General features: G+C 38.1%; 5 protein-coding genes and 2 long non-coding RNA genes across 13 annotated transcripts; 3 read left to right on the top strand and 4 right to left on the bottom strand.

Moving 5' to 3' along the window:
- Positions 1-16394: 16394 nt before the first annotated feature.
- LOC136265438 (uncharacterized) lies at positions 16395-21557 on the bottom strand. 4 transcript variants are annotated; one of them, XR_010705510.1, is made up of 5 exons: positions 21348-21557; positions 20704-21096; positions 20418-20656; positions 18364-18411; positions 16395-16751 (listed from the first exon to the last, which is right to left on the bottom strand). It is a non-coding gene; the product is annotated as an uncharacterized lncRNA (long non-coding RNA). The 4 variants fall into 4 exon arrangements; XR_010705509.1 differs by having other exon boundaries at positions 20422-20656; positions 21362-21552; XR_010705508.1 differs by having other exon boundaries at positions 20422-20656; positions 21348-21550.
- Positions 21558-28090: 6533 nt separating this feature from the next.
- Positions 28091-85181, bottom strand: LOC136265437 (TNF receptor-associated factor 3-like). Of its 2 annotated transcripts, none has more exons than XM_066060284.1 (8): positions 85041-85181; positions 74075-74281; positions 61285-61324; positions 47651-47755; positions 38299-38463; positions 38178-38249; positions 33896-33967; positions 28091-29527 (listed from the first exon to the last, which is right to left on the bottom strand). In XM_066060284.1, the coding sequence occupies exons 2-8, from the start codon at positions 74221-74223 to the stop codon at positions 28304-28306; spliced, it is 1827 nt and encodes a 608-aa protein (XP_065916356.1). In that variant the 5' UTR covers positions 74224-74281; positions 85041-85181; the 3' UTR covers positions 28091-28303. The 2 variants fall into 2 exon arrangements, with proteins under 2 accessions (XP_065916356.1, XP_065916355.1); XM_066060283.1 differs by lacking the exon at positions 85041-85181 and adding an exon at positions 78768-78892.
- LOC136265439 (uncharacterized) lies at positions 85150-86646 on the top strand. Its single transcript, XR_010705512.1, has 3 exons — positions 85150-85270; positions 85335-85455; positions 86442-86646. It is a non-coding gene; the product is annotated as an uncharacterized lncRNA (long non-coding RNA).
- Positions 86647-88063: 1417 nt separating this feature from the next.
- On the top strand, positions 88064-100448 carry LOC136266336 (uncharacterized). The gene is made up of 3 exons (XM_066061352.1): positions 88064-88233; positions 91899-92031; positions 99995-100448. The coding sequence occupies exons 1-3, from the start codon at positions 88148-88150 to the stop codon at positions 100250-100252; spliced, it is 477 nt and encodes a 158-aa protein (XP_065917424.1). The 5' UTR covers positions 88064-88147; the 3' UTR covers positions 100253-100448.
- LOC136266335 (ral guanine nucleotide dissociation stimulator-like 1) lies at positions 100300-125474 on the bottom strand. The gene is made up of 17 exons (XM_066061351.1): positions 125339-125474; positions 124058-124122; positions 121984-122258; positions 121881-121940; positions 120402-120607; positions 117983-118071; positions 115693-115920; positions 112982-113085; positions 112536-112620; positions 111078-111137; positions 110814-110933; positions 109433-109554; positions 107759-107836; positions 106404-106509; positions 104931-105080; positions 102013-102124; positions 100300-100559 (listed from the first exon to the last, which is right to left on the bottom strand). Exons 2-17 carry the CDS (start codon positions 124109-124111, stop codon positions 100456-100458), a joined length of 1953 nt encoding a protein of 650 aa, XP_065917423.1. The 5' UTR covers positions 124112-124122; positions 125339-125474; the 3' UTR covers positions 100300-100455.
- A 41-nt stretch (positions 125475-125515) lies between these two features.
- LOC136266058 (uncharacterized) lies at positions 125516-127278 on the top strand. Its single transcript, XM_066061017.1, has 3 exons — positions 125516-125913; positions 125965-126241; positions 126435-127278. Exons 1-3 carry the CDS (start codon positions 125697-125699, stop codon positions 127255-127257), a joined length of 1317 nt encoding a protein of 438 aa, XP_065917089.1. The 5' UTR covers positions 125516-125696; the 3' UTR covers positions 127258-127278.
- Positions 127142-130931, bottom strand: LOC136266057 (uncharacterized). Of its 3 annotated transcripts, XM_066061014.1 has the most exons (8): positions 130354-130931; positions 130256-130303; positions 129763-130206; positions 129586-129717; positions 128837-129438; positions 128684-128786; positions 128231-128530; positions 127142-128184 (listed from the first exon to the last, which is right to left on the bottom strand). In XM_066061014.1, the coding sequence occupies exons 1-8, from the start codon at positions 130753-130755 to the stop codon at positions 127300-127302; spliced, it is 2916 nt and encodes a 971-aa protein (XP_065917086.1). In that variant the 5' UTR covers positions 130756-130931; the 3' UTR covers positions 127142-127299. The 3 variants fall into 3 exon arrangements, with proteins under 3 accessions (XP_065917086.1, XP_065917087.1, XP_065917088.1); XM_066061015.1 differs by lacking the exon at positions 130256-130303; XM_066061016.1 differs by lacking the exons at positions 130256-130303; positions 130354-130931 and having other exon boundaries at positions 129763-130123; positions 130180-130202.
- Positions 130932-131365: the final 434 nt, after the last annotated feature.

Genomic DNA, 131365 nt, shown 5'->3' with positions numbered 1-131365 from the left:
TCAGCTTCACTGACAAGCCAAGCACAGTGGAACTCGAGACATGTTTGACACACCTATACAGAGCTTTTTTGCTGGTAGCTAAATTCTGTAAATGTTATGGATAATTAATGTTGGAGGACTTACTGAAGATCCAATGAGCATTTCTTGGCTTTATACAGTGCACAAGGCACCTTCTGCACATGTAAGTGTAGTAATACATGATAGTTCAATATTGACAAAAATATAATGGTTAAATCTTTAATGATGAAATAATGTGTACATGTGGGTACTAATGAAAAACAGAAAATCATTAAACAGTGTATGCATGGCAGTAGCCAACCAATATTTGATGGTCGGGCATAACATCAACTTTAATTACACATGCACACAAGAAACACGCTCACTTTCATGTGAGACATTATCAAAGAAAAATATAAAAAGTGTATGCACACAAGGCCTACAGCTACCTATACTATAGTGTAAATAAATGCTGCTTGCATGCATGCAAGCAAGCATTTACTAGCTATATGCTATCTATTAAACTTGTAGGACAGGCATCCACCAACGATTGCCGTAGCTGAGTATCACGTGACATCACACTGCTGAACCTACAATAACCAACAATGTAAATAGTTCATCACATATTTACTACAATCAAACTGGCAGTATAGCTTACAGACCAACCACCACAGCGATGTGAAATGCCTTTTCAATTAAACACCACATGGCCCCAAATGAAGGCCAGGGGCACCAATTTATGAACTATAACACAAATATCAGCATGCCAAGAAAGCTTCGTCTCAGACTTACAGCAGCCAATGTACATTTTGCATGAATCTGGTGTAAACCACAACTCGGTTAATCAGTACAATTTGTGCATGTGACGCTTTATAATGACTTGACTTTTCTCCATTTCCAGCTCCATATGCATATGCCATTATTGTTATCTAGAAGAGTCACATTTTCCTGTTTTCTTTCATCAGCAGTAAGGTAGGCTATACGGTACTTTCCTGGTCAAACAAAAATACGCTTGACAAGTCCACTGAAACGAAATCTTTTGCTGCCAGCACCATCCACCCTATTGACAATTATTACTCACTGTGACTCAGAGATACAGTACCACGACTGTAGTGTACCACGCTTTGACCCCATTTTAAATTTCAAATTTAAACTGCACCAAAGAGCGTGGCACGTGCGTCTTTTATAGGGACTTCCCAAGGTAATGAATCACGTGATATACCATCTATCTCGATCCCTTCTTCGAAGTCATGGTTCAACAAATGAGGTACATGTTTATGCTTTACAGTATCAAAGTAGGGTGGTTTTGTGTGCTGCTGTGAATCCTCGCTTGAATCTTAAGCTACTTGTGATGGTTGGGCAAGAAACTGTGATGCTTGGACAAATGCCCGCCCATGCCCACCCTTGGCTACGCCCCTGATGCATGGTCTAACTACACATACATTTTCTTACTATCATGCATTTGCAACTGCCTTATGTTCAGAATTCATGATACTTGATGGTTAGCTAGCTACCCATGCGCTATAGCTGTCTTTATTATTTTCCATGTGCCCCCCACCCTTAAAATTTGTAGAGCAGACCAATAAATGACAGTGGAACCAGCTAGGATCCTAAGGGTACTGCATGCATACTCTTTGACTATATAAGAATGGTAATTGAATGATGTGACCTCGAGGTAAAATCTCATATCAAAAGTAGGTCACCTAGCAACAAAGAATCGAAGGCAAAATACAAAAAGCATAAAGGGTTTGAGCAAACTTCATGTGAGTCCAGTAGTCCAGTCCAATGAATAGATACACTAAACCATAAAATGTCCTATGACTTCTTTAATTGACCAAAGAATGTTATTCTACAGTCCATATTAGGAATGGCAACAGTCATGATAAACAACTACGGAGTGAACTATGCATGCGTGTGGCTAGTTAAATCCCTCTTAATTGTAGCTGAATTATTGCACTTGCTTATATTATCATAGTATCATACAGTATGATAGTACTGTATATTAGGGACATCGAAGGTGTGGGGGCGATCCGTGATATAATATAACCCAAAAACCTGCCACGATTTTACCTCACAACGATATGACAGGATTGGTTGGGTAAAACCAAGTCCAAAAGTGTCTTCAGATCGACCCAAAATGTTTGCATCAAGTTGCTACAGAATTTAGAAAAAAATATTTAACAGAATTTTCTATTGCCTGCCTGCCTGCCTGATGCCTTCAGTCAAGCATAGTGAAAAAGTGGCTACAGCTACAGCCCTAATCTTTTCGCAGAAACGTTTCTAGTTTGTTTAAGAAAAAACCTTTAGTATATTGATAAGCATACAATGCTTACGCTATTGTCTTACCTTTTATCCTTCTTTACCATGGCCATCAGTCAAGGTTCTACTGCCGAGTGTTAATAGACTACAGCATGGCTTCCATACCAGTGTATATTGCATCAAACTATTCAAATACACGTGGTCGCCAGTTGCACCAAAAACACACACGTACGTGACTCACTGTTGATATCGATCAGAGAGAGCAACTCACGGCGAACTAATTAGCAATGTGTAAGTCAATAAATATAGTTTATTTAGTACAATGTTAAACCGAGTTGGGTCATCCACTTATTTACAGATTATTCGGGTCTGACCCCATGTGCTAAATTTTTAATTAATGACAAGATAAAACAGTACATAATAAATTTATCTTAAATATGGGCCTCAGCGACCTGCACAGCAATCAATGGGACAGCGCAAACTGGACGTGGCACCGCGAATGCACATAATTGCAGACCTCAACAAAGAGAAGCTTAATTTACATCTCAGCCATTCCATCACTATTCCATAAGAAAGACTGCTTTGCACTCAAAAGGTTGGCCAATCTCTTATAAAACTGAGTAGCAGCATCACCCATTCCACCAGTAGTAGTAAAAATTAAGGGAGTAAATGAGGCATTCTCTACTTCATGAACCTGTTGTTGGTATTCACGTCTCTTTTCCTTGTCTTGACATCGGTATGCAGAGTATAGGGGTTGATTTGAGAGTGCACTAGGGTTAAAAATTTTGACATCAAAGTACGACCGAGTACCGTCCTCCCCAAAAACCATTAGCTGCAATGTCAAGCCTTGCGTTATCATCACGATTAGCTGTTTTGTATTGAAGGGTCTCACCAGAAAGAGGCTGAAGATGGGGTTCAATGACAACATTGTTACAGACCTCGGAAAGTAAATTGGCAGTTAGATTACGCACCTCATTATGCCTCAGAGAAGGAAACCCGCCCCCCACGTGCTAAATTAAAGGTGGACGTGTTACTACACGTCATAGCGTAGCTCTGCTTCTTTCGTGAGCCACGCCTACTTACGTAAATTACAATCTGTAGACATATGGTAGCCACGTCCATTCATCAGTGTGTAGGTATTCACGAATCCACGCCCACTTACGTAAATTACTGTCTGTAGACATATGGTAGCCACGCCCATTCAGTCCGGAGGTATGCACGAATCCACGTCCATTATTGTCTGCAGGCTTATGTAGAGCCATCAGTTGTTATTGTACGAGTCATAATCTAGTATAATAGTGCTGTGAGTAACTCAGCAGATATTTAGTGCTCATCAATTTCACAAACAAGTATAAGAAAAAAATTGGAATTTTAAATTGGATTAGGGACAGTGTATAATGTTGCAATAAAAAGTAGTGAAACAAGCTGGATCGGAGTAGTACATAATATCCAAATACTGTAAAACAATAAGAAGTGAATATCCCTACTGTGCATTGAGTGTAGCACAGTAGGGATATTCACTTCTTATTGTTTTACAGTATTTGGACTAGTGTTGCACCGATAATTGGTTCAATAATCGGTATCGGGCCGATATTGGCTACTAGCCGATTAATCGGTTTTGATTAAATCAAGGCTGATGTTAATCTCTACTGCGCTGTGTAGTATAATGATGTGGGGGAGGCTAGACATAAGTTATTTGGCATTTTAATTAAGTTATGTGTTAATGGTTTAGCAGTGACTACAAGCCATGCCCAACAATAAACTGAGGTTTTTAGGTTTCTATGTAGTGCCAGCCACTTGTCTCAACTGTATCGCAGTAGTAAAATGTACTTAAAACCTGTTTACCATGAGTAACTTTTACTTGTGGTATACATCTAACTTTACATTTTAGCCTAGAATGAGCTGTATATCAATGGTTATGTCACTAATATGAGCCATTTAATAATGATGAGGATGAGTGTTAGTGTTATTAGTGTATATCGGATCGGTTATCGGTATCGGCTAATTCTGTTGCTTAATATCGGTTATCGGAATAATCGGCTAATTTGGATATCAGTGCAACACTAATTTGGACATTACGTACTACTCTGATCCAGCTTGTTTCACTACTTTTTATTGCAGCATTATACACTGTCCCTAATCCAATTTAAAATTCCAAAATTTTTCTTATATTTTTTATTATTATACATGATGCATACCTTTGAGTTAGATTGCTAAATAATTAATGTAATGATTTGTATGGGCTGCCAAACTTTTAAAGTTTTTCCTGAAAGGTGTGAGTGCAGTAAATACTGCTGACCATGTATAGGTCTAAGATGCCAACATAGGCACTGGGTCAAAGTGTAATATCATACCACCAAGCAACTTGTTTTATGAGAAGACTTATTCTGCATTACCACAGAAACCTTTAATGTGGTTATTTGTTCAGTATCAGAAGCTTGCAACAAGACACATCAGCATGTGTCAGCAGATTACCAACATGCCATCGATGCTTTCCTTTAGAAAGAAACTATATGTAGACTGCATTCATTAAAGTGATCACACCAAAAAAGTGATTACATCAGACTGAAGTGCATGTGGTAGCTCTGAGGTAGCTAGCTGTACATAACTTAATTAGAACTTGGTGTATTTCAATTACCAGCTGGCTTTCCCCTCAATCACTTACTGCCCTATAAGGATGTGATGTCATACAAGCAGAAAAATTACAGCTGCTGCTGATGCCATATGTCAAGATAGAACAATTCAGTGAAACTTGGTAATCAGCTCCACTGTATACTGAACAAAACTATGGGGCACTTCTTTCAGTTCTTACTAAATCCATGCCAAAAGCAGCAAACTCACAGTGTCACAAGATATAGAAAGTATAAACTGGTGAAAACAAATAATTATATTGAGGAGCAAAGCAGAGGGATTGCACTTTTCTGTCCGCTTTCAATAAGCTGGAAAGCGTCATCTCTGAGCTACTCTGCATGGATTCCACCTCCATAAGGCATTGTATCTTTTATTTATCTATCCTCAAGGTGCATAAATATGTTGTTTTTGACAGGGCAATTATTTTTCAATGTGGCGCATCCCAATGTTTGTAAAAGAATAACCCAGGATAGCTGTCATTTAGTCATTTGGTAACGCTGAGCAAGATGGTTGGGAGAAAATTGCTGCTCCTTAGGCCGCTCCTGTTACTACTCCTTTGCCTCTGCCAAAGTCACCGCTTTCCTGCTAACTATGTACTTTACATTAATCCCATTGAAATGTTGTCATTACAAATTGAGCCAGTGTGTGCTGATTGTCGGTCTGTTACTGACTCCAATGGTACATTTTTACTATTACCATGCAGATCATATCATGGTATCTGCTAAAAAGGCTTTTCTAGTTAGTTGATTATCCTACATAGAGCTTTTGTGATGCCTCAAAAATGGCTGGAATCACTTTTATTGCCTCCCAATTTTTATTCAAGTGTAGTGCAGGTGCAGTGTGTGTTCTGTGTGTAGTGGACTAGTGGGTGTTATGTTATGTTATTATTGTTAATTAGCAAAGCCCACTGGGGGCAACACGCTAATGAGCATTACAAGCACACATTATATTATATTACTTACAGTGTTCTTAAATGTTTCAAGGTCTATTTTGTCGATGTTAGGAATTTGAAGGGAGTTCCATTGAATAATTGTTCGAGGGAGGAAGGAGTATTTGTACACATCAACTCTTGTTTGCAATTGAGTTAGCTTGAGAGGATGTTGAGCACGGGTGGAGGACACTGGAGTTGGTGACGGTAAGCAATGATCAGGTATTGCTAGTAAGTTCCTGACAATCTTGAATAGGAAGGTGAGTCTAGCAATTGTTCTTCTGTTTTGAAGTGTAGGCCATTCAAGACTGGTTAACATGTCTGTGGTGTGTATGTGTGCATGCTGCCAGCCTCTATGTGGTGGACGTGGCAACACATCCCTCACAGGTGATGTTGGCTAATGGTAGCACCCCTATAACTCTGCCATGTGGAGAGTTGTGGGTGGAGATTATCTCCAGCAAACAGAAAAAAGTGGGTATGTATGCAGTGTGTGTGTGTGTGCAGTGTTGGGACAATTACTTTTTAATGTAACTCGTTACATATTACATATTATTTACAACTGAACTATTTAGTTACAGTTGCATATTACCCACATAATAAAGTAACTATAATAATATACTACTTTGTGTCCACAGCCTTAAGCTGTCACGTGTGAAACTACCACTTTATCACGTGACATGATTGCGTTGTTGGACAATGCGCAAATCTTGGTTATAAGCAAGAAGCTGGTGAATAAACAGGCTTTGTTACTTCGTAGTGGCTAGGTGTTACTCAGTGGATTACTAACGAGATTAGTAACTTCGTTTACTTAAAGTAAAAATATTACGTAATATTAGATTCGTTACAGTAACTTCATTACTTAGGTAACGCGTTACATTTGCAAGCAGGGGCGGAGGAAGTAGTTGATATGAGGGGGGGCTGGGCTGACCCAGACTTAGTCTCTGGTTTGGTATGGTGAGACCAAAAAAAAAAAGGTCACAACCAGCTGACAATAGCTGCCCACCTCACCAGCTACGCATTCATAACTAATAAACTACATAAAAATCCTTACATAGCTCGTTGCACACTGCTCTAATACTGTGACTGCTTTATTAGAGTGACCGCTCTATTAGAGTATCCCGATCTTTATCGCGGTCTTCAGCCCCACTCCAAGAAGGATAACTTCGGCGTGGTATCATTCTGAGGGGGGGCTTTAGCCCCCTAGCCCCCCCTTTCCGCCGCCTATGTTTGCAAGTAAAGTAACTTGAGTTGTATTACCCAGGAGCGGTGGAGCAGGCCAAAGAGTGAGGGGGCCAGGCCAGCTGTAAGTTGAAGACCAAAAAAAAAAAAAAGTCACAGCCTTGCTGACAATAGCTGCTCTCCAGTGGCGTAGCTACCATTGAGGCAACCGAGGCAGCTAAAAATGCTCAACAACAGGCTGAGCAGGCCTGAGTTTTGGCACCCCGGATTTTCTATTCAAAACGTTACTAGACAGAATTACTGTACCACACATAATAGAATCTATGGCTGTAGCACTAAGTAGGGCTAGAACCCATGGTGACACGGTGCTGGACCACTTTACAGCTACTTGAATTTGTAAAAAGATCGAGATACTCTAATAGAGCAGTCATCGTAATATACTCTAATAGAGCATTCAGTATACAGATTATAGCCACTGTTCTCATTACACTGCTTGATCTACATTAATGTTAATTGTCTTTTCAAAAGTTCCAATGAGTCAACTGCATGGCATTGCACTGAGCTAATTGATCATGCATATCATGCATTAATAGCAATTACAATCAAAAAATAACCTCCACATGCCATTTTAAAGCATAGCCATGTTTTTAAAACTTTCCTTGAGGGAGCATGCCTCCAGACTCCCTAGCTTGACATGCTTAGTACATGCAGTTGAGCATCACACGAAAGAGATAATCTTTCACTTAAAAAATCACATCAGATCAATATAAAGTATAGTGTGCATGACTATGACCTCTGTTGCAGTCCTGACCACTCAAAATATCTCCAGAGTAAGTCGTGTTGAGTGCATCTAAAATAATTGTAGCATGGTAAACTGTAGCATTAACTAAGCTGGAGCATTATTGTAATTTTTTAATTGTAATTGTAATTTTTTAACAGGGGATCCACTCAGTAACTGAATACTGATTTTCAGTGGAGCCCTGTAAAGATTAAAAGTAAAATACAATAAAGCTAAATACAAAACTACGCAAACACACATACTATTTATGACATGTAGAAAAATGCTGAAACACTTTCTGCCATCCAACCAGATAGTCAACCTCCAGTGCTGCACCACACATACTTGAAAGTATTTGTGAATCAGTTGAATCAGAAGCAGACCTTCTCAATTAGGTCTATGAATAAAATTTGCCTCGGTAAAAAATTTTTCCTGGCTACGCCACTGCTGTACAATGAAACAAACTTCTTGAGCACTAATTATATGAAAACACTGTTTGGAATATCTTCTCCATTGAAGCTCGACCTTTAAGAGTTTAATCTCCAGAGGAGTTATCACAATAGTTGACTTTCACTCGCACACATGAGATTGACCATCTTGGCACACCATGGTCCTATATTGATCGGGCCCGCACAATATAAAATCCAATAGGTATCACCTAAGTGATCTCACTGTAGATATATCAATACACAAAACATTTAGCTTACATCTAGACTAGCTGTTGATTGGCTCTTTAACCAGTGTCCTCCACCCTGCTCCATGAATTTTTCACAGCATTATTTAGGCTACACTAGAGTCTTTCCACTACCCATGGTGTTAGCCTCCGATGTATTAAAACTAAGTAGATACACGCCTTTCTGCAAACTCTTTCAGCAGCCAGCCTTCTTGACTAGCAACGTCCTGACTTGGCTACTTTGATATTCGTGACGTGACAATCCATGGTTCTACCGTTCTTCAACACAAAAGGATTTCCTTATGAGTGTTACAGCCTCGTGTTGAGTCCCACAATCGAGTCATGAAGTGGCAAAGTGCATGAATCACGTGATTATTCAAGCAAAGACTAATAATTGTAAATTGTGATTGTAATTGTAAATTTTGGATAGAGGCGTGGCCTGTACATCCAAATCATACACACAATAAAGTAGTTATACCTTGATTTGATTTGATTTGATTTGATTTATATATTTAACCTCCGAGCAATTGGCTACAGCCGTTCTTCCTTGCCCGGAGGGACACATTACAATACATAGATAGTACACACAAAACTAAACAAAGCAAGGTATAACCGATACAAAGACAACCAAAGTAAACAACTTACAACACACACAAAAACAAAAACATGCATATAGTTACAATCATATTAATATTATCAAAGGAGTGAGTCACAGTGCTGCTTAAGGACATCGACGTACTCATAAAATGGAGAATTAATACAGTCAGTTACAGATGATGGTAATGCATTCCACCATTGAATGGTTTTATAACGAAAAAAACTTTGAGTAAAGCATAAGCAGAACATAGGTATGTTCGCAAAATATACTGGTGTCCTTGTACTATAAGAAGTAGTTCCACCAAAAACAATTGATGGTTCAAGTGGAATACATTTAACTTGGTGGTACTGGTGGTACATTAAACACAGTGATTTAAACTGAATAAAATAAGGCAGTGGCAACCATTGTAATCTATGATAAAATACTATAGTGTCTGTCCAGCAGATTACTATAATGTCTGTCTACCCATTAAAAATCATATATTATATTACTATAGTGTCTGTCCAGCAGATTCTTAAATTGATTAGGGGAGTTGGAATCAATCACTGATTGGGTAAAGAATTCCAATTATGAATCACTCTAACTGAAAAGAAGGATGATCTTGATAAACAATTTGTATGTGGCTTGAATAATTTCATGTTGTGTCCTCTTGTTGTTGTGATTGTAGAGAATGACAAAAAGTTCTCTGTATTTATGTTACAGAAATTGTTGATAAGTTGGTACAAAAGTAGTAGATCTCTAAGCCTACGGTACTGCAAAGATGGTAAAGTTAGATAGTGCAACCGATCATAATAAGACAAATCACGACAGGTAGTAATCATTCTAGTGGCTCTTCGCTGTATAGCTTCTATCTATCTTATGTTTATCCTTGATGTAATATGGCCCCCAAATTGCATTATTATACTCAAGCAGTGGGCGCACTAGAGATTTGTATAGTTTAAGCATAATATCTGAGTCCTTACATTCAAATACTTTAGAAATGAGACCTAAAATATGGTTTGCCTTATTTGCAGTCAAATCTGTGTGAGTGTGGAACTTAAGTTAGCAAATTCCCAGATCACGTATGTCCTCCAAAGTTCAAGCACAACACCATGTAGGGTATACTTGTGGTTACAGTTAGCAGCAGGATTACCAATATGTAAGATTTTACACTTAATAACATTTTAAGACAAAAGCCATGTTTCAGACCACTGTTCAAGAACATCTATATCATGTTGTAACTGCAAACAGTCCTCAGGAGAGCGAATAATCCGATAAAGCTAAATGTCATCGACAAACATTAAAAGGGAACTGGAAACTAGAGATGGCAATTCATTCACATACAGGGCAAACAAAAGAGGGCCTAGCACCGGTCCCTGTGGGGACACCACTATTTACTCTTGCCCATGATGACAAAAATCCATTAACATGGACACTTTGGTGCCTGCCAACAAGGAAACATCGAAACCATTTGATATCCACACCGTATCCTTTGAGTTTGCTCAAGAGTCTACTATGAGGCACACTATCGAAGGCCTTAGAAAAATCAAAATATATGTGACCAGATTTTACAAAACCGATCCAAATCGCACATCAGGCAAAATCAAACTAACACCACCAGTGGATAGCTACACTATCGTACTACTAGTTTTGACCCTAAGTACTACTCAAACTACTCGAGGCTGGTTTTAAAAGACATCTTTTCTGGGTGGTGTAGAGTGCTCAAATGGCAGTTTCGGGCCTTGTGAAGGACCTGGCTTGGCAAGAATCAGTGGTTTGCTGGTGGGCAGCCTTATAATGTTGGCCAGACGTTTTCTCTGTTGATTGTGCTACATATCAGCCACTAAGGAGCCAGCACGGCCCTGTAATCTCGTGTCTGGACTCCAATCGTGGCCTGCCTCAGCTGATCCCTCTACAGGGCGATTTGCTTGTTGTTGGATTCTCTACACGGTAATTTGTTTGAGGCTGAACTCTCTACATGGCAGTTTCTTTGTAGCTGAACTCTCTACAAGGTGACTTTTTCTAGCTGAACTCTATACAGAGTAATTTGTTTGCAGCTGAACTCTCTACATGATGGTTTCTTTGTAGCTGAACTCTCTATAAGGTGACCTCTTCTATAGCTGAACTCTTTACATGGTGTCTAGTTTCTACCTGATCTCTCTACAGGGTGGTTTGTTTGCAGCTGAAATCTCTACAGGGTGATTTGCTTGTAGCTGAACTTCTTACATTGTGTCTAGTTTCTAGCTGATCTCCACAGTGTGATTTGTTTGTAGCTGATCTCTCTACAAGTTGATTTGTGTGTAGCTGATCTCTCTGCAGGTTGATTTGTTTGTAACTGATCTCTCTACAGGGCAATTTGTTTGTAGCTGAACTCTCTATAAGGTGATTTGATCTCTCTGCAGGTTGATTTGTGTGTAGCTGAACTCTCTAAAGGGTGATTTTCTTGTAGCTGAACTCCTTACATTGTGTCTAGTTCCTAGATGATCTCTCTACAGGGTGATTTGTTTGTAGTTGATCTCTCTGCACATTGATTTGTTTGTAGCTGAACTCTCTACAAGTTGATTTGTGTGTAGCTGATCTCTCTGCAGGTTGATTTGTTTTAGCTGAACTCTCTACAGGGTGATTTGTTTCTAGCTGATCTCTCTACAAGTTGATCTGTGTGTAGCTGATCTCTCTGCAAGTTGATTTGTTTGTAGTCGATCTCTCTACAGGGTAATTTGTTTGTAGCTGAACTGTCTATAAGGTGATATGTTTGTAGCTGATCTCTCTGCAGGTTGATTTGTTTTAGCTGAACTCTCTACAGGGTGATTTTTTTCTAGCTTATCTATCTACAGGTTGATTTGTGTGTAACTGATCTCTCTACAAGCTGATTTGTTTGTAGCTGATCTCTCTGCAGGTTGATTTGCTTCTAGCTGATCTCTCTTCAAGTTGATTTGTTTGTTGCTGATCACTCTAAAGATTGATTTGTTTGTAGCTGAACTCTCTGCAAAGTGTTTTGTTTGTAGCTGATCTCTCTACAGGATAATTTGTTTGTAGCTGAACTCTCTGCACAGTGATTTGTGTGTAGCTGAATTCTCTAGAGAGTGATTTAATTGTAGGTAAACTCTCTACAGGGTGCATGACTTGTTTATAGCTGAACTCTCTTTAGTGTGATTTGTAATGTTCTGAATCTCTACAGTGATATAATTGTAGCTTAATTCTCCACAGGGTGACTTGCTTCTTGCTTAACTGTCTATAAGTTTAACTGTTTGCAGCTGAAGTCCCTACAGAATAACTTGTAATGTAATAGAATTCTATAATGGAGTAAATACATTAGCTGAATGCTCTATTAGGGTGACTGTTCTATTAGAGTATCTCGATCTCGCATTTGCTACACAGAGTTGGCTTTCGAATCATAACTCAGTGGTTTGTAATCCAATTCTTCTATACTACTGCAAGGACTTTCTATGAAGATTATTCCAGCTATACACCGATTTTCAGCTCATTGCTCTTAGCGGTTTGCCTAGTAGGCGTAAAAACTAATACTTTTTTATTACTAAAAATCGATCGCGTAATTGTGACACAGGTTGGGTTTTGTGTCATATCTCCGTGGTCTTAATCTCGATTCCTTTCAAACTACCAAAAGGCACTCCTACGATGGTTACTCCATCTACACAGCAATTTTCAGCTCATTCCATGAAGCGGTTTACCCTGTAGGTGTGACAACAAATCGATCTTGTTTTACGCGAATAATCGGTCATAACTCCTGAACCATTCATCGAATTTGCACCAAATTTGATGCTAGGATGCGCCTTTGGACTCCCTTTCTGTGTGCCAAATTTCAAGGCGATCGGAGCACGCGTTTACGTTTTATAGCAATTTTTGCAAGTGTGCGAAAAGACGAAGAAGAAAAAAAAAAACGAAGAAAAAAAAACGAAACTTTGGCCGCTCATATCTCGGAAATGGCTTGAGTGATTTCCTTCAAATTTGGAATGTAGACTCCCCTAGCTGGCGGGCAACTCTGCAGCAAATTTGGTTTCAATCGGATAAGCCATCACCGAGATACAAAAGTGTGAAAATGACGTTTTCTTTCTTCCTGTCAATATACTCACGGTGTGGCGCGCCGGCTTCTTGGGCCGCACGACACACTATCGTGTGTCTTGATCACGGTGTGGCGCGCCGGCTTCTTGGGCCGCACGACACACTATCGTGTGTCTTGATATTGAAGGTGAAGAAGAAACTAAAGCTGAACCCGACCCTAACCCTAGAACTACTTTTCGCGTCCCCTAAAGTTGAATGTTAGGGGCAACCTACTAGACGCGTTCCCTAAAGTTGAACAATCTCGTTATGTACAGACTTGCTCAACCACAAAATTACGTAATACCGGAAAAAGTAGTATCACGTGACGATTGTAACACCGGTAATGCGAGAGCGGACTTTTATCGATAAGGCGGTTCTAATGGAGTCATTAAGGAGTTCACTCCACCCTCAGGCTCAAGCTTACCGTTTCTTCGTGTTCCAGCATATGTGTTGTACTGTGGAAGGTTGGCACACGTGGTGCTGATGACCGGTATTCTACAATAAGGAAGTAGGCAACTAGTGTTCTATCAGTGTATTCAGTGCCTATTAAACTGGTAAAGCAGATAATAACATAGGGCTTTTTCTTGTTGTATGTACGTATGCATGTAGTTACACTTTTTCTTTCCTTGCCATGCCCACAACTGACTACTGTGTAGATCAGATCTGTGGTCGCATGTTAGTCTGAGGATTCACATACTTGTCTCTTTTTTGTTGTACACATTCATCATTATCATGATGGTCTTTTCTCTTAACATTGTATATGCACACATTTATCATTACACTTAGGCATGATCACTGGAACAGTTTAACCAGCTAATCTTTTATGCACTTATCAGGGTGTTCAGTAATTTAAAACAAATATTCTAAGTGCAGAGATTGATAAGTCATATGGTAGGAATTATTCCTATTGACAGCTGCAGGTTGTACGTATACCAATAGGATTATAATTTCAAGCTTCTAGTATACATAAACTGATATGTCACCCATCCGCCACACACACACACAAACGGATTGTGTGGTCAGGGTAGTGAATGTTCAAACATCGATTCATTAGGCCACATATTAGTTTCTCATCCCCATCTGCATCGCTGTTTTACTTACCTCATCAAGGATATTTTGTACCACTGGTGGCTAAGGGATGCCAATTAGCACCTTTTATAGTTAGTACCTTGCTAGAGAAGTCTAAGAAAATTACATTTTGAGTCATTTTAGCTAGCTAAGTAAACTATCTAGTTAGTAAAAAAGCAATAAAAATCTGCCCTCCTGCACTGCTATTTTGAGTACAGGATGAGAAAGTTTATGTGGCCTTATAAGCCACTTTTCATTTAGATTAAATTTGGAATAATTTATTTCTTCATAAGAAGGACTGTCTATTTTGATTGTATATCAGTGGCCTTGTGAAGTGTACCAGTCACATTACAGTGGTGTTGTGTATCAGGGGCCCTTGTGAAGGCCAATGGTGACATTGGTGAGATCATTACTGGCATGTGTAGGCCTGGTGGGAGATGCTAGCAGTTGATTGTAAGATGGAGCACTTGTGTACTGTGTCGTAGTCTTGTGCCGTTTGCCTCAATCGCCGCAGTGATGCCAATGGTAGATAACTGTACCACAACTCATCATGGGCTGCTTGTAGTATCCAAGCTGACTGTCAACAGAGCATTTTAATTGCTGGCACCAGTTTGGTTAATGCTTGCAGATCTTAAAGTAGGTTGTATATACAGTGTGCGGGCATGTACTTAATTATTAGACTGATCAATACATGGAGCATGAAGTCTAGGACAGACAGTAAATCATTCAATGTGGTATTCATTACATAGAGTAGAACTGATTATTGTTAATGTTGGTTAGTCAAAGCGTAAGGATCAGTTGCTTGTTCCTTTGTTGCAGTGAGGATTATAGTAAAGGTAGGGTGGGTGCTAAAATGTGGAGCTCCATGGATGATACATTGAATGGAAAGAATTAGCAAGAATTAAATGATTAGAAGGTAAAAACCTTGGGAAGTTGAACCCTTCACTAATCAATCACTATTCGTGGCCATTTAGAACCCCAGCCATGTTAAATACATCTCACACATAGCTATAGTGTAGATGTATTTCATGACCTCAGTAATAAGAACACCTCATTATAGTGACCATGTCAGTACCGTATAGCCTAAACATTTTGAGGCCAATTGAGGGGCAAATATTTCGAGGTTGAGCAATGTTGCTAAAAATAAAATTTTCACAAATTTGCAAACGCTTCCCAAATGTATTGGACTATATGGAGGTCTAAATATTTCAAGGTTGAAAATTTTGCTGGCAACCCCCAAAACAGCGAAAAATTTCCCCCTTGAAATATTTAGGCTATACGGTAGGTCTCCCTAACATAGTTAAGGTGTACTTCATGATCTCATTAATAAGACCACTTCATTATATTGACCATGTCAAGTAGGTCCAAAACATAGCTAAGGTGTACTTCATGACCTCATTAACAAGACCACCTCATTATAGTGACCACATCAAGTAGGTCCCAAGCATAACTATGGTGTACTTCATGACCTCAGTATAGTGACCATGTCAAGTAGGTCCTAAACAAAGCTAGGTGTACTTCATGACCTCATTAATAAGACCACCTCATTATAGTGACCAGTAGGTCCTAAACAAAGCCAGGTGTACTTCATGACCTCATTAATAAGACTACCTCATTTTAGTGACCATGTCAGGTAGGTCCTAAACAAAGCTAGGTGTACTTTGTGACCTCAAGTCTAAGGTGTACCTCATGTCAGACAGCACCATATTAATAACGTGCTTGTACTGGTCATTGTCTTGATACTAGAGCTGCAACACAAGTATTTCGAGATGAGGAAGGGAAAAATAGTTTACACTGTACTTGTCAGAAATGTACGAGTCTGATGGGTGCTGTGACAGGTCAGATACATTGTACCTGTGTGTTACAATCATTAGCATGTCATCGTAGCTCATCCCTTGACCAGTAGAAACAGAAGTAGTGTTGTACTGATATGAGATTTCACCGATAACCGATACTGGATAATATTTTCAAGCCGATAATTGTAGCCAATCTGATATGGCACAGCATGTCTATTTTGCAGCAATTCTTATTTTAAGTTTGATTGTGAAGGACAAATTTAGCTTGTTTACAGTGGTAGCATTGCTACAACAACAACTGACAGTACATGGAAGCAGTAAAAGCAATATTGAAAATGCAACTTAATGCATTTGTAAACATCATGCATATGAGCATATATTCTAAATAAACACACACATCTGTATATGCTGCTTTTTTCATCATGGCGCCGATCCGATACCGTTATACATACAAAAGCACAGCCAATATAATTATGGTTTTTCTGATAACCGATCCGGTTATCTGTGCAACACTAAACAGAATAGAAACAGATGTGTCTTCCTATGCTGTGTACACCATGCAACTATGGATGAGACATCACCATACAAACATGAACAATGTTTACGTACATGTATTTAGTCACATTAGAGTAAAAGCTAGCCAGCCAATCCAAGTGTCAGTAGCTAACATGTTCTCATCAGTCTTCACTGCTCCATAACATCCGTCCTCAACCTCCATATCTAGTGTATGACATATGGTGTTTCGTGTGCAGGAACCTCACCATACTGTACTAGTGTAATCAATTTGAGGTAGTAACTCTGTTACCCTGTGGGTGATCATTATTAAGAATGAGTGGATGGAATGTGTTTGATGGTTGCATTGTGTTCACACATCTATACACAGAATAAATGGTAAGAAATAATCAAAAGGGTGGGTGATTATACCGGAATATAACACCAAGAGTAAATAATAGTATTGCAGAGTTATTGATTGATGCGTTGGCCCTTAATGAATGATTGTATGAAATGGCATGGATATTTCATTGACTTTGAAAATAGTAATTTGAAATGCATATGTGGCAATGGGTCTTCGTTCACCAGCAGGTTTTTCAACATCTTTTGCACATGTAAGGTGTAGTATAGTAAGGACCTGATATAACTCCTGCTTGCTAAAACATGGTGGCCTAAACAAGTATGTTGTTACATCTTTGGGATCCGCTTGGCAGTTCCAGAACTCTAACAACAGCCATTTTCATTTAATGATATCATATTTTCACTTGGTATACTGGCTGAAATGGCTAAATACACCAACTAGTAAGGCAACCCAAAACAAAAAATTACTTGAATATCTGTGTTACGTACTTCACACAATCATTTATTATACAGGCTAAAACACTCTTGGTAGTCTTATACATCACCATAAACTTTTTAAAGCTCCTGGTGTTCATAGTGAATAAAATTGATCGGCCATACTTAAATATATTGCTAACCATCCAGTGCCTTCCGTCACTCTTTCAGTTTCAAAATATTTTGCTCAAGTGAGTGTGGACAGACACACATCCATAAACAATTTTCCCAAACCAACTTCACGTAAACCTACAGCCAACTGCACACCCACACACAGGCCAGCTGTTAGCATGCCACTTGGGAAATACAAACAGTGGACTGGATCACTGGAATGGACTATTGGACTGGTGATTTTTGGTTTTTAATTTCACTGGACTGGTGATTCACTTTTTATCTTTAATATTATTGTCAGGGTACAGGAATGTGCTGTTAGTTGTTGTGTTAATGAAAACGTATTCCTCGGAAATGCCTATGTACCACAACAATGCACCCTATAGACCACTTACATAGCAAAACATGACTTGCTTTATAAAGTTGAATGTGTACATTGATAGCAAACATTTTAATTCCCATTTTATTTCCCTAATGTAAACCATACAAAAATGAGATATTCTAGATTAAGTGCATTTACACAAAGATAAATATTTTCAGGAGCTTGGATGAAATGATCTAGCTACGCATTATAATCTAATTGCATCCGTACATGGTAGCTGCTGCATTGTGCAGTATAGTAGCAAGTTGGAATAATGTGTACTGTGTGATGTACCACTACTACAGCCACTAGTCAACTACTGTGTTTATGTACGCATTAATTGGCTTAGCATCATTGTATGTTTGCACATTAGGCATTTCTAAGAAATACTATGTAATATTTTGCCCATACCATACACCACTGTTTTGGGACATGCCAATGAAAACAAGATGGCAATTGTGTTGAAGAAGGTGTAATAGCCAATGTGCTTAACAAAAAGTGTTGAAAAATGAATTATGAAAAAAAAATCCCAGTCCAGTACTCCACTCCAGTAGCCCAGTCCTGTGTTTGTACCTTCTCGTTCCAAACAGATGATGCCATTATACTAACAGGATTATTACCTCAGTAGTATCGACTCCAGTGGAAGAGTACCTGCTTGCCGTAAACACCTAATATGGAGAGGAACATACTTCATAATAACATCAAATTGCTAGTCTAAACCTGCATTAGATGCCACAGATGCCACAAGTGATGTACTAATGGAAACTTTGAATAGGGGACACCTGATGATGGACAGGGCCAAGCATGTAATAGATCACCCAAGATATTAACAGGTTTTCTTAAAATGTTGTAGTAAATGATACAATGTATGTAACAGCTTAAAACAATGTACTGTATTTGACCGGTTAATAGCTGCGGCTCGCATAATAGCCACCCCCAGATAGTAGCCGCTCCACAGCCTAGAATTATTGTCATAAGAGCCGCCCTTGGATAAGAGCCGCGGCTTGTATTTGAACATACTGTTGCAAGTGTTGATAAGACACGTTTGAAGCAGAAACCTGGCAAAAGAGTTGTTTTAAGCCAGGAAATATCATTTTTGAGAGAAGCTAAAATGAATGACAGTATTGACAGATGATTACTCGTGAATCCGTATAAATGCCGCAGGCTGCTGCCACACAAGCTCATAGTAGCCGCCTTTGCATAGTAGCCACAGGGTTTTGCCTGCTGAAAGTTATAGTAGCCGCGACTATTAACTGGTAAAATACAGTAAGTTAATATTCTAAATAGTGGTGAAGTCTTACAAAGAATATTTCCAGTGAGTTTTCACTGCCCTCTAAATCCGGGATTTATAAGTCATAGGGTAAGAATTATTTCTTTGCCTTAAGTGATGGATATACTACTACATACTCAACCCTGACGTTATATGTGACTAGATCTGCAAAAGGGTGTCTTACAACATTTTCAATTACATGTACCTGGCACCCATATTTATTAATTGATAGATTAGCAAAACCATAGATCCTTTACACCCCCGGGATTGGAATCTTCTGTTTTTAACACTTCCATCCGCACCTCCATCGACACCTTTCTACAAAGAGATCCATGAATTGATGCATCAGCAACTCGACTTTAGTGTAATAATTCTCTGTTTAGTGGACAGTACGGGCAACGAGTTTACTTCAGTTCGATTAACAAAGGATGGATAAGTACGCAAAACAAATTGTAAGCTAAGAAGATGTTGTTTCAGGCGGGTAGAGCTAGCCAAAATTTGTCGCCACCATTCAAGCGGCAAGATTTGAACACAGAGACATGGACTAATGACTTTGCTGGTTCGATTCCTTATCCCAAGTTATACTTACGGACTGAATTTGATGCTCATAGAGTGAACAATTCAAGAGTTACAGCTAGCCAAAGTTTTAACCGCTTGGGTCTGTCAGCGAGTTTTGTCACTGTTTTTGCGTCCACAATCACCTTTCCGCCTTATTCAAAGTAAAGAACACGATACTGTATCAAACAACACGAAATTCACTACAGAACAATGGATCAGACTTTTCTCCTCCCAGTCAACACCAATTTATTAACGGTACGGACAGTCCAGCACATAAGTACAGCAAGTATGTGGAGATTCCTATCCCGGGGGTGTAAAGGATCTATGGCAAAACCTATTAAGGGTAAAATGCTAATGTACAAATATCATGGTAGCAATTTAACAAGAACTGTACAGGTAAGGAAAACTTGATTACTTGTTTCTCATCTACAAAATTTAGATTTCCATGCGAACAGAAGGTCATGAAATACTCCAAATCAAGCTATCTATTACTATAAAGGTTAGCCAAATAAAGCCTTTTAAGAACTAGTACTTATGTTTTGCCACCATCCAAGTGACATTTGCTGTGCTGTAAAATGATAGCCAGCCTTCTTAGCATAAAAAATAAGTAGGGTATAAAAATAAGTTTGAATAAATATCGGGTCTCAACTGAACATTTAGTGTAGTTATAATTTCTGATAATTCTGTGTAGCATCTTGAAGGACATATAGTTGTTGTAGTCCAAGATTATATAACAACACTCGACGACCATTTACCCCTAGTACTGGCAATGGACAACCTGACAGTGTTGCTACAACAACAGATCACATGACAACACAGGACACATCCACCCACCCACCCACCCACCTACCGTTCTCCACTGATATGGTGGGAAGTCATTGAGGACATCATAGAGCTGAAGTAGTAAAATGCCAAACTGTACTTGGCTACTTGCTCACGTGATAGTGTAGACAACCAAGATTGTTGAAGCAACCAGCGTCAGTCAGTGATGGTGGCTTTGGAGCTGAGGTTAACAGCTTGACACTTTTACGATAGTTTCCTCATAAGTACTCCTAGTTGGCCTTGAGGAAGGCTACATGTATCACCTAGGTGATCAGGTAACTAAGTAACAAGTAACATCACAGTTACTAACAGCATTCTCAATCACTGAGAGACTCTTAATCTCCTTCTTGCAGCCTTTGAGGTTCTTCTGTAGCATCTCCAGCCAAACTCTGAATGGTAATCCATAAATGTGCAATATTATACACACAGTACAGACCTACACACATTATACACACAGATGTACATATGAAAATTTCATCAATTGATTGATCATACCTAAAAACTGACAAATATTAGTTGGTGCTTGCTTTCGTGTCTCTAATAGCACGTATTTTGTAGGATCAGGATGTACATTATAAACCGGTTGGCCTAGAAATTTAATTTTTGACTTGTTGAATTCACACTTGTCTTTGCTCAGTATTAGCCCAGCTTACTTGGAAGTATGTACACACACCTGGTGTAATTGCAACTGGTTATCATTCAACTAGAAGAGGAAACAGTGTTGCTTGTGATTGATAACAGCAATAATGAAATTAGAGGCAGTGGGTAAAAAGGGATGCAGGTGGGGATGCAAAACAATTAAGTTTGCCTGGCCTAACTTGACTTGTGAATAAGCTGAAATTTGGTCATGTTACACCCATAACATTGCACTATTTCTGGGTGCAATTTTAACATGATAGGCTGAACAGGTGAAAAGGGTATAAAGACTGTTTGACCACAGAACACTAGTTGTACCTTCAAGAGCTCACCGGTCATCAGCACCACGTGTGGCAACCTTCAGTAGCGGCCAAAGTACAACACATATGCTGGAATACGAAAACTGAAACAGTAAGCTTGAGCCTGAGGGTGAACTCCTTTATGACTCCTGAATCCATTAGAATCGCCTTATCGATAAAAGGTCTCTCGCATTACCACAATCGTCACGTGATATTATTTTGTTTCCGGTATTACGCAATTTTGTGGTTGAGCAAGTCTGTACATAACGAGATTGAAAGTCGAATGCTCGAATGTTTGGGGCAACCTACTAGACGCGTTCCTAAAGTCGAATGCTCGGGGCAACCTACTAGACGTGTGCCCTAAAGTCGAATACTCAGGGGCATAGCATATAAGGCCACTCCAAGTCATACCTTAGTTTCTGGTCACTCCCTAGCCAACAAAAGGATGCGGGCGGGCGGATGATCAGGACTTCAGGACTATCATAGACTCTTACATATACACCAGTAATACTGTAATGTTATTAATTTTGCTCAATTTACCCATTTCATATTGAGTTTACAACCAAGCTTAACCAACATTCTTATAGCATAAGTAGTTAATTATGCTTCTACAAAATGCACCAGATAAATTGTTGATGGCTAGCTACACTGCTGAGCACAACAATGTGTAGCTAACACTAAGGAAAGGTCTGCTCATGTAGCTACTTTTGCTTTACAAATGAAATGTTTCATTAGCTATGTCAGGAAATTATTATTTATTAGCTAGCTAATAATAATCCAAAGCTATATTAACACATCATCAGAAACTCTTTCAAATGTGAAGTCTTAATTAGCTAACTATATATGCATACGTTTCCAGCCTTCTATACAGTAAACCTTGAGTAAAGTAGCTGTCAAAGTTTTGAGTTGAGTTGTTGAGTGCTCCAGGCTAGTGTTTTTCAGTGATCATGTGGGAAAGCTAAGTTAATGTTTTAACTAAGGGATGTCATGCACTTGCTAATTTAGGACCATACTTGCAATTATGTAACCATGGAAAAGTTGAAGTTTGAGCTCACCAAACGTTACCGGATTTCTAGTCAGTATATCAGTGATCAGTGATAAGGAAGTCCAAGTTTAGATCCACTAGAAGAGTTACTAGACTAATCATTAGAGAACTACATCTGAATTGTTAGGAAAGTTTAAAGCTATGGTATATCTGATCATTAGGCTAGTGATCAATGCTACATACATACTGTACTGAAATTACTTACTGGCAACAGAAGCATTACTAATAGCTAGCTATATAGCTAATCAAGGACAAGTCAAAAACGTTATAGTAGTATCTGTCTATTCTAGTATTAGAGTTAAGGGTAGTGTGACTGCTCTATTAGAATCCCTGACTGCTCTATTAGAGTATCTCGATCTTTTGCAGTGTTTAAAAATCACTGTCCTTGGTCACGTACACTTAAGCGCTTGTAATATTAATAATAGTCCTCATAAACTGGGGTTCCAGTTTTCCATGCGGGCGGGTGACCAGAAACTAAGGTTTGACTTGGTGTGGCCTTAGCTAGCTAATTCAGCTATCTAGTTAGTAGAAAATAAAATAAAAATCCGCCCTCCCACACTGGTATTTTGAGTGCAGGAGGATGAGAAACTAATAATTAAGTTTATGTGGCCTAATATAGAGCAGTCACAGTAGTCTTTTGAGGAGCAGTGTAGCAAGCTATGTATCTAGTTATAAATAAGGAAATATAGTTAGTGATATATAGGTGAGGGGCAGTTATTGTGAGTAGGTGATGACTTTCTTTTTTTTTTTGTTTTCAACTTACAGCTAGGCTGAAGTTGCAATTCCAGAGTGGAACCCCCCTTTTTAAAAGTCTGGATCCGCCCCGGAAACCTCCTTTTCCCTGGGGCCCCACTTTAACTCTTTGCTCTGGACCCCTTAATTTCTCTGGGCAGCCCTGCTTATGCAGTCTGACTGTATTCCTAATTAATTCCCTGTAAATCTAATAGGCTAGTAAATTGGTACCTTTCAGTCTCAATAGTCCGGCATTGTAGAGGAGAAAAAAGGCGGCTAAATTACTAGCCAATTAGAGTTACAGGGAGGAATGCAGCAAGACTGTACGAGTCAATGATAAAGGACCAAATTTTTATAAATTATAGCAAGTTATTTGCCAGTATTTCTTGGCTTCACCCAAATATTAGCTCCTTTAGTTGTCAGTTACTTTTGGTTTGATGGGGATGTCACTTTTGTACAGCCAAACTGTTTTTACATGGAGTATATTGCTGTATTACAGGGCCGTAGCCAGACTTTTATCTGGGTAGGTTCTTTTAGAAGAAGAGTGGACCTTTTTTTATATGACATGATTCAGATTATATTATGGTGTGCACACCCAGCATGTGAAGCATGCTGAAACTAGGGGGGTCTGGGGGCATGCCCCCCAGGAAATTTTTTGAAAATAGATGCTAAAAGGTTGAATTCAGTGGCATTTCAGTCAATAAAAATAACAATTTTTTAGGTAAGCTGAAGACCAGCTGCATGGATGATATCTGAAAAAATGTCTCTACTGCTACTGTAACTATACCATCTGCACATGCATGTGTCTAAATATAATATATTGGAATGTCACAGTGAATAAGAATGGGCACTCTTCCATGATCAACAGGGGCAGTGGGGCAGTGGAACAGAACAAAGGGTGTCTTAAACAATGAAATTTACACATTGCATGGAGTTGAAGCATGGATAGAGGGGCTTGTCAACCATAATCTTATATTTTAATGAAAACTTGGTTTAGACAATCTACAAATAGCTTTTAAAAGAGAATGTAATTGTGACTGTTCTATTAGAGTGATTGTTCTATTAGAGTGGTTGACTGTTCTATTAGAGTATCTCGATCTTGCATTGCATTTAATACAAGCACTGAATTAGTTACTCGGAGCACTTAATTTAACTTCTCATTAGTGATATCTGGTACACTGTAGCTAATGGACTTTTGCTCCCGAAACTTTGGACTTGTATACTAAAATTGTGGACCTTTTTGGTTAAATTATGGACCTTTTTGCTAAAATTGTGAACATTTTTACTGAAATTGTGGACCTTTTTTCCAAGAGGGCGGTTCTTCAGAACCCCCCGAACCCCCCCTGGCTACAGGCCTGTATTACAAATCAGATATCACTCTGACTTTTCTAGGCATGTGGCACACAACTGATCAATAACACCATTCTATGGGGATACACTCTTAAACAATAAGATAGCAGCAATTTAAACATTAAAGCAAAACGGTTTTTATAAAGAGGTGGTCTTTGTTAGAAGGTGGTCTTATAAAGAGGTGACCACCAATTGAAATTACCAAAGTACTGTTCCATTCCACCATTCCATTCCAGTCCATTCCACTGATCCAGACGCCCACAGTATCTGATGAAGCAATTTCAACTGCGTTGGTCCATCCATGCTGGGTGCATGCCTAAGTTCACAGGTCACTATATGACACACAATTAAAAGGCTTTAGCAACCATGTGCATGTGTATAGTTCACAGGCTGCTTTATGGAGTTTATGTATGTATTATATATATAGCAGTGATGTAATCAGACATAAATTTTTGTGATGCCAAGGTATAATAGCTAGGTGGCATTGATGTAAGCATACATGCGCAATGCACACTAGCAAGGTAGTTCCTATCAAAAATTGTAAAGGTAACATGTAGGGAAAAAAAATCGGTGTTATTGTTTTCGTCCTGCCTGGAAGGTCCACAAAACTTACCATTAAGCTGCCTGAACTTTAGGTGTGACTAGCTATTTATATTGTGTAGTGTACTTTGGTGTGTGCATTGTGTATTTTAATCCAACAACCCAAGAATAGGTGTAGCATTAACACAGAACATATATATAATATAATATCCAAACCTGCTGGTGGATGACAACCAAAAATTGACTGAGATCTTGTTGCATTATTCCTTGTCTGAACTGTCTGGAAAATGCGGGGGTTGTTTATAATAAAGAACATTATTGTACGCTGTGAGCCTTGTAAAGACCTTCTACATGATGTATTAGGTAGCTACATGCTTAAATCAGTGTAATTAAACCAACTATGGTTGATTACTTTTCCTCAAATTTAGTTCAGCTGTCTTCTATATTATGTAGTACTACACAAAACAATCAGTCTGCAAACTGGTAACCAATCACAGCTAGCCACACCAACGTTGAAACCGGGTCACTACTGCTGACCCGGATGACCCACTGACCCGGATGTGACCCGGATGTGACCGGGATTAATTAAAGCCGAGACGTGTTTCGGCTAGTCTCGGGCGAGCGAACGAGTCTGCATTTTGAACGTTTGATTCGTGTTGAGTAAATATTGCAACTTCAGCCTAGCTGTAGGTTGAAGACCAAAAAAAAAAAAAAAAAAGGTCTTCACCTACTGACAATAGCTCTCGCAATAGCTACATAGATACCCTCAGTTTCGTGCTACATACTGCACTTACTAACAAATAGGCGTGGCTGAGCATATGTTGGTAATGCGATAAGTGGGCGTGGCTCACAAAAGAGCTACGCGATAGCGTTTATAAGTTCCAAGTCGTCAAACGAACAATTTCGTTTCTCACGTGATCCAATCCGGGTCAGACCCGGATAAATTGTAAATCGGGTCAGACCCGGATGACCCGGAGAAAATGTGACCCGGATGACCCGACCCGGTTTCAACGCTGAGCCACACATCTTGTCCACAAAGGGCTTACCAAGTTCAATTAAAATTAATGGCTATATTTTAGTTCTTTTATATTATAGTTAAATAAGTAGTAATTCACGACATCAAAGTGCCTATAATCAGCTGTCATAACTATCATTCAGCCACAACCAATCACACAGATTGAAATCATTATTATCATGAACAAACAACCCAGAAATACTTCATATACTACAGCGACCTCCATAGTACTTCATGACCTTATTAATAAGACCACCTCATTATAGTGACCATGTCAAGTAGGTCCCAAACATAGCTAAGGTGTACTTCATGACCTCACTAATAAGATCACTTGACCATGTCAAGTAGTGCTGAAACAATTATTCGGTTATTTGACTATTCGGTTGGCATGACACTATTCGATTCATTAACACACTATTCAAATATTGTTAGCACTTCGTACACTGTATTCAGATGGAAAAGCCAGCCTTGAAACTTAAGATTGTGAATGAGGTGATGTATTTATGCTGTAAATATTCTATAGAAAAGATAGAAATAGCTCTTACAGGCTTTACCTTGCTCCCTAACAAAGATTTCAAATAGAAGTATAAGCTTAAAGAATAATCAAATATTCAGTCATTTTGATTTGTTCACGACTATTCAAATAGTAACACTATATGTCAAGTAGGTCCCAAACATAGCTAAGGTGTACTCCATGACCTCATTACTAAGACCATCTCATTATAGTGACCATGTCAAGTAGGTCCCAAACATAGTTAAGGTGTACTTCATGACCTCTTTAATAAGACCAGCTTATTATAGTGACCATGTCAAGGAAGTCCTGAACATAGCTAAGGTGCACTTGATCAATAAGACCACCTCATTATAGTGACCATGTCAAGGAAGTCCCAAACATAGCTAAGGTGCACTTCATGTTCTTGTTACTAAGACCATGCACCTCATTATCAAGGCCAATTTTTTGGTACCATTGGTGGCCATGTGGATGACATGTCATTATATAATAATTATTACATGTAGCTAGATAGTTTGTAGTACTCTGGAGTATCCATGAAGTGTTTCTAGAATTATTTCCCATTCAGTTGAAACTATAATCGTAGAGAATAATTTGTATGAGTAGCATGCCTTAGTGTGGGTATATCCTTGTTCTACTCTGAGGCATTGCACTATACTTATCATAGTTGCAGTAGCAAATAATCATCTCCCGGAAGTGTTTCGTGTTGAATTTTTACCATTAAGCCTTTGTCATGTAGCTGTTACAAAAGCCTAAATTAATGTCAGCATAATTATTTTTAGAGGTGGTTAATGTGTAGAGTTGCTGGCATGGGTGATACTTCTTGATTAAAGTATTTGAAACCAAAAAATTTTATCACATACTTATCGTGTAATTTTGTGATGCAAAAATCACCTATATACACCTGGCTGTTGCTAGAAAAGGAGATTCACCACTCATCCCTTAGGTGTAGCCTATTATGCTCAAAATGTTACCCATTTTGTGCATGCAGCTGTTTTTTTTTTTTTATATACGCACATTACAATTAAATATTTGAATTGTGCTACTTAGTGCTATTAGATACCTATTATGCTGGCATGATCAGCTGTCTTTAATCCCTTCCAACAAAGACTGTAGCATGTATTACCTGCACTGATTATACAGATCATAAAGATTTCATGCATGCACCTCCATGCATATACTGGTAGTATTGAGAGGCTGGAAATATGATGTGCACACATCTATACCGGACCTCAACTGGCACACATACTATGGGTAAGGCATTATGATGAATAAATGTGACCCGATTTATGAAAGATGGAGACATTTATGGTCTTTTAAAGCAGAGAGTGCAAGTAGCTCCTAAATTTCTCGACATTTTAGCCATTCTAAGTTAACCTCAGTCACACCAGTGTCGGGCAGAAATTATGATGCAACTAGAGTTTGTGTGATGAGTTGATGACCGAGGGATTTCAATATACAATTTCAAATACACATTAAGCCAAACACTAGAAGCTAAGTGATCTGCTGTTGGGACCTCACACACACACAACACTCCCCCATACAATCGTATATCTACCAAAACAAAAATTAAATGCATGCATTGAAACAAACATTAAGTCTACACAATGTGTACATACACCTAAAATATTATGTGCGTGTGTTAGTTTTGTATACATATTATTGTGTGTGTGTATAATACTGAATGTTGCTATATTAATAACTGCTCGGTTTACATTTGTACGATATAATAGTACAGGGCATACTACAGAAAAAAAAGCAGATAATTAAGCAGCCTGGATATTATGGATGGAAGATCTTAGAGGTATCCACGATAGCTTTGATGTACATCACGTCTTCTTTGACATAACTTGGGTTATCAAGGATTGTGAGCTCAGCAAATTCTGGACAGCCACTCGCAACATTCATGTCACTAACTGGTCTCTTGAAACTGCTGGACTGAGCATTGGGCTTGAAGGTTTGGACAAGATGCTTCTTATGATCTTGGTCAACAAAAATTAGACTGACTTTAGGCTCGAATGGCCACTGAAGGAGGGGGTCGTACTCGCCCCTCATTAAAACAAAGAATATGGAGAGGTGTGTCCCTTCTCCAGTACCATCACCATTAAGATAAGCTCTGATGCACATCTTGTAGCCATTTCTTCCTGTGTAAAATGGTGGGGAATAAATACTAGTGATGCGACCAATCTTAGCATCTCGGATTCTTCGACGAACTTCAGGAATACGCCACAGAAATGCTCCATTGTGGGTACTAGCAAGAGAGGCTTGTAATTGTAGCTCTAATTCTGAATGATGCACACTAAGGACATTAAGTGTACGCTCAACTTCCAACACCTTGTCTTCAACTTGTTTGACTAACTCTGAGGAGGGTGGCTTCTCGTATGGGACTACTTCACCACCGTAGGCAGATTTCTGTTTGATGGCTACAGTCTGTTGTTGTTGTAGTTGAAGGCTTTCTAGTTGCTCTACTATGTGAGAATAGCTTTTCGTATTTGAGCTTTTTATGGAAGTCATATCTTCTCTAATTGTGGTCCAATTGTTCTCAAGCATTCCTATTCTCTGCTGTAACTGTTTCATTTCTTGACCGAAGCTGTTCACGTGTGCTTCTATCTGATCATTGTTTCTTGGAACAACAGTTGAGGATATGTTTTCTTGCAGCTGTACAATTTGCTTATTTATTGGTTCAACCTGTTTTTCAAGAGTGTCAATTTTTTCAACCTTGCTGTGCAAAGTATTGACTTTCTTATCACATTCATCAGATCTCTTTTCAGATGCAACTACTTTTTCAGCAAGAATAGCTATTTTTTCATTTGTTTCCTGAGCATTTTTCTCAAGTACTTTATTTCTTATTTCCAGTTCCCTAATTCTCTGGGTTGATAGTTGATAGGCTGCAGTCATCTCCTGGAAAGCCATGGACATCTTGGAGAACTTGGTGATAATTGGTGCTAAATGATTACCAAGTTTACTGGTGTCCTCAAGATGAATAAGTAATTTTTCACTGCCAACCTGTGAGATGATATTGTAAGCTATGAATAAATTACAACTTTAGGACATTACATGGCAAACAGTAGCATTACAAAATCACTATGTGGCAGTTACATAAGAATGCCAACATTAAATCTTAAGACACAAACAGGTTTGTGGCTTCCTATGAAAAATTAGTGGCAAAAAGGTAACACAAGTGGAAGGAATTTTGCAACCTAGTTAGGGATCATTACCATAAAAATCATCACCTGTTGTGTGAAACTCTTAATTTTACTTGTTTGTCTACCTTTTGTACCCAATCATTGTAAGAGTGTATAAAACTTGAAAGAACTTCATTTGTATGGGCATGCAAATGCTTTTTTTGTAAGAATTAATGTCACCAAAATTTATTAACAATGCTTCATTGTACAACCTTCTTTATGTAATAGATGTATCATGGCCCAAGTGATTTACCTGATATTTACACCCAAGCTCGAGGGCCATTAGGCCCAAGAGCATGGGTGTACATATCAGGCAAATCACGAGGGCACGTGATACAACTGATATGTACCATGCCAACTGCAGGCTAAGAGCCCGTGGATGATTAATCACCCAAACCAATACGAGACCGACCACTGAACTCGTGAAATTCGATTATGGGTCAGCAGCAACTAACGTTTTGACTATGTTTGTTAACATTAACGGGCAAGTCCTAAGAGTATCATGGAAAAGTTCAATTAAGTGATCCTACAAGTATTTCAAAGCCACTACATTGTTTTACAGATTGTTTACAACATTTACTAAACATCTATAGGGTTAAGCTTGGAGGCTTATCTCGTGTTACTCGAAAAGTGGGCATGTCCATATTCGAAAATGCGGTAAACCGCTTGTGAATGTGCTATAGCACTAGTTTTAAACCAATGTTTCTCAACTCATAGGATGGCAAGGGTGACAAATTGCTTCTGTCTGAGTGCTGTAGGATGCAAAATTGGATGCATGGTTTTCATCATGTGACCAATAATAAATTTCCACAATTGATTTTGGCTTGAGTTTTTATATAAAGAAATAGGCGGTACTGCTCCCACATCAAGGCCATGGTACTAGCCATGATTTAACTTAAATGTACCATGGCCAGCCAGGGTTTATAAGACATGTATCCTGAAATTTGTGTTTGAAGTTAGGTGGCTTCATGGTACATGCACTATTAGTGAAACAGTCTATGATACTCCACCCTGAGGTGCATGACACTTGTTTGAGCTAATTGTGAAAGAGGCTGTGCCCCAAAATTACACGTTTATGTGATTTCGGTTAAGATTATATCAATTCTGGGATTAATTATGATTGTTTGAACATTGTGATGTTGATATGTATTATAAATAATTGTGATGTTGTGACATCACATGAAAATGTACATTAGTTAATTCAAATGGTGATACATATCCTGCTGTGGAGAGCTCAATCTGGAAAACAAGCCTACACTTCAGAGGCAGTGAATAAATCTTACTAGTTTAAAAGCTTATCTGTTTACAACCATCAAATTTCAATATTCATTCTGCTGTTTGTATTAAACTGTAACTACCTATGGCCTTAATTGTGTTGAACAGTTGTACACATTGTCAACTGGTTTCGTGTAAAATAAATAATTCAAGATGAATAAAAAATTGAAAATTTTAAGAGGGAGAATAGGGATCGCTGAAAGAAGCCACGAAACAAGAAGCTAGGGATTGCTGGGGTGGTAATGTAAACCACAAATCCCTATTTTAACTCTCTGTCATAAATCTTTATTTACATGATCTGTCATTTTAAAACGAGTCAAAATATGGATTTGTGGTTTACATTACCATCCCAGCAATCCCTTCTTGTTTCATGGTTTTTTTTCAGCAATTCCTTCTTGTTTCATGGCTTTTATCAGTGATCCCAAAATTTTCAATTTTTTATTCATCTAGTTTATATGCCTTTATTATCCAGTAAAGAGCAGAGTGATAGTACAACTATCACTATCATGATTTGATAGTAACTTTTATATCACGATAACGATAGTATCACTATAGCAGTAGGTATTAAAGACACCCAACTTCACGTATACAACACATAAATACTCCAAATTAAGTACATACCACATATCTGCTTTTCTAACACTCCACTAAAAATTGTTATGTGTCTTTGTTGTCCACATTCAAACTACTAGTATTTACAGTTTTCTGAACTTCCAACGCTATCGTGTTTGCTTTTGTTATTCATATTTTTGACAGCACAGATATGGATATGTAAACGTGATAGCACGATAGTATACTACCAAGGTCACGATTGTTAATAGCTATCACGATAATCAGTTGATCACCACTATTGCTTGGCTCTATCCAGTAATGGATTATTTATTGATAATGAAGCCTACTGTGAATAGTGTAATTTTGAATTCTGCATAGTAACACTGTCAACATTTCAGTACACGCATGAAACTGATCAAATTGCAATATGCATACAGTCTCCTAGAATTACACTAGTGCCTTTAATAGCTGTCAAATTCAGTGCAAGGATTGTTGTTATACACTTGACTGCATTAATAGAGTATTTATGTGACTGCTCTATTAGAGTACTTAACCTTTTGGATAACCAGCCCATGTCCAACAATCATGGAGTGAAAAAATCACCTTGCAACAAAGTCTTCAGCACAGATTAAGCTTCCTGGCCTATACTGAGCTCAATAAGGACAGATTTTAAGAAGCATGCCATTCTACTCCCACCCCTCAGGAAATTTTCGAAAAGTAAGCCCTCTGAAATTGGATCAGAGAGTGATTTCAGCAGTGAGTTTATCACAATTATTTGACACTTGCATTAGGGTCACAGTGACTGTTATATTAGTGTATATTAAAATCATTGTTCTAAAACAGTAGAGGTCTAAATGAATCTTTACTATATAGCAATGTGCTTTAGTTAAGAATAAATATTATCTGAGAATAGTGAATTGAAATCGGATGATGAAAGTGAAAGAAAGCCTCAAGCCTCTCAGTCCTGGTCACTATCATAATCAAACCAGCTGTCCCATTTCAGCTCACTGTCACTATTTTCTGTAGTTTTCTGTCATTTTTAATGTTCTTTTCTTGGCTTCTCCTTCCTCACTGACAGTCACTCTGCCACTGAATTCGGAGAAAAGATTCGCATTGAAGCAGGATCAAACCACTAAACCACTTCAAACCTGAGTTGGATTGATTGCAATGCGCATTCAATCTGTCTTTCATGTCAGTCCATTTTGGGAGATGAATTAGCCGGATTTAATGCACATTAGCTCAATTAGCAAGGGGGCGGTGCTGTTAGAGGTGTACCAATAATTGGATTGGCTAAAATATTGGCCACCGATATGGTAATTTTTACCAATATCGGTATCGGTACAGGACAGCAGGAGCATCAATATTGCTACCGATGTAGCAATAGTTTGTACATAAACGGATTATGCATTGGTTTTCTACATTATTCATGTGGTTCTCTAATCAGTGGCTGATTGTTCACTCTGAAACAAGCACTACGCTACGAGAAACCATATAAGTACACACGATTCTAGTGTTTGTTGCTGCAAAGCTTATCACAGTCTTTACAAATGAAGCAGTTTTAGAGGACCTTGTAATACATGTAAAAAGAAGAGTCACAGGATAACCAAGGAAACTTGCTGTACCAGCTTTCTCACAAGCCATTAGAATGCGAAGTAATGCAGAAATATCTGTTTAAGGCTTCATGGGAGTATACATAAAAATATTTGTGGGTGCCTAATTGTCTGGAATGAACAATAGAAACACAAGCTGCATACCACCACAGGCAGAGTATAGCAATGAATACATGCACAGGTTGTTGTAGGGTAGGTAAATGTACCCTTTTAACTATAATGCAAATATTGGATCGACTATCGGTTATTGGCTTCTTTTGGTGGCACCAATATCAGATATCGGTACATGCCAAAACCTATATCGGTACACCTCTAGGCACTGTACAGTGTCCAGATACAGTATCTTTGCAAAGCATGGATATTGCGCTAAGACTAAAGCGACGGCATGCCTAGTGTTATACTCAGCTTGTGGAAGCGATGCAATGACCATGAGTAAGATTAGCGTACCCTTCTGAAATCTTCCCCTTTTCTCAGAAGTAACCAGCTTCTTAGTACCCAACATTTTTGAAGTGATATACTAGTTGCAAGTGACTCGTAGTACTATGACCAACACCATTTAAATTAATTAATTAATTCACATGCTATGAAAGCGAATTGGATTCAGTTGCAGCACACGTAGTGTGAAATGGATTGATGCACATCCGATCCACTACAACTGTATGATTTCTACTACTATACTTAAAAATACCAGATTAACAACACTATAAATAACTTAATTATGAACAATGGGAAAACTATTTCATTCACTTTACCTCAAAAACTGCATCTTTCTCCTTACACACACAGCTGATGACTTTGCATTCATTACTGATGTGATGAAGATACTATAAATAAAATACAACAGCATATCAATTCATATACATATACAGGACTACTCTAGTTTGCAAATTTCCTGCACTGTTTCCCAGATTTAAGAATTTTAACTAGAGGTGTACCAATATAAGAAAACTAAACCAATCCGATATGGATTAATTATTTTGAAACCGATATGATACCGATCCGATATACCAATATAACTAAGTGTAGCTATTTATATTTGAGGAACCACATATGCCATGTTCAACTTTATTTTAACTACTGTAGACAGTCTTAAGATTATTGGCTATGCTTGGTTACCCATGGTGGTGTGGCCTCTGTTGACAGCTCAGACTATAAGGCATCCACAAATATTTTAATAGTTATTCACCATCTGGAAGTATTTTAAAAAGTTTAACACTACATATCATTTCTATTAGAGCATACAGTGAATCACCAGTCAGAAGCTTTGTAAACGGTAAACAACGCTGAAATCACTTGTGCATTGCTCTGTTCAATGTGTTTAATTATATAGAGCAATAATCTAAGTTGTTCACCATCTGGAAGTATTATAAAATGTTTAACACTACATATTATTTCTAATACAGCATACAGTGAATAACGAATCTGAAGCTTATAAAGGGTAAACAATGCTGAAATCATTTGTGGATTATTCAGATTAAAGTGTTTAATTATATAGAGTAATAATCTAAGTTGTTCACCCTCTGGAAGTATTTTAAAAAGTTTAACACTACCTATCATTTCTATTAGAGCATACAGTGAATCACCAGTCAGAAGCTTTGTAAACGGTGAACAATGCTGAAATCATCTTTGGATTACTCAGATCAAAGTGTTTAATTATATAGAGTAATAATCTAAGTTGTTCACCATCTGGAAGTATTTTAAAAAGTTTAACACTACATATCATTTCTAATAGAGCATACAGTGAATAACCAGTCTGAAACTTTATAAAGGGTGAACAATGCGGAAATCATGTGGATTATTCTGTTCTATGTTTTAAATAGTGTATAGCAACAATCTAACTTGTTCACTATCTGGAAGTATTTTAAAAAGTTTAACACTACATATTATTTCTATTAGAGCATACAGTGAATCACCAGTCAGAAGCTTTGTAAACGGTGAACAACGCTGAAATCATTTGTGCATTACTCTTTTCAATGTGTTTAATTATATAGAGCAATAATCTAAGTTGTTCACCATCTGGAAGTATTTTAAAATGTTTAACACTACATATTATTTCTAATACAGCATACAGTGAATAACGAGTCTAAAGCTTTATAAAGGGTGAACAATGCTGAAATCATTTGTGGATTACTCAGATCAAAGTGTAATTATATAGAGATCATACAGTGAATAACCAGTCTGAAGCTTTATAAAGGGTGAACAATGCGGAAATCATTTGTGGATTACTCTGTTCTATGTTTTAAATAGTGTACAGCAGCAATCTAACTTGTTCACTATCTGGTTCACTCTTTACAAAGCGTCAGACTGGTGATTCACTGTATGCTCTATTAGAAACGATATGTAGTGTTAAACTTTAAATGCTTCCAGATAGTGAACAAGTTAGATTGTTGCTGTGATATGTAGTGTTAAACTTTTTAAAATACTTCCAGATGGTGAACAACTTAGATTATTACTCTATATAATGAAACACTTGTTCACCATCTGGAAGTATTTTAAAAAGTTTAATACTACATATCATTTCTATTAGAGCATACAGTGAATCACCATTCAGAAACTTTGTAAACGGTGAACAATGCTGAAAGGGACATTGGAAACAGTGGAAATTGAAAACTGATACTGAAAAACTGAAACGGAAAAACTGAAACTGAAAAACTAAAATTGATCAAAACTTCATATTAACAGGTACCTCTTAACAAAGACCACCTCTGTAATAAGACCGACTCTAATAAGACCACCTCATTATAGTAGTCATGTCAAGTAGGTCCAACAAAAAGGCCATTAGGTGTACTCATAATGTAATAAAGTATCAATCAATCAGACAGTACTTAAAAGTTAAAACAACAGCTGCAGGGTTGTACATGAGGATATACTATCTTACCATACCAAGACCTAAAGTCCATGGTCATGTCACAATGAAAATGGGGTAATTACATGCACAATTACTCTGCTGATACTGGATTTGATAATGGATTTCTCATGAATTGTGCATGATTTAAGAGTTGCATAGTTAAATTAATGATCTTGGACTTTGTGTCTTGGTAATAGTTAGACACTCGTGATAGGTGTCTTCGAGGATTTAAAAACCTGTCAATAATTACCTGCGCCTCAGTAATTACTGATGTCACCTCAGGTTTTTAAGTCTTTGAAGATGCTTATTATGTGTGCCTAACAATTATTAAGACACAAAGTCAAGAATCACTAATGTTGATTTTGTAACTATGTAACTCCTAAATCATGCACAATAATATTCATGAGAAATCCATTATCAAATTCAATTATGCATGCAATTGCTCCATTTTCATTTGTGACATGACCATGGACTTTAGGTCTTGGTATGATAAGATAGTATATCCTTTTGTACAACCCTGCAGCTGTCATTTCAACTTTTACGTACTGTCTGATTGATTGATACTTTATTACATTATGAGTATACCTTAGCTATATTTTTGGACCTACTTGACATAACTACTATAATGAGGTGGTCTTATTTTAGGGGCGGTCTTATTATAGAGGTGGTCTTATTATAGAGGTGGTCTTTGTTAAGAGGTACCTGTTAATATGAAGTTTTGACCAATTTTAGTTTTTCAGTTTCAGTTTTTCCGTTTCAGTTTTCAATTTTCAATTTCCACTGTTTCCAATGTCCCACGCTGAAATCATGTTTTTGCAATTTTGGTGTTTTAATAATAGTGTGATATTAAACTATAAATTATGTCATTAAATTATAAATGGTAAACACTATTAGAAATCATTTGTGGATTACTCAGATCAAAGTGTTTAATTATATAGAGTAATACAACTGGGTTTTATCCAAACAATATAGCTACTGCAAGATACATAGTATTGTGGCTTTAATAACAAGTTATTTAACAAGTAATGGCCCCTGCCAAGATTAGTCCGGATTACTCCGCATTTTAATGGCTTGTAGAGATGGCTGGTTGTTTTATGCTGTTCTCTTGGTTCATCTTTTTGCTGTTTCCCCAGGCCCACCACTATGAGTGTTTGTTGTATGATTGGTAAGCTTTGTGACAACAAAATAGTAACTATCTGTGCACTTAGATGGCTTTGCATAGCGTACTGCTTTTAGACAAGGAAGATAACTACTGTTTCCAGCCCTTGTTAGCTAAATAATAACGTGGCTTGATCATTGGACAGTGTCCTCAAGATAGTTCAGTTGTATATCGGTGCATCGTATCGGTTTTTAGCAGCAATATCGGCTCCCACCGATACAGTAGAAATGTCTATATCGGCCACCGATATGATATGTATCGGTATATCGGTACACCTCTAATTTTAACTTAAATTTTTTTGTTTTGCTATAAATACAAACTTAATTTTTATGTTTGCTATTAATCTTGCTGTAGTACCTGTGCATTCTTTATGCTGTACTGCAGTACATAAAGCAATGCCTTACCTTAAAACTACTATGAAAGGATTAGTTTTAACTTATTTGGTATTACACATTCTAGGGATGGGTTGTATTAAAAATTTAGTACCATGGTATTACAGTATCATCGCAATACCAAGTGCTTTGTATGACTGACAATTTTAAAAGTAGGTGGAAAATAACTGACTGCTATATTGAGAGTGTTTGGCTGTTTTATTAGGGTATCTCGATCTTTTTGTAAGCTATCTGCGGTCTCATTGTCCAGAAGCATCACACGACAGTTGGTGGAACAGTGTAACTAGTCAGTAATACATTGAAATTTAATATTACAGCATTGTAATATAAAACTGAGTTACTGCCCACCCTTACACTTCTTTAAAAGCATCAGTACCGTATCTTTTGCTATACTCTGAAAGACTGCATTGCTTGATTTATAACTTGCTTAAAGGCAGCATTTATTAGTAGTTAACTGATAAACTATGTTGAAATTACATAATAATCCATTAGAAGTGTATCAAATCCCCATTTGTATCCAAACCAGGTAGTCATGATAGCAATACGGAATCCACAGATTTTATTGACAATACATGCATTAGGTAGTACTATTATTCAATAATACTAATACTGTGAAAATGATTCAAAATACATACCTTTGATGCTGGTATATTTTTCTTACAGTTCTCACACACTTTAGGAGCATTAGGACATTGTTTAGCGTGTTCCTGTAAATATCACCACATCATCTGCAACACTACACTACACACTACACACCTGTAGTTCAATGAAGGACATTTTCCTGTCACAATCTTTACACTCCACTTGTCGAGATAGACATTTCTCCTTTAAATGTACTTCTAGTTCTGATAGTAATACTTTTTTACCACATCCAGGGTTCTTACACTCCACTGTGACAAACTGACACTCATCCAAGTGTTTCTATAAAATTTGTATGCTGTACATCAAGACACACAAAAATGTGTTGTGCAGCCAATAAAGCCGGTGCACCACACCGTGAATATATTTATAGGCACAATTTTCACACATACATAACTCCATGCTTACTTCTTGAATTGGAAGCATTTTGTACTGTAAATCCCCTCTACCTTCAGCACTACACATACCAAATTTGAGCAAGACTACTAGATTGTCACCTAATCTTGCACACCTGACAGACTGAAATATTTAAACCTGTCCTCACTATATTATAGAAGGTTGGGATGGATATGATTATGACGTATAAGATATTGCACAAACTTGTGGATGTACCAATTGATGAGTTTTTTTCAATACAACACCTGCTGTACAAGATCGAATGGACTGAAGTTACTGAAACCTCGTGTGAAAACATATATGTATTTATTGTATTAGTTAAAGCACTGCCGCGAGTGCTGTATTTTTGTATAGTACGAGCAAGGCAGTGCTTTAACCGATTTAAAAAACTTCCTAGTTGGAGCTGGAGTGCATGCGCGAAACCATTCAAAACTCATCAAGGAGCCTTCAAACAATCGACTTCCCTGTGGAAAACAATCGGACGTACATTGAATACCCTCTGTAGTGCCTTTTCCTCTGGTTCTGGGGTGCTTCTCCATTTAATCATCCTTGTCGTCGCGATTTTTGGATTGGGCGCCATGTAACTAATTCTTTTCTGCCCACGCATACAACTACCTGCAATATAGCACTGTGGTCGTGTAAACTGTGCTGTATGGTAAATATAGCACTGTTTTCACTTTGATCTTTCACCCTAAAGTTCTTCAAGAAGAAATATAGTTTTGTTGCAAGAGTAATAAATGATTGGAATTCTTTACCATCTGACATTGTTATGGCCACTAACATTAATTCTTTTAAAACTTTGTTGGATGTACATTGGACAAACCGTAGATTCACCCTAAAGTTCTTCAAGAAGAAATATAGTTGTGTTGCAAGAGTAATAAATGATTGGAATTCTTTACCATCTGACATTGTTATGGCCACTAACATTAATTCTTTTAAAACTTTGTTGGATGTACATTGGACAAACCGTAGATTCATTATATTGTAATGTGCAGTATTATAAGCTCTACTTTTTCAGAACCACTAATTATAATAGCTAAAATGTACTCATACAGTACTGTACTGTTAATTAGGGATCATTTGAGGTTTGGGTTTTTCTGTCTGGCCAACCCAAAACCAGCTTCACAATACCTTCCTGGCACCTTGGCAGTATTGGTGAGGTATATAACCAATAGAGGTGTACCGATAATCAGATTGGCTAAAATATCTGCCACCGATATGGCATTTTTACCAATATTAGTATCGGTACAGAACAGTAGGAGGACCGATATCACTACCAATATTTATGCAGCAACAATAGATTGTACATAAATGGATTATGTATTGGTTTTCTGCATTATCAATGTGGCTGTGTAGTGCCAGTGGCTTATTGTTCGCTCTACAACAAACGCTACACTATGAGAAGCCATATAAAACACACAATTCTAGTGTTTGGTGCTGGAAAGCTTATCAGTCTTGCAGTTACTGTATATAGTACCTTTGTAATAAAAAGAAGGGTCACAGGATAACCAAGGAAACCTGCTGTACCAGCCTTCGCACAAGCCAATAAAATGCGGAGTAATGCAGAAATATCGGTTTAAGGCTTCATGGAAGTATACATAAAAATGTTTGTGGGTGCTAAATTGTCTGGATTGCACAATAGAAACCCAAGCTGTATACCACCACAGGCATAGAGTGAGTAATGAATACCGTATACGGCAAAATTTTCGAGGGGGAAAACATTCGCGGTTTTTGCGATTATGCTATCAACCGCGAATGTTTTCCCCTCGAATACTACGTGTGAAAAAACGTAAAACTATAATAAGTACTGTACCTTATTCACATTGCAAATCACTTCGTATTTTGTAGGAGAGAAGCAGCCATTCACAAGCTCAAGCACAAGCTCGCCGCGGCACATTTGACATTCTTAGTAATTTTTAGGAACGCTCCGTTTTTTAAAATGTTGAACACATGGCATTGCTGAGGTATTTTAAGCTCAAAAAATCGACATTGCCAGACCCAGAGGGGCCCTTAAGTGCCCGTATAAGCAGTGACTGCATCAGAGAAGCGAACAAGGAGGTGTCATCTGCACTGAAGGAAAAGCCATCACCGTACATTAAGGTGACTCAAGATCAAAAGGCTGTTGTAGGAAAGTACGCAGCGGATCACGGAGTGATAAATGCCATTAGAAGATATCAACCGGATTTTCCGGCTGACGTTCTGAAAGAAAGCACGATTAGAGGTTGGAGAGATGCGTACCGCAGAGAAGTGGATTTACGAGTGGAAGAAGCTAAGAAGCGAGCAGTAAGTCTGGACTTAGATGTGAAGACTTTGCCAATGAAAAAACGCGGTCGCCCTTTGACCTTACAGGAAGAAATAGACTTGGAGGTTCAGCAATACATTCTCCATCTTCGTGAAATTGGCGGCCCAGTCAATGGTGTCGTAGTTAGAGCTAGTGCTAAGGGAATACTTAAGAGAAAAATCAAAGAAGCACGTGGTAGTAAAGAAGGCCCAGGCCCAACTATGCCAGTATTAACTAAAGATTGGAGTCGATACCTGCTTGAAAGATTGCAATTTGTAAAGCGAAAAGCCAACACCAAAGCTAAGCTGTCTGTAGAGAACTTTTCGCAGTTAAAGCATGATTACCTGTCAGACATTTCAGGGATAGTTGACATTGAGGAGATCCCCCCATATCTCATCATTAATTGGGATCACACGGCACTAAAGTATGTTCCAGTAGGGTCATGGACAATGGCCAAGGAAGGTTCTAAAAAGGTACCAATTGCTGGTGTGGATGATAAGCGTCAAATAACCGCTGTTTTTGGCGTTACAATGGATGGCATCTTTCTTCCTCCACAGTTAATATATCAGGGTAAATCCCCAAAATGCTTGCCAGAAATAAGATTTCCAGAAGGTTGGGACATCACATACACGGCAAACCATTGGTCGAATGAGGAAACAACACTTCAATATATCCAAAATATCATCTTGCCTTTTATTCGTAAGCAGAAAACAGAGAAGAGTTTACCAGAAGATCAACGGGCACTTTGCATCTTTGACAATTTTAAAGCGCAGTTGACTAACAACGTTCTACAGCTGCTTAAAGATAGTTTTGTTGACACTGTTTTGGTACCAGCCAATTGTACCGACCAATTACAACCTTTGGACCTTAGTGTCAATAAGCCAGCCAAGCATTTTCTCAAAAGCAAATTTGAAGAATGGTATTCTGAACAAGTTTTCATTAATGGAGCAACCGCACCTATCAACTTTCCTTTAAGCATAATGAAGCCTGTTAGTGCACAGTGGATTAAGGTTACGGGATACTGAGCGACTGTAAGGTTACGGGATACTGAGCGACTGTCAAACAAAAATTTTATTACGTAATTAAGGCGGTCTTGGTGTTGTTGTGTTGTGTATCAGCTGGTAACAGGCTTAAAATGTTGGGAGAATCATAGCGTACTGACTGGACAGGTACAAGAAAACACATGTAACAGTACAAGATAACATAGAAACAACACACTTAGCAACTGGCGCACCTGTAAGCGCATGCGTAATTTTGCTGACTAATGGCGATATTTTCCTGAACCAAAAATCTGTCAAACTAGTTGTTAACATTTTGCATAAACAGACTACTAGTTTGGCTTCTTGTCTAGGTCCTGACGGAGCCTTTTGTTAGAAATAATGTTTCTAGCGCTTGTGATATCAATTAAAAAATATATGTTGTGACCACAGTGTCTTGCTTTAGGCCATATTGTAGTCATATTTCAGCAACTATACGCATTATTCACAAATCCTCTTGTCAGTCCCTCACAAGTGATGTTCTTCAAATCTTAGAATTGTTAGTAAGTTCTCATGGCTCTTCATTGGTCTGATTTTTGGTTCATAGTTTTCACTAATTGGCATGGGGACAACCCATGTTTCCATAACAACATTTGAATTTCATGTCGATTAAAGAGAAGTTAAGAATGCATAAATATTTGATAACAATGCATTAAGAAAAATCAAACCCCTAATCATGAAAAATAATTGATAGTGTACATGTGGGGTTTACAGTATCCCGTAACCTTAAAGAGCTGCATAAATACATTTCAGAACGTCCTGATATTATCCAGAACGGATTCAAAGCAGCTGGTATTACTGATGTAGTAAGTGTTGAATGAATACACTTGACTTCAACTATTAGATTATAGTTCTTTAATCAATCATTTAATTGTACAAAATTATGTAAAATCATTTAATTTAATCATTGTACAGAAATCATTACATGAAATTATTATAATACAGTAGCTAAGTTCAGTTCTAACAGGATGTCTTTGGAAATAAAAAGAGCTTGCCTTGTGAGAGACAGTCATCATGGTGCATCCGTAGCTTGCTTTGATCATAATTTACGGTACCAGGGTCTTCACCAAAGACAAGTGAGGCCATAGTAGCTATGGAAAATAGCCCACAATCTGTGGTACCTTTCTGGCATTGCATAGCCACCATGTTGATGTCATGTGCTTTTTTCAAACCAAACAGCTGTTTAACGGTAGTACGTGTCTCAGTATCCAACTTGTGAAACATCGTATCATAAATATCAACCTTTCCAAGTTCACCAAATTTTGTTGAGGCTGTTATCCAGTGGTGCCTTTTGTTGCAATAAATTATTTGCACAGTGTTGACTGTGCAACTGCCTTTTCTCTTTTTGCCTTGTAAAAGTGTTGATTCTAGGCAACCAGTAACAGGGAACTGGGTCTTTGCTAGGTATTGTGCCATCTGTATGTGTGTATCATTTAATTCTTCACCTTGTTCAATTGCTGCTTTATCCATAAGCTTTAAGCTGTGCTTTCCATGCGTAACCCATACATCACCAGTCCAGTCTTTATCATTAGTAGTGGCTATATCTGCATTATCCCTTAAATCTATGGTTGCACTACTGATCACACTAGTGCTGTCCTGGGCCACAGAGTTTGAACTGCTGCAGCTTGGTGCTTCCGAGTCCTCAACTTTACACACCAGCCCTGTTGACATCTCTTCTGTGCATGAAGCTTTTAATGCAGCCAATTTACACAAATCCCTCGCCAGATAACAACGAATTTTTTTCAGTTTCTTTCCTATTCCTATAAAGGTTAGCTGGCATGGTACCTCCATCCCTCCTTTCACGAGGTGCCTGCAAAAGCGTCGAGGTCCTGTAACACGGCAGCTAATAACGCCACCCTTTCTTATGAAGGCGGAACATAAGGCAGATATTCTTCATGGCAAATGGCCGACTATTGTACTGCTCTTCTTCACTGCGACCGCAAATCTATCTTCATCGTTATCCTCTTCCCGCACACATTCTAACACTTCGTCAATTACTGGAGTCCATATCGCCTGATACACATGATAACCATGTATTTCGCCTTCTGTAGAAAACTCCTCTTCGTGATCCATCACTGACCGATCAAGGGGCCTGGAGACACTCTCGTACGGATTAATCGATTGCCACGTGTCTTCACACTTCACACGCAACACAGCTAACGATCCGCGAATGTTTTCCCACGAATTGCAGAATTCTATGTACAACCGCGAATATTTTCCCGCGAATTGCAATACTTCTGTGCATCCGCGAAAGTTTCTCCCCTCGAAAATTTTGCCGTATACGGTATATCCACATGTTGTTGTAGAGTAATGTACACTTTTGCATAGATTATCTATGACTTTTGTTTGTAATGCAAATATCGGATCGACCATCGGTTATCGGCTTCTTTTGGTGGCATCAATATCGGATATCAATACATGCCAAAAACCCATATCGGTACACCTCTAATAACCAAGGCCAAAAGTACTTTCAAGTAAGACTCTAAATGCTTCCAATAGGTTGCTACGAAATTTTTATTCAACGGAATTTTCTATTACCTGCATTCCTGACGCCTTCAGACAAGCATAACTCATAACTCGATAAGGCTGCGGGCTTGATTTTTCATTGTTCGATGTTTCGGCATACCATATATTTGTATGCCCCCATACAAATAATTATTATGAACTCTTGATAGTACGTACAATGCATGCATCATGGACTTACCTTCGTCCTTTTTTGTGCCCCATTTTTGCTGACAGCCCAAGGTATCAATTAGCGATAACATGATGATGGCTTCTCTACATTTGTAAAGGAGAACTGTTTGTATTTTCCGTGGTGACTGGATTGATTGCAGAGGTGCTTCTCCTACTGTTCTTCATTTGTAATGCTGTGTATTGGGCTGAACATACCTGAAAGCTAAGCTTAATGGCCACTTAGCTTATACTTGGGGCATGCATTCAGACGAAAACATTACCTCTGGCACCATCATTTCTTTTGTTCTGTTATGTGCGGGTCCACCAGTCATAATAATGTTACAAAAAAGTAAACAAACAGGTATAAGGAAAAATTAGGAATTTTAAGTTTGATTAGAGATCATAGAAAAAAGTAACATAAAGTTGGGTTGTTAAGCGCATGTGCTTATAATTTTTGGAGAAAACTTTTTGTAAAAATCATACTATCTGTTAGGTACATACACCTAATAATTATGGTGAGTGTAACATGGAATCACTACATTGTAATAGAGTAGTTAATAGTTTGTGCTGGTAACCACGCAACAGTGTACGGTACTGCTCAAATGCAACGTCATCTTGTGGGTGCAAGCGATTTAAAAAATTTGCTAATTAAAGGGTGTGGCACCCTATTCTATTGCGAGTTTTCATCCCAAACGAAACAGGATGAATTCTCGTGAGCAAAACAGGTGCCAAGCCCTTTAATTAGAGAGGTTTTTAATCGCTCGTACTCTCGCAAGACGATGTTACATTTGAGCAGTACTGTATAAGGAAATTAGACTCCATTTCTGGGTGAAATCCTTCGTGATGAAGAAGAATATCGTTATCCAGATGCTGCATACATAGTGAATAGTGCTGTGCGATACACCTGAAATGGTGTATCTGTATCTAACAGCTGTGTAGTCACGATATGATATCGATATGCGATACAGTGCATCCTTTGTACAAAGAAGCCAAGTTTAATTAAGTGCGTGGGTGGCCGATAAATTTTTATTGTTTAGTACCAGCCATTACACCATTACACTATCATATAACAAGCTTAAGGAGTCTAGTAAACAGGTAAAAAACCCAGCTACACTCTTAAATTGAAGAGAGCCAGACCTTCATATTTCCGTGATTGCGCAATCAAAATATCAATACGTGTACGTGTGTATTGGTAAAGCGATACAGCTGGAGTATCGCGATATTCCGATATATCGATACGTATCGCACATCATTAATAGCGAAGGGAGACCTCAAGGAAGACATAAGTGCTCAAGGAGGCATTAATTTTTCAGTACTTTCAGCTTTTCTTCCTGTGTGTAGTTTTGTCGTTGTATTTGGCCATGTGCGCTTATCAGCCATGGTTAATCGCAAGAAATGTGTATGCATTTAGCAAATAATATGTGCTTAATAGACACATGCGCTTATCAACCCAACTCTACGGTAGGGAAACAAGGGAGGTTGCCTACACCAACAGATATTATACTAGTGGACATTTAATTCAGTCATGGGTATAAAGCCCATTCACACTATGCAAATATTATGCACATTGGCAATCCACATCAAACCAGCTTCAAAATAATTTGCATTCGTCATGTTCAGGCTAGCCTCAGGAATGCGCATTGAAATTCAATACAATTATGTAATGGGTGATGCAATGCATGAATTTCTTTGTGCACAATGATTGCTTTTGTTAACTGGTGAGTTTCTACTTAAGTGTTATAAATGTGTTTGTGTGTCGCTTCGCTGTGGGAATGCTAATCGTCATGTACAAACATGCTCAAGTCAACAGAATGGCTGGCGACGAGTGGTGATGTGTTACCAAGAGACAATCGATAGGCACTGGTAGAGTAGAATTACGAGTGGCTAGTGTGCCTAACATTGATACCACAGTCTTTAAAGGTGTTTATCACAAGATGGGATGCGCTATCAGCCTTGTGTTGATAAGTCTTACAATTCATCACGTGGCTCGTTGTGAAGGTTAAAGAGTACCTTAGTATCCCACTTGCTCTGTCTTGTAGCTGTCTCTTCGCTAACGCCTTTGTTCGCCAAGTGTAGCATTGTTTTGGACGTCGCGCAAATAATCACATTCCCCACAAAGCTACACATGATACCACAACATTGCACAATACAGGCTCAATCCACATTGAAACTACCTCTAGAGGTGGATTGCCTGAAGCCGCATTCAAACTGGATTGCGGTTGATGCGGATTCAGTGTGAACGCAACAGATGCGAATTAATTCACATTGAATTTGCATTATTTGCATAGTGTGAATGGATCTATAGACTGAATCAGGGATTAAATGTCCACTAGTATATCTGCAGGTATAGGCAACCTCCCTTGTTTCCCTATTTTTTTGTATGCTCCCTAATTGAACTTAAAATTTTGCCTTATACTTGAAACGGAAGATTGTTCTAGAAAATTCTGTGTTAGAAATCCTCATAAAATGTGCACTATATTAGAGTATTATAAAAGTAATCAAATAAACTCTACTTATTCAACTTCTCTAATACTCTGTTACTCGTGCCAATCATTATCATAATTATGATCACAATACTGTAAGTGCTATGCTAGCTAAACTTGTAACAACAGGCTGGAAATCATAAAAAGTGCAGGATTTTGAGCAACTGCAACTTATCACAATTTGGATGAAAACTTGAGATACTCTAGTAGAAGCAAAATAAAAATCCTAATAGACAAATAATCATGCATGCCTAACTTGGAAGGAATTTACTTGTACTTGCAGATAAAAATATATTTGTGTATAAACAAGCCTCAAAGCCACTGGCTCTGGGGTATTTAAAAAAAAAAGTGAAATCAATGCAAAAACAGTTAAGCTGTACAAAAAAGGTGTGGCCTTCAAAAGCTTGGGTGAACATAGTTGTGAAATCAAAGGTAGCAGCCATGAAATGGCTACAATGATGTAAATTTTAATTTAAAATGTATTTCCATTAACATCATTGTAGCCATTTCATGGTTGCCACCTTTAATTTTTTTTCATCCAGACTTTTGAAGGCTGCAACCTTGTTATACTATACCACTTAGTTGTTTTTGTATCTTACCATCAACTCCTTGAACAATCCTGCCCAATCACATCCAACCATGTAGTTCTCACATTTCACTTTGAGGTTAGCAATTTCTCTCTTCACAGCAAAATCTGGCCAAACCTATGGACATGAGTATATTAATAATGCCACCTTTTCTATGAAATATTCTGTCAAATATTCTGTCAAATGTATACTAGCTCTGGATTCCATACTATAATATCCTTAAGTAATGCTTTAGCACTTGTGCTGTAAAATAAATATACCAGACATATTAAAATAAGGAATAGGGATTGCTAAAACAACCCACATATCAAGAAAGGATCATGGTTCAATCATGGATCAAGCAAGTAAACCTCTACTTTGCATTGATACTAATTAGCCAGAATAGAGATTTGTGGGTTTTTAATACTGAAGTATTAAATACACATTATTACCGTTAAATGTGTGAGATGGCTACCATTTTTCTTAAATATAGAAAGTATATAGCTATAACTACTATGTAGTATAGCAGTGCTATGCACTCTAACACAAGCTATGAGCATCCAAGTCAGTAAAATTAAGTAGCTGTAGTATTTTAACTGTCTTGCTATTCCATACAGCCAATGCACAACTGTGAGTTGACAAGTATATCTGCATAATATATTCTACATTCAGTGTGGCAAATGTATTATTACAACCAATTCCTAAATATTTGTGACCAGATCTGTGCATAATGGTGCAAGCCTAAATTTATAGTGTAAAATCTTGCTTTTCAAAAATAATAAATAAAAAAATATCTGTAAATTCTTTAAATGTCTTTTTCTTTGTAAGAAGGGTTCTTACTTAGATATCATCTGATCACCATTATATAGGTATACAACGGCCACGAGTGCTCTGCCTGATATAAACGCACAAGCCTGAGGGCCGTTAGGCCCGAAGGAAAGTGCGTTTATACAGGCAGAGCACAAGTGCACGTTGTATAACTGTTATGTACCACTCACCTAATAGGTGGGGAGAGTCTCACAAGACAGCTGTAACACTTATAAAGGCCAGGTTTCTAACATCGATTGTGGGTAACCAAGCCGGACGTTGCGATGATGTTCCCCCTACAGTACTGCAGCCACCTGAGATATTAAAAGCTAGTACACTATGGGTTATATCACTAACCTGCATTCGCTGTTTGACTCTCATCATGTAGTGCTCAGCATGCCAGCGTGATCACTCAATCGCCATATAGACTAAGCGCCAGACTAGTCGCCATAATGATTCTCTCGAGCGAAAAAAGCAGCTAAATAGACGGTTTTAAGTAAACAAAACCTAACTACTAAATGATACTAGCCTAATTTTTACTATTCACACTGGCTAAACTCGAATCTGGTGGCATGACAAAACTGGTTACCACAATCAAACGTAAAGGTTAGTATTATTTAGAATATATTAGTTTTATTGAGTCATTGTCGAAGTGGACTACAGTTTAATCTGGGCTAAGATGGCACCAGACTAGCAAGGTGTATAAGTACGTTTATATATATGTAGACTAGAGTTGTGATCACCCGCGTTGGCTTTTTCGATCGCCATTGGCTGCTTGTAAACATTATACGTATTGGTGACGTTATGGCCCACAATCGACCTTTACATGTCAGGCTATAAAAGAATTTGAGTGATCTGTGAAGTGCCTTTCCACATATTAGGTGAGGTGTCGTAGTGGTCTTGGCCACCGGCACTTGTGCTATGTTGCACAAAACTGCAGCCAGTGTAATATCTGTATATTGCACTGCGGTCGGTACATTATAATGCACTCGTTGCGGTCTACAAAACCACAACCAGTGCGTTATAAGTTATAATGCACTCGCTGCGGTTTGCAGCAGTGCAATATACAAATTATGGCACTGGCGGTGCCTTTGAACTGCCCACGCAGAGTGGTACATAGATATATATAGCAGTTATTAAAAAAAAAAAGGGATTGATATTAATAATTCAGTAATAAAAAGTAAGAAAACAAGATTAGACGACTACTTGCTAAAATGAGACACAATTTAATGCCTACTTTTGGCTATTACTTTTTATTGCTGGATTATTATATCAATCCCTAGTTCCTTTTAAAAATTTTTAATAGCTAGTTTGTTTACTTTTTATGTCTAGCTAGCTAGCTATATTGTTTTCCACACAGTATAAATATCACTTGAAGCAGCTATCTTTTACCTAAGCACCTCTAAAAATAATTATTGTTTTGTCAATTACAGCAACTGCTAAAAAAGGCTTCAGCTGTATTTCTGATGGCCTAAATGTTGATGAATTAACAGTAAAACATCACTGGAGAGTCCACCATTAAGAGTGGAACCCTTAGTTTTAGAAGTTTGGATCCCAAGGTGGATCCGCCCCTCAAAGGCATTATTAGCTAGTTACCTCGCAAAAAAGCTAAACTGGTACGACTATAAAACAACTACCCATGTAGCGTTAATAAATGCTGGAGACAACTCTTTGGGTACTACACCTGTTCACCCTCATCTTATGCATGCATGCTCACAATTCGTTAAAATCACGTGTTAGGGTTGAGGTATGCGCCACAACTGTTAAGCGCTGCAACTATTAGTTATCCTTCGAGAAGAACGAAGAAGCGAATGAATGATGAAAGCAAACAGCATGGTGCAGTGGACAGAATGTAATCGGAACAACAGATTTGTGAATCAGCCATCATTACCTTGGCCGTCTGAAATTTCTGGAGCTGTATACCTAGTGCAACTGGGTCTTACAGCAGGCAGGCAGGCAGGCAGGCAGGCAGGCAGGCAGGCAGGCAGGCAGGCAGGCAGGCAGGCAGGCAGGCAGGCAGGCAGGCAGGCAGGCAGGCAGGCAGGCAGGCAGGCAGGCAGGCAGGCAGGCAGGCAGGCAGGCAGGCAGGCAGGCAGGCAGGCAGGCAGGCAGGCAGGCAAGCAGACGAAATCCAGATAAATTTCGAAATTTTTAAACTCACTGTGTATCAAAACATTTGACTTTTCGCTTTGTTTAATCAAGGTACACCATCATTACAGCAGTACTAATGTATTCCAGGTGGTTTTTTTGGGTAAAACTTATTGCAAGGCTGTTTTTTTAAAGTGCAAAAAATTATGAGAAGCTGTATGATTTCTTACCAATCCCTATTTATTAAGTACTATTGTACTTTATTATATATATATATATATATATATATCAGACACACGGTAGTGTGTCGTGCGGCTCAAGAAGCCGGCGCGTAACACCTGTGAGTATATTGACAGGAAGAACGAAAACGCAATTTTCGCACCTCTGTGCTGCCTTGATGAAACAAGACGATTTTTGTTGTGGACACGCCCTCCAATTTCAGTACTCCACATTCCAAATTTGAGCAAAATCGCTTCAAGTGTTCCCGAGATATGCAACTTCAAAAATTGGCTTAGTTTCTTTGTTATTTTTCTTCTTAATTTTCTTCCTCTTTTCGCACACTTACAAAAACTGCTATAAAACGCGAACGCAATATCCGATTGCCTTGAAATTTGGCACACAGAAGGGGGGTATAAAGGCGCATCTCTGTACCAATTTGGCTGGAATACGATAAACAGGCAAAGAGTTATTAACGATTATTCACAAAAAATAACACCAATATGTTGTCACGCCTACAGGGTAAACCGCTTATGGGAAGAAGCTGAAAATTGGTGGGTGAATAGATTAACTATTGAACCTCAAACCTTTTGTGGTTTGAAAGAAATCGAGCTAAAAACCAAGAAGATACAATGAAAAAATCAACAGTGTGTAACAATTATGCAATCGAGATTAGCTAATTAAAAAACTACTACTTTCCACGCCTACCAGAAAACCGCTTGGGGTAATGCTTTGAAATTCACTGTACAGATGGAGTAATCATCTTAGAAAGGCTCTTCAATAGTGTAGAAGAATCATACTTAAAGCCACGGAGTTATAACAGGAAATCCAACTTGGTGTAGCAAGTGTGAGATCGAGATACTCTAATAGAGCAGTCACCTGAAAATAATTCAAGAGATCAGCTAGAAACTAGTAACCTGTATAGAGATCAGCTACAAACAAATCGCCCTGTAGAGAGTTCAGCTACAAACAATTCACCCTGTAGAGAAATCAGCTAGAAGAAGTTACCTTGTAGGGAGCTCAGCTACAAAGAAACCACCATGTAGAGAGTTCAGCTACAAACAAATCTCAGCTAGAAGAAGTTACTTTGTAGAGAGTTCAGTTACAAAGAAACCGTCATGTAGAGAGTTCAGCTGCAAACAAATCACCTGTAGAGAGTTCAGCTACAAACAAATCACCCTGTAGAAAGATTAGCTAGAAGAAGTCACCTTGTAGAGAGTTCAGTTACTAACTAGTGACCCTGTAGAGACATCAGCTAGAAGAAGTTACCTTGTAGAGAGTTCAGCTACACTGAAACCATTATGTAGAGAGTTCAACTACAAACAAGTGACCCTGTAGAGACATCAGCTAGAAGAAGTTACTTTGTAGAGAGTTCAGCTGCAAACAAATCACCCTGTAGAGAGATCAGCTAGAAGAAGTTACCTTGTAGATAGTTCAGCTACAATAATTCATTCTGTAGAGAGATCAGCTAGAAGGACTCACCTTGTAGAGTGTTCAGTTACAAAGAAACCACCATGTAGAGTTCTGTAATAAATATATGTATTATATATATAATTTGTACATTTACTGATAAAATCAGAAATATTTAAAGTATTTAACATTTGCTTCATCTTTTCTTCTTCCTGTGGTAAAGAAAAAAAGATAGGTTAAAAATGCCCCAAAGCCGGCCTATGGGGTATACAAATACAAAAAGAAGTGAAATCTAATCCAAAACAGCCAAGCTGTTAAAATGGTCTCGGCACCAAAATTCACCTGAATTGTTGTTATTAAAATTTTTACCATTAACCTACCATCACAGTCATTTCTTGGCCACCACCTTGGATTTCACATCTTTTCTCACCATAGCCTTTTTGAGGGCCGCACTCTTTTTTAACAGCTTGGCTGTTTTGGATTAGATATATATATATATATATATATATATATATATATATATATCAGTTCTCCAGACACTGATTGGAAACACATAGAGGCCTGCAGTACTATTCGCGTCCCATTTTAATTGTCACCTCCAAGTTTAAAGTTTGCGGCTAATGTAGACAATGAGCAGAGTATTTTTTGAGTGTTTTGTTGGCCACGAGATAGCTTTTCTCTGGATCTAGTGAAGCTTCATTAGTGATATGGAATTGAAACTAGATTATTCTTCCAAGTTTAAATGGAAGACATCTCTTTGGATCATAGCGAGATTTAGTGAGCAATTATATTTCCATTGTAGTCTGTCCTCCCCATACCCATACTCTTTGTTTTCAGCATCAAATGAGCTGGTTTGCATAATAGTGAAGTTTTACATGAAATGGCATCAAATTTACTGTTGTACCTTTGTCTCAAGGCAAAATGACATTTTCAGCTAGACTTTGGGTACTGTGCGCTGCTATAGTATGCATGCATTGAGCTGGATCCTCAAAAACATTCATGGACGGAATTACACACAATCTTGAAATTTGCTAAAAATATTTTTGTTCAAATGTCTGACATAATCTTTACAAATTTTCACTATACATTTCCTATGGGGAAGCCATAAAAGTGCTATGGAAAGCCATACTAGTGCAATGTCAATTGCAGCTCTTTCCTGAACTTGTAATGGAGCCAAAACGTACATATCTGTTGTTGACACCTTTACTGTTACCACTAATCACCTGGTTGGCTGAAATGTTAACTCTCTTGAGAAAAAATCCAGTTTTAATTTTTAGCTGTTTTTCAAGATCCAGCTCAACTTGTACATACTATTTATATAGTCAAATGATGCTGTAACAGTCAGAATCAGAGTAAAGCTTAGTTTTAAGTTTGTTGTGCGCAGTTCTATAATTTTAACAATGATCAATATTGCTTTTTTTTGCTTCCAAAGGAATGCCAAGAAAGTATTTACCCAAGGGATATTCACAGAAAGGTTCCAAGATGAGCCCAGTGATTCTGAAGCCTGGTCTGAAGTAAAAACTGCAGATTTTGGTTCACAAACAGTAGATCTTGAGACTGAGATGGTCTTTGATACCAAACTTTCTGCGACTCAGATTGACGGAAAGGCTGATGGAAGTTCTGTGAGTGATGGGAGGGTACAGAGTGAATAAATTAAGGAAGACCTTTCTGCATTGGTAACAATGATGAAATGTTTGTTCCACTAGCTGTCAAGCATGATGGTGTCTTCAAAGATGTATCAGGTATGTTTGCATAGCTAAAAATGGTAAGTGTAGCAAAAGTGTACATCTGTGTATCTGGTTACCTGTATAGTAATTATATGTTGGTCATCTTATAGGGAAGAATGTTATGGTATGCTATGACTATCACTTTGCTACTATTAGACATCTTGACTGCCTCTTCAAGCTGCTTGAGCCTAACAGTCAATGTGAACATTGTAAGAAGTTTACAGACAATGTCTTAAGGAAGTGGTTTGAGTCGATTGCTAAGAAAGGACAAGGAAGAAAACGAGCCAAAACTAGAGCAGACAGTCACACTAATTTCCGAGCTCTAATCTCATCACAAAAGGATGAAAGAATGAAGAATTTGTGGAACTTCAAAGATAAAACTTGAACAGCAGGCTGAGCAGTGCCACATAAGCTTGACAGTGCTACTCACCATGATATTCTTACCATTATGAATTGCCACAAGGATAAATACTCTGGAGAAGATAACAGTTTTTATTTTGGAACCAACAGTTGCAAGCTGGTTCGTTAAACAACATTAAATTAATTTGCTGGCACCCATCAATTATCAGGTGGTGTCTCTACCAGCATCATCAGTCAAGCGGAGCATACTCCACTCTACGAAACTCTGGGGTGATCCAGTTACCTTCCGAACGAACTCTGCAAGATTACTGGCACTGTATTTCTTCTGTGACTGAATTGTTGGCAGAGACTGACAAAGATCTTTTAGAGAAAGGGTTCAACAATTACAACCAGCCCACTTGACAAAGTATGAGACTGTTGTGCTCGATGAGATGTGTGTCAAGGAAGGGCTGGTATTTGATAAGGCTAGTGGCTTACTGTTTGGTTACTAAGATTTGGGTAATGTCAACATCATCCATGATGCATGCTTTCTCAGGTTGTGATACAATCTCATCTTTGTGTGGCATAGATAAGAAAACTGTTTGGGAGGTTTGCATCTCTGTTTGGTCGCCTTTATCAGACTCCAGAGGCAAATACTGATGTTGATATGAAAGAAATAGAAAGATTTGTGGTTTCATTGTACAGCTGTACTTCACAACTTGTCACTGTAAATGCTGCAAGGAAGTAACTATTTTCTTATGGAAATAGAAAGCTCGAAAATCACCATCCTTACAGAGAAGCTCTATATCAGCATGTGAAATGTGCATCATTCCAAGCAGGCCATATTTGGGGATAAGCGCTGATAGCAAAGCCGACTCTTCCAAGTCCTGCGGATTGGGGATATAGATGGAAAACGGATACCATTATGGATTACAATTGCTGAAACTTCAAAAGAATGCAGAGAACTGATCAAGTGTAACTGCAAGAAATGCTGTCTTGGACATTGCAAATGCCGCAAGGCCAACATGTAAAGTGTATGCAGTTGTGCTATTGTAGTAGACAGTGCACTGAGCAAAAACAATAATAAATCTGTATAATATACATAAATATTAAGCTCACTAATGAATGTATGTACTAAAGCAAAAACAATGTCTTTGTATTAACTTTAAAATCTTGACCATGCCCATTCTGAGCTCAAATTTAAGCAGGAAGCCTTGTTCTGATAAAGTGGTTCCACTAAAATTTGGAATCAGCATGTTCTAAAATCCCAAAATATCAAATTTTATGCTTTCTGCCAGAAGTGAACATCTTGGTCACTTTACGTTACATATCTTCCCCACTAATTATACAGAATTATTTTCAAAGGAGAAATTATGGGTATGTATTTTGTAATCTTAAAACCAAAGTTTTATTTTATTCTATTCTAGTCTAATGTAAGTGCTATTGACTGGAATCATTGTTGAACAGTACAAGAGGAATGCAGGTGTAACAACCTGGATTGTCATTGGCGTCCAAGCTGAAGTATGAGCATGTTTACTTGGCCAATCACTTGTTAATTTGGTTGTCCAGGTACACTGTATAATGTGCTGTAAGAAATTTTAGTGTATATACATACCTATAACAGGTAGAATTGGGCAATAAATCAATATTTCAATATGATTAATACACACTGAATGGCATTTTTGGTATTGTGATAATTGAAATACTGCAATATATTGCAAATGTGATTATGTACATCTAATGGACATTAAACTGAAGCAAGGAGGTATATAAGAACTGGGATACCAATATTCACTGAAAACTTGTAGTATTTTGAAGTTACAAATCAGTCTGACATTAATAAAATATTTTGGAATGGTTCACATGTAATGTTTATGCCAACGGTATCCTGCAATTACTCTAGGTAAATGCCAATTACAAAAATTATTGAATAACTTCAATTATTTTATTAATACCGTATTGATTCTTAGAATTCTCAATATCGCCTATCATTAATAATAGGTCAAGCTCATTGGTGGTGGAATTGCTTTTGAAACTACCTATCTTATTATTGAGAAGATGGACATTTTTTTGGACTGTTTCAATGTGTCATCTTTCAATGCTGGGAAGAAGTGTACAACCACACCATTTTGCTAATAACTTCAGAGTAAATTTTTCTGAAATATATAACTGTGCATGGTATTACACACAGTATTTGAGAGAACTTGCGGCATACCTAGATCACTGGAAAATCACACAGTTCAAGGAAGAGATGGTTACAGTGATGAAGAAAAGGAGTCTATGCTACTCAGTAAGATTACTGAAAATGCAATGCGAATTACTAGATTTTGCTACAATTTTAGTATTGTCCTTCTTGGACGATAAGTAAAAACGGTGGACCCAGGGACCGAGGACCCGACCCTTCTCGGAATTTTATACCCTTCATAATATTCTCTACTTGTAGTCTTGTACTAGGTACTTTGCAACTAGTCTTGCATGACCAATCCACTTTTTCCCTGTCATGGTGTCTCACAGGTCCCCTGGTCCCGGGGCCTTGGTCCCTGGGTCCACCGTTTTTACCTACTCCTTCTTGGAATTGATCCCAGAATATCTTGCTATTAGCAGAGTTGCCTGTTTCTGAGTGAGAAGCTATCTCAAGATGCCTTGGATAATTTTTTGGGATCCAAAGACAGTGTAGTAGGACCAACGAGAAACCCCGGATGGCTGAATTTTCAAAGAATACCTGTGTTGTAAGTTATAACCATTCTTGTAAGCACCTGTAATTAATTTCCCCATACTTGTTATACAAATCAATCTTTCTGTTGTTGTTACTTTGTAGGGCTGTAACTCCAAAAGTTATTGGCATTAGGCAACAGAAACTTAATTATTAGTATTTCATGCCTACCTGCATCGTCAATTTTCTTACCTCATCAAAGATTTTTTGCACCACTGGTGGCTAATGGAGGCCAATTAGCACCTTTTATAGTTGGTACCTTGCTAGAGCAGTCTCAGAAAACTGCACTTTGAGTCATTTTAGCTAGCTAACTTAGCTATCTAGTTAGTAAAAATAATAAAATAAAAATCAGCCTTCCTGCACTGCTCTTTTGAGTACAGGAGGATGATTAAGTTTATGCGGCTTTATGATGGGTTTTTGCAGATTTGATCACATTTTCTACAAAAAAGACACTCGAGTCTAATAGTCCAGTTCACCAGTCCAGTCCAGTGATAGTACACAATGGAACTAATAGTTATCACGACCTAGGTGTTTCGGTCATACCGAAATCTGATATCTGATTTAGAGTTTGATAACTAACTTCAAGTCTTAAATATCACCCTTTATAATCAAAGCAGTTAGAATACCTTTGTTTGTCTAATTCCAACAAGTTCAAAAAAATTGAATTTTACGCTGACTGATTGACTGGCTTCCTGACTAATGCCTCTAGCCAAGCATAATTCGACTATGGTTAAGGCTTGATTTCTTCAGCTTCTACCCCGAGATGTGCCCTTTTGTCAACTGCAGCAGCTACAATACATGCATCATAGACTTAGCTATCTTTGTCCTCCTTTGTGTCCCATTTCTTTCTCCACTGTTGTGTAGGTGTTGATTGGCAGTAATTTGCAGCATGGCTTTGGTGCTTTTATTTTCTGTAGTGTGACTGGATTGATTGTAGAGGCATTTTTTGTACTGTTCTTCGTTCATAACATTGTATAGGTGGAATATAACTGGAACTAAAGCAAAATGGCTATTTTGCAATTGATAATCAGGACGTGTGTTCAACCATAATTCCGTGGCAACTGGATTGATTGCAAAGGCACTTCTCTTACTGTTCTTCATTTGTAACACTGTGTATTGGGTTGACTATAGCAGAAAAAGAAGCAGAATGGTGACTTAGCATTTCAGTAGTTGATGGGGTGGTGTTCAGTTGCGCAACTAATTTGTCAGGCACCATTCTTTCATTTGATCAGTGCGCAATGGTAATTATGTTACTGTAATTAGACAATGGCATGTAGTGTTTCCTTTGATGTGTGGAGGTCTCTTATTTACGAAGAAATCTGGTATCAGGTGTCTTACTGGTTAGACACCTGACTCAATAGGACAGTTGTTTGCAACCACAATGTGGCCCACAGTAATGCAATTAGCCTCAGTTTGTGGACAATTAGTATTTAGCACATCAGTGTAAACATCAAGGGAAATGATGTAATTGCAGATTGTAAGAAAGAAATTGCACTTAGGTATACCTTATCTGTGGCCAGCTCAGTGGAGATTAGACATTGTGGTAGCTAATTAATCAAAAAAGCCATTAATTCAGTTTATGGCCTTCACCATATTATAGCACACAATGTAGACTTGGACAGCCATGCTGGCACTGGATATTCTCATTTGCTGCCACTCACACATATCTATAATGCCTTAAATGCACTTTTTGTTGACTATTTATTCACGCTCCATGGCTTGCGCGACCTCATTTTCTCGCTGAAATACCCTCAGTGTTTACAATGGGAACTTAACTCACTCCTTCTACGCCATTGTCTAAAACACTTAGATACTCGTAATAGGCATCTTCGAGGATTTAAAAACCTGAGGTGACATCAATAATTACTAAGGTAAACTATGGAAAATTTTTTTGACAATGTGCCTTTCCCTACCAAGCAAAAATTGGTCTTCTACAGTATGCTTCACATGATGGATTTACACAAAAACTGGACTCCAACATGTGTGGTAACTGCAAATCATACCACCCCAAGATAGTTAATCTACAAAACTTATTTTTTCAATTAGGCCCTAAGGCACATGCGCTCAACACAACTATGTTCAAGGGCGTAGGCAGGGAGGGTTCGGATGGTTCGGACGAACCCCCCTTTCAGAGGCAGAATTTTTTAAAAACTAAAAATCCTACCAAATCTCACAGCCCTGGAGCTCTCCGGTAGCTTCTTGCCCACTGACGCTCCTCTGTACTACTCTTGAAAGTCATATCACATTAATGCTGAACCATTGCAAATCATAATTATCTATTGCATCACGTGATTAATTGCGCACGTGATGCATGTTTGAATTGGCGCGAGTGAAATGGCGAAGGACTGTTCAGTGATTGGTTGAGACATATTACAAGGCAGCAGCTGCTAAACTTGAGTGGTCGTGTTATACATGTGTCAGGTAAGCATAAACTGTGAATTGTTGATGTATATTTACCTGATGAATGGTTTTATTTGTTACATGTTGTGGGTACGTGATGTCTCGAACATATTGGAGTACAAGTCAAGTCTGAAGTTATTGACCATCAACAGGAGGACCAGCCGAGAATAATGTATATAGCTGGAAAGAAGTATTGCCAACTAAGGGACTCGAGTGTGGAGGGCTTCCGTGTGCTAGGAAATTGAAGTTTGCTGTCAGTATGCTGACTGGAAGTGAAGATTAGTTAGTTTTACAATAGGTTATAGTTTCTATAAGCTGCATAAACAGCAGTGTGTAGGTTTTAGTTAGTTAGATGCACAAACACCTTTTAATATTACTGCCTAAGGGCATATTTTGTGTAGGGTCTATGCATCATTTTTGTTCAAACATGGTCTAGGGGAAGCACCCAGGCCTTCCCCCGTAAGACATTCCACTTTAAATCTGAACCCCCTTCAAAAAAATCCTGGCTACGCCCCTGATGTTAATTTTATATAATTATAAATTAGTAATAGAAATAAAAAGCAATGAAACAAGGGAGGTCATCTACATTTGCAACTATACTAGTGGACATCTGCAGTCATGGTTTGTAATGTCCAGGGTCCAAGAGAATTTATAGTGTATATTTAACCAATATTGAGTTATAGGTTTCCTGAATGCATCATCTATTAGTTTCAAGATATATGATTCATTAAAACAACCATTTTAATAAGGAATTATTAGAGGAAAACTGAATTGGACATCATTGAGCTTTACTTTATAGCATACATGTCACAGTCATGATTAAAATATGGAACAGACTGAAAAATGATTGGACCACCCAAAGTGTCTATTTGTCATAATAAAACACTGTATGGCTGCTAGAAACAACATCAAATGCAACAATGACCTTCTTCTGCCAGGCTGATACTAAGCTCTGTCCTTAAAACTATATAGTTTTTTTTTTTGTAAAGTTACCTATGTAAACAAGACAAGATACATGAGACATGCTTAAAGGCTGTTGAAGACATGCTATCACTTGAATTTTGTGCTTAGGTTAATAGGTAATTGTAAAAGTCGGAATGGAACGGGGTGCACACCAAGTAGAAAAATCAGTTTTAGTATTTAGCAGATTGTGCAGCATTTCCAACTGTCACACAGTAACTATAATCGTTCTAGAGTTGTACTTATAAGTATGCTAGAAATCGCTTGCTTGAAGTTTCTATTTAATGCCTGCCATGTGACATGCGTTCTTAACAATCATCACATTCTGTTTAATCCTGATGTAGAATTACTTCGTTATCATTCTAAAAGGTGAACTACTGTAGTATTTTCATGTTACAGTTGTGTCCAAGCTTTTAGTAACAGTGAGGATGGCTTTATGAAGCTGCCAGCTTTTGCAATAATTTACGAGAGTTGGCCACAGTGGTGGCAATGAATTATATGTTTAGAATGGTTACTAAATAATAGGTAAATGATTGTCTTTCAGTGTAGGTGATTATAAAATGGCATTCTTGAGTGATTTCTAGCAGGCTTTGATTAAGTACAGGAAAACTAACTCTATCAAAATTCTAGACAGTTGGAAATGGTGCACAATCTGTTAAAACAATTTTTTTGACTTGGTGCATGCACCATTTTGTTCCGGTTTCATTCTGTTCCGACTTTTATATAATTACCCTAGGTTAATTGCCGCAATCAGTTTGGCGCCTGCTCTTCAGGTGACCTGTAGTGATGGGTAGCTAGGGCTCCATTGCCTACCACAATTCATGCTATTTTGTTAATTTTAAATACTTGATGCTTTGTATCACATTTCTTTAGAGGTTTATGATTGATGTTTGTTGTATGTAATAGGTTTTCAGGCTGCCATACTATGTTGTAAATACATGTTTGGGGATAGTACAGTCCATTTCCAAGTCTGTTCCATGTTTTAATCATGTCCAAATATCACTTACTTCATCATTAGGATCCAGTTCAGGGGCAAAGTTGGGATCACTATCATGAAAAATATGTTCTGTAAATAATTTGCATTAATTTTGTGTCTTTAAGTGTTTGTATGTACTCAAGCATGGAAGAATGACTATGTCAAATGTTGTAAGTTTAAACGATGACAAAAAAACAACAAAAAAAAATCATACTACTGCACATACAGACAATTGCTCAAGCACCGACCCTTACTCTTTATAGTTTTACTTTTAACCATTTACTAAACATCTCAAGCTCATCAAGGCACATGGTAGTGTGTTATGCAGTCAAGAAAGCCAACGCGTCACACTGTGTGTATATTGATAGGAAGAATCTACCAGGTAGTGTAGACTGTATGTGACCCACTGAGCGAAAACCCGACTTGTTTGCATTTTCCTCAAAGTTCGTTTTATGACATTTTTGTTGTCTAAAGGGAAAAACCAATGGACTGTTAAAGTTTATTTCTGGTAAGTGGCTTTGGAGTTATAGCAATAGACAACAAGAAGAGCAAAGCAATCAGCTTGTACAGTGCTTATACGGAAAAAATTTCCAGGCGCTCGTTTAATCGATCATAATTATCTCTCAAGTGCAATGGATTACAGAGTTGGGACTTGTATCATTCTATTCACCATGAACTGGGGCATTCATCAAGGTATAGTTTTTGGCTTAAATACACTCATGCTATCAAGCAAGAAGGCTGTTCAAGCTTAAAAATGGCGATGATAAAGTTACATTTTACTGCAACGTAAACAAATACGCGTAACTCACATTTGCTCCATGGTACAGAAACAAAATAAAGCTATTCCTACACTCCATGAAGAGGCGAATCCACTGCTATATTAGACTATTCGATTTGAGTCTTCCTTCTTCCTTCACTGTTTACTGAAGCATTTAAAACGTTGCATAAAATTATTTATGCAGCACATGTTTTATCCAATGTATTTCAATGGCATTTATCTCTAAAACATAATTATGCAAACAAGTCAGGTTTGCACTAAGCGGATCACGTATAGCAAAATTTGCTCCAGCCACTTGTGAGATATGGGGAGCCAAAGTTTGATTGTTTTCTTCTTAAGGGGTCTTTGGGGGCCTTGATCATTATTTTTCACATGCTTTGCAAAATTGTTATAACATGCAAACGTGTAATATGATTACCTTAAAATTTGGTAAAATAAGGATATAAAGGTGGATTAATGTACTAAGTCTGAAAAACATCCATGGTGCTATAAACATTATATTAGCGTAAAAGAAAGATCAGACCTTTTGCCATGACTACAGGGTAAACTGCTTATGAGAATATCTTGAAATTTGGTGTGTACATAGGCTAGCCATCATAGCAGTGCCTTTGATGGTTAGAACACAAAGAAGTAACAGCTACAGAGTTATTAACCATTAAACCTGCAGTTGTTTTATAAAACGCAAACACTGAAAATGCACTAGTGAATTTAAAAATTGTTAATTTAGAAATGGAAGTAGGGATCAAGCGATAAAAACTACTGAAACAAGTGATTTGAATGATGGCAACTATTACAACATAGCTTTGAGGGGAAATCCTTACATTGGCATCTCACCACGTCACCATATATGTTCAATGCCAAAGTAGGAATTTCCCCACAAAGCTATGTTGTAATAGTTGCCATCATTCAAATCACTTGTTTCAGTAGTTTTTATCACTTGATCCCTACTTCCATTTCTAAATTAACAATTTTTAAATTCACTAGTTTGTTAACTTTTTTTGGTATAGGTATATAGCTATTATTGATCTTTGGCACTGACTGCTCTATTAGAGTATCTCGATCTTGCTGCGTGCTTTATGCAAGCTGCTCAATTACTAAATTGAAAGGCATGCAGGGTTTCTATCTCCTGTTTTCTACAATTAGTTACAGCTGGACCATTAATAATGGGCGTGGTCCACTGATCATTAAGTACGAGTGCGCGCTCTGATTGATAAGGGCGTGGCCGTGTGTTCTTACTTCACTAGGCTGTTTGATTGCTTTGCAAGTGTTGCTATACAGGCATCTACTTGCCCTTACAGTACGGAATCCGTTATTAGTTTTGTGGCGTCCGAATACGGCTGCTCTAAGGAAAGTGTCGATACGAATTATTAACGCCTCCATGACTGGAAAAGAAGAAGACGATCCGTAATTGAAGATAAAAGGAAAGGCAAAGCGCAGAAGGCAGACACTCGTCGGAACCCGAAAAGGTACATCCCAGCAGCGAGTTAAATATTGTGGCAAAGAATGGTGATCCTTCGCTGCTTCGCTTGGCCTGTAGCCTTGCGAATGTGGTCAGGCAGGCTGACGAAAATTTCTGTTTTAGCGATTTTTTAGAAATAAAATTCCAGCACTTTTCTAGTCGTTTCCTGATATATAACGCTAGAAATAAAGTTAGAAACTTGAAGACTCTTTAGTAAAAGGTTTATTTGCTGTGTGAGATATTTCTAGGATGATTTTTGAGGGATCGAAATTTGAGGCGCACGCCAAATCCACCCGGATCCCTACTTAAACAGTACTATCGTACTGTTTGATAATCCAGTAAACTGGATTGCATGCATACCTTGTAACACAATATTACATAACACAAAAAGCTATCTAAAAATGACAAACACCATCTTACTCGCTATTAAATATTGGTTTAAATGGTCCAATACATTGTTGCATCCATCCAACCCAGAGCTTCCCGCTTTATTTTGAAAGAACAAAAGAATTTTTCCTTCTTCACATAACAATGGCCATAACTTGGCCATACTTCATTGTATCAACTTTCTCTTGATGTCATGTTGCTCCTCATATGATGGCAATTCAGTTGATATATAGATATCTTGTGATTGTTTAAATGTCCGACGAGTACAATGACGATTCAAAGGCGAAAGGACATGACATGATTCAGCGCATCATCGTGGGTGAGTTCCTTGTTGTACGTTGAAAGTTTATACACAGTTACTCTTTGTAATTAATAAAATCTGTTTTTCTAAGTGATCAGGCAAACGCTTCATGAGATATGCCTGTTTGTAACCACCTATGTAAATTGGCAAATGTATTGTGGGTTTCCAATTCGCTATTTATCAAATCCAGTTTTCTGGATTATGCAGGTTTAAGGGTTAAGCAAAATCCAAACAACTGTAAATTGTGTGTCGAGATACTCTAATAGAACAGTCACTGTGGGATAAAAAATACATGAAAAACAATAATAAAAGCATACGAGAGTTCACCTTCATACTGAACAGCTAAATCCTTAACCACTGAGCCATGAATTTAGTTACTTACCCCACTTAAATTCTAACATATTACGCACAAAAGTTATAGTTTGTCAGTTTTATTGTTGTAAATTCTCTCTGCAAAGCCTCAAGGCTGTCCTTCATTTCTGTTCACGTATGTAGGGGGTATACCCCATCTAAGTTGAAGAGATGTGTTTTTCTGACAGCCTAAGAGGCTTGCTACGGTGATTTCAGTCGTTAGATACCTGAATAGCCCAATTAGACGGTAGCTTACAAAGTTTGTGGAGAGTTGCTACACCCAAATTTCATGAATTAACAACCTTAAACTAAATGTCCAAAAGTTTAATACAGGCGTTATATGGTTTTCATTTCTCATGTACAGGCTGCTTTTAGCTTACAAATTTTGCTCACATAGGGGAGAAGAGAGACAAACAAGTACAGAAACATACACACACACACGTTTTTCAAAAAACAATTTCATTTGGCCAGCTGTGGGCACATGCCTGGTTTTAAAAATTTGCGCTCTATTAGAGTATTACAATAATATTACAAAAAGTCAAACAAAACAACACAATTATAACTTCTGTCTTCAATAATCATCATGTGTCCCATAGGGCTGGTTTTGGGTCCATACAAAAGTACAAATCCACATCAAAACAGCCAAGCTATGTAAAAAGGGCACAGCCTTGAAAAGGCAAACAAGTACACGAAAAAATTTGGAATTTTCAAGTAGAGTAGGGACCATAGCACATCGATAAAAAGTACTGAAACTAGTTGGAGTAGTCCATGATATTAATCACAGTAAAACAATAAGAAGTGTTATATCCCTACTGTGCATTTCCGTAGGTATCTTGAGCACAGTAGGTGGTGTAAAGACCACGATACTGACCCCAAATCTATTTCCAGAGAAACTATACACAGTCTATCTGATTAAGAATCTCTTTAATCAACAGCAGTAAAAAATACAGCAGCAACAGCAAAATAACAACAGCACACCAGTAGTACAATAACACCAGGAAAATGTACATGCTACACTATCTATTTATACACAATTCTGAAGAAAGTTCTAGAACTTGCCAGATTCAACCTTTACATCTACACTTTCAATGTTGACTGTTTCACAACAACTAAGTTTATTTTTTATCTTTATTCCATTTCCCCCTCCTCATGTTCTACATGATGATATAGGAGTTAGTGTAATATCAGTAGTAAATCGTTCTCTTTAAGTAATCTTTTGGTGAAGGTATATTATCTCTCAATTGTCTGTACAAAATATTCTTATTTAGCTGATTCCAGTTCTAGTGGGCAAAACTTAACTATTGGTCTAACAAAGGTCTTATCTGCTACTTGAACTTTAACTGAGCGAACATTCCCATCTTGGCCCGAATATACTTCAAGAACTCTTGCCAAAGGCCAGTGAGCTCGTGGACTATCAGTTGTCATCATTAAAACTACATCACCCACTTTCAAATTGTTCCGCAACTCGAACCACTTCTTCCGCGGACTCAGACCTGGTATCCATTCATGAAACCATCGTTGCCAAAAATGTCTACTAAGTTCTTGTATTCTTCTCCATCGTCTCAGTGGATGGTAAGCCACCTCTTTTGTACTTTCAGGAGCGAAAGATCCCCCCATTTGACCATGTAACAAATGATTCGGTGTAAGGGGTACATCGTCATGTGGATTAGCAGATTGATAAGTCAAAGGTCTGCAATTAATCAAGGCCTCCGCTTCAGTAAAAGCCGTCATCAATTCCTCATCAGTAATGTCTGAGTTACTTAGAATAGCCGTGATTGCCCTCTTTGCTGCTTTAATCATCGTTTCGAAGACTCCTCCAAAGTGTGGGGCTTGGGGAGGATTAAAAGACCACTTTATTTTTCTTTTAATCATTGCAGAAGTGAACTTCGAATCATTTACTATTTGGCATGTCATCTTCTGGAGTTCTTTATCTGCTGCTACAAAGTTAGTGCCGTTATCTGATATTATTTCCTCTGGTAGTTCTCTCCTATTAATCATTCGGCTGAAAGCAGTTAGAAAAGAATCAACATCCAAGCCATAAGCAATTTCCAAGTGAACAGCTCTGCATGTGAGATACGTGAAAAGACATAAGTAGCGTTTCTGTCTTCGTTTTCCTCGACCCTGTACCGTGATAAATGGCCCAGCAAAATCTACTCCCACTCTTGCAAAAGCCCTCAAGGATGTTGTCAGCCTATTCAATGGTAAAGGTGCCATTATTTGCTCTGTCCTCTTTGCTTTCTTCCTCTTACACATGGCACACTCTCTCTCCCACTCAATGATTGCTTCCCTGGCAGCCACAATCCAATATTTGGATGATAAAGTGGACAATATCTGGTTAGTACCCACACTATGGTTCCCCAGCTCATGGTGATGCTTCACAATAAGTTTGGTTATCCAACTTTTCCTGGGCAGGATAATAGGATACCTTATATCATATGGAAGGAATTCACCATACTTGAGTCGGCCCTCTGATCTCATCACCCCATCATCATCCAGTCGTGGACATAAACTGAGTAATTTACTATTTTTAGGTAATTTCTTTCTTTCGACTATGGCTGTATACTCTTCTTTAAAACATTCTTTCTGTGTTGTCTTCAAAATTAGTTTTTCTGCATCCCTTATTTCCTCCAAATTTATCCCTTTGTCTAACAATCTTTCATGCTGGTGAGAACAACAATTTGTTGTAAATCTCATAACCCAGGCTTGTAATCTAGTTAATTTATTCCAGCTGGAGAAACGTTCTGGTTGTAATCGCCAAATTATCTTTGTTGTGGTAGTCATAAAGGCTGATTTTTCTTCTGATGGTTCTTTCACTGTATATTTCTGTTTAACTTCTTCTACAGCTGATGCAGGTCTCTTGTCAACAACATTCCTTGGCCATTGGGATTCATCTTCTTTTAAATATTCTGGACCTTCCCACCACATCCTCAACTCTACTAACTCCATAAGTTTAACTCCACGTGTCAAATAATCTGCTGGGTTTAACTTTGTTGGAACATATCGCCACTGATCAGGAGAAGAGGATGAGTGTATTTCTCCCACTCTGTTTGCAACAAATGACTTAAATGTTCTACTGTATCCCCTAATCCACCATAGAACATTTGCACTATCAGTCCAGAAAGTATAGGATCGTTTCTCCATATCTACTAAAGCATCTGAAATTGATGTCGCTAACCTGCTCCCTAACACAGCTCCCATGAGCTCTAAACGTGGTACACTCACTGACTGAAGTGGAGCCACCTTGGTCTTGGATGAAACTAAACGTACTGATAAACTTCCATCCTGATATTTGACTCTTACATAAACTACTGCACCATAAGCCTCCAATGAAACATCCACAAACACATGCACTGCAATTGAGCTCACCTCCTTCCTCAACTGTAAACACCTTGGAATTCTAACACTTGGTAAACTTGATAATTCTCTGAACCATGTTGTCACTTGTGTAGATGTATCCAGTGGTAACTCTTCATCCCAATCTACACCTTGTACCCACACTTCTTGCATTAACATTTTTGCTCGTATTACAAAAGGGGACAAAAAGCCCAATGGGTCGAACAAGGTTGCAATTTTCTTCAAAAAATCTCTTTGTTAACTCAAACCTTTGTTCCATCATTTTTGAATTAAACATAAACACATCCTCCGTAGCTAGCCACATTACTCCAAGTGTCTTGACTGAAGGTAAGGGGTCACTGTTTAGGTCAATTTCATAAATTCTATCCTTTACTGGAATCTGACTAAGAACCACATCAGAATTTGATAGCCATTTATGGGCATGCATTCCTGCTCCTGCCCAAAGGTCGGATAGCTCTTGATAAAGTTGTACTCCCTGATCTTCACTCACAACTGAAGTCATACTATCATCCATATAGGTTGACTTTAATATAATTTCAGAAGCCATAGGGTATCTTTCTTGATAAATCTTAGCATGATGTTGTGTCACCAATTGTGCCAAAAACGGAGAACAATTTAAACCAAATACTAACCGATCAAACTCATATTCCTTTATGTCTTCCTCCAAACTTAAATTTCTCCACAGGAACCTGTGACTAGGCCGATCCTGTGGATAAAGCTTGATCTGTAAATACATTTCAGCTATATCACATATCAAAGCTACTGGGAGCTTTCTAAAACGTAGCAGAACTTGATATAATTCCTGCTGTAACTTTGGTCCTTGGTGTATAGCATCATTCAAAGACACTCCATCACATTGAGCAGAAGCATCAAATACAATGCGGGTTTTAGTTGTCAACCTTGACTTCTTAACTATCGCAAAGTGTGGTAAGTACCACTGTCTGTGGGACTTCTCCGAAGGATTAACTTGCCTGATGTAACCCTTCTCCAAATGTTGTTCAATGGTCTCTTGGTAGGACCTGGCCACCTCAGGATTCTTTGCCAGTTGTTTCTCAAGGTTCTTCAAACGATTCACTGCCACAGAATAGTTGTCAGGTAGATACACTGAATCTCCCTTCCATGGTATGGAGATTCTATAATGACTATCAACAAATTGAATTGATTTTTTTGTCTTTTCTAACACCAGTTTATCTTGAGGAGATAAGAAACTCACTTCTCCACTACAACTGTCGACTTCCCAAAATTTCTGTAATACAGCTTCAATCTTGCTGACATCAGTGTCCCCTGTGGTAAAGTAAGTTCTAGCAAAATTAGTGATACAAGCCTGTCCCTCATCATAGACAGGTCCAATGCAAGTCCACCCAAGTGGTGTAAGTCTAGCCACAGGCTGACCTGGTTCACCACGTACATCCCTGAAAGAAAAATGTAAATCACAACAATCCAGCCCTATTAACACATCAACTATCGGTCGAGGTCCTAATTTTTGAAACTCTATATTTCTTAAATGTGACCATCTTCCTGCACACTCGACCCAATCAATAACTTTCATGTTCCCGGTAACTCTACCTGTTGTAAGTACAGTCACTTTCAAAGTAGTATTTCCATCTAAACTTTCTATCAAAAGCTCAACTGGTGAAGTCTCAAAAGTTTCAACCTGGCCATTCAATACATTTACATTTATTCTCTGAAGCTTACCCTTCAATCCCAACTCTGATGCTACGTCCGTATTCAGGTAAGTCTTAGTACTAGCATCATCCAAGAGAGCATTAACCATCAACTTTCTATGCCCATTCCTCACAAATACAGGTATTGTCCTTAAGGCAATATTACTCGAGATTCCAGAAACCATGGTGGTATTTTGAGTTGATGTCACTTGGTCCCCCTCCCTGGGGGAATCCACTCTTGTCACTGGGACCCTCTCTTCTTGGGTACACTTTGATGCCTCAGTGGTAAGTGGCTGATCAACCTTAACTGTTGATCTTTTGTTTGTTGCTATTCTCTGTGATTCCTCAACGTTATCAGGTAAGGTAACTGGATTTCTATGTAACAGTCGGTGGTGAAGCTCTTTGCAACCGTTCAAGCCACAAACTCTGGTACGTGTACAGTATTGGCCCAGGTGACCCTCGCCCAGACAACGGAAACATAGTCTTAATCTTTTTGCACATTCCCACCTTTTCTGGATATTCAGCTGTTTGAACTCATCACATGTCCATGTTCCCATGTTGTTTATTACAAACTCTACATGACCTCTGACCTCGGGATTCACCAGACTCCAGCTTGGCATTTGACCTCCCAAAAAAGGTCTGATGAGGTTCTCTAAAACCATGAGATCTAGTCTCTGGCTTTCCGTGCCTTCCATTAGACAAACCTTGGACTGTTTCTATAGCCCTCATCTGGAATTCTGCCTCCTGAACTATCCATTCACGCAACACCTCAACATTTTCAATCTTGTAGTTTTCAAACACCCAACGATGGTAAGCAGCCAGCATTTGAGTTGGTAATTTCTTTTGTAATTTGATATACAACATACCATCCCTTAACTCTTCAGGATAATGTGTTTCCTTCAAATTTACAATAGCAACATCCAATAGGTCTGCAAACTTTTCAATATCTTTGTAATTTCCAGGTCGAACCGGCTTAAAACTGTCAATTTCCTCCAAGTGTATGGCTATTTGTCTTCTCTGACCCCCAAACTTTCAATTGTCTTTAAAGCTTCTCCAGCCAAACACTGTCGTAATTGAAGGAGTTTGTATTCTGGGGTGGCTGGTGCCTGATCCACACAGGCCAAAAAGGCAGCTTTCCAATTTGAGTATGTTCTTTTATCACCGGAGAAAACAGGAATACTAACCCTCTTGAGCTGTTTCCACAGGTCTTGTCCAATCAGTGCAGAATCAGCCATATTCTGGCTTGTCCCTTCATCCAATGGATAATATGCCCCTCTTTCTGGTACTGTAATCTGATGATCCACTGCAGAGTGAAGTGACACAGTGGGAATCTTACTTTTACTATGCTGCCTTCTCTTACAACTCGCAGCTGGTGTTTTATATTATCTTTTACTTGTTCAGACTGCTGGTGTGCTATTAAATCCTCTGACTTTGATACCTCCCTTGAGACTGTAGTCTTATAATCAGCTATTGTCTCTGACTGTTTGAAACTATCTTCTTCTAATCTCCTGACAAACTTGTTGAGGTTAGCTACTTTATATTCAGTTCATCCAAGGTGTCTTGCACACGATCTTGTGCATTACTATACTCTAACTCAACCTTTTCTATTTCTTGGCTGAGCTTATCACCATTTTTACGATCTCTGTTTTCTCTAAAAGCATCTGCTAACCTAGTCATTGTGTCCCTAACATTTGCCAAAGCCTCATCTAAATCTTCACAAGCATCCTTAATAACTTCTACAGTCACATATTTTTCTTGTATCAAAACTAGTGTTCTACGCCTTGCCTTAGTAAATAGTGCCTTTACTTTAGCTTTTTCTTGTCTTAACTCTAATATGCTATCTTCAAGCCGTTCATTACCTTGCTGCTGTTCTAAACCTTTCTCCAACTCTAGTATCTCACTATTAGTCTCCATAGTCATCAGCTTTTAACCTTGAACCATCCTCTGCTACCAAGAAATTGGTGTAAAGACCACGATACTGAGCCCAAATCTATTTCCAGAGAAACTATACACAGTCTATCTGATTAAGAATCTCTTTAATCAACAGCAGTAAAAAAATACAGCAGCAACAGCAAAATAACAACAGCACACCAGTAGTACAATAACACCAGGAAAATGTACATGCTACACTATCTATTTATACACAATTCTCAAGAAAGTTCTAGAACTTGCCAGATTCAACCTTTACATCTACACTTTCAATGTTGACTGTTTCACAACAACTAAGTTTATTTTTTATCTTTATTCCAGTAGGGATATAACACTTCTTATTGTTTTACTGTGATTTAATATCATGCACTACTCCAACTTGTTTGAGTACTTTTTATTGATGTGCTATGGTCCCTACTCTAGTTGAAAATTCCAAATTTTTTCGTGTACTTGTTTGCTAACTTTTTTTGTAAATAATTTTATTATGACTGTTGAACCCACGTATACCGCATCTGAAATGGTGCCGCGTGCCCCAGCCCCTTATTGTCTGAAATGTGAACTATCCATTACGCTTCGTTGTCAGCTATGTACCCTTTGGCCCCTACGTTAATAAATAACTATAGTGGCTCTTGTTACACGCATGCATCTCGTAAACGAAACATCCTATGAATATACGGTTTGGACCACGCTACTCTGCGGTTAACGGATATTATCCTAAGCTTTATCCGAACAGTGTATCACAATCGAGCGTGATGTAAGGTGAATCTGTGTTTGAAAGAATTTTTGGCCGTTTTTAAGACGATAGTTGCGACGATACTACCTGTCACAAAGGAGAGACGGAATAAATAAGGTTAGTAAAAGTTATATGATGTTGTAGATCTATCCTTCGTGAGTAGTTTAATGCAAACCACGAAGGAATAGGTGGTTCCTACATGGAGTAACAGGAGCCCAAGTTCGTATGTCAAAACGCATATTTTTTGTAAAATAACTTTCATTTTTAAGAACCAAAGCCACTATATTGGCTATAGGGGCCAAAGGGTTAACCCATTGCAGGGACGGAGCCCAGAGATTTTGAGTGGTCCGGCCATCCATGGACTGCAATGAAGATCATAGTCATGCACACTGCTCAGTTTTTATTGATCTAATATGATCTGTAATCAGAGATTATCTGCTTTGGTGTGTTACTTAACTGCATGTGCTATAAGTACACACAGCATGCTAAGCTAGAGGGGTCAGGGGGCATGCTCCCCCAGGGAAACTTTTGAAAATAGATGCTCTGAAATGGAATCTGGAGGCTATTTTACATGCAAAGTCTCTTCTTTTTGTTAACATCAATGGTAATTTTGTGCTACATTACCAATTAATTGAGTTTTATATCTGACTATTATAGCTAGTAGCTAATTCATGATGTAGCTATACAAAAAATTCTCAACGTGAAAGTTTAGTTTTAGATTGTAACTACATGCTAATGCATGACATGCATGATCAATTAGCTCAATGTAGTGTGCCATGCAGATGACTCACTGAGACAGTAACGCAAATCTATGTAATTAATGGCTTAGACTATAAGTTATATTCTATACTGAATGCTTTATTAGAGTATCACGATGACTGTTCTATTAGAGTATATTTTGATGACTGCTCAAATAGAGTATCTCGATCTTTTCACTATAATCAAGTAGCTGAAAAGTGATCTGGAAAATGCCGGACTGTGGGCTCTGGCCCTAACCCATTGCACAGTATTTCGAATCAAGAACTGTTTGTAAAGCACCTCTGCAATCCACGCATACCAAAAGAAAGAAATCGTGCCGTGCACCCCGATTATATTAATTATCGTCTGAAAAGTGTAGTATCCATTACACTTCGTTGTCGGCTATGCTCAACCCTATACACAGCAGTACGAATCAAGAACAGCTCGAAAAGCACCTCTGCTATCAAAATAGCCACTATGAAAAATACGGACGATTTCCATTTCGAAGGGAAGCCATCACATGCTACCGCCAAATCGACACCTTTCGCTGTCAGCAAAAATGAATGGCACACAAAGGAGGACACTGGTAAGTCCATGAAGAATGCATTGTATGTACTGCAGTATGCCAAAAGGCACTTCTCAGGTCGAAGTGATGTCGAACAGTGAAAAAATCAAGCCCATACCCTTAGCCGTTATCGAGTTACACTTGTCTGAAGGCATCAGTCAGTCAGTTACTCAGTTACTCAGTCAGTAGAAAATTCTGTTGAATAAAAATTTTTTAAAATTCCGTAGCAACTTGTTGAAAGCGTTTCAGGTCGATCTGAAAGCTTGTGTGGGCTTAGTTTTACCTAACCAATACTGCCTCATCGTCGTCTGGGAAAATTGAGGCTGTTTTTTGGGTGATGTTATTTTGTGGGCCACGCCTACTCTTTTGTGGTCCCTACTATACACCTCTATCGTAGTGTATGATAAGTTGTGAAAACAAAGGTGGTGGTCAAGATGTTGGATGATTGCAGTCATTTCTTCTTTGATTTCACAACTTCTTTAATCCAGGCCGCACCTGGCTTGGCTGTTTTCGTGTAGATATATACTATCTGTACATGCAGAGCATTACTATACTTACAAACCTTTGAGCCTTCTCAAAACATCCTTTGCAAAATCTCAGTCCAGTTTCAGTAGTCTGTACAGCATCCTTCAACATCAGCTTACAGTAAGAACAAGTCAGTCCATCACGAACATCTCCACCATCTTGTGGGTACACCCTGTATCCTGGCATTGTTTTTCTTGTTTTATTTTAAATGTGAATTTTTTTCCAAAAGTGGTAATATATTTACCTGCAATATACATTAGTACAGTTAATTACGAATATGGTTTGTTACTGAGAAGACAGCGTACGAGGTACACTGATAGTCTTAATAACTAACTACAGTATTATTAGATTGTCAGCATACTGAATTAGCCATATAATGTGAGTAAGTAGAATTCAAGGAAAATGCAGGAACAGGAACGACCAATGGAAAATGTCTGATAAAAGTCATCATGCAATATACAGGCTGGATTTTACAGTGCAAAATATTTCTTTGCAGCATTGTTTGGATCTTTTCACTAAAACAATTGAAACACTCTAATAGAATGTTTTTTGTTAACTATCCCACCAGGGACCCACATTGATGGTCTGTGAAATGACGGACTGATTAGGTATATAGACTAGCTAAGTCATCAATATTGAAAGTTAGCTACTCCTTTAAACCCATAAACATGGAAAATATTCAAATATCAAATTAATGAAAACTGAGATTCACAAAGTACTATAGTTAACTGACAATGCCTATTATAGGCTTTGAAAACTGAAACTACTTGCTTCCAGATATAGTAGGATTTGTGCTAAAGGTTCTAAAGGTTGTGCAAGAATGGAATTCAATGAGAAGCAGTGCTGGGAGTACAGAAGATCAAGATGCTCTAATAGAAAATTCAGTAGGAACATATGGTTCTGCTATGCGGCAATTTATTCAATCTGTCTCCATTATATATATATACATAATCAAGTACATGAGTCTATCTGAAATACCTTCATTTACTGATGCATCTGCTTGCAGTATCTTGATGAAAGTCATAGCCATAATAATAGGATATTAAGTACACATTTACTACTGCATGAAAATGCTCACAGATTCAATCTCAAAGCATTCAAATTTCACTTATAGGGGTGTGTCTCCAGTATTGGCATGCAGTACACTGAAGTACAGTTAATAATTTTTAACCCTTAAAGGTGCTTATCGCACTTAGTGTGGGAGGATCAAAGTGTCATATAATTATTCTATTTGTATGACTACAAATAGATTATTGATAGTCTGATCACTGAAAGATGGAAGCAATTCGGGTACTCAAGAAAATCACCCAAGCAAGACGACCGGGAAGTACAATAAAACACTTAAAGCACCGCCTATGCTTGTACATATGAAAAATATAGCACTCTACTTCGCCTGGTGCTGTATTAGTCTTCCAACACAAACTCTCGTGCTGTATTTTCTTTACACATGCAGCAGTGCTTTAACTACTGTATTTACTGGTTAAATATTGCACCTTCAATAATAGTTACATTTGAGTGGTGTCACAATCCATTTTGAAAATAAGGGCTTCAACATCATTTTCAAGTATCGAGTGGTGGTCAAATTCGAATAGTTGCCACATCTGTTTTATGAACTAAGGTAACCAAGGTATAACAAAACATTTGCAGAATACATGTTTACACAATACAAGCAACAGTATAATAATATCAAAGTAGAGGTGAACATGTGTTCACTCCCAACAGTTTTGTACAGGTTCTCATGTTGTAAGCATGTTTGCACACCTGAATCATCCATACTAACTGTATAGATACTACTATGCTGAAGCACTTTTTTTTTTTATAAACAGTTTGGGGTACTACTAAGCCTTTGTGCAGCTGGCCAATGTTGTTTCAGGTTAACGGTAGCTTGACTACTTTAGCCTAAAACTAGACAACGATCAAAAGTCTATTCACTGGGCTACTGGAGCAGTTAAAAATGAACAATTTAACTACATAGGCCTAACTGGCATTTTCTCACTTCTTGCCACGTGTTGATTTGTCATGAGTATTTGTTGCCAATGTTACTGTGTTTATGTATGTATGGATGGGGGGGTCATGTCAAGGGTAATACAGCAGGAGGCAAAGCTGATTGCCTTGAGACGCTACATTTTTGCACATACAAGTAGTAATGAAAATTTTAATATCACCATGATCACGATGTCATTGGACTTATATCACAATAGTCACAATATACGTATTAATTCATTGAATGTTAATGTTTTCACAGGACAAGTTTTATTCAGTCAATCTATTATGTTTATAACAATGATGTGACAAAGTTGGATTTCTATTAATCACCACATGTTGCCAGAGAAATATCCTCATATTTTGCACATATCAAGTCACTTTTCACTAAATAATTTGTGTTTTTAATATGATGATATAGATTTTTCTCTATCACAATTATCATGAAATGCTGCTATCACGATTATCGCGATATACGCGATATACGCGATATACGCGATATACGATATATCGTGGCACCACTACACACAAGCATACATGGTGCTTTAAGCATTATGTTGTATATACTTCCTGGTCGTATTGCTCAAAGAATTCAATCTTGAGTGCCTGAACCACTTCGTGGTCAAACCATCAATAAGTGTCCATGTAATCTATCTGTACAAACTGGTAGGATTAGTTACATCATTCATGCTGTCTGAATAGTTTTCATGACATTTCTTACTAAACTGTTGTACTGTATTTGTCCAATTATCTGCATAACTGTTCTGTATGACTCCTACAGTACAGTTGTGTGGTATGGAAAATACAGTTAGCAGCACCATGATCCTCCCACACTAAACACAATAATAGGCTTATGTGCCTTTAAGGGTCAAATACTTCGCAACTGATAGCCACTCCTCCACACCTGCATATAGTGAACACTTGTATCTTGCAAACAAGGGACACTGGCTGTTTCGGGTGTATCCATTCACTGGACTGGACTACTGGACTGGACTACTGGACTGGACTACTGGACTGGACTACTGGACTGGACTACTGGACTGGACTACTGGACTGGACTACTGGACTGGACTACTGGACTGGACTACTGGACTGGACTACTGGACTGGATTACTGGACTGGACTACTGGACTCACATAAAATTTGCTCAAACACATTTTTTCAACCACAAACACCTTTTTCAACCACTAAAAGTGATTTCATACAATAGTACACCGCACTTGAAGCTATAGGGCTCTCCTCTCCATGTTTTGTCTTGCATTAAAAAGAGGCACATGCAGCTAACTGTAGTCTATCTTTTTTAAAAATTAGGCATTACAGCACAAGTGTTGAAGGTCTGTAAGATACCTGGTCCTACAGCCTGTTTAAAGATGTTATATTAAGTATAATTGAAAAGGTGCTATATAGTTTTGGAGGTCTATAACTTTGGTTTGAACCCCTGTTACACTCACTGTATTTTTTTGCAAATATTAACCTTACCTTCCTTCCTGTTTGAAAGTGTGTGCATTGGGAAGCAATTCTTTAACACTGCATACTTGTTGCTATTTACAAACATTATAAACCAAAGAGCTGGCAAAGCTAGAGTGAACGCACAGACTACAGGCAATTTCTCTTTCACAATAGTGTAAAATGTATATATGGTGGCTATTTTACAAAAGAAGGCTAAATAGATAAGACAGCAGTGTTAACAGTGCTTGAAACATTGCTAGCAGTAGGCAAATTACGATAAAGTACTGCACCAAGGTTTTAGTGTAGTTTTTGTGATCAATGTACAAGTTTTATGTCTCATGGTGAATGGTGTCAGTTTCTAAGACACTTATTTTAGTCAAGTTTGGCGATAAAAGGCAAAAAAATTTTGAGTCCAGTAATCCAGTCCAGTGAATGGATACACCCGGCTGTTTCTGAAATATTGTTTCATCAGAAAACCTGTATCAGTATTTACAATACACATCACATAGTATATATTATGGCAACATGTGTGATCACATAGTATATAATAAAGTTTTAAGCAACATGTGTATCAGTGGTGTAATCAACACATGACAGGAAATGACATCAACTTCCTCTCAACTCATCAGCAAAATATGGATGCATGAATATGAAGAAAATATTTCACCACATAAAATCCCTTATGCTTATAGTGCTAAACCACACTAACAAGGCCACGCCTATGTAGCCCCACCTCCAGTTTGCATGCAAAATGGCTGCCCCACCTCCATTTCAAACAGCTGCCTGACTGCATTTGCAGCCTACAGTAGTAAAACAATAGCCATTCTTCCTTACCAGAGCACACACGCACACAGCCCAGTGACTTGCATATGTTGTGCATGTGCACGTCGAGGCGGAGCTTAAAAAAACATTTTCACATGCTTGTAATGCTAGCTAAGCAAAACTCCCCGCAAGTGTGAAAACGTTACGTATGCAAATGTTTTGTCGGATCTCCTCCACGTCCAGCAAAAGCGATAGCGCTCGTTGATACTAAATTTTATGCTCCTGCAACGACTTCAACTGCTGCGCGCGAATCTGTCACCCTACAACGATCCTTTTAAGATTCCTGCAATGCCTTGCGGAAAAGACCGGTTTTTCTTGCAAGAACTGCCGCATCATGCAGCATTGTCAAATGTATCAACTGAAACAATTAAAGATTGTAAAACATCGATCACACAACACTGCACAACTTTTCGCTACGAAGAAACTTCCCGGCGTTGTAAACACAAAAAATAGTGACAAACTGAGTACAACCATACCTTTTAGTAGTACTTATGTACTTTATGGCTGTGACTTAAGACGTGCTTTGGAAGAGCAACGGGTTTCACGCAAAAGATCATGTGATTTCTCCAAAATCAGAATATAATACGTACCTGCGATCGTTAGCCGGCTGAACCGGATGTCCTGATGCACCTATCAATGTATTGCCACTGCCCCCCCCCCCCCCCCCCCCCCCTCGGGCATATATGGGGCTATGGTGGGGATTTGACACAGCCGAATGTCAAATGCCCCATAGTAGGGAAAACCTATCGTGTCAAATCCCCACCATCGGCCCCAGTTGCAACGCGGGATTTACTCGGGATTTGACATAGCGAAGGAAGTCACAACAAAAAATATTTGGGTGCTTACTGAACGATCGTCAAATGCCCCATAGTGGGGCAACAGTTTCATGTCAATTCCGAGGTCAATTCCCCCTGTAAAGCCCCACCGAGGGGGGGTGGTGGGGCAATACATTGATAGGTGGTGCATAAGAGCAAAAGTGCCTCTGGTATAATTTTTATGAATAGCTATAACGAGACACATAAAATAAGTCCTCAGTCACATATGACCACCAAACAGCTAGGGTTAGTGAAATAACGCCTGTGGCCATGGCAAAGAAGTGTTGAAGAGAGTACAAAAATATACGCATGTACATACATTAAACTACAAAGAAAGTCAGCCTGGGGAGGGGAACCACTTAGTAATTCCGAGCCATGATGATAAAATCACAATTTTGAAAATTACATGTACAAGGGGTCAGGAGTCCAGTCCAGTCTCAGCTGCAGGGTTACCAAGTTATTATTAATTTAATTAAAAATAATAATAATAACTGGAGTCCTGGCAAGACAAAAAAATGTAGCTACTTAGCTATAAGACTAAATAATTATATCAACAGTTTAACAGATCGACTACATCCCATGATGCTGAAGCCCAAGAGTTAAATATCAGGAGATGGCAACATGAGCTGCCTGCTGAAGTATGTAATGAATTGTACTCTTTGGTAGATGACATACATTGACAAAGTCACTGACATGAAATGGCCTAGACAGCCAAACAAACATTCTTTGGGAAGCCGTAATACACTGTCATGAAGCATCATCCAGAACTTTCCTTAGTGCAACTTTTGACACTAGTGTATCCTGGTGTATAAAATATAACAGGTTCCGTTCTTAACACAGAAACGGTGATAGTGGCCCAAAACACTAACTTCGAGAGTTTCAGAATAGTTGCAAATGTTCAAACGATCCAATTCTGCTAACAGTTGCTGATACACTTTCCCTGTTTACATGACCTGGCTGGCTGAAGATGGTGTTCTGGATCCAATGGACAGGTCAACTCAAGTAAGGTGATTGAATATAATAATAATATTCACAAGGAAGAGCAACTCTTATACTCTCCAAAAAATTGTTACAAATACAGCATTAAATACATTAAATAAAAGACAAAGGAAGTCTTTGCCCTGCTCAGACTGTGGGCAGAGAAGCAAACTCTGCCCAATCCTGTGATGATGGAATTGTTGTTATTACTGATGCAGCATTAACATCAATAGGTATTATATATAGCTAAGTGTTAAAGCATGCAATTACTCCTATCTATTCAGTAGGACAGTTGTACTAATTGTATACAAAGTGGATAAAGCAAAAGGTGACCAAATTACACTAAACGAATCCATGCAACACTGCTAACAGTTTCTAGATAGCAGACTCTTTAGCCTCCTAACTGGCGCTACAGCCAGCAGCACCCCAATCTGAAAACCAGTGGAGGAATGAAAGGCTAAAAGTGACAGGGGTACAAAACTGGACAACCAAGAGCGGTACAAATGTCTACAGGACATGAATGGTTGTAAGTCATGATACTTGGCGAACACCTTGGAACAAGGCATGGTGTAGCTATATAACACAGTAACTATGACATTGGATGAGCAAGGGGCCATGTGAGCAATCAATAAACATGTAAAAAGTGGACTAGACCTTTGGGACAGATTGTAGCATGGTCTACTTTCCACAGTACAGTGGGTATAGTTAAAGCCCAACCATATATGTGGGAACAGCATGGAAGCCATGATAAAAGCCCTTATCCTTAGTAATGCCAGCAAAACAGCAGTGTAAAGCAGAGAAAAATTGTGTAGAGAAGAACAGCCTGAGGATGGTTAGATTGATGTATCACCCTATGCATACTTGAACCATCAACACTTACAGTGGGCCCTTGAGATTTAAAAAAGTAACCAGGGGGACCCTGGAAAGTACTGCAACAGGATTAAGCAGTCTGATGCCCCCTTCCCTTTCATCTCAACGCAGATAATTATCTTTCCAATGCTGAGGAAGATATTAAAGATCATAAAACAATTCATAAACAGTACATTATAATTTATAGTTGATCATGACTAAATACACATGTATGCAACATCATTTGCTTGATGGAATGCATGAGGAATAGGGTTGTGAGATAATTTAGATAAAAAGATAATCTAGATGCCTAAATCACCTATCATAAATTAGATAATGATTTTCATTATCGAGATAATAGTAAATCTCCGTAATCTAGTGACAGTCAGATGAAAAACTTTGGAAAGGTATCGAAGTAAATGAGGAACAGGTAAAAATTTCTGACTTGACAAGGACTTTATGTCAACAAATATGAAAAACTGTGCTTACAATATTACATTATTATCGAGATAATATCAATTATCGAGATAAAATGGCTGTCACTTATCGAGATATAGGTTTTACTATTATCGCACAGCCCTAATGAGGAAGTGACTAGTATAGTATGTACCGTATGGTACAAATATTTGACAAGAGAAAATCAAACGATCAAGCATTTTGATTAGTTAAATTTTGACGAAATTGCATTGGAGAATACAATGCAGATTTGATGAATTGCAATGCAAATCCTCAAATTTTTCCCCATTAAACCTTTAGTAATAGGTAATACCATAATTTGTCTTAAAAAACCTTTGGTCCCATCATGGAATTGTGATGGCTTGGATTAGATGCTCCATTACCTTGTGAACTGATTGTATACAGTATCAGCCCATGCAGTGACTGTTGGAGCACTTGACCTTGCAGTTCTGAGAATCATGTGCTTCCATTTCATTGATTGCATTACATTTCGGAAGGCTCCGTTTCCATATCAACATGTAATGAGCATAATTACAGGACATAACAGTATAGTAACAGTAACTGTTATATCCTGTCATTACATGTTGATATTTCAACTTCATTTTCCTCATGTAATCCTGAATAGCATGTTAGTACTTCATTCTCTGAGCCATTCATAAATTACGATTCCCCAGCTTTTTAACTACCATTTAGAGCTATGGAGCCCGCAAGGGGTATCGATCAGCCCTTAAATTCATGACACCATGTAACGTAGTGATGACATAATCACCATAGTTAAATCGCATATGTGGGAGTGCATTCAATCACTCATAAGAACTTCAAATGCCTACAAATCATGTATTCAGAAAGAGCTGCGTTAAAAGATTGTCTTGATATAAATCAGAAGATATGGCTCAGTAGACTATAAAACAAGTGACTGATGGTGTAATGCCTAGCTAGTAGCTATGTATTGCTGGCCAATGCAATTGCATGGATTCATTCATGATTGATAACTGTATTTATGAAATGCTAGGATGTCTAGAATTTATAAAAGAATGCCAGGTTGCTTGGCTACACACTTGGCAAAATAAGTCAGAAAGCCATGCAGAGACTAATAACATAATTCTTTCAGCTAATGCTAGACAGTTTCAAAAAATTATGTAATGCATTGTGAATATACGAATAACTCGGGATTTTTTTTTAACCAGCCACCTATCATCAGTATAGTAGGACAACATCATTACAACTTAATTATGATTTACGTATTAGCAACATAGTTTTTATGCATTGAGAACTGTACACTCTAAGGGTGTGTACCTCTAAGGGTACATTTTTCCCTAGAAAATTCCCACACTTTACATGCATATGGTTTCAAAATACCAAACTCTTTACAAGTCACCATACATTTATTCATCATTTTCGCTATGTGTCATACTGACAAACACACAAGTATTTATATGAACTACAGTAACCTGTAAATATTTCCTTTAAAATTCTACATGCAGCGAAATTAAACACAAAGTACTATATTAGCAAGTACTCTAATTTTACTCTATTATTATTTTACTCTTGCTCTTACTGAGTCTTTATAATAAAAAAAAACTTGGGAGAACAATTGTGACAAATTTCTTTCTCACAGTATTTTGTTGTAGCTATTACATGACCACATATCTAATTAAGAGTGGTCACCTGGGTTTACCAGAAACCTGCAACTCTATTTTACAACATCTGTGATTCATTATTACCACCTGGAAGCTTTTTTTTCTGATTTAATAAATATTCAGGTAACTATTACTACAACAAGTGCTATGCTTCTGTGTCACCATATATAAGATTATAGAAGTTTTGCAGGGGGCATTCACCAATCAAGTGAGAAGACATTGTGAGTGGATTGAGTATTGTAAAATACCGATACCCACAATACATTAAAAAACTCACTACTAGATTTTCTCAAGCATCAATATTAGTTTCGCTACAGAAGGCCTCTTTTTGCAATGGTGTATTGTATTTTTTAAGCATAAATCTGCACCAAAACTTCATGTTTAGTGATTTTTAAAACTGTAGAATGTTTTACTCTTTTTATATGAAAAAATCCTAAATCTGTATTCATATGCACACACGTGACTTGAGAACGCCTCCTGCAAAAACCTCTATACCCAGATTAAATCTTGGTACAAGTCTTCGGATTCATTGTGTCTAGACGCTACACTACCATATAGAATAAAAAGGGTAGTTGGAGAAGCAGATGTGGACAATAACAGCCAACTGCCAACTTCATCCACGTACATTGTTTAGCTAGCCTTGACTTCCAAGCCCACATATGACACTTATATGAGTGCCTGCTGTGAGAGCATACATGTGCAAAGAGTATTTCAACACATCTATAGATGTGTCTAGAATTTTACTGTATGGATCATATCAAGAGGTCATATAATATTTATATGGGGGAGAGTGTCTAACTGGAGTGCATTCAGCAAAGGCACTGCTGCAAGTAACACCTCAGGCTTCTATCAACAGTTCTTTGTCATCAGTAGAATCAGGCTAGAGGTATGCATATGATCAAAAGTGAATGTGTAGTAGTTTGTTTGTACTGGAAGTTAGACACTCTCCCATTACAAATGTTATAAACTCTTGGGTCACATGAATCAGAGATTCAACTAAATTTGTGTCTATAAATTGTCACCAAAGTGTTTGCATAATCCTTGTAACAATACTCCCAGCCTCACAAACTGGTCCACATCAAGTTCCTGTGAATGTTTGCATGCGACTTTCTTAATATACAGAGAGAAAAAGAACTTTAGGATACTAGGACTGAGTGATAGTGAATTATAAATATTTACGATAATATCACAACAGTGAAAACTGAACTAACACAAGGAATGCATTAATGGATATACTGTATATTGAATAAACAGCCTTTAAGCTCATTCTGTTAGCAAAATGTTTTGTGTTTATACGTAGCAGGCAAATTACTGTCCAATAGAAGGTGATATCGAGTTACACTATTCCCCAGCCATACTTTAGGACTTGTACTAATCCTTTGTAGCTGTAGCTAATATTGTAGGGTAATGCAGGCATTGACAAGCATAAAGAGAGCTGCTTGTGCCATTCTACAGTGGCCACACCTGAAAACAATTACTCTATAAGCTGCTTCATGGTTGAGAAAACTGTATGTTATTTTCAGGAACACAAATACAGTACAGTATGGTGTTTCTATCTTGGGTCTTATTGTAGCCTTGTCCAAAACAATTTTTGACAGGCAGATACACCTACTTCATTGCAACTCTATAAATATTTACCAACAACGTCCTTTGACCAGTGATAGGACTTTCACCTTGACTTAGGACAAAGATTAAAGTGTACTGGATATATTGTCCTTTATCACTCATGTGTCATGTACTACTATTAAGGAGCACTAAGATTCACGATGTTGTACTTTTATTAAACCACAAAGGCCTTTGTAGTAGAATAGCTATTTAGCTACAGAATAGTACTTTATCTTTTATAAGGTTTACGTCTTACTACACATACACACACACACTAAATACAACCCAAAAATACCCTCTATTAAAGTGTCAAATGACAATTGGAGTGTGAAAAATACCCGACACGAAATAACTACACAGTCTTACATAGTACATCCACCTGTTCATGTAACTAGTTTCAACTCACTTTTCTACGTGGAGTGGCGGTAAAAAACTATGGCTATAACACCAATAATCAATTCGTTGCCAGCACGTCGAGAGCACTTCTGAAATACTACTAGGCTATATCATAGATTATATATACTACGTACCCGGGATTGGAAACGCCGGTTTTTGTCCAAACTATCCGCGTTTGAGCGCACCCTTATGACAGTGAAGCGCCTAGGCAGGCGAGTAGTTGATTCTTTTCATCTTCTTGTGAGTTCATAGCTAGCTAATAGAGATATAAAGGCTACTTAACTCAACATTTCGTATTTCGTAGGTTTACTAAATGAAGGTATTATTTGGAGTTAGCTGACCAGGTGAGTTCGACAGGAATGGGCGGTCAGAGGCGAGGTCACCAGTTCTTTGAATTCTTACTCAGACCATGCTCAGACACAATGGTACGTACGTTATTGTTACAGAGCAGACAGCACACGTGATATGGCTAGGGAAATTACAAAACAAATTAAATTTTATGCAATTACAAAATTAGAGTGCATTCTAGATGGAAAGTAGCCCTTAGAGTAGAAATTTTACTGGTGTGAATAGGTAGATGAGTTTGGGAGAATGAAACAATGACATTGATGGTATAGCCTGGTGGATCTTTCCATTGTAATGAAATAGTTGAACCATCCAGTTGGTGTCTAAAATTGTATCGGAATCTACCAATGATTGAAGTCTTCTGGTTATTGTTGTTTTATCATAATGTAATTAAGCACACGGGGTCACTAATACTGCATGCTTGTGATGTAACCTTGTGACATGTCAAGACAAATGGGCAGACCATTTCTCCCCTACCCAGTGACAAAGAGAAAAAAGTGGTCTGGCCTAACGGTATGGGTACCGGTCTTAAAACAACTGCAGCATGTTCCATTGACGAGGTAACAGTAACTGTAGCTATGGTTGCAAGTATGGTGCATTTCTTGTACAATATTACGTTGTATTACAATTAACCATTGTGGGATTCTTCCATTGCTGAGGACAAGCTAAGTGTCCAGAATTACCTGCCCTCACTTACCTTAAAGTGAATGTACCATAGCAGGCAAGAGTAGTGGTGATAAACGTACACGGCATCTCTGCTTAGCACAGTGCAGTATATGATTATTGTGATTTCCCTCTCTTTTGACTGTTGCATTGTGAATGCATGACAACAATGTGTTTGATGTACAGTGGAATCTGTCCTAAGCCGGTCACCTTCAGGCCAACTTTTCTTGACGTTTGCTTTATACAATTGGATTAGTGTATAGCTGCCTCACTAAAGGAATTAAAGTTGGCCAATTTCAAGAGGTGACCTTTTTATACAGGACAGGTTCCACTATACATTGTACAATGTTAGTGTTGCATTTGCTAATGTAGCTCAATCTTTATATGTAGACTGTTTTTGTAGGTCAACAAAACTCTTCCTGTGCTGTGTCTTTCTACCACTTGTCAAGGGATACAGTGACAGTGCTTGTTGCTGTGAAAGATTCATCTGACATTGAAACTGATAGGATTTTTGTAGTGGACAAATTGACTATAGAAAAATTATATAATTTCTATGCTGTACCAAGCTCAGGCTGTTCTTAGTAATAAATTAACATGACGGTACAGCACAACAGTGTATGTTGCAACATATTACTAGAGGGATGTATCCAGCAATGGAGTCGGGTATGACATGTCACTTATCTAGACTCTAGTTGCTGTGAATACATGTAGCTAAAACAGCCACTGCCGTGAAATTGAGTATGGTGGTAGGATGTAACATACTCTATTACAACATTCATTATGTACACTCAATTGACTTTCTGTTCCAACACAGAAACATTGTACACTTGTCTCAATCAGTGCTCCATGTGACTATCAAATGTTAAAACTGTGTAGCTATTAGTAGGTCTTCTTTGGATAAATATTTTGACTAGCTGAAGTATTATTCAAGTTTGAGAGCTGTACAGTACCACTCTATACAGAATTGCCTATCATTTTAACTTCTGAAATTGTCCGGTTTACAAATGATTGAGACCAGAAGCACTTAAGAGTATTACCATATTCTTGTAGAGGGGGTAGGAACAAAACAGCTAAGAAAGAGACATAATTACTTAGCTAGTACCACTTGGGTAATAGTCTCGCGGCGCCCGACCCTAAAAAGAGGGTCTGGTGAAACTGTGTACAAAAAGTTTGAGCTCTGGAATGTTTATTGGATGACGTTTACCTGTTACGTAAGTGCACTGTTTACGTCACAACATCCATTCAACCAGATCCGCTTACAGCATCACCAAACTAATAGCGCTACTTTATTTATTCAACATTAAAACGAACCCAACAGAATTGTATGGCTGTTTTCTCAATGAGTTTAAGCGGCAGAGTCACCGGATGTAATTAACCGTAAGCCGCGAATCTTTTGAAATGTACGCATTACATAATCAATTTGAAATGGAGCGATCTGATTGGAGCTTCCAACATTCCGGCAGCGCCAAACTTTTTGTACACAGTTTCACCAGACCCTCTTTTTAGGGTCGGGCGCCGCGAGACTACTTGGGTAACTAAATGTTAACCTTGTATACATTTTTTTGTGGGTTTAAAATGTTCCCACTACACTGCACACTCCCGATAACTTTTTTGAGTCCATCGGCTAAATGGTTTAGACGCGACAGAACAGCGAATTCGCTAGGTACAAATCTCTGGCCCCGGTAGGCGCCTAAGTAACTATTGACCTACCAGTATTAGTGGCTTTAGGCATATCTCAACCTGGATATTAAGCCTTCTCCTTCGTCTTCTGCCATTCTGTAGGACCAGGTGTCCTACAGACCTTCAGCACTTGTGCTGTAAAGCTTTAATAAATAAATTAAAAAAAAAAAAAAATTCAAACACTTTGAAAATGGGCGGTTATTTGGGGGGGTGCGCTCCAACGCGGATTGCTTTTAGCAAATGTACACGAGTAATTGGATCACGTGTCTCCGTTTCTAATCCCGGATACGTAGTATATATAATCTATGGCTATATTAAAGCGCTATAGTAAAGCGCTATAGTAAAGCGCTACTAAAATAATATTAATTTACAGACTAGATGCTGTAGATGCGAAAGCGACTCGGAGAAATAGCCTTGTAGTTGCAGAAGATGTTACTTCGTCGAACATTCGCTAGAAGGAACTACTCTGGAACACTCAGAAACTTTTTTTTCGGTAGAGATGCTAAAGGAGAATGGTAAGGTACAAAGCCAGTGCTTCTAATTGTGGGCGGGTAAAAATTAATTTGCTCGCGATTTTGTTGCGCCCTCGGTTGCGCCAGGCTATGCCGGGCCATAGATAATATATACTACGTACCGTAGTATATATTATGTATGGCCGGGCTAACTGGGATCTGTCTAGATTAAGGGGCATCTCCAAACTGATTTTGGTACGCTTAACGTCATAATGACGCTAACTTCAGACCCCCCCTCCTTAACGTCACACTATGAAAACAATGCATTGACAGTAGAAGCACAAGAAAACATAGTCTACGAACAGTATAGCTGCTTAATCACATCACTTTCTCTGTTCCTAGCTGTTTAACTGCTTCAATAAAAATTAATAACGTCATGGGCTGAACCCCCCTTAACGTCATTATGACGTTAAGCGTACCAAAATCAGTTTGGAGATGCCCCCTAACTGCTATAGAATCCTCTAACCACTTGCGACTGAACCAAGCGATCAAGAGGTTTATAAAATCAAGCGGCGATCGAGTACCTTTACCAAGTGACCTTTACTTGCCCGCCTTTACTAGAGAACTAACTATTGAATGCTAGATTGAGCAGTCTCGTGCCCAGACCGCCTTTTTTGTGTGTGGGGGGTGGAGATAATTTTTTTCTCTCCTCCCCACACAAAAATAGTCCAGCACCTAAGCCCCAAAACTGTTCACTTTTTGATAAAAGCACCAAATTTCTTATGGGGTTTGTAGTACGTGTACCAAGTGATTTTAGAAGGGGAGGCATATAAAAAGTCCTTTGGGACCCTATTTTTTGGACCTTTACAGCAAAACTATTTGTTTACATGGAAAACAAGTTTAAAGGCTGAATCTAGTATTAGACCAATACAAAGCCTGCAGCTGCAACATGATGGCCCACATGAAACAAATTGTTTTCTCAGCCTGGTAGTAAACAAAATGACTGAAAATGCTATTTTCAAGGGGTTTTATTAAAGGTTTGCATTTCCAAAGCACACAGTTCTGTAGTATCATGTACAAGGATCATCCTGATTTGTGTCATTTCTTTATCGAAAGTGTATAGCTAACAGAAGTTATCGAATGATGAAGTTTTAATTGGTTACAGGTCGACATATAATTATTGAAATCCCTCTGTATATACATAAATCAAGCAATTATCTCTGCAATGTTGATCAAATCTAATTAATATTGTAGAGATATCTTGTTGTTTTGTATAACACTCGGATATTCCAATGATTTTATGTCCACCTAAAACTTCATTCAATAACTTTTTTATACACCTTCAATAAAGAAACGATACACATCAGGATGATCCTTGTACACGATACTACAGAACTGTGTGCATTGGAAATGCAAAACTTTAATAAAACCCCTTGAAAATAGCATTTTCAGTCATTTTGTTTACTACCAGGCTGAGAAAACAATTTGTTTCATGTGGAATTTTAATGGGCTATCATGTCAATGGGCCATCCATGTAGCAGCTACAGGCTTTGTACTGGTCTAATACTAGATCCAGCCTTTAAACTTGATTGTTTTCCATGTAAACAAATAATTTTGTTGTCAAGGTCCAAAAAATAGGGTTCCAAAGGACTTTTTACATGCCTCTTCTTCTAAAATCACTTGGTACACGTGCTACAAAATCCCATAAGAAATTTGGTGCTTTTATCAAAAAGTGAACGATTATCTCAACTAGAGGGTCTTAGGTGCTACATTAAAAGAAAAAAAAAGCAATCTGGGTACTAAAATGATCTAGGTAAAAAATTTTCAATAAAATTTTGATCCAGGTTAAGCGGACAGGCAAGTATTTTAAAGATGCATTAGTAATCTTTCTGTGCTTCTAGTCTCATGCAGCTAGATCTTTTTTTTCTTTTTTGTTGTTGGCGAATGCAGTATGGTATATAGCTTTGGTTGCATCCAGATTTTGCAAATTCTACTGTGTTGCTTCAGATTGCTTGTTGTTTGGTTTTTTCAAAACCATTGTGAAGCCTTTCTTGGGAAGGTACAAACAGTGGACTGACTACTGGACTGGTGATTTTTTTAATTTTTTTCCATTCTTTAATTGTCAGGGTACATGTACATATTAGTTGTTGTATTAATAAAAAATTGTTGCTTAGAAATGCCCATATAGACCACTTGCATAGCATCAGATCTGTGCACATGACTTGCTTTATAAAGTTGAATGTACATGTATGTACATTGGTAGCAAACGTTTTAATGCCCATGTTTAATTCCCTAATGCAAACAGTACAAAAATGAGATATTCAGATTGACTGCATTTGCACAAAGATAAAAATTTTCAGTAGTTTGGGATTAGATGTTGAATTGATTCATTAACATCTGAACGTGATAACGTACAACAGGAAATATTGACGAAGGGAAAATTTGACGAATTCACAATTAATCAGCTTTGACGAATTAAAATTCGACGAAAAGCAAGAAATCACAGATCTAAACAATGACTTTTAAGCACTTATTGACATTTGACAAATTAAAATTTGATGAATGTAACAAATTTGTCAAATTTTTCTTTTGTCAAAATTTCTGTCATATGGTGACTGCTGCATTGCATTTACAGTAGCAAATTGTAATAATATGTGATGTACCACTAATTGACTACTGTGTTTGTGATTGTACGCATTAATTGGCTTAGTATCAGGTACCTATGCATATATAGTACATACTATATCTTATTTGCAAAATAGAATGATTTGGTAGAGAAGGCACCAAGTAGGCATTTCTGAGAATACTACTCACGCCATTATAATACAGTTTTAGGACATGTCATGTACACTCACATTCAAGTAGTTATAATGAAAACCAGTGTTGGGCAAGTTACTTTTTAAATGTAACTAGTTACATATTACATATTACTTGCAACTGAACTATTTAGTTACAGTTACATATTACCCATAAAATAAAGTAACTATAATAGTATTACATATTATATTACTTTGTGTCCACAGCCTTAAGCTGTCACGTGTGAAACTACCACCTTATCACGTGACATGATTGCGTTGTTGGAGAATGTGCAAATCTTGGTTATAAGTAAGAAGCTGGTGAATAAGCTTCATTCAGTAGGCTTCGTTACTTCGTTGTGGCTAGGCGTTACTCAGAGGATAACTAATGAGATTAGTAACATCGTTACTTTTAGTAATAATATTACGTAATATTAGACTCGTTACAGTAACTATATTACTTAGGTAACGCGTTACATTTGTAAGTAAAGTAACTTGAGTTATATTACCTGTTTTTATAGCGTATTTCGTTATATTACTTAGGTATAATAATATTACGTAACGCGTTACATACCCAACACTGATGAAAACAAGTGGGCAACTGTGTTGAAAAAATTCTAATAGCCAATGTGCCTTACAAAAAGTGTTGAAAAATGAATTATGAAGAAAAAAATCACTGGTGCAGTAGTCCATTCCAGTGCTTGTACATTCTCGCCTTTCTTCCTAACCCAATGACAAAGAAATGGTCTAGCCAAACTAGATTAGTGTAAATCACTTGTTGGATATAGTTTGGTGAGCTGCACCTATATACTTTTTACCAAAACTTTTGACAATGTAGTTTTAAAGACATGTACATTGTACAAATCCATGATTTGATTGCATAGCCTTAAGTTTTTAGCAACAACATATTGCAGTATTAACATATTGTTGCAGTGCTCAGCAACTAGCTCCAGTGGATCTGTCCAACTTATCCACTGAAGATGTTGATATTATGATGGACAAACTGTTACTCAACAGAGGATTGAACCACTTGGATTGCCTGGGGAGTATGAAACAAAAATTTGATGTACGTAGTAAGATTATTCGTGTAGTGTGTTTAAAGGGGTTAAAATATTTCTATTGGGTGATATGTCTGGCTGTAATGCAGGGCACAGGAGAGAGTGTTACTGAGAACTAAAAGAGTTGCGTGTGCATACGCATAATAAAGCTATTGTAATTTAGACATTGATTGTTCCCTGCCCTCCTGGGACTCCTGGTGACTCTGTTACCAAGTTAACAATCATCATAAAAAGTGACATGTTATAATTAGCAGTCAATAATATCGTTACATTTACTAGTTCTTCATTTTATACCAGGCATGTGCCCACACTAGCCTTTGGTTAGCTGTGGATATGTGCCTGGATTCCTGAAATTGGTTTGAGAAAACTGTGTGTTTGCATGCTGGCGTGTCTTTGTCCAATACCCACAAGCTATGAGGTACAGAAAGTTCATTCGATGAATAAAGGTTGTTTGTGTACTGTATTAAAGGTCAACTTTACTTGAAGATGTGGCTTTTACTGAAACCATGTGAAACAGCTAATGGATGATATCCGCAATGACAAAATTTGATGTCATAATTGACAAAATGGCCGTGTTAGTGGGGGGGGGGGGGGCTTAAGAGACTTTGTGGCACAATGAATGTTGTCTGTAGTTTTTTTACACATGAAACCACGAGATAATAAAGGTAAGAAGTAGTACACATACTATATGCCTCACCTTCGTCCTTTTTCGAATTTATAAACACTATCATAGGGAAACCCTATCTTATCCAATACCTCCCTGTATAAAGTCCCCACACTATGGTGGCCATTTGTTTGGGACATCATAGATAATATATGAAACATAATCGCAATGTCAAGAAACGTCATTGTGGATATCGCTCATTAGGGCAACCAAAATGTAGTAGGCCTTGTAAGCTACCAATATCCTTTTGAGTTGAAAGGGGGCATGGCTCCTTTGTACACAAAAAATTAAGAGTGGTATGTATGTATGCTTCTATGTTTACTTGAGCAATTTTTTTTTACAGTCTACGTATATGTGAGAAATGAAGGCTGTGTAGAGCCAGTATTAATCTTCCAGGCAGTTTATTCCTCCTGGTTTGAAATAAGTTTCAAAAGACATTGTGAATGCCCTTCCCATTTGACTGTACATAACTACATAGCTGGCTTCTTAGGCTACTCGAAATAGCAAATTCCTTCAGGTGGAGAAAGATGTGTCCTTTTACATGCATATGAAACGGGTGGACTGGACTACTGGACTGGACTACTGGACTGGATTACTGGACTGGACTACTGGATTCACATAAAATTTGCACAAACACATTTTTTCAACCACAAACACCTTTTTCAACTACTAAAAGTGATTTCATAGAGTAGTACACCACCCTTGAAGCTAGGGCTCTCCTCTCCATGTCTTGTCTTGCATAAAAAAAGAGGCACATACAGCTAACTGTAGTCTATCTTTTTTAAATTAGGCGTTACAGTGCAAGTGCTGAAGGTCTGTAAGATACCTGGTCCTACAGCCTGTTTAAAGATGTTATATTAAGTATGTTTGAAAAAGGTGCTATATAGTTTTGGAGGTTTTGGTTTGAACCCCTGTTACACTCACTGTATTTTTTGCAAATATGTGTAACCTTACCTTCCTTCCTGTTTGAAAGTGTGTGCATTGGGAAGCAATTCTTTAACACTGCATACTTGTTGCTATTTACAAACATTATAAACCAAAGAGCCGGCAAAGCTAGAGTGAATGCACAGATTACAGGTAATTTCTATATCATAATGGTATAAAATGTATATATGGTGGCTATTTTACAAAAGAAGGCTAAATAGATAAGACAGCAGTGTTAACAGTGCTTGAAACATTGCTAGCAGTAGGCAAATTACGATAAAGTACTGCACCAAGGTTTTAGTGTAGTTTTTGTGATCAATGTACAAGTTTCATGTCTCATGGTGAATGGTGTCAGTTTCTAAGACACTTATTTTAGTTTAGTCTGGTGATAAAAGGCAAGAAAACAAAAAAAAAAACTTGAGTCCAGTAATGCAGTCCAGTAGTCCAGTCCAGTAATCCAGTCCAGTAATCCAGTCCAGTAGTCCAGTCCAGTAATCCAGTCCAGTAGTCCAGTCCAGTAATCCAGTCCAGTAGTCCAGTCCAGTGAATGGATACATCCCAATATGAAACTGTAGAGCAACTGTAGTTTTGAGGAGGTGTACTAGTCACTGGACTGGCTTACTGGATTGGCTTACTGGATTGGCTTACTGGACTGGCTTACTGGACTGGCTTACTGGACTGGCTTACTGGATTGGCTTACTGGATTGGCTTACTGGATTGGCTTACTGGACTGGAACACTGGTGGACTGGAACACTTGACTGGACTACCGGACCAGCATATTTTTTGGTTTTACACATTCTATGGTTGGTTTTATTGAGTCATGTTAGCTAAGGGTCTTCAGAAAACTTGCAGCCTCCTAGCTATATACTACTAAAATGATGAATGTGAGGAATAGTCAGAGTAAGCAAACACTGACTTCTAGTGATCTTACTATTTACTATGCTCTACAGTTAATATACTCCTTATCAATCAATCAATCAACATGCTGCAGGGAATGTACTAGTGAAGGTTAACCAACAATAAAGTCTTGGGGGGGGGGGGGGTGGCAATCTTGTACAACACTAATAAATTAATTTTGGTCCATATACATGTAGGCAAGCTAGCAGTGCACATGTAAGAACTATCATGTCATCGTGATATATGATTATAGCTACCAATAGATTGGTCTAGGATGGATAACTTACATGTGTCTCAAATGGTTGCCATCACTTTGATTCGTTCAAGGATATGTTAGGTTAATTTTTGGATAACCATCACTATCACATTCCCTGCAGCACAGCAGTAAGAAGTGTACAAGTGACGTAAAGCATGATAAGAAGCAGTGAAATCCTTAGAAGATGCAGTTTTTACTTATGTCACTGCTCTATATTCATAGTAGTAGCAGGCTGCAGGTTCCCTAAAGATCCTTAGCTAGCACGGTTCAATAAAACAAACCTTAATTACCACATGTAAAAACCAAAAATGTGTCAGTCCAGTAGTCCAGTCCAATGATTAGTTACACCTGTTTTGGGGCTTTGTCTAGAGAATTTGTGTATAATTATTGATTGTATAAAGTGGGGTGTTACTATTCAGTGGACTGGAACACTTGACTGGACCGACATTTTTTTGTTTGTTTTTTACACATTATATGGTTAGATTTATTGAGTTTCACCAGTTATTGGCCGTTTGGTAGCCTGCAGCCCACTAATAAACACTGAATACGGGCAGTGAAATGTACAAAAACTGTCTTTTTTTAGCTAATAATTTTGCTACTGTTCCATTATGCTGCTATACAGCATGGGGCTCAATACAGCACTTACTCCTTACCCTGTAATGCTGCTATGTGACAGCGATAGTTAATCATCAGTCATCTTTCCAGTTGACAAAGAGCAAGCTCAATGAGCGAGCTGTGTATGTGTAGTCTTTTCATGGCCAGATGCCTAGGATTTAACGATTAGAAATTATAAGCGCAAGTGCTGATAAAGCTAAGCCTCTATAGCTGCCACAAAAGACTACACAGCTTACTCTAAAGATATCATCGTCAACTGAAAATATGATTGCTGATTAACTATTGCTGTCACATAGCAGCATTACAGGGCCAGTAAGCATTACAGGGCCAGTAAGGAGTAGGTGCTGTATCGAGCCCCATGCTGTATAGCAGCATAACTAAACAGTAGCAAAATTATTAAAAGACAGTTTTTGTACATTTCACTGTGTGTAATAGTGGGCTGCAGGCTACCAAACAGCCATTAACTTATAAGCTTCAAGACTTTAACCTCACAACTAAATACTGCTGGCTCAAAATACTTTCAAAGCTTGTGAGACTCATGTAGCACAATCCAATAGCTGGTAATATACCATTTGTACCAATGTATGGCATAGTTTCAATCGGGCACTATTTTGACTTGTATGACCACACCCATGTGGTAGATTGCGTTGGAACTTTAACGGAAATTTGTGTCACAAATTACATAAACTGACTTAGTCACTGATGAAGAAATCCATCCATGATTCCTTATGCACTGGAGAGAAGACTGGGGAAGTTCGAGTGGAGCAAATTCTATTCAGCCACCGCCTCAATCATGTGCAGCAGACAGCGTCAATTCCGACAATGGTAGTTCTGGGATTAGCTGTGTTTACAGCCTCAACTTGCATAAATTTAATTTCACTAGCGAAACATCTTTGATTCTTTATTATTTGACAACAGTTTTTTTAAGTCGGTAGAAGATTATACTGAAAGGAAAAGAAATAAAAGCCAATAAGATAGATATTCACAGAAGATTCTCCTCATACTTCTACTCTTTGTGTTGTTCTTGTTTAAGCTAAAAGTTAAAATAACTCTCCATCACTAAAACAACACTTTGTCAGTGTACTCTTGACCAAATAGTGTGATATTGATATCAAGATGACTGCTATTTTTAGCTTGTATCAATTAGGGGAATATCCCTTAGACTTCCCCATATCAAATTGCATCACATCCCGTCCTTAAGCTGCAAATAGCAAATTACATGTGTGATGACCATAACAACTGTAACCGGATCACTTAATCAATGATACTTGAAAGTTGCATCCTACATTTATTTTCCCATTATCTTGTCTACAATTGCTTTTTTGCCTTGGTATGGTAAAACTGGACCCCACCAGGTAGTTTGCAAAGCACAATCAGAGTTTCTGGCAGACTCACTATACTTGCTGAATGAAATTCTGACATTTTGACATCAAAATATTAGCTACATCCATCTATATTCTACAGTATAGAGTACTTCCATCCTCATTCTTGTTGCTTTTGTGGTCCTGAATTGTACCAATTTCTGGTGAGCAGTGGTGACCTATATACACCACAGTGAAACGTATGCAGATGAACCACCGATACACAATCACAGAAACTCAAGTGGCTAGCAGAATAAGTACTAGAATCAGTTCTGTATAAAACGTTCTCTTCCTCTGTGTAAATGGCCAGTTTCACCTTGCCATGTAAACTGTATTCTTGCCCCATAACTTTATTACAAGGAATGTCTTACCATTTTGTGTAATTTACGAGTTGTTTCCAATCCATGTGTAATGTTATCCATGACTTTTAAACACTACTAAAATATAGTACACAGGTGTTCTGTTCATAGTGTACTGAGTGATGCTAAGCTTCAGAAACAAACCATTGTTCATTGTTATCTCATCTGGCTTGTGAGGAGTTGAGGCAATTGAGTACAATATTGCCTAAACCAGAAGGGTTTTTGCAAACTTTACTTGAGACACGATCTAATTATGTAGCAAACCCCATCCAACCCTATCATTTGCTAGTTTCATACTACAACAATTGAAGCTCACATGAAACATCAAGTAGAACTAGGCAATAATTTCATGTAGCGTTTAAAACATGTCTGCCATCCTCTGGGTGTTGTTTAAGCAGGTCTCACTTATACTTCTGGTTAACTCCCTGGATATGATCGACACTCAATCCAAATTGTAAATCTGCCTGCAGGCTAACTGCTATATACTTATATTTGCACAGATCCAGAAAGTGTTATATAAGTGCATGGAACCCAAACTTACTTGTTCAACACTAAACAAGTTCTGATACGTATGTGACCCGCTGGCTGTTTTCACCAAATTCTATTTCGCTATGATAACGTATTGTAATAAACTGGATAAAAATACAAGTGCTACATAAAAGTTGTACACGTTTCAATTCCTTTGGTATGGACTAAAGCAAAGCTATAATCAACAAACCTATACACCATCAGATTCACCTGTTCATGTGAAGTAAACAAAATGTTTCGTGTTTATATAGCAAAAGGTTTGTGAGTTATGGGAATGTGGTAGAGATAAAATTTACCGACATCCTATCTTTGTTGGAGTGACCTTCTTCTTTGTCCACGTGGAGGAGTACAGGAGAAAGAGCTATACCTTGATGGATTTGCCAGTTCATGGTCAAGTCAAGTGCCGTCTTCATACAGTAGCTTGTTTCAGTCATGATTGATCAAATAAGCACCGGTATCTTATCTGTTGTATTGTTGCTATGCAAATTGAATTGATTGCTGTTCCAACTGTCTAGTGCTATAACTATTTATCACAAAAGGTTGAAACTTGTCCACTCCTTTGTTACTACAGATAGCAGAGAAACAATAAATGGAATCCGAGGAATGTGCAAAAACAACCAATTTTCAGCCAGTGACATATACTCTATTATACTGGAACATTACAGATAGCAGTATTGAAGTTATTTAGCAGATCCCATGTTAGTAAAGTATACACATATGCAGTAAAGGCTAATGACATTGGAACACCATCAGATTTCCTGTCGTTCCCTGAAGGGCTATCTGCTTAAGCATACAAATAACTAGTTAGATTAATCAGACAGTCCTTTTGAATTTATATCAAGTATCTGTGCTCTGATCATGCAAGTTATCAACCAGTGCAATACCAGATCATGCGTATACATGTAAGGCTACTTCACTGATAAGATAGTATGACTTGCAGGCCACTTACAAGGGTGAGTGGCACAATGCTAGACATTATCTTTTTGCAAGAATAAAACCACTCTTGTAGTTATTACCCTTTGATATTTTGCTGGGCAGAAAAACTATTTATCAAGAGTTTACTGACAATCTCTTAATTAATTTCACTTTAGATGGAATAGTACACAGAAAATCACATGGGCCTTTTGGTTGGTTTTCAATCACCAATAGACATTCTAGTCAAAAATGAATTAGGTCATCAGTGATGAATGTGTTTGCTAAAATTTGGAGGTTTCCAAAAGTTTACAAGTTGCACCTTGGAGGTCTTATAGTATCTCAGTCTAGGATTGGTGACTTAGGATTTTTGATGTTACTATATTATACTTTCATGCGAGTGTATATCTAACTGTTCTTTGGGAGGTACTGTAATATAGGTCCCCATGATAATAACAGAATAACTTTTGCTATTATCCCCACATTAATAAAGAGGGCTGAACTCGATATATACAAGGAAATATGCTCAGTGTTAAATTTTTAATATTGAAAATAAGTTCATCATCTCTGTGTTGTATTCATTTTACTTTAGGATCTACAGTTTAAATAATTTGCTTTTTTTTACGTTCTAAAATAAAATGTATGCAAAATTTATATACTTTCACCAGATTTACTTATTATAAAATCGATATGGCAACTATTCGAATTTGACTACCACTCGTTGCTCTAAAATGATGTTGAAGCCCTAAATTGATTGTGGCATTACTCAATTGTGGCTATTATTGAAGGTGCAGTGCTTAACCAAGTTAATACGGTATTTACCAGAAATTTTTTCACAACTGTAAAGCATAGCTACTACTAAAACCATGTAATTCTACATTCAAAGTTCCAGTCATTAACTGTGTAGCTTACTGGCTTAATGCTGTAGGTAACTTTCAGTTAATTAGTGTATAAGCTACATTATGTGTTGGAACAGTTTCTCTTTAGCTTAAGAGCAGTCATGTACATGATTGTACTAAATAGTTCAAGGGGGAAAATTTTCACTGATTTTCACGGTTTTGGGTGTTATCAGCGAAAATTTTACCCTTGAAATATTTAGACCTCCATATAGTCTAATACATTTTGGGAGTGTTAGCAAATCCACGAAAAATTTAACATTGCTTAACCTCAAAAAATTTTCCCCTCGAAGTATTTAGGCTATATGGTATATCTTGACTCTCCAGTAATATTTGTAGATGTGCTTTATCTGGTCATGTTGCTATATATTATTCTAATAATTAACATATCTATCACCTGCTGTTACAAAAGATCAGTGTAGCAATGTGTGGATTGGTGTGTGATTGATCAAAAATTTATACATATAAAAATAAAAGTTCATTTTGTACACAGACATTAATGTTTTAATTGTGATGACTTTGAAGTCACCTGACAGAGCATAATTGTGTACAATACAGGTGCTATCTGATGTGGAGAAACAGTTCAATTTGAAGATCCCCAGTTCTCAATTAAACACATTAAATAATGGACAGGACATCAAGGAGTTCATCTTATACCATCAGCAAAGAATGGAGAGGGCAGCAAAGTTGTTTACCATCAACATGACTTCCCTACCAGCTAACCTGTCCATAAAACAACCAACCCTCAGGGTGGGACCCAAGAAACACAACGTGAAAGACCCCCTAGATCCTGACAGTTATGAACATCCTACGTAGTAATTCACTAAATAAAGTTATAATTATGTAATTCACTTAATACCTAATTCTGGCATTATATCTGCACCAGTTTTATAATATTTAAAATCCAAACACATTGCATTACTTAAATAAAAATACATTGTTTAATTAACCACAACATACAATTCAATTTTGTAAAAAATTTTAAGAAGATTGATTACAGAAGAATACAAAATTTCATATCATGTGGACTTTGGTTGCAGTGTAAATTGTAAATGTTCTGAATTATCGGTAGTGGTGTTCATGGCCCAGAACACATTGGTCCTGTCTGGGATAACCAGTTGCTCTGTGAGGAGAGAAGACAAGGTTATACAGTGGAACCTATCTTAGCTGTCACCTGTACAGTAAAACCACCTCCCTAAACAAGGCCAAAACTGACAAGTTCATACAAAAGTACTGTCTAATGCAGCCACCTGCTTACTAAGGTCAAAAGTTTTGGCTTCTCCACTGTAACATGACAACACAGCTGGGAAAAGCAATGAACACATAACACTGCAGTGGTCTTTAAAAGTTACATAAAACTTTGTAGTCATCAACAATATTACTATCCCATGAGTGTCAATACAGCAGTATGGACAATGAAACAAGCACAAAGATTGTGTAGATGACTAGTTGATGGAGCCAGAGACATGTTGATTGGGTCAAAGCAAGTGTTGAAGAAGGAAGGTGGTTACAAGGAACACCATTCTGTGTTGTAGTTATGTTGTACTCATGTCAACTAAGCCAGTCAACAGTTTCATGATAAACACAGAGTACTGTTATGTGCCCATAATGAGAGATTGCTTTTACCTAAACTAAAACTGTTATATATTTTCAGAACTCTAAACTATTTTAGCAACATTATATGAATGTATCAGGGATATGTTAACTCCATGAGGACATGGTGGTGATACTCACCCAAGTACTTTTCTAACAGAAAGGACTTCCATTCCAGGCCCCATTCTAAGCTATCCACCTTGACCCATTACTAGGGCTGACCTCCCACAAACAAACTTTGTGTAATGCTGGTCAAGGTGTTAGTATATAAATTTGCAACTAACTATTTCATTTTAATCTATTTCATGGTAGTTTGAAAGGCTATAAATTACTTTGCAAATGCTTTTGGTACCTTTACAGATGTTTAAATCAAAATCCAAAAAAAATCCCATCTACTTTGTGATGTTATTACATTTACAGTGAAGTATTATAATAGCCACCAACAGCAATTTTGTGGTAGACAAATGGAGTCAAAAAGATCACCACAGTTGCCAGGTAATTACCATTTTTAGCTATGAATTCCCTCCTGGTTTACATTTTCATTATGAAAATCAAATTGCACTGACCTTTCACTTCTCTTATATGTGACCATAAATAATCCCATAATGCCAGCCAACAGGTTATTTATATCCATGGTAACATCATACCTACTGGTTTACAGCCTTACAACCACAGCATGTACACTTGTGCCCAGGTGACAGGGGACATTTTAGCACCTTTCAAAAAACATCTAATGCCTGTAATTTTCAAATTGCTATAAAATTTTATCAGAAGTTTTAAGCTTTGAACAGTCAGGAGCTCATAACCACCATTCAGCACTTATAAGCTCAAGTTTCAATTGGTGACATTGTTTACTGACAGCCTTATATACAAATATAAAAGCTGGTTTCTCATTAACCTTGTATCCAGTGTGTGGATCTAGGGTTTGATTACCTAACCAACTATCACATGACCTCTAGTTTAAGGATCACATGAGTACTTACTATTTTTAGCCAATAGTTGTATCAAGTTATACTGGTCAACATTATCATCATCCACTCCCAGCTTGTCTAGTGCTATCCGAATGACATCAGCTGTTCTGTGAGACTCCTTCAACTGTGGAGAGGATACAGGAATGTTAATAAAAGCTTATGATGTACAGCAATAATAATTGGGAATGCCAGCCAGGTTGGTATCACAAAAACAGTTCTACTGGTTATGGATTTTGCTGCTGTTTCATCTCTCTTAATTTTTTTTGTCCTCAATTTTATATAAACGCGGAAAAGTTTGTGTCTGCAAGCTTGTGCAAATTTTCACCGATCACTATGGCAATGTTCAGCGGCGGAGGAAGTAGTTGATGTGAGGGGGGGCTCCGCTGAGCTGACCCAGACTTATTTGGTAAGGTGAGACCAAAAAAAAAAAAAAAAAAGGTCACAACCAGCTCACAAGAGCATTCCACCTCACCAGCTACCATTTCTAGCTGATAAACTACATAAAAATCCTTACATAGCTCGCTACACACCGACTACTTTATTAGTGTGACTGCTCTATTAGAGTATCTCGATCTTTATCACGGTTTTCAGCCCCACTCCAAGAAAGATAATTTCGGTGTGATATCATTCTGAGGGGGGGCTTTAGCCCCCTAGCCCCCCCCCCCCCCCCCCCCCCCCTTTCCACCGCCTATGGCAATGTTTAAACATTAAAAACATTAAGAATGAAGCTTGAGTTGGTGAAAATGCGAACGTTTAGTTCATGCAAAAACTGATACCATCAAGCTGCCCTGCTACCCTGTTTCCTGGCAAACTTCACGGTGCCTGCATAAATTCATTGCAGGTACAAAGAAACACAGCTAACATGCCTATTTCAGACTAAATTTCACTGCTTTCCACCACTTGTACATGAACACTTATTATAATGAGTAATAAATTTGTGCAAGGAATTTAATATCGCAAATTTTTCATCTCACAAGATTTAAGTGTCGCATGATTTTATTTTAACAAGTAAATAATTTGTCCGTGCCGCCTATGGCATCAAACATTCTATATACACCTTCCATGTAGACCACACACCCTTGATGAATAAATATCTGTACATCTTTTGTGTATCTACTAACTAGTTAAGGCTATTATTACATGGCAAACGCAACACAGGACTTGATTATTGACCTGAAGCAAACGACTTATCTTACAAACTGTTGAAAATCAAAATATGAAGCAACTAAGGACAAAGTCAATTGAAGGGGGGAAAAACCCTGTGCATTTGACAACTTGCCAAGTGCCAATTAAGTGCCTTCATTTAGGAAATGACTCAAAAGGGGGTAATATAAGGTTTTATGAGAGTAAGGGGGCAATGGCATACTGTATACATACAAATTTTTGAGGGACAAAATTTTCACAGATTTTGCGGTTGCTTGGCTGTCCATGAAATTTTTATCCTCGAAAATTAAAGATTGGGTTACAGTAGCTCTATGCTTTCACCTCAGTGAAAAATGAGTGAACCTTGAAAATAAAACTGCAAAAAGCCTGAAATTTGTTGATCTGCGAAAATTACATCCCTCGAAAATTAGTATGCAAGCCCCCTCCCAATGAAGCCATGCAAGCACTGCTTTATGCTAAGTTTAGTGTTTGAACTTGTGAATGCTCCAATAATTTTGAGAGTAAGGTTTTAGCAGGAAATAATTATATGGCTGGGGATCAGTGTTAGTAAAACTAATCCTCAAAAATTTCAGTAATACAGTGACATCAGTAGTTGATATTTAAATTTTTAAATCCCCCCAATCCTTACATTAAGCATAAATTCCAGCTAAGGGAGTGGCATTACATAATAAACTAACTAGTGTGGGTGTATAGGAAGTTGAAGTCATTTCAGTCACCCACCTAGATGTAAAAATAATTTTGAAAGAGCATATATGCAAGCACCGAACATAAAAATTAATGGCATCTTGTATGTAAGCCTATGGTTTTGTATTTAGAAAGCCTCTTTGGATGCTCCTGATTGATTGAATAAGAATAAGACATGGTGACGGCACATTAAGCCCTGTCAGGCCCCTATAAATTGGATGTGAATTTTTAACTTAGCCTACTGTATAGTAATTATGTGAGATCTTGTGCCAGGCTACGGATGCTGTAAATATCTGTGAGAAATATAGAGAGAGGAGTCCCACTCAAGAAATATACACCCAAGAAGTCATCCTTTGCAGTACACTTCATGATGATGTAGTGGCGTGTGCCCTAGTTGGGAGACAAAGAAAGCCTCCAGAAGTTCCTATGGATACATATAAATGAAATTGACAAAGAGAAAACATCCTGACCGCCTGGCAGACTCATGTAGGCGTTCAAGCGTAAATTGGATGGCCGCAGGTTCGAGGCTTCCCAGGTCCCCTAGCTTTTAGAAGTAGTTATCAACTATAGCAGTATGCAACTTCATGCTTTCTGTAATTTTTAAAGAATCATGCGCTGCTAAGGAAACGTATCTCAAACAAACCACTTCAAACCACAATTTACGCACAGAAGTATCTTCTCAAATGTTGGTAAATTCTTTAGAGAAAGCCTCATTCACTTTTGTATGGGAATGCCCCCTTTAAGAAATTCATTATTCTACGAGTTGGTTGTTTTATGTCCATATAGCCCACATTCATAAAGTCTTCAGAAACTTGCTTCACCCATATTTCAAGCTGACCGTCTCAAAGTGAAAGCTTACCTACCGGGGAAGGTTAATACTGGCCTTCAATTCTCACATATAGGCTGCTTTTTGCATAAACCATTTTGCTCACGTGGGTGTGGAAAGACAAACAAATGTACAAATATTTACACAAACATTTTCCAGAATTTTAGGAAACCAGGCGTGCACCTACACCTGGTTCAAAAATGGATACATTTTCAGACAATAATTTTTGAAGACAAAATTTTCCTGTTCAACTTACTATTAAGCTCTTGTACATACAGTCATTGCTGGTTCCCAGGCTAACTCTGATCACTCTGGAGTCAGGAGGTATTGGTGATGATGAGAGACTGTCAGTGCTAGTTGTTCTGCTGTTGAGCTGAAGAGGAGGACTACCGGGTGATCGGAGTGACTGTAGTGGGAGATAGCACATAAATATTGCAACATACAGTGAAACATTAGTAATATGACAACCCCAAAAAATTGGCCTTAGTAACAAGGTGGTCTTATTGATGAGATCACGAAGAACATCTTAGCTTGTGTTTGGGACGTATGGGGTGGTTTTATAAAGAGGTGGCTGCTAAGGATCAACGCAAATGCAAACAAATCTCACCAATATATTTCTAAAGTGAGGTCACCATGATTGCATAAGACATGGTATAATGGATAAATACTATATATACACTGTAAACATCCTTGCAGCTGGTCTAGGGAAAATTATTTACTATTTAAATTTTACGTCAGGCATTTAAAAATAAAAACAAGGAAACTGCCTTTTATGCATATTCATTACATTGCAAAAAGCACCTACACAACAGATATGATTCCAGAGTTGCATGCTATACAAGAGTCTACTGGATAAACATGTTTGATTGTTGTAAGTAGATTCCAAACTGTAAGTTAGTTATATAAGCACTCTCAGTACCACTTTATCCACAATCACACTGCACTTCATATGCTCTAAGAAATAAACATTTGGGCCTGAATAGATGCCAGGCTCATTAAAAACGGGTCAAAAATGATTTATAGGAACTAGGATTTTTTTTGCTTAAATTTCACAGAGATCACTATTGCTCAATTGAAAGATCAACCACATGGCTATGAAGGGTCTGGATTTTTACTTCAAGCATCATTTATTATACCGATTGCTAAACCACGTCTGAACCAAGTAGCACTGTAGTGGCAATCCCTGTGGGTTAGTAATGACCGAGGCAGTAACACGAGAGATGTGATTATGAAAGTGACTTATATAGCAAAAGCTAAACATCAGATGTGATATCCACATATGGCAGTAGTATTAAGACTAAATGTTGTGGTCATTTCTTTGCTGCATGTGTCGGCACTTGTGGCTCACTCATCAAATTTTTACAAGATAAAATTTCATGGTAGCTTATGAACCACGAAAACTACCAGGTATACAGTAGTATCATATTTGTAATTCATTAATTATTTTGTAATCTTTTAATTACGCTACTATGCACTGCTAGGGAAGCATAAACCCTTTAAACTATAAACTATGCACAGAAGTTTCTTCCCAATTGTTTTTATAGTTTGCCTATCATGCTTCCTTATGCAAATTCCGCTAGTTGCTTTTAAACAAGTGCATGACTTTTTAAAAACACATTAAGGTACCTATGCAACAAGCATACCATGAGCTGTTTACTAGGAGCCTGGAAAATATAGCACTCACAAATGTGTATGATTATGTAGGACACCATGGCAGTCACTTACTGACCTTGCAAGGTGAAGGAGATGACTTGGTAGCAGAAGATGGCGGTGATGATGATGATGGTGGAGTAAAGGGTAGTGTAAACTCGTCTGATGATCCTCTGAAGAAGCTCCTGTAAAGAAGTGTGTTGTGATACATATATCATAAAAATATTTAACACCTATTTGATAAAACTGGAAGTAAACATTCACCTGTACACAAAAATCCCCTACTATTCACACTATGTAAACACAAGAGCATGTAAACAAAGGAAAGGACTGGACCAGTATACTGATTTTTTTTATTATACTGTAATTATTACTTTATTAATTACACTGTAATTATTTATTCATCCATTGATGGCCAAATTCTCTGGGAGCACTGGCTGAATTGCCAAACTGCACCATACTAACCATCCAATACACAGAACTACTTAGTAACCATCTATCTAAATACTCGCTATAAACTAAGGAGGTCAACTATGTTGTTTTTGTTTACATAACAGTAACCGCAGTGAAGTCATCAAACATTAAAGTCTAAACTTCGGTAAAAACCAGCCTGAACAAACAATGGAATCCCAACTAACTATTTACTAAGGCGTATTACACTCAAAAGAACCCATTAACAGCCACTGCTGCCATATGGCGGCAATGCCGCGGCATGGCATCATAACTCACTCATAGAATAAACTTTAACTGCTATAACTTGAAAACGTGTTTCATAGCAAGATGCGCTAGTACTGAAACAGACACACCCATAGAGGTCCCGTTTCTGGGATAACCGGATCCTTCCTGGACTAGTGCACGTTTGCTATGTAATAGCATAAAGTGTAACCTTTTATAATAGGCGAATTAAATCGTTCTTCGAATTGAAAACTAGTAGCTGATAACAAAAGAAAGTGTCATACATCGATGGAGACAGATAAAGTCAACAGTCGGCTGCATTATCCCAGATGTGGCACGGTGGACACGAGTGCAGATACGCATGTGCAACAGCAGAAATGGGACAAATCACGAAGAAACCAGCTGTGGAATGGATCACACTGTAAGCAAACGGCTAACTTGCAACTTTGCAAGGACAGCTGTGGGCGTTCATCTGGATCCTGTTTCGCAAAACTGTTATGTATATATGTTCACATTGTGTGGCAAAAGAAGCTTTTCACTAAAACCACCCAGTGTGAGCGTAAGGGGTCTATCGATTAACCTTACAGGTAGGTAAGTGTTATTAATTACTCTAAGGTTTATAGCTTTTGCTAGTTCAGAAACTGCATGGTTTCTAAATATGGTGGCCTCTCTTCTTAAAAAAAAACAAACAAACAAACTAAAAATGCTCCACTAATCTCTTTCCATCTAATGTAATGCAAATGTTTAGATGTAACTAACTTTATCTTTTGTCTCAGTGAAGGAACTTGAGGACTGTCCACACTACCATCTGGCTCCAATACCTTGGACTTCTCGTAACTGCAAGAAGATGATGATAATCTTACTATGTCAGCTTAGCTTAGAGAGTTATATATTTGTTGACACTTTGAACAACAATTCTAATACTCTGTTATCAAAATATTCTGCTGTAAATGTTACTGTACAACATAACGTGATAGTAGCTCAGCCAGTGAATAATTATTTACATGACCAGCTCTCCACACTAACTTTCACATTCAACATTTCAAAATGGTACATCCAAATGCTTGTAAGACAGTTAAATAATGAAATAGATGTCATTTCCTTCTTCCAATTACTAAGGAATTGAAATCACCCCATCAAAGAGGAATTTTGAGTATTCTTTTTTATTTCTCAAATTACAGTACAACTCAGACCATGCTCCCTAATTTCAACTGTACACCAGAATAATTATCACATTCACTGTACCACATACCATTTTTACCACACAAAGACTTTATTTTCACAAACAGTGATGTTTACACTAGGGCTGGGACGAATACTGAAATTTATCTTCGAATATTCGCTTGTAAAATGTTCGAACATTCAAAGCTTCGGTGTTAGCTTTCAAGTTACAGGTTTTCTTGTACTTACTAACATCCTTCTTAAGTTTTATCTTTCTAGTCCTATTTAATAAGTTTGCAAGCATTTGGAAAGTGCATAGCAGCAGTACTGAATGACGCGATCGATCGATTGCAAATGGGTGTGTCCGCTATACTGCAATCATGCATAGGTAAACACCAACTAATGGCTAAACGGATGTTTTTCCTACAATATCTATCACTTTATAAGGTGTTTCAAGGCTATAACTATGGTAGCAACAATGGTTTAAAAGTGGGCGTGGCACTTGCGAAGAGACGAACATCGATCACGCAAGATAAATAAGCAGCTGCAATAAAGACAACGACGTTTATTTGTAATTCTTTCGTAAACAATGAGTGCATTACGAAGCTTCGAAGAATACTATTAAAATTCGAAGTTTACTTAACCTTCGAACCACCGAAACATTTGAAACTTCGTCCCAGCCCTAGTTTACACACGTACGCACGCATGCATTTACGCATACATTTACGCATACACACCCTTGCATGCATGCACACACAACTTTGAACTTGGAAGGTAGTCATCCAGTGGATGATACTCTAGTTGAAGAATCCACAATTTGAGGACAAGTAGTAATATAGTTATGTCGAGCTATATGTTGGCTTCTTCTAAAAGACCTTTTGCAGGTCTGACAATGAAAAGAGTAATGTGGTGCAGCTAACAAATTCTCCACTCCTCCATTAATTAATTGCTTCCATAAATCCCAACCTTGAGCTTGTTGGTACCATAAACAGACATTGACTGAAAACTTCTTTTAGTCCTGTCTAACCTTATCTCGACATCAGTTTTATACCTTGAGCTGGTCGCGTCTTTGGCAGCCATCCAAACAGCGATCATCAGGCATGAGCGCCACATGTCCCAACCATCTAAGTCTACTTAAACTTAACAGAATACTACTAGACTCTCGCACACCAAAGCATTCAGCCAGTTGAGTAGTGGTGATATGCTCTGCCCAATGTACAGCACGTCCAATACCCATAATGCATGCACATGCGGCACACACACAAAACCCACCTTTCCCTATCAGAGTAGGTCTGTAGGTTGGTCAGCCAGTGTTTGACTGCTGGGTCACTCTGAAGATGATAAGTGGTAGCAGCTTTCTGGTAGAGGGTGATCTTAGCCAGCACTTCAAAGAACTATCCCAAAAATGAAAACAAATACTTCATAACAATGTTTGACATAAACAAGCTACAAGCATTCCAGTTACAAAGGTAACATATGGTACAAACACAACACAACAAAAACAACCAGACAATGGAGTGTAGTTAGTCTAATGTTTCATGTTTACAGCATACTCCCTAAGCAGTGGTTACCCACAAGCTCCACAAGAAAACACTTAATGTTGCACCACAAAGATGTACATGCCCCAATAGGTCACATCTCAACTGAAATGCGGATAGTTGGACACTGGTCTACTATGTGTACTGAGGATTTTCTGTCTGTTCGAACATTGTATTATTATCCATGGAGCATGCAGTATGCAATGTGTGAACGATCAGAAAATCCTCAGTATAGTGGATTTTTTCCCAGGGGAGAAAACCTGCTTTACGTAAGCATTGCCCTGAGCAAATATCATCAGCATTGTTGTTGCACAGCTTATAACTATAGCAACAACACATAGATCTGCTCTTGACTTTTGACAATAGCACATCTTCAGGGCTCAATCCAGGATATCAAGCTAGAGGGGGCAAAGTAAGGTTTTTTGGAACGTAGGGGGGCATTTGAAATTGGTTAATGTGAATATGAGAGAGGATCACTATGAGTGTGCAAAGCACACTCCAAAATGCTAAGCATGAGGTTTCTAGGGGGTCTGGGGGCATGCCCTCCCCTACCCAGGAAATTATTGAAAAATTAGGTGTGAATATGCACGATTTTGGAAAATTTTACTATGAATGCATTCACCATTTGATTACATACAGTACAACTTAGGAAAAGATCATCAATTAAACCTTTTCATTTTAAACTAAACTTTTACTGTTGATGAAGTTCTACCAGGCAAAAAAGTTCTACCAGGCAAAAACCTAGGGGGGGGGGGGGGCAATGGCTAACCCAAGGGGGGCCAGTGCCCCCCCAGATTAACCCCTGATCTTACAATAGCACATCTTAGGGTATGTGTACCCAATCACAGATCACATGATACACTCTAGTTCAATTTACTACTACACATGTTAACATGTTTTGGAGTGTATGTCACTAGAGAAACATTCCCAACTCGATGCATGTTGAACCAACACACATGTAGAAGGTCTGAGGTGTACATTAATTAACATGCATGTTTTTGGAGGGTGTGCAGACTACATAATATAATACACTTACTGTGCACCATATTAAACACTGTGCATCCATACTGCTCAATCACATACTGTACACAATTTGCGACACTTGTATAACATACCCTCCGGCACTTGTCAAAGTTGATGTACCCTTCAGGGGTGTAGGCCGAGTGAGCACTATCAATCATGACTAGGTCAGTGATGAAGGTACCCAGCCATGGGACGACTCCATTGACAGGTGTCTGTGGACAGTAGTAACAGGATCAAGTCACTCCAACACACACCACAACACCAAAAGTGCTGTGAATATGTTTAACTGACACACATTAAAGAAGTTCTTAGATTAGCGACAAATAAAACTAGCCAACCAGTAAAGCCTTACTTACCCCTGAGGTCCTGTTCTTCTTCTTCTCCACTGTACCAGTAGCATACTTGGCTGTCCCTTCCTGTGAGAAGAGTAATTGGTAATTTGTTATGGTGTACCATTGAACAGACTTCAAACATGAAAATATGGGATATATCTTCAATAGAACTATATTATAGGGATATACCTTCCAATACTGAAAACAGTACAATACACACATACATAATAGACATGGAATACACACATGTATGAACTATAAAAAAGGACAAAAGGTGGCAAAACCAACCTCTCTCACTTTCACCTATACCTGCATACTCCCTTACCACAGGTGTATTCCATGACACTGTGGTTACATGTTATCAGCTTAGAAGAAATAAAACACCTCCTATTCATGGAGCTAGCTTACAAGTGGTGTTTTTGTTGGACTGCCAATCCAATTTTTATAGCTATAGAGACAGCAGTCTGTTATTGTAGGAGTTAACTGGTTTAACAGCTACCACACCAAAAAGTATACTAATCAAACTGCCAGCATGAAGTTAATCTGTCCACTTATCTCTAAAATGCAGTTAGAGGAGGGTTTTAGGTTGCTTGGCACAATCTACACAATTGTGTTACACTTGTGGAATGGAAAGACACACAGTGAATATAGACACTGGGACCAACCAATTATCAAGAAGTCCTGATTTTCCAGGTCAGTTTACCAGTAAGGGATACTTTAGAGACCATTACCAAGTGTCCTTATTACCTCTGTTCAGGGTCATTTACCATTTACTCCTGTGTAGAATTCAAATATGTTAGGGAATTGCAATTCATATGAAACACCTGTGTTCATGGAGTGAAACAACCTGTGCTATCATCCTTGGTAATGAAAATAAAAATTGTCATATGTAAAACAGCTGAGCCTGAGCTGGGCCTAGCTATCACCACTGCAGTACATGTAGCCACCAGATAAATAATAAATTTTGTACGAAACTGCAAGACACGTATTAAATTCCTATAAATTAATTCCACTGGCTATGATGCACTGTACATGTACAAGCAACACACATATATATATATATTCATGAACAACTTGGAAGATCTCTGTATCAAGACAATAGGTAACTGTAGCCCTCAGCTGTGTTGATCAATAACAGGTGAACAGTGTCTAACCTTACTATATTTGGGACAGTAAACAAACACCACCACAGGTAAGCCCTTTCAACCACATGCACAATAACAATGGGAAGTAAACAAGTCAGCTGATTAAGTGGACACACAACACAAAAACACACTGTAGTCATGAATTGTTAAGACACATGTTTGAATGGAAGTTATCTGCTCACAAACAATGAATATCTCTTATTGTGTCACTGTGCAACCTGATTTGTGTACAAAATGACCTGCCTACTGTACCTGTCTTACACCAGCCAACTTGAAAGATTTATTTGAAAGAAACACTTGTGTACAAAGTGACCCACTATGGGACAGACAAACACACCTTGTCCAGTAGTTCACGACTGCTCTGGGAATTGCTGTCCATAGCAAATAAACTTGACAGCTCATCAAATAGTGTAAGCATCTCCCTGTGTGTGGAATGTGAGATATCTAAATGTCACATAATAGAACATCACTCCTACTATACCCCATAGGAAGACCGCCATGATAGCCTTAGCTACCTTTAGCGGCAAACGAAAAATCTTTTCAGTTACTACATGCACAACAAGTATTAGACTCATATGACAAACAAATGCTAATGAATTGAAACACTCAAAAATCTTACAGCTGCTAAAAATGTGTTCTTCAAAAATATGGATAAAATACTCTAATAGTACACACACTTTTCAACTGGCAGGTACACTCCAGCCTCACTCACTATATTTCACACACACACAACATATTCAACTACACACAGTAGTAATGGACACAGTCCCACATTAAACTCACGGAGGTACAAGGGCCCATGTTTTCTTCAGACGATGTAATGATGATGATTGCAGTCCTGCAAGGATGGCCTTGATGGCAGTGAAGTTTTTCAACCTCCGACAATGCTAGAGGAGAATATATACATCATGATTTATCCACCATCAACACTAATGCCACATTGCCAAATATGTAAACTAATAAAATTCACAAATAGAAGCCTTACAAAGACAGTAGTGTACATGCCATTACCATATGTGTAGTTGTACTCCTACAATAACACAAATGACTATTACCATATTTAGCTGTGTTATAAAAACATAGAACTACTTTTACACCATAAGCATTCATCACACAAAGAGTGTATATATAGCTACCAGACAACTGGCAATTATACTTTTAGGGTAATAACTGAACCTGACACATCCTGTGCATGTCTCTAATGAATAAGTCTCTTGGTAAAGGGAGGGCTGCAAGAACAATAGCAACTAGACACAGCCACCACGTATCCACACAAAACACACACTACACAGAGCCTTTGGCTGTTGTATACTTGGACCACTTGTACACTTCTCAGGTGCCTAAAAAGTTGTACAAGCAAATCCTTTTGAGGACAGGACTAGTAACTCACAGGAGGCTGTACCATGTCTCACAGGTGAAGCCGTGGACACCTGAAGTCCCATGTGAACCTTCACCCACTGTGTGAAACATGGATACTGGATTTGTTTCCTCAGTTTTCCATTCAAACAACTGGGTAATGCCATGTCAACCTGATAAGTTGTTTCACTGCCCACCTTTCTCATAGAGAAAAAATTTTCAAAGTGAAAAATGGAACTAAAATACTACATACTAGAAATTCGAAGCACTAGAAATTCTAAGCACAAGAATTGTATGTATTTTACTTGCAAAAGTCTTCTCAAAACTTAGACACATTGGCTACAAATGAGTTGCCATTTCTTCAAGACCACACACCTTACATATTTTTGTATTCCTTTTGTAATATTATTATTTATATGCTAACCTTACACTCCTGCACAGTGGATCAATTCGACTTCCATGGGTAAACTTAAACTACAGAAATTTTGGTTAAAATGACTATCTGAAGGTGGTTGTAAGTTTGTAACTGGGGTGAGCATTTAAACTAAATCAGTCAAAATAACTACGGAAGTCAATATAACTTCATTTAGGGTGTAAAATTAACATATTTTGGTAATTTCAGTGAGTATTGTCAAGTCTACTATGGTAAAATTTAGATGACCAGCTACATGGTTAAATTTACATTGGTACACTGGTCGGTATCGTCATAACATTTGTGGTTAATACTGTTAGCTAACTTTACTTCCCACAATCAAAAGTGAACATGGAGAACATAGGTTTTATATACAATTTGAAAACTCTATGAGATCAGGTATGCTTAAAGTACAGTGTATGTATTATTAAGATGCAGTATGTAGCAATTATCGTGAATATGTGTCATAGATAGATTAATGTATGCTAATTACTAGTGATCACTGACTTGTAGTAGTGCACGATATTAAATCACAGTAAAACAATAAGAAGTGTTATATCCCTACTGTACATTTTTTCAGTACTTTTTATCGATGTACTATGGTCCCTACTCTAGTTGAAAATTCCAATTTTTGGTGTGCGCTTGTTTGTTAACTTTTTTTGTAAATAATTTTATTATGACTGGTGAACACACGCATACCGCATCTGAAGTGGCACAGTGCGCCCCAGCTATATCAATTATTGTCTGAAAAGTGAAGTATCGATTATGCTTTGTTGTCAACTATGTTCAACCCATTACACAGCATTTTGAATCAAGAACTATTCAAAAAGCACCTCTGCAATCCACGCATTTCGAAAGAAAGAAATGGTGCTGTGCGCCCCAGTTATATCAATTATCATCTGAAAAGTGAAGTATCCATTACGCTTCGTTGTCGGCTATATTCAACCCGTTACACAGCAGTACAAATCAAGAACTGTTCGAAAAGCACCTCTGTAATCAGAGTAGCCACTATGAAAAATACGGACAATTTCCACTTCGAAGGGAAGCCATCACGTGCTACCACCAAATCGACACTTTTCGCTGTCAGCAAAGATGAATGGGACACAAAGGAGGACACTGGTAAGTCCATGAAGAATACATTGTATGTACTGCGGTATGGCAAAAGGCACCTCTAAGGCCGAAGCGACATCGAACAGTGAAAAAATCAAGCCCACCTTAGCCACTATTGAGTTACGCTTGTCTAAAGGCATCAGTCAGTTACTTACTCACACAGTCAGTGGAAAATTCCATTAAATATATATTTTTAAAATTCCGTAGCAACTTGTTGAAAGTGTTTCGGGTCGATCTGAAAGCTTGTTTAGGCTTAGTTTTACCTAACCAATACTGCCTCATCGTCGTCTGGGAAAATTGAGGCTGGTTTTTGGGTGATATTATTTCGTGGACCACGCCTACTCCTTTGTGGTCCCTACTATACAGTACGATAACTGTATGATATTTTACAAAGTTAAAATAAACAAGTAAATCCTTGGGTCATTACTACCGAAAAATTGGTTGTTTGAATTTTTGTAAAACAACCCAAAAATTTGGGTCATTTGTACCTATTTGAGTGAAACAACTAATCATGTTGAAGTAGTCTAAACAAATTTCTTGCTCAACAACAGCAACTGGGCATAGTAGGCATCAAACTTGAATCCTTGCACACACACACACACAGACACACAATTACCTGTGCCACTTCAATCCACCTGGTTAAAGCCTTTCCCCTGTGAGTAGAGCAGTGTGTACCAGTTGGATCAGTAGTTTGTAATACAGTAGCAATCACAGCTAAAGAGACTCTGTTAAACTGATCAATTGTGGCACACACAGTGGGAGCAGTCTCCTGACGTTTGTCACGTGAGTTCTGATTCATCACATAATTCAAACACTCATAAGACTCAATCTTGCAGAACAACCCCTGGATGAGTACAACACCAGTTAACATTAGGAATATTAAATACTAAAATACTCTAATAGAACGTTCACATTTATAGGCTGACTGCTCAATTAGATTATTTTAGTACTAGTTAATCTTCTGTTGCAGCATTAGAATCTAGTGATGTGTACCAATCTATTATTAAATATATATTGTAATATGGCTTACAGGTAGTTTGATATAGCAACATGGCATTTATCATTGACATTTTGTATCAGATATCAATGATTCAACATATTGGTTTTGTACAATAGTAAGCTTTTAAACTTGTTCCCTAAACTCTGCTAAGTTACTATTTGGTGGGTAATGTGTCTTAGCACAAAAGTTAATATTCTGAAGGACCAATGTGACTGCTCATTATAGCGTCCTAATTATGTACAATGTTCTATCATGCTCTAGTAGTTTAAAAGAGCTCTGTATACAAATGACTTATGCTTCCCCAGACACTTTTGTGCAGACTATACTGCTTACTGGGAATGGAATCTGTTTCAGTTACTCTCTGTACCACTTAAAGTTTAGTGCTTACAGTGGAGAATCAATTATCTGAACTGATTATTTATAAACACCAAGATGACTGCTCTATTAGAGTATTTTGCTGGCAGGTGCAGAGTAATTGAACACAGTTCTGTATATAAATGAATGGTTGTTTAATTTTATATGCTTTTCAGTTATACCCCTCCCCCACTTTTTACTGACAGTGTGCGCAAGATGTTGATTCATGGCCTCGTACATCTAGCTTTACTCTGATGTGGTACACTATGATCCCACTAGCTTGTAAATTACCGATTTTTCCTGACTTATTTCATCAAGTACGACCAGCACTTTTGGTTGACATGATTATGAAAACAAAGTTTAGAACGAGATTATGCTGGCATAGCTTCAATGACATAAAGTATACATGAAACCTTTAAGAGAAAATATGGTGTTAGATTAAAATATTCTAATAGAGCAATCAAGAATTTTTGGTAGAACAGTCACAAAAAGGTGACCTGCTTAGTAAAAAAAAATTGCATTTGCCTTGATATGTGTGTGCTACAAAAATAATTTTACACACGTTTTCATCATTTCAAATAACTGCTACTACACCATTGGATTCACCTCTTCATGGAGAGTAATTGTTGTTTCTCTACCATAAAGCAAATGAGAGTTGTGTGTTTGCTTACATAGCACAAGTTATTGTTGCCCTTTCTAAGCTTAAACAGTCTTCTTGCTTGAAACCATGGGTGAATATAGGCCATGAATTCCCCAGTTTATGGTGAACTCAATGAGACTCCACAGCCTGTTACACTCATGACTTATGATCGATCAAACAAGCACCTGTAGTTTATATTCTGTACAGTCACTGTACAAATCGATTGTTTTGCTCTTCATGCTGTTTCTCGCTAATAACTCCAAAAGCATTTATAAGGCTGAAATTCAGCCTATTGGTAGAGTCTGGACAACCAAGAAAAAATAAAACAAAGTTTGAGAAAAATGCAAAACTAGTTGGGTTTTTGCTCAGCGCGTCACAAATGAGTCGTACAGATTTAAATATGCTATTATACAGCCTGTAGCAACCAGCTAAAAAAATTATTTGAAGTAAAAAACATCACTGTAAATTTTTAACAAGCAAATTGCCAAGTAGAATATTACATGGGCACTACTCAAAAGTTTTATAAGTAAAATAACCTCATGTCTACCAGAAATATTTTACTTTAACTAACCTACTTCACTACTGAAAGTGAATTTTGTACATGAAGTGAGTTATCGGTACAAAAGTGATAAGATCACACAAGTTGAATGTCACATTACTATGAAGATTTTGCGTGATAATGTAAACCACTTTTGTTTTCAATGTATCTTCGTCTGTAGAGAAAATGACGGAACTTTTCAACCATATCAGTTCAGATAACTGACTCTCCATTGTAAGTGATCCTAAAATATCAACCTGATAGATCAGCCACCATCATACCAAAGGTTATATCACACATTTCACTATTACAAACACTAGTGTTCATTTCTGAACTAAGCATTGTGGCTTGTACAGGAAAGCCACACAACTTACTGCTGCTATCTCCGTCAGCTGCTCAGCCAACTGGAGAGCATCAAGAGAGAACAAGTTGAATGTGGGGAAACTTAGTTCATCACGAGGATCTACAATGAATGGAACAAAACAGTTCATAGACCAAGTACTATAGTTGAGTAAAGTACAAATACTTTTGAACATGTCCTCAAGTATGTACAGTGCTTAGCCTACACATTGACACTCAATTATACAATCTGTTATCACATGAATTACTGTCACACTGACAAATAACAAAGTGATTTAGTGTTGCCATTAATAAACAACTACTGAGCTGACATCAAAGTGCAAGCTTTAAAATTCTTATCAAGAGGTGTATATAGTCTTGTCTAATTTTCTGCCTTTATCATACAACATGGTAGTACTACTGTACTAGTAGGGATGTTGACGGTTTGGGATTTAATGCCCAAAAATATCACCCTAAAACCAAAACCAGCCTCACTTTTCTTTCATAACAGCTTGGCAGTATTATTGGTCAGACATATAATCAAGGAAACGTCTTCAGAGTCACTTTAAACCCCTTCAACAAGTTGTTACAGAATTATAATTCTGAATGTTCTACTAACCGACTGATGCCTCCAGCCAAGCATGCAGTAACTCGGTCACAGATAAGGCTATAGCCTTAATTTTGTTTGATAGCCTGAGACATGCCTTTCACCAGCGACATGGACTTACCTTTATCAGGGTTCTTTGTGTCCTCCCCCTATTGCGTAGGTGTTGACTTCAGTACAGGCTATCACAAGTATTATCCAAAAGTGGCTGGATTGAATGCATGTGGCATTTCATGTACTGTTCTTCAATTATAACGCTATATAACAGGTGGAAAACAAACTGGAATAGATACTGGATAACATGGATATATACCAAACACAGCTAAGATGTACTGCATAAATAAGGTGTACTTCAAAGCCTCATTAATAAGACCACCTTATTATAGTGACCATGTCAAGTTGGTCCCATAGAAAAGGTGTACTTCATGACCTCATTAACAAGACCACCTCATTACAGTGACCATTCACACATCAGCTTACACCTATAGTCTAGATCCAAGTTTTGTTGTAAGATTTTAACTTGTTTGAAGTAACAGGTTGGCTGCTTTGGCATATCAGGTTGCCTATTAAGGACATTTAGACATTTGTACAGGGTGTACTGTATATCAGTTTAACCATTAAAGATGACAAGCGAAGCCCCACCTCTACACAAAGCAATCAATAGCATTAACATGTAAGAGTTTGTCTAGTGTGTTGATATATTAGCAAACACATACTGGATCAAGACAATACAATTTGCAGAACTTATTTAAACTGTTGTTATACATATCATGCATATAAAAGGGAATGCCTGGATGGTACCAGCAGCTAGTCAATACAGTGATACAAGTTATTGTCATTTTGCCAAATGAAGAATTTTAAGAAACACCCACAGTAGTGTGCTTGTGGAGTAATGGGGGCATGACTCAAGGAAAGTAGCCATTATGAGATGAATCTGGCAGTACTTTTACCAGTGGCATAGCCAAGGGTTGGCCTGGGTGGGCACATGTCCACTTAACTTTTCCTAGAACAGCAGCGTCCTACTTGCTATTGCTATTACGAACTAGAGACAAGTAGATCATACATGTACCTTGGCAGTGCGATATTCTCGTTTTAATCAGCAGTTGATGATATATGAGAAAAGCTCAATAATTACATTACATGATTCAAGTAGTTTCAGTGCTTTCTATTTAATGCACAGCATTGTGTGATTAAATTTTAGGCCTGGAAGAGAGGAACATGAGGAAGGAGGGGATTTTGTCTATTTTTCCACATCTGGAATGCTGAGTTGTGAGTAGCAGCACAGATTCTTTTGTTCGCAGGTTAAGCAATTAAATTATCTGGTTGGAGCTGAAAAATTGGTAACCATACGATTGTCTCAAAGAGTTGTATGCAAGTACAGATGAGTTCAAAGGGAAAGGAGGTGTAATAAGTTAGTTTTCATTTTATTTTCTATATCAGTAGCATAAGACTAGTAAAATAAGCTGCAGGAACTGCAGCATAGCATATTAATTTATGCACTTTTGAAACAGTTTTTAAACCAAATGTATGTAGGGTCCACTAAGGATGGACTCTCGTTTTGTGTTAGTTAGTTACATGGGGTGAAATGTGTGGGTGAGTGTGCCCACCCATCCCTGAAGAGCTGGCTATGCCACTAACTTTTACCCAATCTTCACAGCACTAAGACTACTTCATGCCTCCCAACACAACATAACAACAGGGAACAAAAAAGGAATTTAGAACAGACAAGGTCAATTCCAAGGGATGGATGGATAAATGCACCTCTTTGTCCCTCCCTAGGAAAACCCTGACCCAGGAAAATAAAAGTGAGTGGTGTAGAGCCAAATTGAGGTACGAGTTAAGTCACTCACCAATATCCAAGTCACTGCTGAGAGATATTCTGAAGCTGATAAATTTCTTCTTCATTTGGTCACACACTGCCACGACTTCTTTACTGCTATCACGGAATTTCTTATGGGCAAACGTCTTCAGTTGAGTGAGGTTGTCATAGCGAGGGTAATCATTGAAATCTCCCGGACACCTGTCCAACCACACCTTCAAGAATGACACTAGTCCCCTGGAGTAATTAAATAACACAATATCATAAGGTAATATAGTCTCTCTCCCGACACCTTGAGACCATAGTGTCCTTATTAGTGACATGTCCTGATTTCAAGGGTTTAAGGTCACATTTGAAGCTTCTTGAAAGAAAGCTACCAAAGCTTCGGAGCTTTGCTGGTCATAATAATTAGTAATCATGGTCATAAAAATTAGTAATCATAACTGATGGGTGTACACCCATATGGTATCGCACTTTGATGCAGCTGTAGTACAGACTCCAGTAAAACCAGGAAGCAAATGGTTTGACTGATCAGTATCCATGGTTACAAAGCTTTGAAGGGGTAAAACTACCTTTAAAGGTTACAAAACCTCCGAAGGTTCTACAGCTTCCGAAGCTTTGTCCAAGCTCTAGTCTAAATGTGTGTACACAAGTACAAGGAAATTAAGAACATTAAATTGAAATGGAAATCATCAAAGAAATAAAAAGTAATGAAACTAGGGAGGTTGCTTACACCAGCAGCTAAAAATATTTTGTCTATGGAATTTTATACTGACTAACTGATCATTTCTTCAGCCAAGCATAAATCAACTATGGATAACACTACGGATTTGCTCTCTCTTTTCTTCACCACTCGATGTTGAGTAAGTCCGAGATGTACCTTTTCGCTTACAGCTAGGATTGTGCATCACTGTCTGTAGCTAGTCATACAAGGAGCCACACCTATTTATCAAGGCATCTGAAGGCATGTGCAAAGCCACGTGTGTTGCTGTGTGCACGCCCAATGTTGAGCCACGCTCACTTTAATCGATCATCTTGTGCCAATGTATGTTCGCATCATAATCGCCATGAGCCATGCCCACTTATCAACAAAATAATTAATGTGCATTGTTATCTGCACAGCTAAACGTTTTGAGCAGCCGCCACCATACTTTCGTCCACTACAAACCTTTAACCGCAAATAAGTTTGTCGCAAAACTTTTATGGTTCAGAGTGTCACTACAGAGGCTCCAATAAATAGTGTACAAATTACTAAAAGCAAATTACCACCTGGGGAGCTTTTTAAATATCCAAAATTAATTTAAGGGATTCATCTATTTTACATATATACAGAGCGGGCCAATCACCTTCGGGCCAAAATTTAATAAGCAGGTGATTGCTTTATTATGAACGTCTCACTAGGGAAATTAAAGTTAGCAATTTTAGAGAGGTGAGTTTTATACCGAGTGGTCACTACCACTGCACTGTAGTTAATCATCATTTAGAAGACACAAAAATATCACAAACTTACTTTTGAATTCTCAATTGTTGTTCTGATGTGTATTCTGAAGAGGATATTGTCCTCAGGTATCTACAGCAAACATAAATAAGTGGTGATTTGTCAAATGCCTCACCTTTCTGTCAACATTTGCAGCAACTTGTCTGGAGTGAGAAATGTTCGGTAGGTCAATAAGAAACAGGAGAGATAGGAAGGGTCAGACTCCTCGCTGACAGGTGCCAGATATTCCACCAGTTTCTCGACAGTTCCAGCTTTAATGGAGCGTGTCTTGTGTCCCTCGTGTGGCCTCAATAATACTTCATTGCTGTCACGTGGTGACGAGGGAGAGTTATTGTAATGGACTCTGTGGGAGCACTCCACGAACACTATACCATCTTCAGTGCCATTAGTCTGAAGGAAGAGATAATTTGTATGAGTGAACTAGTGAAACATTTCTAGCCAGTGTGATACAATAAACACATAGCATCTCCTACTTCATAGTGGGATCAAATATTAAATAACTGTAACATATCTCAACATTCAAACATTACACAATTAATAAACTATTCACAAACACACTCATATACACAGACACACACAAACTATTCACAGATACACAAACTGTCTCCATTTACAACACAACACTGCACCCATGACTAGACTAACGGATTCAAAACCATTTTCAATCACTTTACAAAGAAAGCTTTAAGCCTCAAATAGGGCTGTGCAATAATAGAAACACCCAATATCTCCATAAGTGTACAGTATATTAATATCTCGATATGAAGAAATGTCACATGGCACTGTATAAGCACAGTTTGGTGACTTAAAAGTCACGTGCTGAATTAGTTTGACGCCATTAAACATGCTCACCTAATCTTTACTGCTGTTGGTACATAGTAGATTACAGAGTGATCTCTCAGTATTACCTCGATACATCCATATATGTACACCTGTAGGTATTTTTTTCCTCAACCCTAGCCTCAAAAACTTAGAACAAGTTCTTGAAACTATCTCAGAAAATGGTAGCATAAAATCCTTTGATTTTTTACCAAGGGTTTTTTAAAATTACAGAGATCCTCATGGTGGGTCTATAACTGTACCTTAGTGAGCTCTCCAAATAAAAGACTCCATACCACCACTTCCATAAATAATAACATTTTGGTCTCAACAGGTCTAGCTAGACACAGGTTTACTTTGTACCTTAGAGCTGTCACACTCGAAATGGCTAATATGTGACTGAATTTGACAAAACAAGGCTTCGACGCACAAAGCTTTGTTAGGAGATATGGCGATTTTAAGGAATCATTGTGTAATAACTTCCCAGTGCCTACAGCTGTGCAAACAAAATTTGCACCAATTGTTCATCTGTTCACTAGCTATCACTGAGTGGGTGTATACATTTCTGATACCCAAAATTTGCCCTGTTTTGAGCAGCTTTTTTCGAGCGGGTAATAATATCACAGGTGGTAGTAATAGGGTGGGAGGGTGGTCTTAATATACGGGTATAAAATGAAGTAAAAAGACGATTGGAATCCAGAGGCCAAGTTTGGGCTCTCCATGGCCCTCCGTGGCCCTCAAATTACTCCAAATTGACTGAGAACACTATTGGCGAGCTCTCTGTGAAGTCCCAGCTCACTACACACCATTATCACAAAGCCATGGCCATTTAATGATGCCAATCTCACACTCGTGGCTTTGACAGGGTCGGAAGAAAGCTGCTACAGAAACCAGACTTGTCAGTGCTGAAGAAAGTACAGTGTGAAATATGATGGTGTATTATACCAGCAATCCATTTCTGGTAAAATCGTAAGTTTGATTTTGTGTGTGTGGAAGCCTTGTTATGTGAAATCCGGTCACATATATTCTATCATCAGTGTTGTTCACAATAATTATGTTAGCCAATAAAACAACTGGTGACCCATCAAATTCACCATAGCAACACCACCAACATGACAAGTCTTACAGTTTTGTTAGGTAGTGAAGTCTAATGGTGTTATGTCCTTATTGAGAATCAAATCTAACCACAACACTTCCAAATGGGTAGGACTATTGCTAATTAGATCATAAAGTAACCACACCATATTAAATATTACATCACAGCCTATTAATAGCAACAGGTCTAATCTATACTTAGTAACAACAGTAAACAAAGTTATAAACAGGGGTGGGACCACAGTTCCCCCAGCGTGTATAGGACATGCTCTCACCATGACAACTCCATTAGTTGAACTGTGATTGGCTGGATATTCTCCATTGCTCATGTTTGAATCACCTGTGAAAATATTGGATAATGAACTTGCCAATGCAAGTTCGTACTAGTACAGATAAGGTGGAGCACCATTCAACTCTACACACACACACACACACACACACACACACACACACACACACACACACACACACACACACACACACACACACACACACACACACACACACACACACACACACACACACACACACACACACACACACACACACACACAAAGCTCCTACTAGTTGGCCTATGTTTGATGTGAGGAGCTCTCCACTGTATGTATTGTAGTGTGGAGCCTTACATTGTTGGGTACCAGTACATTAAACAACAACCTGAAGGAGTGTAGCATGCACTACATCACAACCACAAGGTAGTGTGTCCACTCCACCCACGATGACATGCACTGCCACACAGCTAGACAACAGGACAATACAAGTCAGTCACAAGGCTCTTATTAGTTAGCCGCGTTCTCCCCAAATTTCCTAATATGCAAATAGTCTCCATTAACATATATACACCGCCAAATCTGCCAAACAAGAATTACTGAAATGACATTCGAAATTACATTGCCTTGCCGGGTACCTGGCCATGTTGGTCAGCATCTAGCTAAGAACCACATGAACACAGACAATACTTAATAGAATATCTTAAGAGTATAGTATGTGTATCTGGTGGATGGGAATGCGATTAGTTTTGGTTTTATCTTAATTTTAGTCACCAATTCCACACCTACACTTCAGAAACTAAATGATATGGTTGGCAAGCTTTTCTGCTATGCATTTTGCAGATTCCACTTCCTTCTTGACACACTGGCAGTAGAAAGGTACCCCTAATATGACCACCTTCATGTAATACCAAAGCAGCAAACTTTTACAATACACTCCATATTTAGTACAAAAGGAACTATACAAATCCCCTCACACACAGGTCGTGGTCCCATGAACAAGTTGAGTGCACGACTTCAATTCCCTTGCAGTTCCTCAAAACATGTTTACGGGTTTCAAACCTCTAAAAGCTAAAGGTCAACGATATTATCTGCTTCATAATCACCATTTTATCAAGAGTTCATAATATAAAGGAGACTTATGATTATGATTATGATTACTGAAAACACAGTTACAAACTGATATGACTTACTTTTATGTTGCGATATTTGTCACAATAGAACATGATTGACACTCGGCAAGCACTCAGGTTACGAGTTACAGAGAAATTACCCATACATACCTACCTTGTGAAGCACGCTTGACCGGGGAGTTTGCTCACACGCAGCACTGTCCAGCGTGAAGGCTCCGAGCTGTTCGATAAATTATGACCAGATTGTATTTTTGTGAGCCCACGTGCTACCATTGTATTCTAACTAATGCACACTAGTTTGATACTGTGGGGAGGCCGGGCTATCTAGTCTCGCGTGGCCAGACCGCTGTTCCGCGCAGGGGCTTATCGATTGTAGATTATAAGCGCCCGCGCCGAATAGGGTCTGGTACACTTCCAATAGGCCAGTTGTGTTCGCGACCCAGCAAAATGTTGGGTGTAAATTATTTCCATCCACCTATAGGCGCCGGATAGATTTTATTTAAGACTTAGAAATGGAAAGGACTGCCCATGTCTGTGGAAGTTCGTCTATTATAGATGCAGCAATTGAAGATTCCATTCAAGATCTAGGTTTAGACACCATCAAACCCAAGCAGCGCGATGCGATACAAAGCTTCTTGTCTGGAAATGACACGTTGGTTGTTTTGCCGACTGGTTATGGGAAGTCTCTCATATATGCAGTTCTTCCGCTGATTTTTGATAAACTGAGAGGTAAGACTAATCAGTAAGTAATTTGGTTCAGTGGTTTTATTTTACTTACAGGGTGCCAAAAGGAAAGCATTGTTTTAGTTGTAAGCCCTTTGACAGCCCTGATGATGGATCAAAAAAGAATTTTATCTCAGAAAGGCCTATCAGTGGAGTATGTTGGAGAAAAACTCGAAAACATAGATGATGTATTGAAAGGCAAAGTACAACTTGTGTATATCAGTCCAGAAAGTTTACTGGGCAATGCAAAGATCAGGAAAATGTTGTTGACTTCTGTGTACTCCCAAAACTTAGTAGGATTTGTTGTAGATGAGGCTCACTGTGTGAAGATGTGGTAAGCCAGCTCGTAGCCGGGGTGTGGCAACTTCCGAGATATCTGATACAGTTCCACCACATGTTTTTGATTTATAATTTGCTATAGCAGTAATTACAAGGGTGAAAGGGGTGTCAGACCTCTTTAGTGTACCACCTACACTTTCAGGTAGACGTGATTAATTTTAACTACACATTTGTTTTCCAAAATATAGGGGTAACAAGTTTCGGAGGACGTTTGCTGAGATAGGGACAATCCGGAGCTTGATTAATAAGGAAGTAAACATTCTTGCTCTCACAGCCACTGCTACACATGAAACAGTGAAGAGTATCTTTGAACGTTTGTCAATGACTAATGTTACAATGGTCGGACTTCCTCCTGAAAGGCCAAACATCAAGTACTTTGTTGTCCCTATGCCTAAAATGGCTGATCTTTGTTCAATACTAGCTCAGGAGCTTATAAGCATGAAGGCTGACATGCCTAAAACAGTTTTGTTTTGTCAAAGTTTGCCGCAGTGTGGTGATTTCCATGTAAGAATCAAGAGGCTACTAAAACAGAACATTGCTATACCACCAACAGCTCCCAGTATATTTCCTTTTCGAATGCTCAGTCTTTTTACATCGGCATCTAGAACAGTGATACGGGAGAAGACCCTACAAGAATTCTGTAAAGAAAAGACCAACTTAAGGTTGATCATTGCCACTACTGCTTTTGGCTTGGGGGTGGATTGTCGAGATATAACTCGAATCATCAACTGGGGTGCACCCAATTCCTTGGAAGAATTGGTTCAAGAATCTGGTAGAGCTGGACGAGATAGTAGTGAGGCAGAATCCATTTTATACTATGGGAAAGGAGCCATGACACACATTTCAAAGCCAGTTAAGATTTATGGAGAGAATCAATCTCACTGTAGAAGAACGCTCTTGTTCAAAGATTTTCTTTTCAGTGATGTTGACAAACACGATATTGTTGCATGTAGATGTTGTGATTTGTGTGCTCGATTGTGTGTTTGTGCTAAGTGTAAAAACAATAATTAAAATACAATTTTAAAGATCTAAGTTTATAATTTTCTCTTTAAGTCACTCAGTCACTGCTTTCCAATCAAATGTTTGGAATAAAGGACTCCTCTTGTACGATTGGAGATTCTGTTGACTACTTTCACTGAACACATCATCTGACACCAATTGAGATACTATCATAGCCAAATCTTTTTTAAATGCAGGAAATGTGTGATAGTCCTTATTCTTACTAGCATCAGCCTCATCTTCAAAACGACCACACAGCTTATTGATAATGCCCAGTGTACGTCCTACAGTTTGTATGCACTGGGGCTTCAAATTTGAACCCAGGTTCTCCATCATAGACTTCACACGCCCATTTAAATGTTCCATATGTAGATCGCAAGCTATATTGTGTCCAATTCTTCCAACAGTATTGATAGTTCTCCCCCACTTTAGCTCAGTAACCTGTCTAGGTGACATCACCATAGTCTGAGATAATAATTTGAATGCTTCCAAAGCATAATTTCGGCGGCCAGTATGTTTAAATACAGGCATCAGAAACCGCCAATATCTAATAATGCGATCGCCATCACCCTCTTGTACAGCATCATGGAAGCCATGCCACAGCAAGCCTAAACTCATGACATCCAGTGCATAACTGTAGTCAGTTCCTTTGGGTGGTGTTTTTGAGTTGCTTGAGAATAAATTCATCTTGATCCAATTTCGAACTACGCATTTGGCAACATCATTGCAAGTAAAAACTCTGGATGGCTCATCTTTCATAAGCTTTGTGGCACCAGCAACAATGTACCCGTGCAACACAACCATCAAAAAATCTTCTGTTGCCTTCATGCACTTAGAAGGATCACTCTTAACGGCAGTACGGTTGATTAAGTTCCTAAGTTGATACAGCGTGCCTTTATCTTTACTTGACTTCTTGGTGTATAGTCGCTTCCACATTGCCTGTAGTATATTAGTAACACTTGTACTCAAATAATACACCTGTTACCTGTAATAGACACATTCTAGCATGCCAGTCAGCAACAGCAGGAACAAAACCCTCCAATTGATGTAAAGCTGATGTGTCATCATCCCGTAATGTAATGGCACCTCTAGCACGAGCAGCAGTTAACTGATCACCAAAAAGCAAGATCTTGATTAATCTTGAGTCATCAACTGTATAATCTTTTCCCTCTACAGACACTGTCTTGGTTGCAACATGCACTGGAACATAGTTACTCAAATCATCTAACACCTCAGTCATTTCCTTCAGCAGAGCTTCATTCTTCAGAATCACACCAAGTGGTACCTAGATGCAGATAGATATTACATATATCACAAGTATCAGAAAATTTAGATTACGTCGCCTACAGTATATTATATATCTAATACAACAAATCCATGACACATAGCTATCTACTGTACAAATTTTATAGAATCAGTTATATATGAATATACATACCACTTCAGACTTGCAAGCCATTTCCTTAGAAAATGCACTGGGGATATGCCATGTCACCAAACTTTGCTGATCCTTGAATTGCTCCATGCTTTGCACCAAAATCCTACAATAATCAATGTATTACAAAGAGACACTAAGCAGCAGAATACACACCTTGCTACTAGGGTTTCAAATTCACTGAGTAACTTCTCCACATCATCCGAGCTAGGCAAAAAATTATCAGGATATATGTCAATAGAAGAAGGACAATCATCTGATATTTCAGCAGTGTTGACTCTATTCTGCACAGCATATGAATGAAAATAATGCAATGACCGTGTAGTACGGTCATGACGTTGGAACGAAGGCCGTACATTCTTATCTATGTTGTCCCCTACTATGACATATCCATTCACTGGCTGGTTGGCAGAAACAGTTAAGCTGATCTCATCAGGGCTAACTGGTGACTGGATCAACATAGGACTTTGGTGCACTTCTGCTGCCGTGACACCGTTATCATGTCTTGGATGGCAACTCTCATTTATAGCACTCTCAGTATTCGCATCTTGCAAATCATTCAGGTCAAAGTCATCATCATCATCCAGATCAAATTCATCATCATCGTTGAGATCAAAGTCATCATCAGATAAAAAATCTCCAAATGAAGAGTCACTGCAGCAGCTGCTATCATCATCTTCGTCGCTGTCGTTTCCATCATTTGCCATATCCAAACAAAGTAATGGGTCACTATTGGCCCGTGGCTGGTCATCGGATACCTAAAAGTATTTTAATTTCAATGCTAATAACCATTATTTTTTATTTATTTTATTATAGTGCTAAAAATCACCTGGTCCTACAGCCTGTTAAAGATGTTAAGACGATAAGGTGTGTTTAAAAAGTTTGAGATTATGAACATGTCTAACCTTAATAGTCATCAATAGCTTGTTCACCCAAGATATCACATCTGCATCATGATTATCAGACAGTTTTCTAACAGTGTTAGCAGTTGCTGTCACTGATACGGTGATCATAAATGGTTGTAAGCATCGAAAAACCTGTTACAAATAGTAGAAGAGTCATTAAACAGACAACATTAATACCTGCTTGTGTACTCCATTTGCATATAACATCATTGACACAGCCTTTTGAACTTGGCAAAGTTGCTTGCATTGCATCTTCAATACCATCGAAACTATGAAACAGATAAACTTCTCCTTAGCATTAGGCAGTAGATCATGTAGGAACATCCAAAGTGTAGGAACAGCCTCCTTCAATTCTAAGCCCAATAATTCCCAACTAAACTTTTCAAGTTGTTTTGGAGACTCCCTTAACATTGATTTATGTGTTGGAGAATTCAATACCTTCATCTCTTCACGAGCTTTATTGGCCATTGCTTTTATTGTGCAGTCATGTAGGTCCTCTGACTCAACAACTTTCTCTGATGTAGCATTGTACGACTTTCTACTTAGGGATGTTACAATTGGTTTACGCTTTGGTGTAATACGGTGGTTCCTTACGCGGCCATCTCTGCCTTTAATCTTCACCTACAAAATAATGATTTCGATAGATTTTTAAACATGCATAGCTACTCACAGTTACTTCTGGAGTATTGGGTCCTGTGGATACTGTTGATGTGGTGTTCTATTTGACAATTTAGTATAGGAGCATACTGGTACATAAAAATTGCTTACTATGGCTTCATTTTCATCAGCTTCTCTTTCTTGATCAGGTTCCCCTAGTTGGGCAGTCTCAGCAGATCGCTTCTCTCCTGTGTGTGGCCTGGAACAAGACAACTCTGTCTGTGGTGGTGCACTTAAATTAGAAAAAATGTCAGAGGATAGCTGGTTAACTTTCACAACAGCTTTGTTGTAGTTTATCAAGTTTCTCTGACAATGTGCACAGAAGTATGCCTTTTCTTCAGTTAGCTTCTCAAAAGAATTCACTGACAATCCTGGCCATGTGGCAAAAATAAGTCGATTCAAAATCGCCAGCTCATTTGAACAACTGTTTGCCTTTCCATATAACAACTTGCGGTATCTTCGAGAACCGTCAGTGTCACACTGAGGCTGTAAACACAGAGCACAAGACTCCATCTACCTCGAGTCCATCACTCAAATACAGGCGCATATGATCTAAGACCAGCACGAGTTGGTCAACGCCATATTACTGTTAAATAAAGTGCGAACACAACTGGCCTATTGGAAGTGTACCAGACCCTATTCGGCGCGGGCGCTTATAATCTACAATCGATAAGCCCCTGCGCGGAACAGCGGTCCTGGCCACGCGAGACTAAGGCCGGGCTAGAGCCAGAACTATTGGCTAGAGCCAGAGCTATTGGCTAGAGCACTGAACATTGTGAGTTGTAATACGTTGCCAGGTTTGGTTCGTTTGATGTGCTTAGCAGAACTAGACTAACCCTCTGTTTTCGGCTAGTGTCGCGGTCGGGCGCGCGAAACTAATACTTGCACCATAGTCCATATATTTATAAACCTAGTTTATAGATCTATGCTCGCACACTGGCACTTAATGTGAAATGTGACCGGATCGACTTTGGAAAATCAGTCACATGTGAAATACATAGACTAAAAAGTCTACACTTTTCACCAATTCAGTTTTTTTTGTAATTCAAGGCACTGACTACTGATCTAATCACTGTAAAGCTGAGTAGAAGTTTGTAATGCCTTAGATATTCCAGATGTAGAG

This window comes from Dysidea avara, chromosome 9 (assembly GCF_963678975.1).
Source record: "Dysidea avara chromosome 9, odDysAvar1.4, whole genome shotgun sequence".
Taxonomy (NCBI): domain Eukaryota; kingdom Metazoa; phylum Porifera; class Demospongiae; order Dictyoceratida; family Dysideidae; genus Dysidea; species Dysidea avara.
This window is presented reverse-complemented; position numbering and strand designations above follow the sequence as displayed.

What these genes read in the sequence shown, in the direction of transcription:
- LOC136265437 (XM_066060284.1), bottom strand. Translation starts at nt 74,223, where the DNA reads ATGCCAGGATACAGGGTGTACCCACAAGATGGTGGAGATGTTCGTGAT. An exon ending in AAAATATACCAGCATCAAAG is followed by an intron (nt 33,968 to 38,177) that starts GTATGTATTTTG and finishes TTTTATTTATAG; the next exon opens with TATCTTCATCACATCAGTAA. An exon ending in AGAAAGATGCAGTTTTTGAG is followed by an intron (nt 29,528 to 33,895) that starts GTAAAGTGAATG and finishes ATCATCTCACAG; the next exon opens with GTTGGCAGTGAAAAATTACT.
- LOC136266336 (XM_066061352.1), top strand. Translation starts at nt 88,148, where the DNA reads ATGTTACTTCGTCGAACATTCGCTAGAAGGAACTACTCTGGAACACTC. An exon ending in AGAGATGCTAAAGGAGAATG is followed by an intron (nt 88,234 to 91,898) that starts GTAAGGTACAAA and finishes ATATTGTTGCAG; the next exon opens with TGCTCAGCAACTAGCTCCAG. An exon ending in GTATGAAACAAAAATTTGAT is followed by an intron (nt 92,032 to 99,994) that starts GTACGTAGTAAG and finishes TGTACAATACAG; the next exon opens with GTGCTATCTGATGTGGAGAA.
- LOC136266335 (XM_066061351.1), bottom strand. Translation starts at nt 124,111, where the DNA reads ATGAGCAATGGAGAATATCCAGCCAATCACAGTTCAACTAATGGAGTT. An exon ending in CAACAATTGAGAATTCAAAA is followed by an intron (nt 120,608 to 121,880) that starts GTAAGTTTGTGA and finishes TAATTACTCCAG; the next exon opens with GGGACTAGTGTCATTCTTGA. An exon ending in ACATGGGCCCTTGTACCTCC is followed by an intron (nt 112,621 to 112,981) that starts GTGAGTTTAATG and finishes TTCCACACACAG; the next exon opens with GGAGATGCTTACACTATTTG.
- LOC136266058 (XM_066061017.1), top strand. Translation starts at nt 125,697, where the DNA reads ATGGAAAGGACTGCCCATGTCTGTGGAAGTTCGTCTATTATAGATGCA. An exon ending in GATTTTTGATAAACTGAGAG is followed by an intron (nt 125,914 to 125,964) that starts GTAAGACTAATC and finishes TTTTACTTACAG; the next exon opens with GGTGCCAAAAGGAAAGCATT. An exon ending in GCTCACTGTGTGAAGATGTG is followed by an intron (nt 126,242 to 126,434) that starts GTAAGCCAGCTC and finishes TCCAAAATATAG; the next exon opens with GGGTAACAAGTTTCGGAGGA.
- LOC136266057 (XM_066061014.1), bottom strand. Translation starts at nt 130,755, where the DNA reads ATGGAGTCTTGTGCTCTGTGTTTACAGCCTCAGTGTGACACTGACGGT. An exon ending in TTTGAAACCCTAGTAGCAAG is followed by an intron (nt 128,787 to 128,836) that starts GTGTGTATTCTG and finishes TGATTATTGTAG; the next exon opens with GATTTTGGTGCAAAGCATGG. An exon ending in TGGCTTGCAAGTCTGAAGTG is followed by an intron (nt 128,531 to 128,683) that starts GTATGTATATTC and finishes ATCTGCATCTAG; the next exon opens with GTACCACTTGGTGTGATTCT.